We start from the raw sequence: 144,179 nt of genomic DNA, 5'->3' as shown, positions 1-144,179 counted from the left end.
TTCTGGGAGTCACCATCGTGATGATAAAGCTTCTGGGAGTCACCACCATGATGATGAACTTTCTGGGAGTCACCACCGCGATTAGGAATCTTCTGAGCATCACCACTCATACGATGATGCTTCTGGGAGTCACCACCCTGTTGATGAAGCTTCTGGGAGTCACCAACCCAATAATGAGGCTTCTGGGAATCACCATCCCGATGATGAATCCTCTGGGAGTCAAAATCCCAATGATGAAGCTTCTGGGAGACACCAACCCGATGATGAAACTTCTCTGATTCACCGTCCCGATGATGATTATTCTGGGAGTCACCACCCTGATGATGATGAAGTTTCCTGGCGTCACCAGCCCAATTATGAAGCTTCTGCGAGTCACCACAACAATGATGATGATGAATCTTCTGTGAGTCACCACCCCAATGATGAGGCTTCTGGGAGTCCCCATAATGATGATGAAGCCTCTGTGAGTTAACTCCATGATAATGAAGATTCTGGGCATCACCATCCAGATGATGAAGATTCTTGGAGTCACCACCCGGATGATGATGAAGCAACTGGGAGTCGCCATCACAATGATGCAACTTATGGGAGTCACCACCCTGATGATGATGAAGCTTCTGGGAATCACCACCCCCATAATGATGAAGCTTCTGGGAGTCACCACTCCGATGATAAAGCTTCTGGTAGTCACCACCCTGATGATGAGGAAACTTCTGAGAGTCACCACCCGATGATGAAGCTTCTGTGAATCCACACCCCAATGATGAAGATTCTGGGAGTCACCAACCCGATGATGAAGCCTATGGAAGTCACCAACCCGATGATGATGAAGCTTCGGGGAGTCACAATCCCGATCATGATGAAGCTTCTTGGAGTCACCACCCCGATGATGCAAATTCTGGGAGTCACCACCCTGATGATGATGAAACTTCAGGGAGTCATCAAGCCAATAATGAAACTTCTAGGAGTCACCACCCTGATGATGAGTCAACTGGGATTCACCATCCCGATGATGAAGCTTCTGGGAGTCACCAAAACGATGATCAAGCTTCTGGGAATCACCAACCCGATGATGAAGCTTCAGGAATTCAACTCCCCGATGAAGAAGAAGCTTCTGAGAGACACCACCCAGATGATGAAGCTTCTAGGATTCACCACCGACATGATGAAGCTTCAGGGAGTCAGGACCCTGATGATGAAGCTTCTGGGAGTCACCACCCCTATGATGATGAAGCTTCTGGGAGTCACCACACCGATGATAATGAATCTTCTAGGAGTCACCACCCCGATGATGATGAAGCTTCTAGGAGTCTCCACTTCGACGATGATGAAGCTTCTGGGAGTCAAAACCCTGATGAAGAATCTTCTGTGAGTCAACACCACGATGATGAAACTTCTGGGAATCACCACCACGATGATGAAACTTCTGGGATTCGCCACCCCGATGATGAATATTTTGGGAGCACCACCCCTATCATGATGCTTCTTGGAGTCACCACCCCATCATGATGCTTCTGGGTGACACGACACAGATGATGTTGAAACTCCTGGGATTCACCATCCCTAAGATGATTAAGCTTCTGGGAGTCACCACGCCTATGACGATGATGCTTCTGGGAGTCACCAACACGATGATGAATCCTATGGGAGTCACCACCCCAAAGATGATGAAGCTTCTGGGGTCATAATCCCGATGATGATGCTTCTCAGAGTCACCACCCAGATGATGAAATTTCTATGAATCAACACCACGATGATGAAGCTTCTGGGAGTCAAAACCCCAATGAAGAAGCTCCTAGGATTCAACACCCCGATGATCAAGATTCTGGGAGTCATCACAACGATGATTAATCTCATGGGAATCACCACCCCGATGATGAATCCTCAGGACGTCACAACGCCGATGATGATGAAGCTTCTGGGAGTCACCAACCCAGTGATGATGAAGCTTCTGTGAGTCACCACCCCAAAGATTATGAAGCTTCTGGGAGTCAACACCCCGATGATAAAGCTCCTCAGAGTCACAATCCTGAGGATGAAGTTTCTCGGTATCACAACCCCAATGACGAAGCTTCTGGGAGTCCCAACCCCAACGATGAATCTTCTGGGAATTACCTCAATGATGATGAAATTTCTGGGAATCACCACCCCGTTAATGAAGCTTCAGGGAGTCACCAACCCAACGAACATGAAGCTTCTGACTGTCACCACCCCAACGATGAAGCTTCTGTGATTGACCACCACAATGATGAAGATTCTGGGAGTCAGCACCCTGAAGATGAAATTTTGGGAATCACCACCCCGATGATGACGAAGCTTCTGGGAGTCACCACCCCAATGATGATGAAGCTTCTCGGAGTCACCACCCAGATGTTGAAGTTTCTGAGATTCACCAACGCGATAACGAAGCTTTTGGAGTCACCACACTGATGATGAGGCTTCTGGGAGTCACCACAACGACGATGAAGATTCTGGAATCATCACCCCAATGATGAAACTTCTGGGAGTCTCCACCGCGATGATGATGAAGCTTCTCAGAGTCACCACCACGAAGATGAAGCTTCTGGGATTCAACACCTTGATGATGATGATGCTGGGAATCACCAACCCGATTATGAAGCTTCTGGGATTCATCTCCCCAATGATGAAACTTCTAGGATTCACCATCCCGATGATGAATATTCTGGGAGTCTCCAAAGCGATGATGATAAAGATTCTGGGAGTCACCACCCTGATGATGATGAAGCTTCTTGGAGTCACAACCCCGATGATGATGAAGCTTTTAGGAGTCACCCCCCAGATGATGATGAAGCTTCTGGGAGACACCAGCCCAATGATGATGGTTCTGCGAGTCAATACTCCGAAGACAAAGTTTCTGGGAGTAACCACCCTGATGATGAACATCCTGGGAGTCACCACCCCGATTATGAAGCTTCAGGGAATCATCACCCTGATGGTGAAATTTCTGGGGGTCGCCAACCCGATGATGAAGATTTTGGGAAGCAACACCATGATCACGATGCTTCTGGGAGTCACCATCTCGATGATGATGAATCTAGTGGAAGTCACCAGCCTGATCACGATGAAGCTTCTTGGAGTCACAACCCCGATGATGATGAAGCTTTTAGGAGTCACCCCCCAGATGATGATGAAGCTTCTGGGAGACACCAGCCCAATGATGATGGTTCTGCGAGTCAACACTCCGAAGACAAAGTTTCTGGGAGTAACCACCCTGATGATGAACATCCTGGGAGTCACCACCCCGATTATGAAGCTTCAGGGAATCATCACCCTGATGGTGAAATTTCTGGGGGTCGCCAACCCAATGATGAAGATTTTGGGAAGCAACACCATGATCACGATGCTTCTGGGAGTCACCATCTCGATGATGATGAATCTAGTGGAAGTCACCAGCCTGATGATGATGAAGCTTCTGGGAGTCACCACCCCGATCATGATGAAGCTTCTGGGAGTCACCACCCCGATGATGATGAATCTTCTGAGAGTCACCGTCCCGATGATGATGAAGCTTCAGGGAGTCACCACCCCGATCATGAAGGTTCTGTGAGTCACCACCCTGATGATGATGAAGCTTCTGGAGGTCACTACCCCGATGTTTAAACTTCTGGGAGTTGCCACCCCATTCTGATGAAGCTTCTGGGAGTTACCACCCTGAAGATAATGAAGCTTCTGAGAGTCACCACCCGATTCTGATGAAGCTTCTGGGAGTTACTACCCCGAAGATAATGAAGCTTCTGAGAGTCATCACCCCGATGATGAAGCTTCTGGGAGTCACCACCCTGATGACGAAGCTTCTGGGAGTCACCACCCAGATGATGAAGAAGCTTCTTGCAGTCATCACCATGATGTTGAAAATTATGGGAGTCAGCACCCTGATGAGGAAGCTTCTGGGATTCAAAAACACTCATGATGAAATTTCTGGGAGTCACCATCCCAATGATGAATCTTCTGGGAGTCACCACCGCTATTATGAATCTTCTGGGAATGACCACCCCGATGATGAAGCTCCTGGGAGTCTACATTACAATGATGATGAAGCTTCTGAGAGTCACCACCCCGATGAGGAAGCCTCTGGGATTCACCATGCCAATGATGAAGCCTCTGGGAGTCACCAATCTCATGAAGAATCTTCTGGGATTCATCATCCCGATGATGAAAGTTCTAGGATTCAGCAATCCCATGATGAAAATTATAGGAATCACCACAGCGTTGTTGATGAAAACACTGTGAGTGTCCACCCCTATGCTTATGCAGTTTCTGAGAGTCAACACCCCGATGATGATGAAGCTTCTAGGAGTCACCCCCCAATGATGGCAAAGCTTCTGGGAGACACCACCACAGTGATAAATGTTCTGTGAGTCACCATCCCGATGATAAAGCTTCTGGGAGTCACCACCCCGATGATGAGGCTTCTGGGCCTCCCAAAACCGATCATGAAGCTTCTGGGAGTCACCACCCCGATGATGAAGATTCTGGGATTCACCATCCCGATGATGAATCTTCTGGGAGTCCACACACCGATGATGAAATTTCTGGGAGTCACCACCCTGACGATGAGGCTTCTGGGCATCCCAACACTGATCATGAATCTTCTGGGAGTCACCACCCCGATGATGAAGATTCTGGGATTCACCAACCGGATGATGAAGCTTCTGGGAGTTAACACACTGATGAGGAAGATTCTGGGACTCACCACCCTGATGAGGAAGCTTCTGGGATTCAACATCCCTGTGATGAAGCTTCTGGGAGTCACCACCCCAATGATGAAGATTTTTGGAAGCACCACCCTGTTAATGATACTTCTGGGAATCACCAAACCGATGATAATGAACCTTTAGGGAGTTACCACCCCGATGATGAAGCTGCTGGTAGTAACCACCATGATGATGATGAAGCTTCTGGGAGTCACCATCGTGATGATAAAGCTTCTGGGAGTCACCACCATGAAGATGAAGCTTCTGGGAGTCACCACCCCGATGAGGAATCTTCTGAGCATCACCACTCATACGATGATGCTTCTGGGAGTCACCACCCTGTTGATGAAGCTTCTGGGAGTCACCAACCCAATAATGAGGCTTCTGGGAATCACCATCCCGATGATGAATCCTCTGGGAGTCAAAATCCCAATGATGAAGCTCCTGGGAGCCACCAACCTGATGATGAAACTTCTCTGATTCACCATCCCGATGATGATTATTCTGGGAGTCACCACCCTGATGATGATGAAGTTTCCTGGTGTCACCAGCCCAATTATGAAGCTTCTGCGAGTCACCACAACGATGATGATGATGAATCTTCTGTGAGTCACCACCCCAATGATGAGGCTTCTGGGAGTCCCCATAATGATGATGAAGCCTCTGTGAGTTAACTCCATGATAATGAAGATTCTGGGCATCACCATCCAGATGATGAAGATTCTTGGAGTCACCACCCGGATGATGATGAAGCAACTGGGAGTCGCCATCACGATGATGCAACTTATGGGAGTCACCACCCTGATGATGATGAAGCTTCTGGGAATCACCACCCCCATAATGATGAAGCTTCTGGGAGTCACCACCCTGATGATGAGGAAACTTCTGAGAGTCACCATCCCGATGATGAAGCTTCTACGAGTCACCACCCGATGATGAAGCTTCTGTGAATCCACACCCCAATGACGAAGATTTTGGGAGTCACCAACCCGATGATGAAGCCTATGGAAGTCACCAACCCGATGATGATGAAGCTTCGGGGAGTCACAATCCCGATCATGATGAAGCTTCTTGGAGTCACCACCCCGATGATGCAAATTCTGGGAGTCACCACCCTGATGATGATGAAACTTCAGGGAGTCATCAAGCCAATAATGAAACTTCTAGGAGTCACCACCCTGATGATGAGTCAACTGGGATTCACCATCCCGATGATGAAGCTTCTGGGAGTCACCAAAACGATGATCAAGCTTCTGGGAATCACCAACCCGATGATGAAGCTTCAGGAATTCAACTCCCCGATGAAGAAGAAGCTTCTGAGAGACACCACCCAGATGATGAAGCTTCTAGGATTCACCACCGACATGATGAAGCTTCAGGGAGTCAGGACCCTGATGATGAAGCTTCTGGGAGTCACCACCCCTATGATGATGAAGCTTCTGGGAGTCACCACACCGATGATAATGAATCTTCTAGGAGTCACCACCCCGATGATGATGAAGCTTCTAGGAGTCTCCACTTCGACGATGATGAAGCTTCTGGGAGTCAAAACCCTGATGAAGAATCTTCTGTGAGTCAACACCACGATGATGAAACTTCTGGGAATCACCACCACGATGATGAAACTTCTGGGATTCGCCACCCCGATGATGAATATTTTGGGAGCACCACCCCTATCATGATGCTTCTTGGAGTCACCACCCCATCATGATGCTTCTGGGTGACACGACACAGATGATGTTGAAACTCCTGGGATTCACCATCCCTAAGATGATTAAGCTTCTGGGAGTCACCACGCCTATGACGATGATGCTTCTGGGAGTCACCAACACGATGATGAATCCTATGGGAGTCACCACCCCAAAGATGATGAAGCTTCTGGGGTCATAATCCCGATGATGATGCTTCTCAGAGTCACCACCCAGATGATGAAATTTCTATGAATCAACACCACGATGATGAAGCTTCTGGGAGTCAAAACCCCAATGATGAAGCTCCTAGGATTCAACACCCCGATGATCAAGATTCTGGGAGTCATCACAACGATGATTAATCTCATGGGAATCACCACCCCGATGATGAATCCTCAGGACGTCACAACGCCGATGATGATGAAGCTTCTGGGAGTCACCAACCCAGTGATGATGAAGCTTCTGTGAGTCACCACCCCAAAGATTATGAAGCTTCTGGGAGTCAACACCCCGATGATAAAGCTCCTCAGAGTCACAATCCTGAGGATGAAGTTTCTCGGTATCACAACCCCAATGACGAAGCTTCTGGGAGTCCCAACCCCAACGATGAATCTTCTGGGAATTACCTCAATGATGATGAAATTTCTGGGAATCACCACCCCGTTAATGAAGCTTCAGGGAGTCACCAACCCAACGAACATGAAGCTTCTGACTGTCACCACCCCAACGATGAAGCTTCTGTGATTGACCACCACAATGATGAAGATTCTGGGAGTCAGCACCCTGAAGATGAAATTTTGGGAATCACCACCCCGATGATGACGAAGCTTCTGGGAGTCACCACCCCAATGATGATGAAGCTTCTCGGAGTCACCACCCAGATGTTGAAGTTTCTGAGATTCACCAACGCGATAACGAAGCTTTTGGAGTCACCACACTGATGATGAGGCTTCTGGGAGTCACCACAACGACGATGAAGATTCTGGAATCATCACCCCAATGATGAAACTTCTGGGAGTCTCCACCGCGATGATGATGAAGCTTCTCAGAGTCACCACCACGAAGATGAAGCTTCTGGGATTCAACACCTTGATGATGATGATGCTGGGAATCACCAACCCGATTATGAAGCTTCTGGGATTCATCTCCCCAATGATGAAACTTCTAGGATTCACCATCCCGATGATGAATATTCTGGGAGTCTCCAAAGCGATGATGATAAAGATTCTGGGAGTCACCACCCTGATGATGATGAAGCTTCTTGGAGTCACAACCCCGATGATGATGAAGCTTTTAGGAGTCACCCCCCAGATGATGATGAAGCTTCTGGGAGACACCAGCCCAATGATGATGGTTCTGCGAGTCAATACTCCGAAGACAAAGTTTCTGGGAGTAACCACCCTGATGATGAACATCCTGGGAGTCACCACCCCGATTATGAAGCTTCAGGGAATCATCACCCTGATGGTGAAATTTCTGGGGGTCGCCAACCCGATGATGAAGATTTTGGGAAGCAACACCATGATCACGATGCTTCTGGGAGTCACCATCTCGATGATGATGAATCTAGTGGAAGTCACCAGCCTGATCACGATGAAGCTTCTTGGAGTCACAACCCCGATGATGATGAAGCTTTTAGGAGTCACCCCCCAGATGATGATGAAGCTTCTGGGAGACACCAGCCCAATGATGATGGTTCTGCGAGTCAACACTCCGAAGACAAAGTTTCTGGGAGTAACCACCCTGATGATGAACATCCTGGGAGTCACCACCCCGATTATGAAGCTTCAGGGAATCATCACCCTGATGGTGAAATTTCTGGGGGTCGCCAACCCGATGATGAAGATTTTGGGAAGCAACACCATGATCACGATGCTTCTGGGAGTCACCATCTCGATGATGATGAATCTAGTGGAAGTCACCAGCCTGATGATGATGAAGCTTCTGGGAGTCACCACCCCGATCATGATGAAGCTTCTGGGAGTCACCACCCCGATGATGATGAATCTTCTGAGAGTCACCGTCCCGATGATGATGAAGCTTCAGGGAGTCACCACCCCGATCATGAAGGTTCTGTGAGTCACCACCCTGATGATGATGAAGCTTCTGGAGGTCACTACCCCGATGTTTAAACTTCTGGGAGTTGCCACCCCATTCTGATGAAGCTTCTGGGAGTTACCACCCTGAAGATAATGAAGCTTCTGAGAGTCACCACCCGATTCTGATGAAGCTTCTGGGAGTTACTACCCCGAAGATAATGAAGCTTCTGAGAGTCATCACCCCGATGATGAAGCTTCTGGGAGTCACCACCCTGATGACGAAGCTTCTGGGAGTCACCACCCAGATGATGAAGAAGCTTCTTGCAGTCATCACCATGATGTTGAAAATTATGGGAGTCAGCACCCTGATGAGGAAGCTTCTGGGATTCAAAAACACTCATGATGAAATTTCTGGGAGTCACCATCCCAATGATGAATCTTCTGGGAGTCACCACCGCTATTATGAATCTTCTGGGAATGACCACCCCGATGATGAAGCTCCTGGGAGTCTACATTACAATGATGATGAAGCTTCTGAGAGTCACCACCCCGATGAGGAAGCCTCTGGGATTCACCATGCCAATGATGAAGCCTCTGGGAGTCACCAATCTCATGAAGAATCTTCTGGGATTCATCATCCCGATGATGAAAGTTCTAGGATTCAGCAATCCCATGATGAAAATTATAGGAATCACCACAGCGTTGTTGATGAAAACACTGTGAGTGTCCACCCCTATGCTTATGCAGTTTCTGAGAGTCAACACCCCGATGATGATGAAGCTTCTAGGAGTCACCCCCCAATGATGGCAAAGCTTCTGGGAGACACCACCACAGTGATAAATGTTCTGTGAGTCACCATCCCGATGATAAAGCTTCTGGGAGTCACCACCCCGATGATGAGGCTTCTGGGCCTCCCAAAACCGATCATGAAGCTTCTGGGAGTCACCACCCCGATGATGAAGATTCTGGGATTCACCATCCCGATGATGAATCTTCTGGGAGTCCACACACCGATGATGAAATTTCTGGGAGTCACCACCCTGACGATGAGGCTTCTGGGCATCCCAACACTGATCATGAATCTTCTGGGAGTCACCACCCCGATGATGAAGATTCTGGGATTCACCAACCGGATGATGAAGCTTCTGGGAGTTAACACACTGATGAGGAAGATTCTGGGACTCACCACCCTGATGAGGAAGCTTCTGGGATTCAACATCCCTGTGATGAAGCTTCTGGGAGTCACCACCCCAATGATGAAGATTTTTGGAAGCACCACCCTGTTAATGATACTTCTGGGAATCACCAAACCGATGATAATGAACCTTTAGGGAGTTACCACCCCGATGATGAAGCTGCTGGTAGTAACCACCATGATGATGATGAAGCTTCTGGGAGTCACCATCGTGATGATAAAGCTTCTGGGAGTCACCACCATGAAGATGAAGCTTCTGGGAGTCACCACCCCGATGAGGAATCTTCTGAGCATCACCACTCATACGATGATGCTTCTGGGAGTCACCACCCTGTTGATGAAGCTTCTGGGAGTCACCAACCCAATAATGAGGCTTCTGGGAATCACCATCCCGATGATGAATCCTCTGGGAGTCAAAATCCCAATGATGAAGCTCCTGGGAGCCACCAACCTGATGATGAAACTTCTCTGATTCACCATCCCGATGATGATTATTCTGGGAGTCACCACCCTGATGATGATGAAGTTTCCTGGCGTCACCAGCCCAATTATGAAGCTTCTGCGAGTCACCACAACGATGATGATGATGAATCTTCTGTGAGTCACCACTCCAATGATGAGGCTTCTGGGAGTCCCCATAATGATGATGAAGCCTCTGTGAGTTAACTCCATGATAATGAAGATTCTGGGCATCACCATCCAGATGATGAAGATTCTTGGAGTCACCACCCGGATGATGATGAAGCAACTGGGAGTCGCCATCACGATGATGCAACTTATGGGAGTCACCACCCTGATGATGATGAAGCTTCTGGGAATCACCACCCCCATAATGATGAAGCTTCTGGGAGTCACCACCCTGATGATGAGGAAACTTCTGAGAGTCACCATCCCGATGATGAAGCTTCTACGAGTCACCACCCGATGATGAAGCTTCTGTGAATCCACACCCCAATGACGAAGATTTTGGGAGTCACCAACCCGATGATGAAGCCTATGGAAGTCACCAACCCGATGATGATGAAGCTTCGGGGAGTCACAATCCCGATCATGATGAAGCTTCTTGGAGTCACCACCCCGATGATGCAAATTCTGGGAGTCACCACCCTGATGATGATGAAACTTCAGGGAGTCATCAAGCCAATAATGAAACTTCTAGGAGTCACCACCCTGATGATGAGTCAACTGGGATTCACCATCCCGATGATGAAGCTTCTGGGAGTCACCAAAACTATGATCAAGCTTCTGGGAATCACCAACCCGATGATGAAGCTTCAGGAATTCAACTCCCCGATGAAGAAGAAGCTTCTGAGAGACACCACCCAGATGATGAAGCTTCTAGGATTCACCACCGACATGATGAAGCTTCAGGGAGTCAGGACCCTGATGATGAAGCTTCTGGGAGTCACCACCCCTATGATGATGAAGCTTCTGGGAGTCACCACACCGATGATAATGAATCTTCTAGGAGTCACCACCCCGATGATGATGAAGCTTCTAGGAGTCTCCACTTCGACGATGATGAAGCTTCTGGGAGTCAAAACCCTGATGAAGAATCTTCTGTGAGTCAACACCACGATGATGAAACTTCTGGGAATCACCACCACGATGATGAAACTTCTGGGATTCGCCACCCCGATGATGAATATTTTGGGAGCACCACCCCTATCATGATGCTTCTTGGAGTCACCACCCCATCATGATGCTTCTGGGTGACACGACACAGATGATGTTGAAACTCCTGGGATTCACCATCCCTAAGATGATTAAGCTTCTGGGAGTCACCACGCCTATGACGATGATGCTTCTGGGAGTCACCAACACGATGATGAATCCTATGGGAGTCACCACCCCAAAGATGATGAAGCTTCTGGGGTCATAATCCCGATGATGATGCTTCTCAGAGTCACCACCCAGATGATGAAATTTCTATGAATCAACACCACGATGATGAAGCTTCTGGGAGTCAAAACCCCAATGATGAAGCTCCTAGGATTCAACACCCCGATGATCAAGATTCTGGGAGTCATCACAACGATGATTAATCTCATGGGAATCACCACCCCGATGATGAATCCTCAGGACGTCACAACGCCGATGATGATGAAGCTTCTGGGAGTCACCAACCCAGTGATGATGAAGCTTCTGTGAGTCACCACCCCAAAGATTATGAAGCTTCTGGGAGTCAACACCCCGATGATAAAGCTCCTCAGAGTCACAATCCTGAGGATGAAGTTTCTCGGTATCACAACCCCAATGACGAAGCTTCTGGGAGTCCCCACCCCAACGATGAATCTTCTGGGAATTACCTCAATGATGATGAAATTTCTGGGAATCACCACCCCGTTAATGAAGCTTCAGGGAGTCACCAACCCAACGAACATGAAGCTTCTGACTGTCACCACCCCAACGATGAAGCTTCTGTGATTGACCACCACAACGATGAAGATTCTGGGAGTCAGCACCCTGAAGATGAAATTTTGGGAATCACCACCCCGATGATGACGAAGCTTCTGGGAGTCACCATCCCACTGATGATGAAGCTTCTCGGAGTCACCACCCAGATGTTGAAGTTTCTGAGATTCACCAACGCGATAACGAAGCTTTTGGAGTCACCACACTGATGATGAGGCTTCTGGGAATCACCACAACGACGATGAAGATTCTGGAATCATCACCCCAATGATGAAACTTCTGGGAGTCTCCACCGCGATGATGATGAAGCTTCTCAGAGTCACCACCACGAAGATGAAGCTTCTGGGATTCAACACCTTGATGATGATGCTGCTGGGAATCACCAACCCGATTATGAAGCTTCTGGGATTCATCTCCCCAATGATGAAACTTCTAGGATTCACCATCCCGATGATGAATATTCTGGGAGTCTCCAAAGCGATGATGATAAAGATTCTGGGAGTCACCACCCTGATGATGATGAAGCTTCTTGGAGTCACAACCCCGATGATGATGAAGCTTTTAGGAGTCACCCCCCAGATGATGATGAAGCTTCTGGGAGACACCAGCCCAATGATGATGGTTCTGCGAGTCAATACTCCGAAGACAAAGTTTCTGGGAGTAACCACCCTGATGATGAACATCCTGGGAGTCACCACCCTGATTATGAAGCTTCAGGGAATCATCACCCTGATGGTGAAATTTCTGGGGGTCGCCAACCCGATGATGAAGATTTTGGGAAGCAACACCATGATCACGATGCTTCTGGGAGTCACCATCTCGATGATGATGAATCTAGTGGAAGTCACCAGCCTGATCACGATGAAGCTTCTTGGAGTCACAACCCCGATGATGATGAAGCTTTTAGGAGTCACCCCCCAGATGATGATGAAGCTTCTGGGAGACACCAGCCCAATGATGATGGTTCTGCGAGTCAACACTCCGAAGACAAAGTTTCTGGGAGTAACCACCCTGATGATGAACATCCTGGGAGTCACCACCCCGATTATGAAGCTTCAGGGAATCATCACCCTGATGGTGAAATTTCTGGGGGTCGCCAACCCGATGATGAAGATTTTGGGAAGCAACACCATGATCACGATGCTTCTGGGAGTCACCATCTCGATGATGATGAATCTAGTGGAAGTCACCAGCCTGATGATGATGAAGCTTCTGGGAGTCACCACCCCGATCATGATGAAGCTTCTGGGAGTCACCACCCCGATGATGATGAATCTTCTGAGAGTCACCGTCCCGATGATGATGAAGCTTCAGGGAGTCACCACCCCGATCATGAAGGTTCTGTGAGTCACCACCCTGATGATGATGAAGCTTCTGGAGGTCACTACCCCGATGTTTAAACTTCTGGGAGTTGCCACCCCATTCTGATGAAGCTTCTGGGAGTTACCACCCTGAAGATAATGAAGCTTCTGAGAGTCACCACCCGATTCTGATGAAGCTTCTGGGAGTTACCACCCCGAAGATAATGAAGCTTCTGAGAGTCATCACCCCGATGATGAAGCTTCTGGGAGTCACCACCCTGATGACGAAGCTTCTGGGAGTCACCACCCAGATGATGAAGAAGCTTCTTGCAGTCATCACCATGATGTTGAAAATTATGGGAGTCAGCACCCTGATGAGGAAGCTTCTGGGATTCAAAAACACTAATGATGAAATTTCTGGGAGTCACCATCCCAATGATGAATCTTCTGGGAGTCACCACCGCTATTATGAATCTTCTGGGAATGACCACCCCGATGATGAAGCTCCTGGGAGTCTACATTACAATGATGATGAAGCTTCTGAGAGTCACCACCCCGATGAGGAAGCCTCTGGGATTCACCATGCCAATGATGAAGCCTCTGGGAGTCACCAATCTCATGAAGAATCTTCTGGGATTCATCATCCCGATGATGAAAGTTCTAGGATTCAGCAATCCCATGATGAAAATTATAGGAATCACCACAGCGTTGTTGATGAAAACACTGTGAGTGTCCACCCCTATGCCTATGCAGTTTCTGAGAGTCAACACCCCGATGATGATGAAGCTTCTAGGAGTCACCCCCCAATGATGGCAAAGCTTCTGGGAGACACCACCACAGTGATAAATGTTCTGTGAGTCACCATCCCGATGATAAAGCTTCTGGGAGTCACCACCCCGATGATGAGGCTTCTGGGCCTCCCAAAACCGATCATGAAGCTTCTGGGAGTCACCACCCCGATGATGAAGATTCTGGGATTCACCATCCCGATGATGAATCTTCTGGGAGTCCACACACCGATGATGAAATTTCTGGGAGTCACCACCCTGACGATGAGGCTTCTGGGCATCCCAACACTGATCATGAATCTTCTGGGAGTCACCACCCCGATGATGAAGATTCTGGGATTCACCAACCGGATGATGAAGCTTCTGGGAGTTAACACACTGATGAGGAAGATTCTGGGACTCACCACCCTGATGAGGAAGCTTCTGGGATTCAACATCCCTGTGATGAAGCTTCTGGGAGTCACCACCCCAATGATGAAGATTTTTGGAAGCACCACCCTGTTAATGATACTTCTGGGAATCACCAAACCGATGATAATGAACCTTTAGGGAGTTACCACCCCGATGATGAAGCTGCTGGTAGTAACCACCATGATGATGATGAAGCTTCTGGGAGTCACCATCGTGATGATAAAGCTTCTGGGAGTCACCACCATGAAGATGAAGCTTCTGGGAGTCACCACCCCGATGAGGAATCTTCTGAGCATCACCACTCATACGATGATGCTTCTGGGAGTCACCACCCTGTTGATGAAGCTTCTGGGAGTCACCAACCCAATAATGAGGCTTCTGGGAATCACCATCCCGATGATGAATCCTCTGGGAGTCAAAATCCCAATGATGAAGCTCCTGGGAGCCACCAACCTGATGATGAAACTTCTCTGATTCACCATCCCGATGATGATTATTCTGGGAGTCACCACCCTGATGATGATGAAGTTTCCTGGCGTCACCAGCCCAATTATGAAGCTTCTGCGAGTCACCACAACGATGATGATGATGAATCTTCTGTGAGTCACCACCCCAATGATGAGGCTTCTGGGAGTCCCCATAATGATGATGAAGCCTCTGTGAGTTAACTCCATGATAATGAAGATTCTGGGCATCACCATCCAGATGATGAAGATTCTTGGAGTCACCACCCGGATGATGATGAAGCAACTGGGAGTCGCCATCACGATGATGCAACTTATGGGAGTCACCACCCTGATGATGATGAAGCTTCTGGGAATCACCACCCCCATAATGATGAAGCTTCTGGGAGTCACCACCCTGATGATGAGGAAACTTCTGAGAGTCACCATCCCGATGATGAAGCTTCTACGAGTCACCACCCGATGATGAAGCTTCTGTGAATCCACACCCCAATGACGAAGATTTTGGGAGTCACCAACCCGATGATGAAGCCTATGGAAGTCACCAACCCGATGATGATGAAGCTTCGGGGAGTCACAATCCCGATCATGATGAAGCTTCTTGGAGTCACCACCCCGATGATGCAAATTCTGGGAGTCACCACCCTGATGATGATGAAACTTCAGGGAGTCATCAAGCCAATAATGAAACTTCTAGGAGTCACCACCCTGATGATGAGTCAACTGGGATTCACCATCCCGATGATGAAGCTTCTGGGAGTCACCAAAACGATGATCAAGCTTCTGGGAATCACCAACCCGATGATGAAGCTTCAGGAATTCAACTCCCCGATGAAGAAGAAGCTTCTGAGAGACACCACCCAGATGATGAAGCTTCTAGGATTCACCACCGACATGATGAAGCTTCAGGGAGTCAGGACCCTGATGATGAAGCTTCTGGGAGTCACCACCCCTATGATGATGAAGCTTCTGGGAGTCACCACACCGATGATAATGAATCTTCTAGGAGTCACCACCCCGATGATGATGAAGCTTCTAGGAGTCTCCACTTCGACGATGATGAAGCTTCTGGGAGTCAAAACCCTGATGAAGAATCTTCTGTGAGTCAACACCACGATGATGAAACTTCTGGGAATCACCACCACGATGATGAAACTTCTGGGATTCGCCACCCCGATGATGAATATTTTGGGAGCACCACCCCTATCATGATGCTTCTTGGAGTCACCACCCCATCATGATGCTTCTGGGTGACACGACACAGATGATGTTGAAACTCCTGGGATTCACCATCCCTAAGATGATTAAGCTTCTGGGAGTCACCACGCCTATGACGATGATGCTTCTGGGAGTCACCAACACGATGATGAATCCTATGGGAGTCACCACCCCAAAGATGATGAAGCTTCTGGGGTCATAATCCCGATGATGATGCTTCTCAGAGTCACCACCCAGATGATGAAATTTCTATGAATCAACACCACGATGATGAAGCTTCTGGGAGTCAAAACCCCAATGATGAAGCTCCTAGGATTCAACACCCCGATGATCAAGATTCTGGGAGTCATCACAACGATGATTAATCTCATGGGAATCACCACCCCGATGATGAATCCTCAGGACGTCACAACGCCGATGATGATGAAGCTTCTGGGAGTCACCAACCCAGTGATGATGAAGCTTCTGTGAGTCACCACCCCAAAGATTATGAAGCTTCTGGGAGTCAACACCCCGATGATAAAGCTCCTCAGAGTCACAATCCTGAGGATGAAGTTTCTCGGTATCACAACCCCAATGACGAAGCTTCTGGGAGTCCCCACCCCAACGATGAATCTTCTGGGAATTACCTCAATGATGATGAAATTTCTGGGAATCACCACCCCGTTAATGAAGCTTCAGGGAGTCACCAACCCAACGAACATGAAGCTTCTGACTGTCACCACCCCAACGATGAAGCTTCTGTGATTGACCACCACAACGATGAAGATTCTGGGAGTCAGCACCCTGAAGATGAAATTTTGGGAATCACCACCCCGATGATGACGAAGCTTCTGGGAGTCACCATCCCACTGATGATGAAGCTTCTCGGAGTCACCACCCAGATGTTGAAGTTTCTGAGATTCACCAACGCGATAACGAAGCTTTTGGAGTCACCACACTGATGATGAGGCTTCTGGGAATCACCACAACGACGATGAAGATTCTGGAATCATCACCCCAATGATGAAACTTCTGGGAGTCTCCACCGCGATGATGATGAAGCTTCTCAGAGTCACCACCACGAAGATGAAGCTTCTGGGATTCAACACCTTGATGATGATGCTGCTGGGAATCACCAACCCGATTATGAAGCTTCTGGGATTCATCTCCCCAATGATGAAACTTCTAGGATTCACCATCCCGATGATGAATATTCTGGGAGTCTCCAAAGCGATGATGATAAAGATTCTGGGAGTCACCACCCTGATGATGATGAAGCTTCTTGGAGTCACAACCCCGATGATGATGAAGCTTTTAGGAGTCACCCCCCAGATGATGATGAAGCTTCTGGGAGACACCAGCCCAATGATGATGGTTCTGCGAGTCAATACTCCGAAGACAAAGTTTCTGGGAGTAACCACCCTGATGATGAACATCCTGGGAGTCACCACCCTGATTATGAAGCTTCAGGGAATCATCACCCTGATGGTGAAATTTCTGGGGGTCGCCAACCCGATGATGAAGATTTTGGGAAGCAACACCATGATCACGATGCTTCTGGGAGTCACCATCTCGATGATGATGAATCTAGTGGAAGTCACCAGCCTGATCACGATGAAGCTTCTTGGAGTCACAACCCCGATGATGATGAAGCTTTTAGGAGTCACCCCCCAGATGATGATGAAGCTTCTGGGAGACACCAGCCCAATGATGATGGTTCTGCGAGTCAACACTCCGAAGACAAAGTTTCTGGGAGTAACCACCCTGATGATGAACATCCTGGGAGTCACCACCCCGATTATGAAGCTTCAGGGAATCATCACCCTGATGGTGAAATTTCTGGGGGTCGCCAACCCGATGATGAAGATTTTGGGAAGCAACACCATGATCACGATGCTTCTGGGAGTCACCATCTCGATGATGATGAATCTAGTGGAAGTCACCAGCCTGATGATGATGAAGCTTCTGGGAGTCACCACCCCGATCATGATGAAGCTTCTGGGAGTCACCACCCCGATGATGATGAATCTTCTGAGAGTCACCGTCCCGATGATGATGAAGCTTCAGGGAGTCACCACCCCGATCATGAAGGTTCTGTGAGTCACCACCCTGATGATGATGAAGCTTCTGGAGGTCACTACCCCGATGTTTAAACTTCTGGGAGTTGCCACCCCATTCTGATGAAGCTTCTGGGAGTTACCACCCTGAAGATAATGAAGCTTCTGAGAGTCACCACCCGATTCTGATGAAGCTTCTGGGAGTTACCACCCCGAAGATAATGAAGCTTCTGAGAGTCATCACCCCGATGATGAAGCTTCTGGGAGTCACCACCCTGATGACGAAGCTTCTGGGAGTCACCACCCAGATGATGAAGAAGCTTCTGGCAGTCATCACCATGATGTTGAAAATTATGGGAGTCAGCACCCTGATGAGGAAGCTTCTGGGATTCAAAAACACTAATGATGAAATTTCTGGGAGTCACCATCCCAATGATGAATCTTCTGGGAGTCACCACCGCTATTATGAATCTTCTGGGAATGACCACCCCGATGATGAAGCTCCTGGGAGTCTACATTACAATGATGATGAAGCTTCTGAGAGTCACCACCCCGATGAGGAAGCCTCTGGGATTCACCATGCCAATGATGAAGCCTCTGGGAGTCACCAATCTCATGAAGAATCTTCTGGGATTCATCATCCCGATGATGAAAGTTCTAGGATTCAGCAATCCCATGATGAAAATTATAGGAATCACCACAGCGTTGTTGATGAAAACACTGTGAGTGTCCACCCCTATGCTTATGCAGTTTCTGAGAGTCAACACCCCGATGATGATGAAGCTTCTAGGAGTCACCCCCCAATGATGGCAAAGCTTCTGGGAGACACCACCACAGTGATAAATGTTCTGTGAGTCACCATCCCGATGATAAAGCTTCTGGGAGTCACCACCCCGATGATGAGGCTTCTGGGCCTCCCAAAACCGATCATGAAGCTTCTGGGAGTCACCACCCCGATGATGAAGATTCTGGGATTCACCATCCCGATGATGAATCTTCTGGGAGTCCACACACCGATGATGAAATTTCTGGGAGTCACCACCCTGACGATGAGGCTTCTGGGCATCCCAACACTGATCATGAATCTTCTGGGAGTCACCACCCCGATGATGAAGATTCTGGGATTCACCAACCGGATGATGAAGCTTCTGGGAGTTAACACACTGATGAGGAAGATTCTGGGACTCACCACCCTGATGAGGAAGCTTCTGGGATTCAACATCCCTGTGATGAAGCTTCTGGGAGTCACCACCCCAATGATGAAGATTTTTGGAAGCACCACCCTGTTAATGATACTTCTGGGAATCACCAAACCGATGATAATGAACCTTTAGGGAGTTACCACCCCGATGATGAAGCTGCTGGTAGTAACCACCATGATGATGATGAAGCTTCTGGGAGTCACCATCGTGATGATAAAGCTTCTGGGAGTCACCACCATGAAGATGAAGCTTCTGGGAGTCACCACCCCGATGAGGAATCTTCTGAGCATCACCACTCATACGATGATGCTTCTGGGAGTCACCATCCTGTTGATGAAGCTTCTGGGAGTCACCAACCCAATAATGAGGCTTCTGGGAATCACCATCCCGATGATGAATCCTCTGGGAGTCAAAATCCCAATGATGAAGCTCCTGGGAGCCACCAACCTGATGATGAAACTTCTCTGATTCACCATCCCGATGATGATTATTCTGGGAGTCACCACCCTGATGATGATGAAGTTTCCTGGCGTCACCAGCCCAATTATGAAGCTTCTGCGAGTCACCACAACGATGATGATGATGAATCTTCTGTGAGTCACCACCCCAATGATGAGGCTTCTGGGAGTCCCCATAATGATGATGAAGCCTCTGTGAGTTAACTCCATGATAATGAAGATTCTGGGCATCACCATCCAGATGATGAAGATTCTTGGAGTCACCACCCGGATGATGATGAAGCAACTGGGAGTCGCCATCACGATGATGCAACTTATGGGAGTCACCACCCTGATGATGATGAAGCTTCTGGGAATCACCACCCCCATAATGATGAAGCTTCTGGGAGTCACCACCCTGATGATGAGGAAACTTCTGAGAGTCACCATCCCGATGATGAAGCTTCTACGAGTCACCACCCGATGATGAAGCTTCTGTGAATCCACACCCCAATGACGAAGATTTTGGGAGTCACCAACCCGATGATGAAGCCTATGGAAGTCACCAACCCGATGATGATGAAGCTTCGGGGAGTCACAATCCCGATCATGATGAAGCTTCTTGGAGTCACCACCCCGATGATGCAAATTCTGGGAGTCACCACCCTGATGATGATGAAACTTCAGGGAGTCATCAAGCCAATAATGAAACTTCTAGGAGTCACCACCCTGATGATGAGTCAACTGGGATTCACCATCCCGATGATGAAGCTTCTGGGAGTCACCAAAACGATGATCAAGCTTCTGGGAATCACCAACCCGATGATGAAGCTTCAGGAATTCAACTCCCCGATGAAGAAGAAGCTTCTGAGAGACACCACCCAGATGATGAAGCTTCTAGGATTCACCACCGACATGATGAAGCTTCAGGGAGTCAGGACCCTGATGATGAAGCTTCTGGGAGTCACCACCCCTATGATGATGAAGCTTCTGGGAGTCACCACACCGATGATAATGAATCTTCTAGGAGTCACCACCCCGATGATGATGAAGCTTCTAGGAGTCTCCACTTCGACGATGATGAAGCTTCTGGGAGTCAAAACCCTGATGAAGAATCTTCTGTGAGTCAACACCACGATGATGAAACTTCTGGGAATCACCACCACGATGATGAAACTTCTGGGATTCGCCACCCCGATGATGAATATTTTGGGAGCACCACCCCTATCATGATGCTTCTTGGAGTCACCACCCCATCATGATGCTTCTGGGTGACACGACACAGATGATGTTGAAACTCCTGGGATTCACCATCCCTAAGATGATTAAGCTTCTGGGAGTCACCACGCCTATGACGATGATGCTTCTGGGAGTCACCAACACGATGATGAATCCTATGGGAGTCACCACCCCAAAGATGATGAAGCTTCTGGGGTCATAATCCCGATGATGATGCTTCTCAGAGTCACCACCCAGATGATGAAATTTCTATGAATCAACACCACGATGATGAAGCTTCTGGGAGTCAAAACCCCAATGATGAAGCTCCTAGGATTCAACACCCCGATGATCAAGATTCTGGGAGTCATCACAACGATGATTAATCTCATGGGAATCACCACCCCGATGATGAATCCTCAGGACGTCACAACGCCGATGATGATGAAGCTTCTGGGAGTCACCAACCCAGTGATGATGAAGCTTCTGTGAGTCACCACCCCAAAGATTATGAAGCTTCTGGGAGTCAACACCCCGATGATAAAGCTCCTCAGAGTCACAATCCTGAGGATGAAGTTTCTCGGTATCACAACCCCAATGACGAAGCTTCTGGGAGTCCCCACCCCAACGATGAATCTTCTGGGAATTACCTCAATGATGATGAAATTTCTGGGAATCACCACCCCGTTAATGAAGCTTCAGGGAGTCACCAACCCAACGAACATGAAGCTTCTGACTGTCACCACCCCAACGATGAAGCTTCTGTGATTGACCACCACAACGATGAAGATTCTGGGAGTCAGCACCCTGAAGATGAAATTTTGGGAATCACCACCCCGATGATGACGAAGCTTCTGGGAGTCACCATCCCACTGATGATGAAGCTTCTCGGAGTCACCACCCAGATGTTGAAGTTTCTGAGATTCACCAACGCGATAACGAAGCTTTTGGAGTCACCACACTGATGATGAGGCTTCTGGGAATCACCACAACGACGATGAAGATTCTGGAATCATCACCCCAATGATGAAACTTCTGGGAGTCTCCACCGCGATGATGATGAAGCTTCTCAGAGTCACCACCACGAAGATGAAGCTTCTGGGATTCAACACCTTGATGATGATGCTGCTGGGAATCACCAACCCGATTATGAAGCTTCTGGGATTCATCTCCCCAATGATGAAACTTCTAGGATTCACCATCCCGATGATGAATATTCTGGGAGTCTCCAAAGCGATGATGATAAAGATTCTGGGAGTCACCACCCTGATGATGATGAAGCTTCTTGGAGTCACAACCCCGATGATGATGAAGCTTTTAGGAGTCACCCCCCAGATGATGATGAAGCTTCTGGGAGACACCAGCCCAATGATGATGGTTCTGCGAGTCAATACTCCGAAGACAAAGTTTCTGGGAGTAACCACCCTGATGATGAACATCCTGGGAGTCACCACCCTGATTATGAAGCTTCAGGGAATCATCACCCTGATGGTGAAATTTCTGGGGGTCGCCAACCCGATGATGAAGATTTTGGGAAGCAACACCATGATCACGATGCTTCTGGGAGTCACCATCTCGATGATGATGAATCTAGTGGAAGTCACCAGCCTGATCACGATGAAGCTTCTTGGAGTCACAACCCCGATGATGATGAAGCTTTTAGGAGTCACCCCCCAGATGATGATGAAGCTTCTGGGAGACACCAGCCCAATGATGATGGTTCTGCGAGTCAACACTCCGAAGACAAAGTTTCTGGGAGTAACCACCCTGATGATGAACATCCTGGGAGTCACCACCCCGATTATGAAGCTTCAGGGAATCATCACCCTGATGGTGAAATTTCTGGGGGTCGCCAACCCGATGATGAAGATTTTGGGAAGCAACACCATGATCACGATGCTTCTGGGAGTCACCATCTCGATGATGATGAATCTAGTGGAAGTCACCAGCCTGATGATGATGAAGCTTCTGGGAGTCACCACCCCGATCATGATGAAGCTTCTGGGAGTCACCACCCCGATGATGATGAATCTTCTGAGAGTCACCGTCCCGATGATGATGAAGCTTCAGGGAGTCACCACCCCGATCATGAAGGTTCTGTGAGTCACCACCCTGATGATGATGAAGCTTCTGGAGGTCACTACCCCGATGTTTAAACTTCTGGGAGTTGCCACCCCATTCTGATGAAGCTTCTGGGAGTTACCACCCTGAAGATAATGAAGCTTCTGAGAGTCACCACCCGATTCTGATGAAGCTTCTGGGAGTTACCACCCCGAAGATAATGAAGCTTCTGAGAGTCATCACCCCGATGATGAAGCTTCTGGGAGTCACCACCCTGATGACGAAGCTTCTGGGAGTCACCACCCAGATGATGAAGAAGCTTCTGGCAGTCATCACCATGATGTTGAAAATTATGGGAGTCAGCACCCTGATGAGGAAGCTTCTGGGATTCAAAAACACTAATGATGAAATTTCTGGGAGTCACCATCCCAATGATGAATCTTCTGGGAGTCACCACCGCTATTATGAATCTTCTGGGAATGACCACCCCGATGATGAAGCTCCTGGGAGTCTACATTACAATGATGATGAAGCTTCTGAGAGTCACCACCCCGATGATGAAGCCTCTGGGATTCACCATGCCAATGATGAAGCCTCTGGGAGTCACCAATCTCATGAAGAATCTTCTGGGATTCATCATCCCGATGATGGAAGTTCTAGGATTCAGCAATCCCATGATGAAAATTATAGGAATCACCACAGCGTTGTTGATGAAAACACTGTGAGTGTCCACCCCTATGCTTATGCAGTTTCTGAGAGTCAACACCCCGATGATGATGAAGCTTCTAGGAGTCACCCCCCAATGATGGCAAAGCTTCTGGGAGACACCACCACAGTGATAAATGTTCTGTGAGTCACCACCCCGATGATAAAGCTTCTGGGAGTCACCACCCCGATGATGAGGCTTCTGGGCCTCCCAAAACCGATCATGAAGCTTCTGGGAGTCACCACCCCGATGATGAAGATTCTGGGATTCACCATCCCGATGATGAATCTTCTGGGAGTCAACACACCGATGATGAAATTTCTGGGAGTCACCACCCTGACGATGAGGCTTCTGGGCATCCCAACACTGATCATGAATCTTCTGGGAGTCACCACCCCGATGATGAAGATTCTGGGATTCACCAACCGGATGATGAAGCTTCTGGGAGTTAACACACTGATGAGGAAGATTCTGGGACTCACCACCCTGATGAGGAAGCTTCTGGGATTCAACATCCCTATGATGAAGCTTCTGGGAGTCACCACCCCAATGATGAAGATTTTTGGAAGCACCACCCTGTTAATGATACTTCTGGGAATCACCAAACTGATGATAATGAACCTTTTGGGAGTTACCACCCCGATGATGAAGCTGCTGGTAGTAACCACCATGATGATGATGAAGCTTCTGGGAGTCACCATCGTGATGATAAAGCTTCTGGGAGTCACCACCATGATGATGAAGCTTCTGGGAGTCACCACCGCGATGAGGAATCTTCTGAGCATCACCACTCATACGATGATGCTTCTGGGAGTCACCACCCTGTTGATGAAGCTTCTGGGAGTCACCAACCCAATAATGAGGCTTCTGGGAATCACCATCCCGATGATGAATCCTCTGGGAGTCAAAATCCCAATGATGAAGCTTCTGGGAGCCACCAACCCGATGATGAAACTTCTCTGATTCACCATCCCGATGATGATTATTCTGGGAGTCACCACCCTGATGATGATGAAGTTTCCTGGTGTCACCAGCCCAATTATGAAGCTTCTGCGAGTCACCACAATGATGATGATGATGAATCTTCTGTGAGTCACCACCCCAATGATGAGGCTTCTGGGAGTCCCCATAATGATGATGAAGCCTCTGTGAGTTAACTCCATGATAATGAAGATTCTGGGCATCACCATCCAGATGATGGAGATTCTTGGAGTCACCACCCGGATGATGATGAAGCAACTGGGAGTCGCCATCACGATGATGCAACTTATGGGAGTCACCACCCTGATGATGATGAAGCTTCTGGGAATCACCACCCCCATAATGATGAAGCTTCTGGGAGTCACCACCCTGATGATGAGGAAACTTCTGAGAGTCACCATCCCGATGATGAAGCTTCTACGAGTCACCACCCGATGATGAAGCTTCTGTGAATCCACACCCCAATGACGAAGATTTTGGGAGTCACCAACCCGATGATGAAGCCTATGGAAGTCACCAACCAGATGATGAAGAAGCTTCGGGGAGTCACAATCCCGATCATGATGAAGCTTCTTGGAGTCACCAACCCGATGATGCAAATTCTGGGAGTCACCACCCTGATGATGATGAAACTTCAGGGAGTCATCAAGCCAATAATGAAACTTCTAGGAGTCACCACCCTGATGATGAGTCAACTGGGATTCACCATCCCGATGATGAAGCTTCTGGGAGTCACCAAAACGATGATCAAGCTTCTGGGAATCACCAACCCGATGATGAAGCTTCAGGAATTCAACTCCCCGATGAAGAAGAAGCTTCTGAGAGACACCACCCAGATGATGAAGCTTCTAGGATTCACCACCGACATGATGAAGCTTCAGGGAGTCAGGACCCTGATGATGAAGCTTCTGGGAGTCACCACCCCTATGATGATGAAGCTTCTGGGAGTCACCACACCGATGATAATGAATCTTCTAGGAGTCACCACCCCGATGATGATGAAGCTTCTAGGAGTCTCCACTTCGACGATGATGAAGCTTCTGGGAGTCAAAACCCTGATGAAGAATCTTCTGTGAGTCAACACCACGATGATGAAACTTCTGGGAATCACCACCACGATGATGAAACTTCTGGGATTCGCCACCCCGATGATGAATATTTTGGGAGCACCACCCCTATCATGATGCTTCTTGGAGTCACCACCCCATCATGATGCTTCTGGGTGACACGACACAGATGATGTTGAAACTCCTGGGATTCACCATCCCTAAGATGATTAAGCTTCTGGGAGTCACCACGCCTATGACGATGATGCTTCTGGGAGTCACCAACACGATGATGAATCCTATGGGAGTCACCACCCCAAAGATGATGAAGCTTCTGGGGTCATAATCCCGATGATGATGCTTCTCAGAGTCACCACCCAGATGATGAAATTTCTATGAATCAACACCACGATGATGAAGCTTCTGGGAGTCAAAACCCCAATGATGAAGCTCCTAGGATTCAACACCCCGATGATCAAGATTCTGGGAGTCATCACAACGATGATTAATCTCATGGGAATCACCACCCCGATGATGAATCCTCAGGACGTCACAACGCCGATGATGATGAAGCTTCTGGGAGTCACCAACCCAGTGATGATGAAGCTTCTGTGAGTCACCACCCCAAAGATTATGAAGCTTCTGGGAGTCAACACCCCGATGATAAAGCTCCTCAGAGTCACAATCCTGAGGATGAAGTTTCTCGGTATCACAACCCCAATGACGAAGCTTCTGGGAGTCCCCACCCCAACGATGAATCTTCTGGGAATTACCTCAATGATGATGAAATTTCTGGGAATCACCACCCCGTTAATGAAGCTTCAGGGAGTCACCAACCCAACGAACATGAAGCTTCTGACTGTCACCACCCCAACGATGAAGCTTCTGTGATTGACCACCACAATGATGAAGATTCTGGGAGTCAGCACCCTGAAGATGAAATTTTGGGAATCACCACCCCGATGATGACGAAGCTTCTGGGAGTCACCATCCCACTGATGATGAAGCTTCTCGGAGTCACCACCCAGATGTTGAAGTTTCTGAGATTCACCAACGCGATAACGAAGCTTTTGGAGTCACCACACTGATGATGAGGCTTCTGGGAGTCACCACAACGACGATGAAGATTCTGGAATCATCACCCCAATGATGAAACTTCTGGGAGTCTCCACCGCGATGATGATGAAGCTTCTCAGAGTCACCACCACGAAGATGAAGCTTCTGGGATTCAACACCTTGATGATGATGCTGCTGGGAATCACCAACCCGATTATGAAGCTTCTGGGATTCATCTCCCCAATGATGAAACTTCTAGGATTCACCATCCCGATGATGAATATTCTGGGAGTCTCCAAAGCGATGATGATAAAGATTCTGAGAGTCACCACCCTGATGATGATGAAGCTTCTTGGAGTCACAACCCCGATGATGATGAAGCTTTTAGGAGTCACCCCCCAGATGATGATGAAGCTTCTGGGAGACACCAGCCCAATGATGATGGTTCTGCGAGTCAACACTCCGAAGACAAAGTTTCTGGGAGTAACCACCCTGATGATGAACATCCTGGGAGTCACCACCCCGATTATGAAGCTTCAGGGAATCATCACCCTGATGGTGAAATTTCTGGGGGTCGCCAACCCGATGATGAAGATTTTGGGAAGCAACACCATGATCACGATGCTTCTGGGAGTCACCATCTCGATGATGATGAATCTAGTGGAAGTCACCAGCCTGATCATGATGAAGCTTCTTGGAGTCACAACCCCGATGATGATGAAGCTTTTAGGAGTCACCCCCCAGATGATGATGAAGCTTCTGGGAGACACCAGCCCAATGATGATGGTTCTGTGAGTCAACACTCCGAAGACAAAGTTTCTGGGAGTAACCACCCTGATGATGAACATCCTGGGAGTCACCATCCTGATTATGAAGCTTCAGGGAATCATCACCCTGATGGTGAAATTTCTGGGGGTCGCCAACCCGATGATGAAGATTTTGGGAAGCAACACCATGATCACGATGCTTCTGGGAGTCACCATCTCGATGATGATGAATCTAGTGGAAGTCACCAGCCTGATGATGATGAAGCTTCTGGGAGTCACCACCCCGATCATGATGAAGCTTCTGGGAGTCACCACCCCGATGATGATGAATATTCTGAGAGTCACCGTCCCGATGATGATGAAGCTTCAGGGAGTCACCACCCCGATCATGAAGGTTCTGTGAGTCACCACCCTGATGATGATGAAGCTTCTGGAGGTCACTACCCCGATGTTTAAACTTCTGGGAGTTGCCACCCCATTCTGATGAAGCTTCTGGGAGTTACCACCCTGAAGATAATGAAGCTTCTGAGAGTCACCACCCGATTCTGATGAAGCTTCTGGGAGTTACCACCCCGAAGATAATGAAGCTTCTGAGAGTCATCACCCCGATGATGAAGCTTCTGGGAGTCACCACCCTGATGACGAAGCTTCTGGGAGTCACCACCCAGATGATGAAGAAGCTTCTGGCAGTCATCACCATGATGTTGAAAATTATGGGAGTCAGCACCCTGATGAGGAAGCTTCTGGGATTCAAAAACACTAATGATGAAATTTCTGGGAGTCACCATCCCAATGATGAATCTTCTGGGAGTCACCACTGCTATTATGAATCTTCTGGGAATGACCACCCCGATGATGAAGCTCCTGGGAGTCTACATTACAATGATGATGAAGCTTCTGAGAGTCACCACCCCGATGATGAAGCCTCTGGGATTCACCATGCCAATGATGAAGCCTCTGGGAGTCACCAATCTCATGAAGAATCTTCTGGGATTCATCATCCCGATGATGAAAGTTCTAGGATTCAGCAATCCCATGATGAAAATTATAGGAATCACCACAGCGTTGTTGATGAAAACACTGTGAGTGTCCACCCCTATGCTTATGCAGTTTCTGAGAGTCAACACCCCGATGATGATGAAGCTTCTAGGAGTCACCCCCCAATGATGGCAAAGCTTCTGGGAGACACCACCACAGTGATAAAGGTTCTGTGAGTCACCACCCCGATGATAAAGCTTCTGGGAGTCACCACCCCGATGATGAGGCTTCTGGGCCTCCCAAAACCGATCATGAAGCTTCTGGGAGTCACCACCCCGATGATGAAGATTCTGGGATTCACCATCCCGATGATGAAGCTTCTGGGAGTTAACACACTGATGAGGAAGATTCTGGGACTCACCACCCTGATAAGGAAGCTTCTGGGATTCAAAATCCCTATGATGAAGCTTCTGGGAGTCGACACCCAGATGATGAAGATTTTGGGAAACACCACCCTGATCATGATGCTTCTGGGAGTCACCACACTGATGATGATGAATCTTCTGGTAGTCACCACCCCAGTGATGACGAAGCTTCTGGGAGTCACCACCCTGATGATGATGAAGCCTCTCGGAGTCATCATCCGGATGTTGAAGTTTCTGGGATTCACCAACACGATGATGAAACTTTTTGGAATCACTACACTGATGATGAGGCTTCTGGGAGTCACCACAACGATGATGAAGTTTCTGGAATCACCACCCCGATGAAACTTCTGGGAGTCTCCACTGCGATGATGATGAAGCTTGTGAGAGTCACCACCCCGAAGATGCAGCTTCTGCGATTCAACACCTCGATGATGAATCTTCTGGGAGTCACCAACCCGATGATGAAGCTTCTGGGATTCATCTACCCGATGATGAAAGTTCTAGGATTCACCACCCCACTGATGAATATTCTGGGAGTCTCCAAAGCAATGATGATGAAGATTCTGGGAGTCACCAACCTGATGATGATGAAGCTTCTTGGAGTCACAACCCCGATGAAGATGAAGCTTTTAGGAGTCACCCCCCAGATGATGATGAAGCTTTTGGGAGACACCACCCCAATGATGGTGGTTCTGTGAGTTACCACTCCAATCAATAATTTTCTGGGAGTCACCAACCTGATGATGAAGCTTCTGGGAGTCACCACCATAATGATGAAGCTTCTGGGAGTCACCACCCTGATCAAGAATCTTCTGAGAATCAACACTCAGATGATGATGTTTCTGGGAGTAATCACCCCGATGATGAAGCTTCTGGGAGTCACCAACCTGGTGACGAAGCTTCTGGGAACAACCATCCCGATGAATCGCCTGGGAGTCACCACTCCGATGATGAAGATTCTGAGAGCCACCACCCCAATGATGAAGTTTCTGGGATTCACGACCCCGATGATGAAGATTCTGGGAGTCATCACCCCGATGATGATGAAGCCTCTGGGAGTCACCACCACGATGATGAAGCTTCTGAGAGTCACCACCCAAATAAAGATGAAGCTTCTTGGAGTCACCATCCTGATGATGATGAACCTTCTGGAAGACACCACCCCGACGATGAAGCTTCTGGGAGTCACCACCCCGATGATGATGCTTCTGGGAGTCACCACCCCGATGATGAAAATTCTGGGAAACACAACCGCGATGATGAAGCTTTTGGTAGTCACAACCCCAATGATGATGCTTCTGGGAGTAACCACACCGATGATGACGAAGATTCTGGGAGTCACAACCTGACGATGATGAAGATTCTGGGAGACACCAGCCCTTTGCTGAAGCTTCCGGGAGTCACCAACCTGATGATGAGGAAGCTCCTGGGAGTCACCACCGCGATGATGAAAATTATGGGAGTCACCAACCAGATGTTGAAGCTTCTGGGATTCATAACCCTGATGATGAAGCTTCTCGGAATCACCACCCCGATGATGAAACTTCTGGGATTCACCACCCCAATGACGACTAAGCTTCTGGGAGTCACCACCTCGATGATGATGAAGGCTTTGGGATTCACCACCCCAATGATAATGAAGCTTCTCAGTGTCACCATGCAAATGATGACGAAGCTTCTGGGAGTAAACACCACGATGATGGTGAAGCTTCTGGGTGACAGCACTATGAAGATGATGAAGCTTCTGGGAGTCAACACCCCAATGATGAAGCTTCTCAGACTCACCACCCCGATGATGAAGTTTCTGGGAATCACCAACCTAATGATGAAGCTTCTGGGAGTCACCATCCCAATGATGAAGCTTTTGGGAGTCACTACAACGATGATGAAGCTTCTGGGAATCAACATCCTGTTGACGAAGTTACAGGGAGTCACCACCCCAATGATGGTGAAGCTTCTGAGTGTCAACAACCCGACGATGAAGCTTCTGGGACCCACCACCACAATGGTGAAGCTTCTGGGAATCACCAACCCGATGATGAAGTTCCAGAGAATCACCACCCCAATGATGAAGCTTCTGAGAGACACCACCCAGATGATAAGGAAGCTTCTCAGAGTCACCATCCTGATGATGATGAAGTTTCTGGGAGTCATCACCCCGATGATGAAACTTCTGGGAGTCAACACCCTGATGATGATGAAGTTTCTGTGACTCATTACCCCGATGAAGAAGCTTATGGGAGTCACTACACCGATGATGAAATTTCTGGGATTCACCACCACGATGAAGAAATTTCTGGGTGTCACCACTCCAATGCTGAAGCTTCTGGAAGTCACCACCCTGATGATGAAGCTTCTGGGATTCACCAACCCGATGATGAAGGTTCTGGGAGTCACCAACCTGCTGATGAAGAAGATTCTGGGAGTCATCGCTGCAACGATGAAAATTATGGGAATCACCTCCCAGATGATGAAGCTTCTGGGATACATATCCCCGATGATGAAGCTTATCAGAATCACCACACCGATGATGAAGTTTCTGGGAGTCAACACCCCGATGATGAAGCATCTGAGAGTAACCACCCTGACAAAGAAGCTTCTGGGAGTCACCACCCCAATGATGATGAAGCTTCTCGGAGTCACCACCCGGATGTTGAAGTTTCTGAGATTCACCAATGCGATAACGAAGCTTTTGGAGTCACCACACTGATGATGAGGCTTCTGGGAGTCACCACAACGACGAAGAAGTTTCTGGAATCATCACCCCAATGATGAAACTTCTGGGAGTCTCCACCGCGATGATGATGAAGCTTCTCAGAGTCACCACCACGAAGATGAAGCTTCTGGGATTCAACACCTTGATGATGATGCTGCTGGAAATCACCAACCCGATTATGAAGCTTCTGGGATTCATCTCCCCAATGATGAAACTTCTAGGATTCACCATCCCGATGATGAATATTCTGGGAGTCTCCAAAGCGATGATGATAAAGATTCTGGGAGTCACCACCCTGATGATGATGAAGCTTCTTGGAGTCACAACCCCGATGATGATGAAGCTTTTAGGAGTCACCCCCCAGATGATGATGAAGCTTCTGGGAGACACCAGCCCAATGATGATGGTTCTGTGAGTCACCACTCCGAAGACAAAGTTTCTGGGAGTAACCACCCTGATGATGAACATCCTGGGAGTCACCACCCCGATTATGAAGCTTCAGGGAATCATCACCCTGATGGTGAAATTTCTGGGGGTCGCCAACCCGATGATGAAGATTTTGGGAAGCAACACCATGATCATGATGCTTCTGGGAGTCACCATCTCGATGATGATGAATCTAGTGGAAGTCACCAGCCTGATGATGATGAAGCTTCTGGGAATCACCACCCCGATCATGATGAAGCTTCTGGGAGTCACCACCCCGATGATGATGAAGCTTCTGAGAGTCACCGTCCCGATGATGATGAAGCTTCAGGGAGTCACCACCCCGATCATGAAGGTTCTGTGAGTCAACACCCTGATGATGATGAAGCTTCTGGAGGTCACTACCCCGATGTTTAAACTTCTGGGAGTTGCCACCCCATTCTGATGAAGCTTCTGGGAGTTACCACCCTGAAGATAATGAAGCTTCTGAGAGTCACCACCCGATTCTAATGAAGCTTCTGGGAGTTACCACCCCGAAGATAATGAAGCTTCTGGGAGTCACCACCCTGATGATGAAGCTTCTGGGAGTCACCACCCTGATGACGAAGCTTCTGGGAGTCACCACCCAGATGATGAAGAACCTTCTGGCAGTCATCACCATGATGTTGAAAATTATGGGAGTCAGCACCCTGATGAGGAAGCTTCTGGGATTCAAAAACACTGATGATGAAATTTCTGGGAGTCACCATCCCAATGATGAATCTTCTGGGAGTCACCACCGCTATTATGAATCTTCTGGGAATGACCACCCCGATGATGAAGCTCCTGGGAGTCTACATTACAATGATGATGAAGCTTCTGAGAGTCACCACCCCGATGATGAAGCCTCTGGGATTCACAATGCCGATGATGAAGCCTCTGGGAGTCACCAATCTCATGAAGAATCTTCTGGGATTCATCATCCCGATGATGAAAGTTCTAGGATTCAGCAATCCCATGATGAAAATTATAGGAATCACCACAGCATTGTTGATGAAAATACTGTGAGTGTCCACCCCTATGCTTATGAAGTTTCTGGGAGTCAACACCCTGATGATGATGAAGCTTCTAGGAGTCACCCCCCAATGATGGCAAAGCTTCTGGGAGACACCACCACAGTGATAAAGGTTCTGTGAGTCACCACCCCGATGATAAAGCTTCTGGGAGTCACCACCCCGATGATGAGGCTTCTGGGCCTCCCAAAACCGATCATGAAGCTTCTGGGAGTCACCACCCCGATGATGAAGATTCTGGGATTCACCATCCCGATGATGAATCTTCTGGGAGTCAACACACTGATGATGAAATTTCTGGGAGTCACCACCCTGATGATGAGGCTTCTGGGCATCCCAACACTGATCATGAATCTTCTGGGAGTCACCACCCCGATGATGAAGATTCTGGGATTCACCAACCGGATGATGAAGCTTCTGGGAGTTAACACACTGATGAGGAAGATTCTGGGACTCACCACCCTGATAAGGAAGCTTCTGGGATTCAACACCCCTATGAGGAAGCTTCTGGGAGTCGACACCCAGATGATGAAGATTTTGGGAAGCACCACCCTGATCATGATGCTTCTGGGAGTCACCACACTGATGATGATGAATCTTCTGGTAGTCACCACCCCGATGATGACGAAGCTTCTGGGAGTCACCACCCTGATGATGATGAAGCCTCTCGGAGTCATCATCCGGATGTTGAAGTTTCTGGGATTCACCAACACGATGATGAAACTTTTCGGAGTCACTACACTGATGATGAGGCTTCTGGGAGTCACCACAACAACGATGAAGTTTCTGGAATCACCACCCCGATTAAACTTCTGGGAGTCTCCACCACGATGATGATGAAGCTTGTGAGAGTCACCACCCCGAAGATGAAGCTTCTGGGATTCTACACCTCGATGATGAATCTTCTGGGAGTCACCAACCCGATGATGAAGCTTCTGGGATTCATCTCCCCGATGATGAAACTTCTAGGATTCACCACCCCACTGATGAATATTCTGGGAGTCTCCAAAGCGATGATGATGAAGATTCTGGGAGTCACCACCCTGATGATGATGAAGCTTCTTGGAGTCACAACCCTGATGAAGACGAAGCTTTTAGGAGTCACCCCCCAGATGATGATGAACCTTTTGGGAGACACCACCCCAATGATGGTGGTTCTGTGAGTCACCACTCCAATCAAAAATTTTCTGGGAATCACCAACCTGATGATGAAGCTTCTGGGAGTCACCACCCAGATTATGAAGCTTCTGGAAATCACCACCCCGATGATGAAATTTCTGGGAGTCACCACCCTGATGATGAAGATTTTGGGAAGCACCACTCTGTTCATGATGCTTCTGGGAGTCACCACCTCCATGATGATGAATCTCATGGGAGTCACCAGCCTGATGATGATGAAGCTTCTAGGAGTCACCACCCTGATGATGATGAAGCTTCTGGTAGTCACCACCCCGATGATAATGAATCTTCTGGGAGTCACCATCCCGATGATGATGAAGCTTCTGGGAGGCAGCACCCCGATGTTGAAGCTTCTGTGAGTCACCACCCTCATGATGATGAAGCTTCTGGGCACCACTACCCTGATGTTGAAACTTCTGGGAGACACTGCCCCGATCATGAAACTTCTGGGAGTCACCACCCTGATGATGAAGCCTCTGGGAGTCACCACCCAATTCTGATGAAGCTTCTGGGAGTCACAACCCTGACAATAATGAAGATTCTGGGAGTCATCACCCCAAAGAGGAAGATTCTGGGTGTCTCCATCACGATTATGAGGAAGCTTCTGAGAGTCACCACCCCGATGATGAAGCCTCTGGGAGTCACCAACCTGATGAAAAAGATTCTGGAATTCATCACCCAAATGATGAAAGTTCTAGGATTCAGCAATCCCATGATGAAGATTATGGGATTCACCACCGTGTTGATGATGAAAATTCTGTGAGTGTCCACACTTATGATTATGAAGTTTCAGGGAGTCAACACCCCGATGATGATGAAACTTCTAGGAGTCACCCCCCAAATGATGGCAAAGCTTCTGGGAGAAACCATCCCAGCGATAAATGTTCTGTGAGTCACCACCGCGATGATGAAGCTTCTGGGAGTCACTACCCGGATGATGAAACTTCTGGGCTTCCCAACACTGATGATGAAGCTTCTTGGAGTCACCACCCCAATGATGAAGATTCTGGGAGTCATCACACCAATGATGAAACTTCTGGGAGCAACCACCGTGATGATGGAGCGTCTGGGAATCACCACCCTTATGATGAAACTTCTGGGAGTCACCACCCTGATGATGAAGATTTTGGGAAGCACCACCCTGATCATGATGCTTCTGGGAGTCACCACCATGAAGATTTTGATTCTTCTGGGAATCACTACCCCGATGATGATGAAGAATCTGGGAGTCACCATCCCAATGATGATGAAGCTTCTAGGAGTCACCACCAAGATGATGATGAAGCTTCTGGGAGTTACACCCCGATGATGATGAAGCTTCTGGGAGTAACCACCACGATGATGATGTAGCTACTGGCAGTCACCAACCCGAAGATGAAGAAGCTTCTGAGAGTCCAAACCCCAATGATGAAACTTCTCAGAATCATCACCCCGATGATGAAGTTCCTGGGAATCACCACTGTGATGATGAAGCTTCTGGGATTTACCACCCCGATGATGAAGCCCTGGGAGTCACTAACCCGATGATGAAGCTTCTGGGAACCACCACCCCAATGAAAAATCTTATTTGAGTCATGACTCAGATGAGGATGAAGCTTCTGGGAGTCATTACCCCGATGATGAAGCTTCCAGGAGTCACCACCCCGATGATAAAGTTTCTGGCAGTCACCATGCCAATGATGAAGCTTCTGGGACTCACCAACCAGATGATGATGAAGCTTCTGGGAGTCACCGCCCTGACGAAGATGAAGATTCTGGGAGTCACCACCCCAATGAAGAAGCTTCTGGGAGTCACCAACCTGATGAAGAAGAAGATTCTGGGAGTCATTACCGCGATGATGAAAATTATGGGAGTCATTACCCTGATGGTGAAGGTTCTGGAATTCAAAACACTGATGATGAAGCTTCTCGGAGTGACCATCAAGATGATGAAGTTTCCGGGATTCACCAAACCGATGATGAAGCTTTTGGGAGTCACCACCCCAATGATGAAGCTTCTGGTTGTCACCACAATGATGACGAAGCTTCGGGGAATCACCACCCCAATGATGAAACTTCTAGGAGTCTCCACCGCCATGATGATGAAGCTTCTGAGAGTCACCACCACAATGATGAGGCTTCTGGGATTCAAGACCCCGATGATGAAGCCTCTGAGAGTCACCAACCCGATGATGAAGCTTCTGGGATTCATCACCCCGATGATGAAACTTCTAGGATTCACCAACCCGATGATGAATATTCTGGGAGTCACCACCGCAATGATGATGAAGATTCTGGGAGTCACCACCCTGACGATGATAAAGCTTCTGCGAGTCACCACCCCAATGATGATGAAGCTTTTAGGAGTCACCCACGCTTTGATGATGATGAAGCTTCTAGGAGACACCACCCCAACGACTAAGGTTCTGTCAGTCACCACCCCGATGACGACGCTTCTGGGAGTAACCACCCCAATGATGATGAAGCTTCTGGGAGGCAGTACCACGATTATGAGGTTTCTGGGAATCCCCACACCAATGATGAAGCTTCTGGGAATCACCTCCCCGATGATGAAGACTCCGGGAATCACCACCCTGATGATGAAGCTGCTAGGAATCAGAACCCCAATGATGAAGCTTCTGGGAGACACCAACCCAATGATGAAGCTTCTGGGAGTCACCACCCCAATGATGAAGCTTCTGGGAGACACCAACCCAATGATGAAGCTTCTGGGAGTCACCACCCCAATGATGAAGCTTCTGGGAGTCACCACCTTGATGATGAAGAAGCTTCTGGGAGTCATCACCATGGTGATGAAAATTATGGGAATCATTACCCTGATAGTGAAGGTTCTGGAATTCAAAACACCAATGATGAAGCTTCTCGGAGTCACCACTAGGATGATGAAGTTTCTGGGATTGACCAACCAGATGATGAAGCTTTTGGGAGTCAACACACCCAAGATGAAGCTTCTGGGTGTCACCACAATGATGACGAAGCTTCGCAGAATCACCACCCCGATGAAACTTCTGGGAGTCTCCGTCACCATGATGATGAACGTTCTGAGAGTCACCACCCCAATGATGAAGCTTCTGGGATACAACAACCCGATGATGACGCCTCAGGGAGTCAACAACCCGATGATGAAGCTTTTGGTAGTCACCACCACGATGATGAAGATGCTGGGGCCCACCACCCCAATGAAGATGAAGCTTCTGAGAGTCACGTCCCTGATGATGATAAAGCTTCTGGGAATCACCACCCTGATGATGAAGCTTCTGGGAGTCACCACCCTGATGATGAAGCTTCTGAGAGGGACCACCACGATGATGAGACTTCTGGGAGTCATCAACCGGATGATGAAGCTTCTGGTAATCACCAAACCGATGATGAAGCCTCTGGTATTCACCACTATGATGATGAAGCTTCTGGGATTCACCACCTCATTTATGAAGCTTCTGGGATTCACCACCTCGGTGATTATGAAGCTTCTGAGAGTCATCACACCTATTATGAGTCTTCTGTGATTCACCACCACCATGATGAATCTTCTGGGAGCCCCATCCCCAATGACGAAGCTTCTGGGAAACACCACCCCATTGATGAAGCTTCTGGGAGTCATCACCCTGACGATGAATATTCTGGGATTGAACACCCTGATGATGAAGCTTCTGGGAATCACCAACATGATGTTGAAGCCTCTGGGAGTCATCACCCTGATGAAACTTCTGGTAGTCACCATGCCGATGATAAATCTTCAGGTAATCACCAACCCGATGATGAAGCTGCTGGTATTCACTACCCCAATGATCATGAAGTTTCTGGGAATCACCACCCTGATGATAGTAAAGCTTCTGGGAGTCACCACACTGATGATGAAACTTCTGGGAGTCACCACCCTGATGATGAAATTTCTGAGAATCAACAGCCTGATGTAGAAGTTTCAGGGAGTCACCACCCCAATGATGAAGCTTCTGGGAGTCACCACAATTTTGAAGTTTCTGGGAATCACCACCCTGATGAGGAAGCTTCTGAGACTCACCACCGCAATGACAAAGATTCTGGGATTCACCACCCGGATGATGAAGCTTCTGGGAATCACGAACCTGATGATGAAGCCTTTAGGAGACACCACTAGGATGATGAAGCTTCTGGGAGTCAGCACCCCCATGATGAAATTTCTGGGATTCACAACCCCGATGATGAAACTTCTGGGAATCACCACCCCAATGATGAAAATTCTGGGAGTCATCACCCTGATGATGAAACTTCTTGGATTCAAAACCCCGATGATGAAGTTTCTCGCAATCACCACCCCGATGATGAAGTTTCTGAGAGTCACGACAGCGATGATGAAACTTCTGAGAGTCACCACCCCGATGATGTAGCTTCTGGGATTCAACAACCTGATAATGAAGCCTCTTGGAGTCAACAACCTGATGATGAATCTGCTGGGATTCATCACCCTGATGAAGAAACTTTTGGGATTCACCACCCCAATGATAACGATTCTGGGAGTCACCACGGTGGTGATGATGAACCTTCTGGGAGCCAACAACCTGATGATGATGAAGCTTCTGGGAGTCAACACAACGACGATGAAGCTTCCATGAGTCACTGCCCCGATAAAGACTTTCCTGGGAGTCACCACCCTGATGATGAAGCTTCTAGGAGTCACCACCCTGATGATAAGGCTTCTGGGTGTCCCCACCCCGATGATGAAGCTTCTGGGATTCACTACCCGATGATGAAGATTCTGGGACTCAGCATCCCGATGATGAAGCTTCTGGGAGTAAAAATCCAGATGATGAAGCTTCTGGGAGTCATTACCCAGATGATGAAGCTTCTGGGAATCAACACCCCGATGACGAAATTTCTGGCAGTCGCCACCCCGAGGATGAAGATTTTGAGAAGCACCACCCCGGTGATGATGCTTCTGGAAGTCACCACCCCGATGATGAAGAATCTTCTGGGAATCACCATCCCGATGACGAAGCTTCTGAGATTCAACACACCGATGATGATGAAGCTTCTGAGAGTCACAACCCCGATGATGAAGCTTCTGGGATTCACCAGCCAGATGATGAAGCCTCTGGGAGTCACCAACCTGATGATGAAGCTTCTGGGATTCATCACACCGATGATGAAACTTCTGGGATTCACCATCGCGATGATGAAGTTTCTGGGAGTCACCACCACGGTGATGATGTAGCTTCTGGGAGACAACACCCTGATGATGATGAAGCTTCTGGGAGTCACCAACCCGATGATGAAACTTCTCTGACTCACAACAACGATGAAGTTTCTGGGAGTCACCACCCTGATGATGAAGCTTCTGGGAGTCACCACTCCAATGATAAGATTTCTGGGAGTGCCCACCCCAATGATGAATCTTCTGGGATTCAACACCCTGATGATGAAGATTCTGGGATTCACCATCCCGAAGATGAAGCTTCTGGGAGTCAAAATCCCGATAATGAAGCTTCTGGGAGTCACTACCTGAAGATGAATTTCTGGGAATCCACACCCTGATGTTGAAATTCCTGGGAGTTGCCACCCGATGATGAAGCTTTTGGGAGTCACCACCCCAATGATGATGACACATCTCTGAATCAGCACCCAGATGATGAGGAAGCTTCTGGGAGTCACCACCCCAATGATGATGAAGCTTCTGGGAGTCACCACCCTGATGATGAAATTTCTGGGAATCACCAACCCGATTATGAAGCTTCTGGGAGTCACCACCCCGATGATGAAGCTTCTGGGAGTCACCACAACGATGATGAAGCTTCTGGGAATCACCACCCTGATGATGATGAAGCTTCTGAGTTACCATCCCGATGATGATGAAGCCTCTGGGAGTCAGCACCCCGATGATAAATATTCTGGGAGTCACCACTCCGATTATCAAGCTCCTGGGAGCCACCTCCCTGTTGCTGAAGCTTCTGAGAATCCTACCCTGAAGATGAAACTTCTGAGATTCACCAAAGCGATGAGGAAGCTTCTGAGATTCACAACCATGATGATATAACTTCTGGAAGGCACCACCCTGATGATGAAGTTTCTGAGAATCACCATACGCATGATGAAGCTTCTGGGAATCACCACCCCATTGATGAAGCTTCTGGGAGTCACTACCCCGATAATCAATCTTCCAGTAATCAACAACCTGATGACGAAGTCTCTAGGAGTTACCACCCTGATGATGAAGCTTCTGGGAGTCACCATCCCGATGATGAAGTTTCTGGGAGCCACCACCACGATTTTGAAGCTTATAGGAATCACAATCCCAATGATGAAGCTTCTGGGAGTCACCACCCTGATGATGAAGCTTCCGGGATTCAGCACCCTGAATATGAAGCTTCTGGGAATCACGAACCTGATGATGAAGCCTCTGGGAGTTACCACCCCAATTATGAAGCTTCTGGGAGTCACCACCCTCATGATGAATCTTTTGGTAATCACCACCCCTATGATGAAGATGCTGGGACTCACCACCACGATAATGATGAAGCTTCTGGGAGTTACCACACCGATGATTATAAAGCTTCTGCGAGTCACCACTCCAATGATTATAAAGGTTCTGTGAGTCACCACTACGATGATGAAGCTTCTGGGCGTCATCAACCCGATGACAAATCTTCTGAGAATCACCACCCCGATGATGAAGTTTCTGGTAGTCAACACCCCGATGATGAAGCTTCTGGGAGTCACCAACCCGATAATGAAGCTTCTGGGAATCACCATCCTGATGACGAAGCCTCTGGGAGTCAACACCCCAATGATGAAGCTTCTGGGAGTCTCCACCCCGATGATGAACTGGGAGTCACCACCCCAATGATGAAGCTTCTGGGAATCACCACCCCAATGATGAAGCTTCTGCAAGTTATCACACCAATGATGATGAAGTTTCTGGGAGTCACCATCTAGATGATCATGAAGCTTCTCAGAGTCACTGCACCGATTATGAAGTTTCTGGTAGTCACCACCATGATGATGATGAGGCTTCTGTGAGTCCCCAGCCAGATGATGAAGCCTCTGGGAGTCACCACCCCAATGATGAAGCTTTTGGCAATCACCTCCCCGATGATGAAGATGCTGGGGCTCAACGCCCCGATGATGATGAAGCTTCTGGGAATCACCTACCCGATGATGATAAAGCTTCTGGGAGTAACCACCCTGATGATTATGAATCTTCAGGGAGTCACCACCCTGATGATGATGAAGCTTCTGAGAGTTACCATCCCAATCATGATGAAGCCTCTGGGAGTCAGCATCCCAATGATAAATATTCTGGGAGTCACCACTCCGATTATGAAGCTTCTGGGAGCCACCTTCCCGATGCTGAAACTTCTGAGAATCCTACCCCGATGATGAAAATTCTGGGATTCACCAAACCGATGATGAAGCTTCTGAGATTCACAACCGCGATGATGTAGCTTCTGGGAGCCACCACCCTGATGATGAAGTTACTGAGAATCACTGTAGACATGATGAAGCTTCTGGGAATCACCACTCCATTGATGAAGCTTCTGGGAGTCACCACCCCGATAATGAATCTTCCGGCAATCAACAACCCGATGACGAAGTCTCTGGGAGTTACCACCATGATGATGAAGCTTCTGGGAGTCACCACCCCGATTTTGAAGCTTCTGGGAATCACCATCCCAATGACGAAGCTTCTGGGAGTTACCACCCTGATGATGAAGCTTCCGGGATTCACCACCCCAAATATAAAGCTTCTGGGAATCACCAACCCGATGATGAAGCCTCTGGGAGTCACCACCCCAATTATGAAGCTTCTGGGAGTCACCAACCCGATGATGAATCTTTTGGTAATCACCACCCCTATGATGAAGATTCTGGGACTCACCACCCCGATAATGATGAAGCTTCTGGGAGTTACCAAACCGATGATTATAAAGCTTCTGGAGTCACCACTCTGATGATGAAGCTTCAGGGCGTCACCACCCCGATGATGAATCTTCTGAGAATCACCACCCCGATGATGAAGTTTCTGGTAGTCAACACCCTGATGATGAAGCTTCTGGGAGTCACCAACCCGATAATGAAGCTTCTGGGAATCACCATCCAGATGATGAAGCCTCTGGGAGTCATCACCCCGATAATGAAGCTTCTTTGTGACACCACCCCGACGATGAAGCTTCTGGGAATCACAACCCCGATGATGAAGCTTCTGGGGGTAACCACCACGATGATAATGAAGTTTCTGGGAGTCACCATCCCTATGATGATGAAGCCTCTGAGAGTCAGCACCCTGATGATAAAGCTTCTGGGAGTCACCACCCCGATGATGAAGCTTCTGGGAATCACCAACCTGATGATGAAGCCTCTGGGAATCACCACCCCGATTATGAAGCTTCTGGGAGTCACCAGCCTGATGATGAAGCTTTTGGTAATCACCACCCCGATGATGAAGATGCTGGGGCTCAACACCCTGATGATGAAGAAGCTTCTGGGAATCACCTCCCCAATGATGATAAAGCTTCTGGGAGTCACCACCCCGTAGATGAAGCTTCTGGGGGTCACCACCCCTATGATGAAGCTTCTGAGAGGCACCCCCACGACGATGAGATTTCTGGTAGTCGCCACCCAGATGATGAAGCTTCTGGTAATCACCAAACCGATGATGAAGCCTCTAGGATTCACCACTACGATGATGAAGCTTCTGGGAGTCACCACCCTGTTGATGAAGCCTCTGGGATTCACCTCAGTGATTATGAAGCTTCTGAGAGACACCACCCCGATGATGAATCTTCAGTGATTCACCATCGCCATGATGAATCTTCTGGGAGTCACATACCCGATGACGAAGCTTCTGGGAAACACCACCCCATCAATGAAGCTTCTGGGAGTCACCGCCCTGATGATGAATCTTCTGGGATTGAACACCCCGATGATGAAACTTCCGGGAATCACCAGCCTGATGTTGAAGCTTTTGGGAATCACCACCCCGATGATGAAGCTTCTGGTAGTCACCACCCTGATGATGAATTTTCAGGTAATCACCACACCAATGATGAAGCTGCTGGTATTCACCACACCGATGATCATGAAGTTTATGGGAATCACCACCCTGATGATAATAAAGCTTCTGGGAGTCACCAGCCCAACGATGATGAAGCTTCTGGGAGTCTCCACCTTGAAGATTATGAAGCTTCTAGGAGTCAAAACCCCGATGATGAAGGTACTGGGAGTCATCACCCAGATGATGATACTTCTGAGAATCACGACCCCGATGATGAAGTTTCAGGGATTCACCACCGCAATGATGAAGCTTCTGGGAGTCACCAGCCCAATGGTGAAGATTCTGGGAATCAACACCCCGATGATGAAGCTTCTGAGAATCAACACCCTGATTTTGAAGCTTCTGGGAATCACCACCCGGATGATGAAGCTTCTGGGAATCACCATCACGATGATGAAGTCTCTGAGAGTAACCACTCCGATAATCAAGCTTCCAGGAGTCACTACCCCGATAATGAAGCATCTGGTAATCACCCTGATGTTGAAACTTCAGGGAGTCAACACCCCAATGACGATGAAGCTTCTGAGAGTCACCACCCCGATGATGAAGTTTCTGGGATTCACCACCGCGGTGATGAAGCTTCTGGCAATCACCACTCCAAGGAAGACGAGGCTTCTGGGAGTCACGACCCCGATGATGAAGCTTCTGGGAGTCACCACCCTGATGATGATGAAGCTTCTGGGATTCACTACCCCAATGGTGAAACTTCTGGGAATCACTAACCTGAGGATGAAGCTTCTGGGATTCAATACCCAGATGATGAAGCTTTTGGGAGTTACCACCCCGATAATGAAGCTTCTGGGAGTCACCATCGCGATGATGATGATTCTGGCATTCATCAACCTGACGATGAAACTTCCGGGAGTCACCACCCCGATTCTGATGAAGCTTCTGGGAGTCACCACCCCAACCATAATGAAGCTTCTGGGAGTAATCACTCAGATGACGAAGCTTCTGGGAGTAACCACCCTGATGATGAAGAAGCTTCTGGGAGTCATCAACGCAATGATATATTTTATAGGAGTCAGCACCATTATGATGAATCTTCTGGGATTCAAAACACCGATGATGAAGTTTCTGGGAGTCACCACCCCGATGATGACGCTTCTGGGAGTCACCACCGCTATTATGAAGCTTCTGGGAATCACCACCCCGATGATGAAGATTCTGGGAGTCTCCATCATGATGATGATGAAGCTTCTGAGAGACAGTGCTCTGATGATGAAGCCTCTGGAATTCACCACCCCAAAGATGAAGCCTCTGGGAGTCACCAACCTGATGAAGGATCTTCTTGGATACATCACCCCAATGATGAAAGTTCTAGGATTCAGCAATCCCATGATGAAGATTATGGGAGTCACCACCGCATTGATGATGAAGATTCTGTGAGTGTCTACCCCTATGATTATGAAGTTTCTGGGAGTCAAAACCCCGATGATGATGAAGCTTCTTGGAGTCACCCCCGAATGATGGTGAAGCTTCTGGGAGACACCACCCCAGTGAAAAAGGTTGTGTGAGTTATCAACCTGATGATGAAGATACTGGGATTCACCACCCCAATGAGGCTTCAGGGCATCCCAAAACCGATGATGAAGCTTCTAGGAGTCACCACCCCGATGATGAAGATTCTGGGATTCACCATCCCAATGATGAAGCTTCTGGGAGTCAATACACCGATGATGAAACTTCTGGGAGTCACCACCTCGATGATGAAGCATCTGGGAATCACCAACCCGATGATGAAACTTCTGGGAGTCACCAAACCAATGATGAAGATTTTGCGAAGCACCACCCTGATCATGATGCTTCTGGGTGCCAACACCATGATGATGTTCAAACTTCTGGGAGTCACCACCCCGATGATGAAGCTTCTGGAAGTCACCAACCCGATGATGATGAAGCTTCTGGGACTTAACACCCTGATGATGATAAAGCTTCTGGGAGTAACCACCACAATGATGATGAAGCTTCTGGGAGTCACCAACCCGACAATGAAGAAGCTTCTGGGAGTCCAAACCCCGATGGTGAAACTTCTTGGAATCATCACCCGAATGATGAAGTTTGTGGGAATCACCACTGCGATGATGAAGCTTCTGGGATTCATCGCCCCGATCATGAAGCCTCTGGGAGTCACCAACCCGATGATGAAACTTCTGGGATTCTTCACCCCGATGATGAAACTTCTAGGATTCACCAATCCCATGATGAAGCTTCTGGTGGTCAACACACAGATGATGAAGACTCTGGGAGTCACCACCCCAATGATGAAGCTTCTGGGAATCACCACCCCAATGTTGAAGCTTCTGGGAGTTGACATCCTGATGATGAAGATTTGGGGAAGCACCACCCTGATCATGATGCTCCTGGGAGGCACCACCCCGATGATGATGAATCTTCTGGAACTCACCACCCTGATGTTGACGAAGCTTCTGGGAGTCACCACCCTGATGATGATGAAGTTTCTTGGCATCACCACCCGGATGTTGAAGTTTCTGGGATTCACCAACGCGATGATGAAGCTTTTGGAAGTCACCACACTGATGATGAGGCTTCTGGGAGTCACCACAACGATGATGAAGTTTCTGGAATCACCACCCTGATGAGGAAACTTCTGGGAGTCTCCACCACGATGATGACGAAGCTTCTGAGAGTCACTACCCCGAAGATGAAGCTTCTGAGATTCAAAAACTCGACGATGAAGCTTCTGGGAGTCAACAACCCGATGATGAAGCTTCTGGGATTCATCTCCGCGATGATGAAACTTCTAGGATTCACCACCCCGATGATGAAAATTCTGGGAGTCTCCAACGCGATGATGATGAAGATTCTGGGAGTCACCACTCTGATGATGATGAAGCTTCTTGGAGGCACAACTCTGATGATGACGAAGCTTTTAGGAGTCACTCCCCAGATGATGATGAAGCTTCTGGGAGACACCACACCAATGATGATGGTTCAGTGAGTCACCATTCCGATGACAAAGTTTCTGGGAGTAACCACCCTGATGATGAAGCTTCTGAGAGTCACCATCACGATTAAGAAGCTTCGGGGAATCATCACCCTGGTGATGAAATTTCTGGGAGTGACCGCCCCAATGATGAAGATTTTGGGAAGCATCACCCTGATCATGATGCTTCTGGGAGTCACCACCTCGATGATGATGAATCTACTGGGAGTCACCAGCCTGATGATGATGAAGCTTCTGGGAGTCACCATCACGATGATGATGAAGCTTCTGGGAGTCACCACCCCGATGATGAAGAAGCTTCCGGGAGTCACCATCCCAATGACGATGAAGCTTCTGTTAGTCACCACTCCGATGATGACGCTTCTGGGAATCACTGCCGTTATTATGAAGCTTCTGGGAATCACCACCCCGATTATGAATCTTCTGGGAGTCTCCATCATGATGATGATGAAGCTTCTGAGAGTCAGCACCCCGATGATGAAGCCTTTGGAATTCACCACCCTGAAGATGAAGCCTCTGGGAGTCACCAACTTGATGAAGGATCTTCTGGGATACCTCATCCCGATAATGAAAGTTCTAGGATTCAGCAATCCCATGATGAACATTAAGGGAGTCATCACCGCATTGATGATGAAGATTCTGTGAGTCTCTACCCCTATGATTATGAAGTTTCTGGGAGTCAAAACCCCGATGATGATGAAGCTTTTTGGAGTCAACCCCCAAATGATGGTGAAGTTTCTGGGAGACACCACCACAGTGAAAAAGGTTGTGTGAGTCACCACCCCAGTGACAAAGCTTCTGGGATTCACCACCCCGATGATGGGGCTTCAGGGCATCCCAAAACTGAAGATGAAGCTTCTGGGAGTCACCACCCTGATGATGAAGATTCTGGGATTCAACATCCTGATGATGAAGCTTCTGGGAGTCAAGACACCAATGATGAAACTTCTGGGAGTCACCACCCCGATGGTGAAGATTTTGGGAAGCACCACCCTGATCATGATGCTTCTGGGAGTCGCCACCACGATGATGTTGAATCTTCTAGAAGTCACAACCCTGATGATGATGAAGCTTCCTGGAGTCACCAACCCAATGATGAAGAAGATTCTGGGAGTCACCACCATGATGATGATGAAGCTTCTGGGACTTAACACCCTGATGATGATGAAGCTTCTGGGAGTCACCATCCCGATGACGATGAAGCTTCTGGGAGTCACCAACCCGATGATGAAGCTTCTGTGAGTCACCACCCTGACGATGATGAATCTTCTGGGGTTCACTACCCCGAAGTTGAAACTTCGGGGAGTCACAGCCCTGATCATGAAACTTCTGGGAGTCACCACACCGATGATGAAGCTACTGGGAGTCACCATCCAATGATGATGAAGATTCTGGGAGTCACCAACCCGATGATGATGAAGCTTCTGGGACTTAACACCCTGATGATGATGAAGCTTCTGGGAGTAACCACCACAATGATGATGAAGCTTCTGGGAGTAACCAACCCGACGATGAAGAAGCTTCTGGGAGTCCAAACCCTGATGATGAAACTTCTTGGAATCATCACCCCAATGATGAGGTTTGTGGGAATCACCAGTGCGATGATGAAGATTCTGGGATTCACCACCCTGATGATGAAGCCTCTGGGAGTCACCAACCCGATGAAGAAGCTTCTGGGATTCCTCACCCCAATGATGAAACTTCTAGGATTCACCAATTCCACGATGAAGATTGTGGGAGTCACCACCACGATGATGATGAAGATTCTGGGACTATCCACCCAGATGATGATGAAGTTCCTGGGAGTCAACGCCCTGATGATGATGAAGCTTCTAGGAGTCACCTCCCCAATGATGATGAAGCTTCTGGGAGACACCACCCAAATGATGAAGGTTAAGTGAGTCACCACCCCGATGACGAAGCTTCTGGGAGTCACCATCCCGATGATGATGAACCTTCTGTGAGTCATGGCCCCGATGATGAGGCTTCTGGGAGTCCTAACACCGATGATGAAGCTTCTGGGAGTCACCACACCGATGATGAAGATTCTGGGATTCACCATCCCGATGATGAAGCTTCTGGTGGTCAACACACAGATGATGAAGATTCTGGGAGTCACCACCCCGATAATGAAGCTTCTGGGAATCACCACACCCATGTGGAAGCTTCTGGGAGTCGACACCCTGATGATGAAGATTTTGGGAAGCACCACCCTGATCATGATGCTCCTGGGAGTCACCACCCCGATGATGATGAATCTTTTGGGAATCACCACCCCGATGATGACGAAGCTTCTGGGAGTCACCACCCTGATGCTGATGAAGCTTCTCAGCATTACCACCCAGATGCTGAAATTTCTGGGATTCACCAACGCGATGATGAAGCTTTTGGGAGTCACCACACTGATGATGAGGCTTCTGGGAGTCACCACAATGATGATGAAGTTTCTGGAATCACCACCCCAATGATGAAACTTCTGCGAGTCTCCACTGCGATGATGACGAAGCTTCCGAGAGTCACCACCCCGAAGATGAAGCTTCTGGGATTCAACATCTTGACGATGAAGCTTCTGGGAGTCACCAACCTGATGATGAAGGCTCTGGGATTCATCTCCACGATGATGAAACTTCTAGGATTCACCACCCCGATGATGAATATTCTGGGAGTCTCCAACGCGATGATGATGAAGATTCGGGGAGTCACAACCCTGATGATGATGAAGCTTTTAGGAGTCACTCCCTAGACCATGACGAAGCTTCTGGGAGACACCACCCCAATGATGATGATTCTAGGAGTCACCACCTTGATGACAAAGATTCTGGGAGTTACCACAATGGTGATAAAGTTTCTGGGAGTCACCACCCCGAATATGAAGCTTCTGGGAATCACCACCCCGATCATGAAATTTCTGGGAGTCAACACCCCGATGATGAAGATTTTGGGAAGCACAACCCTGCTTATGATGCTTCTGGGAGTCACCACCCCGATGATGATGAATCTTCTGGGAGTCACCACCCTGATGATGATGAATCTTCTGGGAGTCACTACCCTGATGATGATGAAGTTCTGGGAGTCACCACCCCAAAGATGTTGAAGCTTCTGGGAGTCATAACACCAATGATGAAGCTTCTCGGAGTTACCTCCCCGATGATGAAATTTCTGGGAATCACCACCCTGATGATGAAGCTTCTGGGAGTCACCACTCTGAAGATGAAGATTCTGGGAGTCATCATCCAGATGGAGAAGATTCTGGGAGTGACTACGTCGATGATGAAGCTTTTCGGAGTCCCCATCCCGATGATGACGAAGCTTCTGGCAGTCACCATCCAGAAGATGAAGTTTCTGGGAATCACCACCCCGATGATGCAGCTTCTGGGAGCCACCACCCCAAAGATGAAGCTTCTGGGAGGCACCACTCTGATGATGAAGCTTCTGGTAGTCACCACAGCGATGATGAAGTTTCTGGGAGTCACCAACCCGATGAGGAAGCTTCTGGGAGTCACCAACCAGATGATGAAGCTTCTGGGATTCATCACCCCACTGATGAAACGTCTAGGATTCACAACCCTGATGACGAATAATCTGGGAGTCACCTAAGGGATGATGATGAAGCTTCTGTGAGTCACAACCCTGATGATGATGAAGCTTTCAGGAGTCACACCCCCGACGACGATGAAGCTTCTGGGAGACACCACCCCAATGATGATGATTCTGTGAGTCACCACCTCGATGACAAAGATTCTGGGAGTCGCCACAATGATGATGAAGTTTCTGGGAGTCACCACCCCGATCATGAAGCTTCTGGGAATCACCACCCCGATGATGAAATTTCTGGGAGTCACCACCCCGATGATGATGAATCTTCTGGGAGTCACCACCCTGATGATGATGAAGCTTCTGGGAGTCACCAACCTGATGACGATGAAGCTTCTGGGAGTCACCAACCCGAAGATGATGAAGCTTCTGGGAGTCAAAATCCTGATGATGAAACTTCTCAGAATCATCATCCGTATGATGAAGATTATAGGAATCACCACTGCGATGATGAAGCTTCTGGGAATCACCACCCGATGACGAAACTTCTGGGAGTCTCCACCGCGATGATGATGAAGCTTCTGAGAGTCACCACCCCAATGATGAAGCTTCTGGGATTCAACATCCCGGTGACGATGCCTCTGGGAGTCAACAACCCGATGATGAAGCTTCTGGGATTCCTCACCCTGATGATGAAAATTCTAGGATTCACCACCGGGATGACGAATATTCTGGGAGTCACCACCGCGATGACGATGAAGACTCTGGGAGTCACTACACTGATGATGAAGCTTCTGGGAGTCACCACCCTGATGATGATGAAGCTTTTAGGAGTCACCCCACGGTGATGATGAAGCTTCTGGGAGACACCACCCAAATGATGAAGGTTCTGTGAGTCACCACCTGATGACGAAGATTCTGGGAGTCACCACCCCTATGATGATGAAGCTTCTGGAAGTCACCACCCCGATGATGAGGCTTCTGGGAGTCCCCACACCGATGATGAAGCTTCTGGGAATCACGTCCCCGATGATGAAGATTCTGGGATTCACAACCCTGATGATGAAGCTGCTAGGAGTCAAAACCCTGATGATGAAGCTTCTGGGAGACACCTACCCGATGATGAATCTTCTGGGAATCACCACCCCGATGATGAAACTTCTGGGAGTCGCCACCCCGATGATGAGTATTTTAGGAAGCACCACCCTGATCATGATGCTTCTGGGGGTCACCACCCCGATTATAATGAATCTTCTGGGAATCACCACCCCGATGATGATGAAGCTTCTGGGAGTCACCACCCCAATGATGAAGATTTTGGGAATCACCACTCCAATGATGACGCTTCTGGGAATCACCACCGCCATGATGGAGCATCTGGGATTCACCACCCAGATGATGAAGCTTCTGGGAGTCAACAACCCGATTATGAAGCTTCTGGGATTCATCACCCCCCTGATGAAACGTCTAGGAAACATCTCCTCCATGATGAATAAAGTGGGAGTCACCTACGCGATGATGATGAAGCTTCTCAGAGTCACAACCCCGATGATGATGAAGCTTCTCAGAGTCACAACCCCGATGATGATGAAGCTTATAGGAGTCACCCCACGATGATGATGTAGCTTCTGGGACACACCACCCCAATGACGATGACTCTGTGAGCCACCACCTCGATGACAAAGATTCTGGGAGTCACCGCAATGATGATGAAGTTTCTGGGAGTCACCACCCCGATTATGAAGCTTCTGGGAATCACCACCCAATGATGAAATTTCTGGGAGTCACCACCCCAATGATGAAGATTTTGGGAAGCACCACCCTGCTCATGATGCTTCTGGGAGTCACCACCGCGATGACGATGAAGACTCTGGGAGTCACTACACTGATGATGATGAAGCTTCTGGGAGTCACCACACCGATAATGATGAAGATTTTAGGAGTCACCCCACGATGATGATGAAGCTTCTAGGAGACACCACCCCAATGATGGTTCTGTGAGTCACCACACAGATGATGAAGCTTCTGGGAGTCACCACCCCAATGATGGTGAAGCTTCTGGGAGTCACCACCCCAATGATGAGGCTTCTGGGAGTCCCCACACGGATGATGAAGCTTCTGGGAATCACCTCCCCGATGATGATTCTGGGATTCACCACACCTATGATGAAGCTGCTGGGAGTCAAAACCCCGATGATGAAGCTTCTGGGAGACATCTACCCGATGATGAATCTTCTGGGAATCACCACCCCGATGATGAAACTTCCGGGAGTCGCAACCCTGATAATGAATATTTTGTGAAGCACCACCATGATCATGATTCTTCTGGGAGTCACCACCCCGATGTTTATGAATCTTCTGGGAATCACCACCCCTATGATGATGAAGCTTCTGGGAGTGACCTCCACGATGATGATGAAACTTCTGGCAGTCACCACCATGATGATGAAGCTTCTGAGAGTCACCACCCCAATGATAAGGCTTCTGGGAGTCCCCACACTGATGATGAAGCTTCTGGGAATCACCTCACCGATCATGAAGATTCTGGGATTCACCATTCCGATGATGAAACTTCTGGGAGTCGCCACCCCAATGATGAATATTTTGCGAAACACCATCATGATCATGAGGCTTCTGGGAGTCACCACCCCGATGATTATGAATCTTCTGGGAATCACCACCCCTATGATGATGAAGCTTCTGGGAGTCACCTCTCCGATGATGATGAAATTTCTGGCAGTCACCACCACGATGATGCTGAAGCTTCTGGGAGTCACCACCCCAATGATGAAGCTTCAGAGAGTCACCACCCCAATAATGAAGCTTCTGGGAGTCACCACCCCGATGATGAAGCTTCTGGGAGTCAACAACCTGATCATGAAGCCTCTGGGAGTCACCACTCCGATGACGAAGCTTCTGCGAATCACCACTATGATGATGATGAATCTTTTGGGAGTCACCATCCCGATGATGATGAAGCTTCTGGGAGTCATACGGCGATGAAGATGAAGCTTCTGGGAGTCACCACACTGATGATGATGAAGCTTCTGGGAGTCACCACCCCGAGAATGACGAAGATTCTGGGAGTCCCCACCCCGAGGATGAACTTTCTGGGAATCACCACCCTGATGATTAAGCTTCTGGGAGTCAACACCCTGATGATGCACCTTCTGGGAGTCACCAACCCAATGACGAAGTTTCTGGGAATCACCGCAACAATGATGAAGCTTCGGGAAATCACCACCCTGATAATGAAGCTTCAGGAAGTCACCACCCCCATGATGATGAGGCTTCTGAGAATCACCACCCCAATGATGAAGCTTCTGGGATTCACCACCACGATGATGAAACTTCTGGGAAACACCACCCTGATGATGAAGCTTCTGGGAATCACCATCCCAATGATGAAGCTATAGGGAGTCACCACCCCGATGATGAAGCTTCTGGGAGCCACAACCCCGATAATGAATCTTCTGGGAATCACCACCCCGAAGATGATGGTTTTGAGAGTCAACTCCCCGATGATGATGAAGCTTCTGAGAGTCACCACCCCGATGATAAGGCTTCTGGGAGTCCCCAACCTGAAGACGAAACTTCTGGGATTCACCACCCCGATGATGAAGATTCTGGGAGTCACCACCGTGGTGACGATGTAGCTTCTGGGAATGACCATCCTGATGATGATGAAGCTTCTGGGAGTCACCACCCCGATGATGAAGCTTCAGTGAGTCACCACCCCAATGACAAAGCTTCTGGGAGTCACCATCCCGATGATGATGAAGCTTCTGGGCGTCACCACCCCAATGATAAGACTTCTGAGAGTCCCCACCCTGATGATAAAACTTCTGGGATTCACCACCCCAATGATGAAGATTCTACAATTCACCATCCCGATCATGAAGCTTCTGGGAATCAAAACCCCGATGATGAAACTTCTGGGAGTCACTACCCAATGATGAAGCTTCTGGGAATCAACACCCTGATGATGAAACTTCTGGGAGTCGCCACCCCAATGAGGAAGATTTGGGAAGCACCATCACGATGATGATGCTTCTGAGAGTCACCACCCCGATGATGATGAATCTTCTGGGAGTCACCACCCCAATGATGAGGAAGCTTCTGGGAGTCACCATGCGGATGATGATGAAGCTTCTGAGAATCACCACCCTGATGATGAAGCTTCAGGGAGTCACCAACCCGATGATGATGAAGCTTCTGAGAGGCACAATCCCGATGCTTCTGAGATTCACCACCGCGATGATGAAACTCCTGGGTGTCACCACGCCGATGATGAAGCTTCAGGTAATCGGCAACCCGATGATGGAGCTGCTGGTATTCATCACCACAATGATGATGAATTTTCTGAGATTCACCACCCTGATGATGATAAAGCTTCTGGGAGTCACCACCCTGACGATGAAGCTTCCGGGAGTCACCACCACGATGATGAAACTTCTGAGAATCACCACCCTGATGATGAAGTTCCTGGGAGTCACCAACCCGACTATGAAGCTTCTGGGAGTCACCACGCTGATCTCGAAGTTTCTGGATATCACCAACCCGATGACGAAGTTTCTGAGAGTCACCACCACGATGATAAAGTTTCTGGGATTCGCCACCGGGATGATGAAGCTTCTGGGAATCACAAACCCGATGGTGAAGCCTCTGGGAGTCAAAATCCCGATGATGAAGCTTCTGGGAGTCACCACTCCGATGATAAAGCTTCTGGAATTCACCACCCCGATGATGAAGATTCTGGGAATGAACACCCTGATGATGAAACTCCTGGGAGTCGCCACCCTGATGATCAAGATTTTGGGAAGAACCACCCCGATGATGATGCTTCTGGGAGTCACCACCCTGATGATGACGAATCCTCTGGGAGTCACCATCCGGATGATGATGAAGCTCCTGGGAGTCACCACAGCGATGAAGATTAAGCTTCTGGGAGTCACCACCCCGATGATGAACCTTCTGGGAGTCACCACCCCAATGATGATGAAGATTCTGGAAGTCCCCATCCCGAGGATGAACTTTCTGGGAATCACCACACTGATGATTAAGCTTCTGGGAGTCACAACCCCGATAGTGAAGCTTCTGGGATTCACCACCACGATGATGAAGCTTCTGGGTGTCACCATCACAATGATGAAGATTCTGGGAATCACCACCACAATGATTAAGCTTCTGGGAGACACCACCCTTATGATGAAGCTTCTGGGATTCACCAACCCGATGATGAAGCCTCTGGGAATCACCACCCCGATTATGAAGCTTCTGGGAGTCACCACCCCGATGATGAATCTTTTGGTAATCACCACCCTGATGATGAATATGCTGGGGCTCACCATCCCGATGATGAAGCTTCTGGGAGTCTCAGCTGTCCCCTACCTGGGGGATGTCAGGCTTCTTCACCATCAGGCTGGCAGAGGCTCCAAGGACTGGTGTGGAAGGACAGAGCAGTTTTCCCATATGACAGGGAACTTGTTTCAGAGGTGTCAAGAGATCCACACTAAGCCTGGTGCTATAAACTCCAGCTGGTTCCCAAATGAAGTTTCGTGGGGATGGGGAAGGAGGGTGATTTCTAGGATAGGGGAAATATGCCGTTGGTTGAATATAGGATTGTACTTCTCGATATGTCTTGGAAAATTTCCTTTGGTTTTGGAAGCCTCAGAACCCTCCAGAGTTTCAATTTCAGAGGCTAAGTCTTTGAGGGTCCCAACAAGAAATATAAACAGTACAGCCTGCTGGTGAAAAAAAAAAAATGGCGGTAGTGAGGAGAGGAGGATACTGAGGGAAATGTTTCTTCTTGGCTCATGACAGTTCCTTTCTGTGAATGGGTGCAATTGACAGAAACAGTGGGGCTTCACCTGTGGCATCACTTTCTCTACCTTAGCAAGGAGGAGGGCCTCATCTGGTTGGAAAATTTCAGAAAAAAATACTAGCTCTTTTTTTTGTCCTCTCTGATGTTAACTCATCGGCAGAAATGTGAGTTCTTGACAGCTTCTCCATGCTGTAAGTCTTATGTGGCACCACTGCCTGGGTTGTGTGAATCTACCTGCCAGAGGGTTGAGGGTGGGAGTACCTGAAACTGTTGAATCCTGCAAATACAAACCACAGCTTCCGTTCTAGTCTTTATCTGTCATACAGGTTAGAGTTGCACTTTCTAATCTGCAACTCTTGTGTCTTGTTTCTGTGCGAAGAACGTGGGTGTGGATGGGAATATTTATTGTGTCCCTGTGATAGTTAATTTTATGTGTCAACTTGGTGAGGCTATGGCACCTAGTTGTTTCATCAAACACCAGTCTATATGTTGCTATGAAAATATTTTTAGATGTGATTAACATTTAAATCAGTTGACTTTAAGTAGAGCATATTTGTGTCCATAATGTGGGTAGGCCTCATTCAATCAGTTGAAGGCTTTCAGAGCCAAGACTGAGATTTCCCAAGAAAGCAGCAATTCTGGCTCACGACTGCAACATATAAATCCCGCCCGAGTTCCCAGCCTACCGACTCAAGACTGCAACACCAACACAACTGACTTTCCAGCCTGCCAGCTTGCCCTACGGATGTAGACTGGTTAGCTCCCACAGTTGCATAAGCTAATTCCTTGAAATAAGTCTCTCTCTCATATATGTCTCCTAATGGTTCTGTTTCTCAGAAGAACTCTGGCTTATACAGTCCCTCATGATCCCCGCACATAATGACTAATAACTGTGGCTGGTATCATTGAGTCCTCAACTAATCCTCACAATTACTTACAAGATAGGCAATAGCATTCCTCCCATTTTAAAGATGGGGGAGCTTAGATGTGAAACAGTTAAGTAACTTGCTCAAGGCTGTGGAACTAGTAAGTGGAGATGCAGCATTTGAATTCAAATTTTCCTGAAACCATAACTTACGTGTTTAACTATTATTCTCTGCAGCCTCCAGGCCACAAAAGGAAGTCCTACTCAAAGTTATGATATACTGCACAGTTAAGTTGAAAACACCCATTTGATCATAGTCAAGAGAGGAAAGTCTTTGTCTGTTAGTCTTATGCTGAGTGTTTATATTTAGAGTGTCTCTCTGTTTCAGTGCTGGATGAAAGAATTACATGTTAAAGCTGATAGTAATAGCCCAATTGTTACTTCTCTGGCCAGCCTCATGGGTGCTTCCGTCCCTTAGTTTGGGATGTGATCTATGGTTCTGAGTGTCCTTTTTGTATTTGTTACTCTAATATTCAGCATAATCAGTAACTCTCAACGATGGCTATAGGAAGCACAAATACCAGCAAGGATAGTGGCATGAAGAAATAAAAGAATCATCATTGATAAAATTCACCTTTGAGGATTTATTCATACATTCATCTGTCTCTTTGTGCATTTATCTGATAGTCGACCAGAAAAGTTTATTGAGAAGTTATTCTGTGCATGTATTTTTATTTCATTCATTCATTTATTCAGAAATGAAATTATTACTACATACTCTGTCTCGCTAGGTGGATTCTCCCAAATTCACCCTTGTTTTCACACCCTGCCTTCAACTTCTCTCCCATCTACCTCTTGGAAATGTACCTAACCCGTTTCTATTCCCTCACAGCCTCGCACTATATTTTCCATAACGATATTTGATAAACTAATTCAGAGAAATGGATTAATGGAATTGAATGGCATAATGGTTAAGACATACTCAGTTTAAGTGAGTTTTTTTAAAAGCACATCATCTTGATGCAGAAGCAATAACTTTTATGATGGACACTTCAGGCAATACATTATGAGTGGTTTTGGTCTGATGAGCCTTCCCAGTGTCCATTCAACCTCACTACCCATGTTGAGGGTAGCAGTACCATTTTATCAGAAGCCAGCAATATGTCATCTTGCATGACATATTACTTGTTCATAGGATGATTCTGTCATAACATAAAAAGAACCAAGTATTTGCATTAAGAAACTATTTATGTAAGAAAAAGACAATGACTGAAAGAGGCCAACAGACTTCAAAGTGTCTCCTCTCTGGCTTCATAAAAATACTACTTTACTCCTTTGACAGAGGCTGAAGCTGCCTAATCAATAGCCATATTCCTGAACAAACATTTTGGTTAGGATGTAATTCCCACCAATATTTTGGTTAGGCTGTCTATTTAAAAGACTACATTTTCCATGCTCCATGTATCTAGCTAGTAGGGTGTTTCTTCTAGGAAGGTTCTACAAGTAATGCTGACTCAGCTAAGAGGTGTTTCCTTTTGTTTTTCCCTCTTCTTCCTGTCTGCAAAGCAGACATAAAGACTGTAGATTCAGCAGCCATTTTGGAACAAGAAGCAATGTTAAGAATTGAAGACATATAATAATATTACAGAGTGTAAAGTTACGGAGAGTTTGAGTCCTTGGTGAGTAGGGAATTATTCCCTCCATATTGGACTACCTACATCCAGAATTCTTTGATGTAAAGAAGATATACATTTCTGCCTCATTTCAAACTTCTTCAATTTTTGTTTCCATGTATGTGTCCTACTCACCTGAATCTGACGGCAACTAACACATCCCCCAAGTTTATCATTAAAATCTATGAACTACATTATTCCAATAATAATGTTTCATTGGCCAGCTGTGGTGGTTCACGCCTGTAATCCCAGCACTTTGGGAGGCTGAGATGGGTGGATCACGAGGTCAGGAGATCGAGACCATCCTGGCTAACACAGTGAAATGCCATCTCTACTAAAAATACAAAAAATTAGCCTGGCATGGCGGCAGGTGCCTGTAGTCCCAGCTGCTTGGGAGGCTGAGGCAGGAGAATGACATGAACCCAGGAGGCAGAGCTTACAGTGAGCCGAGATCTTAACACTGCACTCCAGCCTGGGTGACAGAGCGAGACTCCAACTCAAAACAAAACAAAAATAATGTGGGCAGCAGTTCCAAGATGGCTGAACAGGAACAGTTCCAGTCTACAGATTGCAGCATGAGCGACACAGAAGATGGGTGATTTCTGCATTTCCAACTAGGTACGGGGTTCATCTCACTGGGGCTTGTCAGACAGTGGGTGCAGGACAGTGGGTGCAATGCACCAAGTGTCAGCTGAAGCAGGGTGAGGCATTGCCTCACCCAGGAAGTGAAAGGGGTCAGGGAATTCCCTTTCCTAGCCAAGCAAAGGTGTGACAGACAGCACCTGGAAAATCGGGTCACTTCCACCCTAATATTGTGCTTTTCCAAGGGTCTTAGCAAACGGCACACCAGGAGATTATATCCCACGCCTGTCTCGGAGGGTCCCAAGCCCACAGAGCCTCGCTCATAGCTAGCACAGCAGTCTGAGATCGAACTGCAAGGCAGCAGTGAGGCTGGGAGAGGGGCACCCACCATTGCTGAGGCTTAAGTAGGTAAACAAAGTGACTGGGAAGCTCAAACTGGGTGCAGCCCACCACAGCCCAAGGAGGCCTGCCTGCCCCTGTAGACTCCACCTCTGGGGGCAGGGCATAGCCGAACAAAAGGCAGCAGAAACCTCTGCAGATTTAAATGTCCCTGTCTGACAGCTTTGAAGAGAGAAGTGCTTCTCCCAGCATGGAGTTTGAGATCTGAGAACAGACAGACTCCCTCCTCAAGTGGGTCCCTGAATCCTGAGTAGCCTAACTGGGAGGCACCCCCAGTAGGGGCTGACACTTCATATGATCAGGTACCCATCTGAGATGAAACGTCCAGAGAAACAATCAGGCAGCAACATCTGCTGTTCAGCAATATTAGCTTTTCAGCAGCCTTCACTGCTGATACCCAGGCAAACAGGGTCTGGAGTGGACCTCTGGCAAACTCCAACAGACCTGCAGCTCAGTGTACTGACTGTTGGAAGGAAAACTAACAAACAGAAAAGACATCCACACCAAAATCCCATGTGGATGTCACCATCATCAAAGATCAAAGGTAGATAAAACCACAAAATTGGGGAAAAAAGAGAGCAGAAAAGCTGAAAATTCTAAAAATTGGAGCGCCTCTCCTCCTACAAAGGAATGCAGCTCCTCACCAGCAATGGAACAAAGCTGGACAGAGAACGACTTTGATGAGTTGAGAGAAGACAGCATCAGATGATCAAACTTCTCCGAGCTACAGGAGGAAGTTCAAACACATCACAAAGAAGCTAAAAACCTTGAAAAAAGATTAGACGAATGGCTAACTCGAATAACCAGTGTAGACAAGTCCTTAAATTCTCTACACTGATGGACCTGATGGAGCTGAAAACCATGGAACGAGAACTACGTGATGAATGCACATGCTTCAGTAGCTGATTTAATCAACTGGAAGAAAGGACATCAGTGACAGAAGATCAAATGAACGAAATGAAGCAATAAGAGAAGTTTAGAGAAAAAAGAGTAAAAAGAAATAAACAAAGCCTCCAAGAAATATGGGACTATGTGAAAAGATCAAATCTACGTCTGATTGGTGTACCTGAAAGTGATGGGGAGAATAGAACCAAGTTGGAAAACACTCTGCAGGATATTACCCAGGAGAACTTCCCCAACCTAGCAAGGCAGGCCAGCATTCAGATTCAGGAAATACAGAGAACACCACAAAGATACTCTTCCAGAAGAGCAACTCCAAGACACATAATTGTGAGATTCACCAAAGTTGAAATGAAGGAAAAAATGTTAAGGACAGCCAGAGAGAAAGGTCAAGTTACCGAAAAAAGGAAGCCCATCAGACTAACAGCTGATCTCTCCACAGAAACTACAAGACAGAAGAGAGTGGGGGCCAATATTCAACATTCTTAAAGAAGAGAATTTTCAACCCAGAATTTCATATCCAGCTAAACTAAGCTTCATACGTGAAGGAGAAATAAATATTTTACAGACAAGCAAAGGCTGAGAGATTTTGTCGCCACCAGGCTTGCCCTAAAAGAGCTCCTGAAGGAAGCGCTAAATATGGAAAGGAACAACCGGTACCAGCCACTGCAAAAACATGCCAAATTGGAAAGTGCATCAATGCTAGGAAGAAACTGCATCAACTAATGAGCAAAATAACCAGTTAACATCATGATGACGGGATCAAATTCACACATAACAATATTAACCTTAAATGTAAATGGGCTAAATGCTCCAATTAAAAGACAAAGACTGGCAAATTGGATAAAGAGTCAAGACCCATCAGTCTGCTGTATTCAGGAGACCCATCTCATGAGCAGAGATACACATAGGCTCAAAATAAAGGGACGGAGGAAGATCTACCAAGCAAATGGAAAACAAAAAAAAAGCAGGTGTTGCAATCGTAGTCTCTGATAAAACAGACTTTAAACCAACAAAGATCAAAAGAGACAAAGAAGGCCATTACATAATGGTAAAGGGATCAATTCAACAAGAAGAGCTAACTATCCTAACTACAATATGCACCCAATACAGGAGCACCCAGATTCATAAAGCAAGTCCTTAGAGACCTACAAAGAGACTTAGACTCCAACACAATAATAATGGGAGACTTTAACACCCCACTGTCAACATTAGACACATCAATGAGACGGAAAGTTAACAAGGATATCCAGGAATTGAACTCACCTCTGCACCAAGCGGACCTAATAAACAGCTACAGAACTCGCTACCCCAAATCAACAGAATATACATTCTTCTCAGCAACACATCGCACTTATTCCAAAATTGACCACATAGTTGGAAGCAAAGCACTCCTCAGCAAACGGAAAAGAAAAGAAATTATAAATGGAAACTGAACAACCTGCTCCTGAATGACTACTGTGTACATAACGAAATGAAGGCAGAAATAAAGATGTTCTTTGAAACCAGTGAGAACAAAGACACAACATACCAGAATCTCTGGGACACATTCAAAGCAGTATGTAGAGGGAAATTTATAGCACTAAATGCCCACAACAGAAAGCAGGAAAGATCAAAAATGGACACCGTAACATCACAATGTAAAGAAACAGAGAAGCAAGAGCAAACACATTCAAAAGCTAGCAGACAGCAAGAAATAACAAAGATCAGAGCAGAACTGAAGGATATAGAGACACAAAAAAACCTTAAAAAAATCAATGAATCCAGAAGCTGGTTTTTTGAAAAGATCAACAAAATTGATACACCACTAGCAAGACTAATAAAGAAGAAAACAAAGAAGAATCAAATAGGTGCAAAAAAATGATAAACGGGTTATCATAACTGATCCCACAGAAATACAAGCTATCATCAGAGAATACTATAAACACCTATATGCAAATAAACTAGAAAATCTAGAAGAAATGGATAAATTCCTGGACACATACACCCTCCCAAGACTAAATGAGGAAGAAGTTGAATCTCTGAATAGACCAGTAACAGACTCTGAAATTGAAGCAATAATTAATAGACTACCAACCAAAAAAAGTTCAGTCCCAGACGGATTCACAGCACAATTCTACCAGAGGTATAAGGAGGAGCTGGTCCCATTCCTTCTGAAACTATTCCAATCAATAGAAAAAAAGGGAATCCTCCCTAACTCATTTTATGAGGCCAGCATCATCCTGATACCAAAGCCTGGCAGAGACACAACCAAAAAAAGAGAATATTAGACCAATATCCCTGATGAACATCGATGTAAAAATCCTCAATAAAATGCTGGCACACCAAATCCAGCAGCACATCAAAAAGCTTATACACCATGATCAAGTGGGCTTCATCCCTGGGATGCAAGGCTGGTTCAACATACGCAAATCAATAAACATAATCCAGCATATAAACAGAACCAAAGACAAAAACCACATGATTATCTCAACAGATGCAGAAAATGCCTTTGTCAAAATTCAACAACGCTTCATGCTATAAACTCTCAATAAATTAGGAATTGATGGGACATATCTCAAAATAATAAGAGCTATCTATGACAAACCCACAGCCAATATCATACCAAATGGGCAAAAACTGGAAGCATTCCCTTTGAAAACTGGCACAAGACAGGGATGTCCTCTCTCACTACTCCTATTCAACATAGTGTTGGAAGTTCTGGCCAGGACAATCAGGCAGCAGAAAGAAGAAAAGAGTACTCAATTAGGAAAAGAGGAAGTCAAATTATCCCTGTTCGCAGATGACATGATTGTATATCTAGAAAACTCCACTGTCTTAGCCTAAAATCTCCTTAAGCTGATTAGCAACTTCGGCAAAGTCTCAGGATACAAAATCAATGTGCAAAATTCACAAGCATTCTTATACACCAATAACAGACAAACAGAGAGCCAAATCATGAGTGAACTCCCATTCACAATTGCTTCAAGGAGAATAAAATACCTAGGAATCCAACTTACAAGGGATGTGAAGGACCTCTTCAAGGAGAACTACAAACCACTGCTCAGTGAAATAGAAGAGGACACAAATGAAAGGAAGAACATTCCATGCTCATGGATAGGAAGAATCAATATCAAGAAAATGGCCATACTGCCCAAAGTAATTTATAGATTCAATGCCATCCCCATCAAGCTACCAATGACTTTCTTCACAGAATTGGAAAAAACTACTTTAAAGTTTATATGGAACCAAAAAAGAGCCTGCATTGCCAAGTCAATCCGAAGCCAAAAGAACAAAGCTAGAGACATCACGCTACCAGACTTCAAACTATACTACAAGGCTACAGTAACCAAACAGCGTGGTACTGGTACCAAAATAGAGATACAGACCAATGGAACATAACAGCGCCCTCAGAAATAATGCTTCACATCTACAACTATCTGATCTTTGACAAAACTGACAAAAACAAGCAATGGAGAAAGGATTCCCTATTTAATAAATGGTGCTGGGAAAACTGGCTAGCCATAGGTAGAAAGCTGAAACTGGATCCCTTCCTTACACCTTATACAAAAATTAATTCAAGATGGATTAAAGACTTACATGTTAGACCTAAAACCATAAAAACACTAGAAGAAAACCTAGGCAATACCATTCAGGACATAGGCATGGACAAGGACTTCATGTCTAAAACACCAAAAGCAATGGCAACAAAAGCCAAAATTGACAAATGGGATCTAATTAAACTAAAGAGCTTCTTCACAGCAAAAGAAACTACCATCAGAGTGAACAGGAAATGAACTCAAACAAATTTATAAGAAAAAAACAACCCCATCAAAAAGTGGGCAAAGGATATGAACAGACACTTCTCAAAAGAAGACATTTATGCAGCCAAAAGACACATGACAAAATGCTCATCACTGGCCATCAGAGAAATGCAAATCAAAACCACAATGAGATACCATCTCACACCAGTTAGACTGGCGATCATTAAAAAGTCAGGAAACAACAGGTGCTGGAGAGGATGTGGAGAAATAGGAACACTTTTACACTGTTGGTGGGACTGCAAACTAGTTCAACCATTGTGGAAGTCAGTGTGGAGATTCCTCAGGGACCTAGAACTAGAAATACCATTTGACCCAGCCATCCCATTACTGGGTATATACCCAAAGGTTTATAAATCATGCTGCTATAAAGACGCATGCACACGTATGTTTATTGCGGCACTATTCACAATAGCAAAGACTTGGAACCAACCCAAATATCCAATAATGATAGATTGGATTAAGAAAATGTGGCTCATACACACCATGGAATACTATGAAGCCATAAAAAATGATGATTTCATGTCTTTGTAGGGACATGGATGAAGCTGGAAACCATCATTCTCAGCAAACTAACACAAGGACAAAAAACCAAACACCTCATGTTCTCACTCATAGCTGAGAACTGAACAATGAGAACACATGGACACAGGAAGGGGAACATCACACACCGGGGACAGTTTTTGGGGTGGGGGGGGGAGGGATAACATTAGGAGATACACCTAATGCTAACTGACGAGTTAATGGGTGCAGCACACCAACACGACACATGTATACATATGTAACAAACCTGCACATTGTGCACATGTACCCTAAAACTTAAAGTATAATAATAATAAAATTAAAATAAAAGATCAAGAATTCTGGCCCAAAGGGCCTGCAGCTGGTCTTACCATCTATCAAAAAATCTGAATTTAAATGGAGACACATTGGATTGTGACATGCAATAAAAGAACTAAAGCAGCAGTGGGTCTTGATTTGGGTTTCCTTTCCACCCTACACAGCTCCAGTGAATGGAGGAGTGAGCATGCCTGTGGTGCTCCTGACACATCTGGGGTGGTTCCCACTGACAGTGGTCAAGCTTTGGGATTTTCTACACATTGCAGGGTCATCGTCCATCTATGCTAACCTAGAATCTCCAGATAAAAGCTCCTGTTTGGAGACTGGAGAGAAGACTGTCAAACCTGAAGGCCCATGAACTGTCTCAGTCTGGGGAGAACACATGTAGGAAAGGCTACAGAATCTGATGTAAGAAGCCTAATTTCAGATTGACCCATATAGCTTTACGATTGTGAATAATTACCTTACTTTTCAATGCTCTGTTATTCTCTCATCAATGAGAAAAGTGAACCAAATAGTCTCCCATATCCCTTCCAATCTTAACATACTCTGACTTTATGATTAAAGAGTGATACTGACTCGGTGCAGTGGCTCACACCTGTAATCCCAGCACTTTGGGAGGCCGAGGTGAGCAGATCACCTGAGGTGGGGAGTTTGAGACCAGCCTGACCAACATGAAGAAACCCTGTCTCTACTATTTTTACAGAATTAGCCAGGTGTGGTGGTGCATGCCTGTAATCCCAGCTACTCTGGAGGCTGAGGGATGAGAATTGCTTGAACCCAAGAGGCAGATGTTGTGGTTAGCCAAGATCGAACCATTGCACTCCACCCTGAGCAACAAGAACAAAACTCCACCTCAAAAAAAAAAAAAAAAAAAGTGATACTAGTAAGGCTAAAACTGTGGCTGAACCCCAATAGGAGCCTGCTGGGATTATGTTATGCAAAATTACTCCACACAGAGCCATTCTGACCATGTCCCTCCCTACACCAGCTATCATACAGATATGCACTACTGATATGAGAAGTCCTTGCTATAGAGGACATTGACTGATTCAATAATAGACTGATTAAGTCATTCAACCAAAAAATATTGACTGAGCACCTTCTAGGTATTTAGGTATACAACAGAGCAAAACAGACAAAAATCCCTTCCCTCATGGAGCTTACATTTTAGTGAAAGAGGAAGAGGAGTCAAGTATCAAATAGGAAATATGAGTTGAGGATATATTTTATGCAGAGCAGCCTGGAGGCCCTTGATAAGGTGACTTTTGAGCCAAAATCCAAAGCAGTGACAGTGAGCCATGCAGACATAAGGGGATGAATGTTCCAGGCAGAGGGAACAGCAAGGCCCAGAAACAGGAAAAGGTCAAGCATGCCTGGCATGTTAAAGGAAACACCATGAGCTCAGTGTTTATAAAGAGGAGTAAGAGCAGGAGAGTAGCAGGAAGCACAGTGAGACAGGTAGTAGGGGACCAGATAATGTAGAAAACAAAGCCACTGGAGAATTTGAACAGAGGGGTAAACATGATCTGAATTCCATTGTAAAAGGATTGTTCTAACTGTTGTACTGAGAGTAGACCGGGTGGGTGCGGTGGCTCATGCCTGTAATCCCAACACTTGAGAGGCCGAGGCAGGCAGATTACTAGAGGCCAGGAGTTCAAGACCAGCCTGGCCAACAGGACAAAACTCTGTCTCTACTAAAAATACAAAAAAAAATAGCCAGGCCTGGTGGCTCACGCCTGTAATCCCAGCTATTAGGGAGGCTGAGGCAGGAGAATAACTTGAACCCAGGAGGTGAGGGTTGCAATGAGCCAAGATCACAACATTGCACTCCAGCCTTGGTGACAAAGCAAGACTCCATCTCAAAAAAAAAAGAGAGAGAGACAGTAGACTGAAAGAGGCAAGCATGGAAACAAGGAAACCAGTTAGGAGACTGTGGAGATAATCCAGGTGAGAGATGATGGCAGATAGGTCCAGGGTGGCAGCAGTGATGAGTGAAGAAGGACAGACTCTGGGATGTATACTGAAGTTGAATCAGCCAGGCACTGGAGGACAGGATGATCTTGGAAAATCTTGGGACTACTGCAGAATCGAATGAAGCTAAATGGCACTAAATTCCAACATCCACTGTGAAATCCTGGGATCAGGGATTTGTTCATTTCTGTCACCTATTGTCCCCACCCAGTGCTTGGCATATAATGGGGATATAAAATGTCTTCAATTCTTGAATGAATAAATGTGGAACTGAATATATTACAAAGCCAAAAACCCTGTAGTTTGATAGGTTATTAGGAAACCAAAAAGCGTGTGGTACTAGACATGTTTTACTAATAATGGAACAATGGATTCTCTCCCCTGAGTAAATCTATTTCTCATTTTTTTTTTGAGAGTCTTGCTCTGTCACCCAGGCTGGCAGTGGCACAATGTTAGCTCACTGCAACCTCCACCTCCCAGGATCAAGCAATTCTCATGCCTCAGCCTCCCCAGTAGCTGGGACTATAGGCACCCACCATCATTCCCAGCTTATTTTTCTTTTTTTGTATTTTAGTAGAGACAGAGCTTCACCATGTTGCTGAGGGCTGTCTCAAACTCCTGAGCTCAGGTAATCCACCTACTTTGGCCTCCCAAAGTGCTAGGATTATAGGCATGAGCTACCACACTCAGCCTGAATCTATTTCTTTTTATAAAAAAAAATTCCCTTTATAACTTATTTCACATTAATAAGCAATGAAGCTGAAAAACAACTTCATATAATACAGTTGAAAATCTGAACAACTTCGCCATTTCCCTGAGAGGCCAGATGTAGTCACCAAACCTCATACCACCTCAGTAACTTCCAACTAAAACACAAGGATAAATGTTATACAAGTAGTAAGCTCATGTTCTTATAAATAGTAAATCATGTGCCAGGCACCGTGGCTCACACCCGTAATCCCAACACTTTGGGAGGCTGAGGTGGGTGGTCACCTGTGGTCAGGAGTTCAAGACCAGCCTGGCCAACATGGTGAAACCCCATCTCTACCAAAAACTACAAAAATCAGGTGTGCGTGGTGGTGCATACCTGTAGTCCTAGCTACTTGTGAGGCTGAGGCATGAGAATCCCCTGAACGTGGGAGGCAGAGGTTGCAGAAAGCCGAGATCATACCACTGCACTCCAGCCTGGGCAACAGAGCAAGACTCTGTCTCAAAAATAAAATAAAATAAAAATAAAGGCATACAGGATGTCACTTACATGGACAGGTGTTCAGAGCTTGTGTGGAGGAGTTGTGGATGAGGACGAAAGGCAGCTTGGAGACAATGGAGGCTAACTGGAGTTACTGGATGAAGAAAGGAGGGAAAGAGAGACAAAAGGAAAAGGGTAAGGGGAGTGGAAGATTCGCCTCAGTGTGGAGGTCATCTCTGATTGCTGACAAAGGAAAATGTTGGAGAAGGTCTGAAAATATTGCTAAAGGTCGGCAGTTTCAGAAAATCTTATAATATGTCCTTTACTTTAAAAGAAAACTCAGCATCTCAAAGGTTTAGTAGGAGTTGTTCCCCACCTCACACCGATTTCAGTAGTTGAACCATTCAGCCACAGAAAATAACTTCAGTATGAACACATTAGAATACTACCAATAAAGACATGGGACTCTCCTCCTCTGAGGTCAAGCACTTCTATTCACTTGCTGCTTGGCCTCCTTTTCTGCCCATTCTCACCTCCTTTGCTGGCATCTGTTCCTCCCATGGATGAATTCACGCCCCCCTCACACAGCCAGGTGCCACCTCCCACTCTTCGAGGCTCCATCATGTGCCTGGCTCCACCGCCTTCTCATGTATGACATCTACCTTTCACCAAGCTGAGGACACAGTGCACCCATGGTGTGTTTAAGGAGACAGTTCTGATGGCCACAAAATTATTTTGTCATGTGCTCTGTGATTTTAATTGTCCTGTCCAAACACTAATGCATGGTCCACAGTCAGGCCAAGTAAGGTTATGTTAAAATGAGGAACCACCAAGCACCTTTAATTCCTTCCAAGATCTTTTATGAGTGGGACAGAGTCAAGTGCTGTTAGTGATGGCAAGAAGAAGATTCTCCTTCTGGTGACACCTGCTGTACTCTGGTGATGATGGCAAGTCCAGTACTGCTCCAGCACCCAATCCTTGCAGTGTCTTCTACGACACTTGCACATTCTTTATATAGTACAGGTTTCGCATTCTCACTTTCTGCAATAACTGTCACAACTGCCCCTAACAAAATTGGTGACTGCACTCCTCACAACCTTGAATTTGAGCTTTGTCTTCAGAAATGAAGTTTTCTACAGGTTTCATCATCTTCAGACTAATGCAAACTGAAGATCTACCTCCAGGAATATTTTTCTTTCTCTATTACCTCCCTTAGCAAGAAATGTATAACTTCCAATCTTCAATTCTTCACCAATGCTTTGATTCTTTGGCTAAATCAAAAGCATGCTAAGGGCAAGGTGTGGTGGTTCAAACCTGTAATCCCAACACTGCGGGAGGCCAAAGTGGGTGGATCACAAGGTCAGGAGTTTGAGACCAACCTGGCCAACATGGTGAAATCCCATTTCTTCTAAAAATACAAAAATTGGCCAGGCATGGTGGCATGCAGCCGTAATCCCAGCTACTCAGGAGGATGAAGCAGGAGAATTGCTCGAACCCGGGAGGCAAATGTTGCAGTGAGCTGAAATCATGCCACTGCACTCCAGCCTGGGTGAAAAAGCGAGACTCTGTCTCAAAAAAAAAAAAAAAAAAAAAAAGATGCTAAACCTATGAGTTAAACACTGAGTTTTGTCTTCTCCATTACAGAACTCTTGGACAAGGATAATTTTCTTACCCTACTACAGAATTTCTCAACCACTTTCCATGCCATAATCCACACAAAATCTATTTGGCACATTGACTGACCTTAAGTAATTGCCCCAAGGTACTGTGGAAGCTGAATGAGCAGTATTTTAGGATACACCCATTAACCCAACTTGAGAACATGTATTCACCTTAGCATTCATGAGAATGATTAACTGCACAAATTTGTAAACACCTAATATACACACATAATTCATACTTGATTCCCAACACTTATTTCCTGACAATACAAAACTTCATACTAAATGGCCATTTATTAGTTCTTGGCAACATAAGTTCCTAAGGTAATGGATGATCTACAAATTGTGGTCACTTACTCTGACAATGCACAATGGCAAACAAAAAGCTGGGAAAGAAAGGTACACTTAGAACTCTAATAAAGAAACTAGGCTGGGCACGGTGGCTCACGCCTGTAATCCTAACACTTTGGGAGGCCGAGGTGGGTGGATCACTTGAGGACAGGGGTCCGAGACCAGCCTGGCCAACGTGGCAAAACCCCATCTCTACTAAAAATACAAAATTTAGTCAGGCATGGTGGCATGCACCTAGAATCCCAGCTACTCGGAAGGCTGAGGCAGGAGGATCACTTGAACCTGGGAGGCGGAGGTAGCAGTCAGCTGAGATCGCACCATCGTACTCTAGTCTGGGCAACAAAAGCAAAACTTCATTCCCCGCAAAAAGAAAATAACATTATTTGTTCAACAAGAGACTTATTGGATCTTTTTCTGTTAGGCTGTGATATTCATGTGCAGGCCAGTATTACAGTATTTGTCATTTTAGGAACAGGGCACACATGAATAAACATAAAGGTCTAAAGGCAAATAGTAACTGCTATCCCTGAACAGCTGAAATGTGGCTACTTCAAACTGAAATATGCTGTGAGTATGAAAGACACACCAATTGTCAACAAAAAGAATATACGCAAATGAAGAATGTGAAATACTTCATTGTGTATTTATAATGATTTCAGGTTGAACTCGAAAATATAAAATTATGTATGTGGCTTGCCTTTATAGCACACGTTGTATTTCTCTTGGATACCACCGGTCAAAATTCAAAGCTTAATGCCAGGTGCGGTGACTCACATATGTAATCCCAGCACTTTGGGAGGCTCAGGCAGAAGGATCACCTGAATCCAGCCTGGCCAATATGGTGAAAACTCGTCTCAACACAAAATAAAAAACTTAACCAAGCATGGCTAACTTAGCCTGTAATCCCAGCTACTCAGAAGGCTGAGGCAGGAGAATTGCTTGAGCCTAGTTGCAGTGAGCCGAGATCACACCACTGCACTCCAGCTTGGGTGACAGAGTGAGACTCTGTATCAAAAAAAGAAAGAAAAAAAGAAAAACCTTGGGTTATCCCTACACTGCATCTGTTCATATTGATAAATCACAGAGTGCCTATATTGAGCTTCTGCAAAAGATTTTTTGGGGAGGTGAAGGAAGGAGCAGTTCCATCATGTAAAAGATTAATTTTTAAAAGCTTCAAGATTAATCTGTGCTTTTAAAAAGGATTTCACAACTATTTTACTTGTTGTATTTGTTCTTGGCTGAGTAACTTCAGTTGTATTGTGAATAAGAAGTTTTGGTCTGTGAAAAACAGTTGATACTAATATTATAATAAAACATTTAGAAGATATTTACGGGTCTTTCTCACACAGCTTTGCACTGCTAAATATTATTATTATTATCTGAGATGGAGCCTCATTCTGTCGTCCAGGCTGGAGTGCAGTGGCACGATCTCGACTCACTGCAACCTCCGCCTCCCAGGTTCAAGCTATTCTCCTGCCTCAGCCTCTCGAGTAGCTGGGACCGCAAGTTCACACTACCACACCTGGCTGATTTTTGTACTTTTAGTAGACACAGGGTTTTGCCATGTTGGCCAGACTGGTCTTGAACTCCTGGCCTCAGGTAATCCACCTGCCTCAGCCTCCCAAAGTGCTGGGATTACAAGCATGAGCCACTGTGCCCGGCCAATTTTTAAACATAATCCATTCTGCCTTCATTTTACAGTGAAAAAAATCATTTTGGTGACTTGAATTTTGAAATAGCAATTTTCAGACATTCAGGTGAGACCACCTGGATGTCTCCAAAGTCATCTTTTTTGTAAGATAAATATGCAAAAGTCACTTTGCCCCCAAACCAGCCCAATTATATTTCTGAATCTTAGATGAACTGTCCCACAGCACAGCCAGAAGCAACTTGCTGTATCATCTTAAAACTTTCCTCTCCCTTATAACTCAGTCCCAACGAATATACATAGATGCACAACCTCAATCAGTAAGCAAGACTCTACCCACTTCAACATTCCTTCCATGAGTAGAGAGAGGCTTTCTGTTCCTACACCCCAACACTCAAACTACTCATGTGTTACCCTTCAAAATCAAGCCAGAATAACTTTTCTAAAGGGCAGCTCCAAATTATTTTAAGAGGAAACTGCTATGAGACCATTCAATGACTGCCACTGCTTTTGTAGGAGCCAAGGCCTTCCTCCATTTGGCCACAAAAGTCTATCTAAGCAATCCCACCACGCCCACATGGCACTCCTCACTCCACATAGAATGGGCAATGTATGTGAATATGTGAGCATATTTGACTCCTCTCTGCCTTTACTCATATTTGAAACACACTGCCTCCCTTCTGGATGCACAAGTGACTGATCTGGGTGTGCCATCCTTGCCTTCTCCCCCAAAAATGCTCAATAACTCTTCATTGCATTTTTCTGAGTATTCAGCCTCCCAAGGGCAGGGTTCTTGCTAGAACCAATTTTGCACATCTGATGCTTATACTAAATAAATGTTTGTTCAATAAAGGAATCTAAATGTTAATTTTAAAATAAAGAAGTCATGATGAGAGGGGAACAAAAGGCCCATCTTGGTCAAATTAATCTTTCCTTAGGGAAGACAATGGATTTGTTTCTGCAGATTATCATCTTACCTCTTAATAACAAACTTAATTCGATTGCTCACTTGAAAGATGTTTTCGAGCCTTGAGATTCCATGTAATGTGGGGCTTCTGAAAGGAATGTTTTCCGGTAGTCCTTCCACATTCAGCTCATTCACATGTGTTTCAAATTTTTGGTATGGTACCGCCTTGGCTTCAGTGCTCCCCAAGGCTTCAGCTGAAAAACCAAAGTAATTCAGAAGATTATGTTTGTGTTGAAATCAGATTTTAGTGCAATCCAAAGCAAGGTTCAGGTCAATTTTTTTTAATTGGAAAAACTCTAGAAACATATTTACTAACTATTGAAGCAGACTTAAAGCAAAGGCAACTATAAATGACCCATCATTAGACAGATCAACGAGACAGAAAATTAACAAGGATATTAAGGACTTGAACTCAGTTCTCGACAAAGCAGACCTAATAGACATCTAGAGAACTCTCCACCCAAATCCACAGAATATACATTCTTCTCAGCACTTCATCGCACTTATTCTAAAATTGATCACATAATTGGAAGTAAAACACTCCTCAGCAAATGCAAAATAACGGAAATAATAACAAACAGTCTCTCAGACCACAGTGCAATTAAATTAGAACTCAGGATTAAGAAACTCACTCAAAACCACACAACTACATGGAAACTGAACAACCGGCTCCTGAATGACTAGTGGGTAAATAACAAAATTAAGGCAGAAATAAAGATGTTCTTCAAAACCAATGAGAACAAAGACACAACATACCAGAATCTCTGGGACATATTTAAAACAGTGTTTAGAGAGAAATTTATAACACTCAAGGCCCACAAGAGAAAGCAGGAAAGATTTAAAACTGACACCCTAACATCAAAATTAAAAGAACTAGAGAAGCAAGAAGAAACAAATTCAAAAGCTAACAGAAGACAAGAAATAACTAAGATCAGGGCAGAACTGAAGGAGACAAGAAAAACCCTTCAAAAATTCAATGAATCCAGGAGCTGATTTTTTGAAAAGATCAACAAAATAGATAGACCACTAGCCAGAATAACAAAGAAGAAAAGACAAGAATCAAATAGATGCAATAAAAAAAATCATAAAGGGGCTATCAACACTGATCCCACAGAAATACCAACTACCATCAGGGAATACTATAAACATCTCTATGCAAATAAACTAGAAAACCTAGAAGAAATGGATAAATTCCTGGACACATACACCCTCCCAAGTCTAAACCAGGAAGAAGTCAAATCCCTGAACAGACCAGTAACAAGTCCTGAAATTGAGGCAGTAATTAATAGCCTACCAACCAAAAGAAGTCCAGGACCAGACACATTCACAGCTGAATTCCAGCAGAAGTACAAAGTGGAGCTGGTACCATTCCTTCTGAAACTATTCTAAACAATAGAAAAAGAGGGACTCTTCCCTAACTCATTTTATGAGGCCAGCATCACCCAGATAAAACCTGGCAGAGACACAACAAAAAAGAAAATTTCAGGCCAATATCCCTGATGAACATCGATGTGAAAATCCTCAATAAAATACTGACGGCCGGGCACGGTGGCTCACGCTTGTAATCCCAGCACTTTGGGAGGCCGAGGCAGGAGGATCATGAGGTCAGAAGATCGAGACCACGGTGAAACCCCGTCTCCACTAAAAATACAAAAAATTAGCCAGGCATAGTGGCGGGCGCCTGTAGTCCCAGCTACTCGGGAGGCTGAGGCAGGAGAATGGCATGAACCCAGGAGGCGGAGCTTGCAGTGAGCCGAGATTGCGCCACTGCACTCCAGCCTGGGCGACAGAGCGAGTCTCCATCTCAAAAAAATAAAAAAATAAAAAAATAAATACTGACAAATCAAATCCAGCAACACATCAAAAAGCTTATCCACCACAATCAAGTCAGCTTCATACCTGGGATGCAAGCCTGGTTCAACATACACAAATGAACAAATGTAATCCATCACATACACAGAACCAATGATAAAAACCACAGGATTATCTCAATAGATGCAGAAAAGGCCTTCGACAAATTTCAACACCCTTCATCCTAAAAACTCTCAATAAACTAGATATTGATGAAACATATCTCAAAATAATAAGAGCTATTTATGACAAACCCACAGCCAACATCATGCTGAATGTGCAAAAACTAGAAGCATTCCCTTTGAAAACTGGCACAAGACAAAGATGCCCTCTCTCACCACTCCTATTCAACATAGTATTGGAAGTTCTGGCCAGGGAAATCAGGCAAGAGAAAGAAATAAAGGGTATTCAATTTGGAAGAGAGGAAGTCAAATTTCTGTTTCCAGATGACATGATTGTTTATTTAGAAAACCCCATCGTCTCAGCCCCAAATTGCCTTAAGCTGATAATCAACTTCAGCAAAGTCTCAGGATACAAAATCAATGTGCATAAATCACAAGCATCCCTATACACCACTAATAGACAGAGACCCAAATCATGAGTGAACTACCATTCACAACTGCTACAAAGAGAATAAAATGCCTAGGAATACAACTTACAAGGGATGTGAAGGACCTCTTCAAGGACAACTACAAACCACTGCCCAAGGAAATAAGAGAAGACACAAATAAATGGAAAAATACATGCTCATGGATAGGAAGAATCGATATTATAAAAATGGCCAGATTTAAAGCAAAATTTTTCAGATAATGAGAAAATGAGACACTGTCCATGTAAGAGTGAGAAACTTGGCTGGGTGTGGTGGCTCATGCCTGTAATCCCAGCACTTTGGGAGGCCAAGGTGGGAGGATCACCTGAGGTCAGGAGTTCAAGACCAGCCTGGCCAATATGGCGAAACCCCGTCTCTACTAAAAAGAGAAAAATTAGCCAGGCATGGTGGCATGTGCCTGTAATCCCAGCTACTCAGGAGGCTGAGGCAGGAGAATTGCTGGGGCACAGGGGGCAGAGGCTACAGTGAGCTGAGATTACGCCATTGTACTCCAGCCTGGGTGACAGTACAAGACTCTGTCTCAAAAAAAAAAAAAGAAAAGAAAAAGAAAAGAAAAGAGTGAGGAAACTCAACTAAGGGCTGCATATGAGCTGACACCAAAAAAATCATTGTCAATTTTGTCAGATGTGATGAGATACTGGCTGTGTAGGAATACGTAAATGCTGTTCGGGGATGCACACTGAACAGATAAAATGATGTGATGACTCATGTGCTTTGCAATATTCCTGCAAAGGGAGATAAAGGAATAGAACAAAATGTGAGACAATCTTAAAGATCACAGAAATTGAGGAATGGGTATTTTAGTGGTCATTGTACTATTTTCTCTACTTTTGAATAGGTATAAAAATTGTGATTTAAAAATGTAAAATAAAACAGCCGGGTGCTGTGACTCATACCTGTAATCCCAGCACTGTGGGAGGCTGAGGCAGGTGGATCACATGAGTCAGGATTTCGAGACCAGCCTGGCCAACATGGTGAAAGCCTGTCTCTACCAAAAATACAAAAAACAAACAAACAAACAAAAAATCAGCCGGGTATGGTGGCAGGCACCTGTAATCCCAGCTACTCAGGGGGCTGAGGCAAGAGAATTCAGGAGGCAGAGGCTGAAGTGAGCTGAGATTTTGCCACTGCACTCCAGCCTGGTGACAGAGTGAGAATCTACCTCAAAAAAAAAAAAAAAAAAAAGAAAAGAAAAAAAGTAAAAATGAATTGACTAATCCCTGCTCTGAAGCCACATCCAAACAGAACTCTAAAAAAAAGATTCAAGCAATTTACATGGTGCTGCTTATATGCACATCTCCCTCGAACCTCTGTATGTAACATTTAAATATTTTGCAACATGATGGGTGGGAGTGGCTCAAAGCTGGACATGCTGGCATGTGCCTGTAGCCCCAGCTACTTGGAGACTGAGGCAGGAGGATAACGTGAGCATAGGAGTTCTAGTCCAGCCCAGACAACATAAGAAGACCCTGTTTCTTTCTTTTTTTTTTTTTTTTGAGATGGAGTTTCACGCTTGTTGCCCAGGCTGGAGTGTAATGGTGTGATCTCGGCTCACTGCAACCTCCAGCTGCTGGGCTCAAGCAGTTCTCCTGCCTCAGCCTCCCGAGTAGCTGGGATTATAGGCACACACCACCAAACCCAGCTAATTTTGTATTTTTAGTAGAGATGAGGTTTCTCCATGTTGGTCAGGCTGGTCTCAAACTCCCGACCTCAGGTGATCCACCTTCCAAAATGCTGGGATTACAGGCATGGGCCACCGCACCCGGCCAACCCTGTTTCTTTAAAAAGAAAGGTCGGGGAGCTGTCAGGGAGCTCATTGATGAATTATTTTGGTGATATCAACAATTGCTATCAAAACGCCACTATAAAATCCAAAATTATATCTATTCCCAGATCTTTCTCCTTACTTCTAAACTCACTTATCCAACTGTCTCCTCCACCTCCACACCTCAACTTAAATGTCAACTCAAAATAAATAAATTAATAATTAATTTATTTGTTCTTAGACTGGCTTTCCTCTAACATCTCAAGACTTGTCTTAAATTCTTACTTAATATTATTAGCACCAAATCTGAAAGACTCTAGTATACAGACTCTTTGATATAAGAAACACGTGTTTTTGAGAAACCACACAAAATAAAATAATTATCATAGCTGTAAAAGCAAATATGCCCATAAACAAATAACAGTAAAGGATTAGAGGCTCTCAGTCACACTAGAGAGTGATGTTAAATAAAATTATTCTGTTAATTCAACAAGAAAATATATAAACCTAATTCTAACAAACTTTCTATAAAATAAAAAAGAACCAATTGTTGAAGTTGAGAGTGAAAAAAGTGGAAGTTTCAGAAAGAGGTGAGGCCCACTGCAGAATGTGCTCCTCACATATCATCAAGGCTGCCCCAATCACACCCCCTGCCTCCACATCCCCTTATTCTACTTAATTCTATCCCAGACCTTAACACCTTATGTAGTAAATATCTCCTACTTACTACACCTTTCCCCACCAGATTGAATGCTCCAGAATGTATGGGGCAGTTCCCCCCACCACCCCGCACCTGACTCACAGGTGCCAAATGACTGCAGGATTATGAGGCTGGAAGTAGTAAATATTTCCTCAATACTTGCAGTGGTTCACAGCCATGAAAAATCTAATATTTCCTCTCTCCCTTTCAGGAACCTTAAAGAAAGCAGCAATACTGTCATAGGCATTTGAATGAGAGCAACTCGATTTTAAATAGGAGCTGGGTAAAATGAGGCTGAGACCTACTGAGCTGCATTCCCAGATAGTTAAGTCTTTCTAAGTCACAGGGTGATGGAGGAGGTCAGCACAATATACAGGTCATAAAGACCTTGCTGATAAAATGAGTTGCAGTAAAAAAGCCAGCCAAAACCAAGATAACGACGAAAGTGACCTCTGGTCATCCTCACTGCTACACTCCCACCAACGCCATGGCAGTTTACAAATGCATGGCAACATCAGGAACTTATTCTCTATGGTCTAAAAGGTGAACCATAAAAATAATCCACTCCTGGCAGAGTTCAGTGGCTCTCACCTGTAATCTCAGCACTCTGGAAGGCCAAGGCGGGTGGATCACCTAAGGTCAGGAGTTTAAGACCAGCCTGGCCAACATGGTGAAACCCCATCTCTACAAAAAATACAAAAAAAAAAATTAGGTGTGGTGGTACATGCCTGTGATCCCAGCTATTCAGGAGGCTGACACAGGAGAATCGCTTGAACCCAGGAGGTAGAGGTTGCAGTGAGCCAAGATCGCACCATTGCACTCCAGCCTGGACTCCATCTCGAAAAAAAAAAAAAAAAAAAAAAACAGTATGAGAGCCCGGGCGTGGTGGTTCAGGCCTATAATCCCAGCAGGTTGGGGGGCTGAGGTGGGTGGATCACCTGAGATCAGGAATTCGAGACCAGCCTGACCAACATGGTGAAACCCCATCTCTATTAAAAATACAAAAATTAGCTGGGCATGGTGGCAGGTGCCAGTAATCCCACCTACTTGGGAGGCTGAGGCAGGACAATAGCTTGAACCTGGGAGGTGGAAGTTGCAGTGATCCGAGACCATGCCACTGCACTCCAGCCTGGGTAACATGAACGAAACTCTGTCTCAAAAACAAAACAGTAAGAGAAAACTGGAGCTGAGTACTACTCATTGTATTTACTTTCCTAAACAAAACATCATTATAAAAAACATTACTCAGTAATATAATTTAATTGAAGGGGAAAAAACAGACTTACCAAATTTTTTTGCAAAAAGCTGATCCACCATCTTTCATAATTTAGTGATTCTGGTATACCATACTTCCTTCACTATCGAAATCACAGGAATACACGTTTTCAAAATCTAATGGGTTTAATAACTTAGGTTATTAAATATTATTATTATAAAATGGCAGTATTTTTCTTTCCTGTGACTAATTTTTTTTTTTTTTTTTTTGAGACGAAGTCTCGCTCTGCCGCCCAGGCTGGAGTGCAGTGGCACAATCTCGGCTCACTGCAAGCTCCGCCTCCTGGGTTCACACCATTCTCCTGCCTCAGCCTCCCGAGTAGCTGGGACTACACACACCTGGCTAATTTTTTGTATTTTTAGTAGAGAAGGGGTTTCACCATGTTAGCTAGGATGGTCTCGATCTCCTGACTTCGTGCTCCACCCACCTCAGCCTCCCAAAGTGCTGGGATTACAGGCGTGAGCCACTGCACCTGGCACCTGTGACTAATATTATTTCTAAGATCCAGATTGTATTTATTACTGAAACAATGCTGACATACACTGCACAAAAAAAGGAAGAATCAGACATTCGTTAAAGCTAGGAAAAAGCAGAACTGTGTGCTCAAGAACCACTAGCAGGCAGGACAGGCTGTCTCATGCCTATAATCCCAGTACTTTGGGAGGCCAAGGCGGGCAGATCACCTGAGGTCAGCAGTTCCAGACCAGCCTGGCCAACATGGTGAAACCCAAACTCTACTGCAAATAAAAAACTTAGGCAGGCATGGTGGCAGGTGCCTGTAATCCCAGCTACTTGGGAGGCTGAGGTAGGGAGAATTGCTTGAACCCAGGAGGTGGAGCTTGCAGTGAGCTGAGATCATACCACTGCACTCCAGCATGGGCAACAGAGGAAAACGTCATCTCAAAAAAAAAAAACAGTGAACAGTTAGCAGGTGCCATTTGCTATGGGGAGACTAGGGATATGATCTTGCTGGCAATCCTTCCATTTTAGTAAATCTAAACAGTGTGATTCCATTCTTTTTTGTCTGTACTCCACTCCAGAGCCAAAACAAGTAAGAAAATCAAATATATTTCTATTTCTTTCAAAACACATCTAACAATTAAGAGATGATATGCATGGCTCCATACTCTAAAAGGAACCTTCTTATGTCCTGGGTATCGTGGACATTTGATGAATGCTTGTTCAGTTGACTAGTGCAGACTTCAATTATAAACTGTTCAATGCATTATGCCAGATAAATCTTGCATGTCAAAAGTAGGGCAACTATTGTGCTTTTAGTTATGTCTACCCATAAATGCAACATTTACATGTATTTATAAGGGGTTAATAAAAAGAAAATGAGTTTATTCTTCTAAAGAGTATTAGAATTTTGATAACACGAATTCTCCTGTCCTGGAACATAATTAAAAGTATGAGGGATCTTATTTCATGTGAAAGGTACCATTAAAAAAATCATTGTTAAGCATTAAACAATTATTTCACATAATCTTCTAATCTGATTTAAGACTGAAGACCTACCTCCTAAAGCTGGTTTATCAAGTTGTAAGTCTTCATGTGTTGAATTCATAAGTTCATGTCGGAAAGGTGAGAATAAATACTTAATATTCACTAGGCAATATTCAGCAAAGTAATATTCACTGGTGCATATTTTACATTTCATCACGAAGGGTGGCTTTGAAAAGAAAAGAAAGGCTGGCCATGGTGGCTCACACCTGTAATCCCAAAACTTTGGAAGGCTGAGGCAGACAGATCATGAAGTCAGGAGTTCAAGACCAGCCTGGCCAACATGGTGAAACCCCATCTCTACTAAACATACAAAAATTAACCAGGCGTTGTGGCAGGTGCCTGTCATCCCAGCTGCTGAGGAGGCTGAGCTAGGAGAATCGCTTGAACCTGGGAGGCAGAGATTGCAGTGAGCCAGGATCATACTCCAGCATGGGCGACAAAAGTGAAACTCCAGCTGAAAAAAACAAAAGAAATATCCCATTACTTTAAGGCAATGTAGATACAGCCAGAATTTCTACAGAAATCTGAACCACATTATAAAGCCAGAAAAACATACCGGCTAATATTATTTAATACAGATAGTAGTAAATGGAAGAAGTATTTTTTTTTTTTTGAGATGGCATCTCGCTCTGTCACCCAGGATGGAGTGCGGTGGCAGGATCTCAGCTCACGGCAACCGTTGTCTCCTGGATCCAAGCAATTCTCCTGTCTCAGCCTCCCGAGTAGCTGGGACTACAGGCACCTGCCACCATGCCCTACTAATTTTTGTATTTTGTAGAGACAGGGTTTCACCATGTTGGTCAGGCTGGTCTTGAACTCCTGACCTCAGGAGATCCGTCCACCTCGGCCTCCCAAAGTGCTGGTATTACAGGCATCAGCTACCACGCCTGGCCAGAAGAGGTAATATTTTCCAAACATAAACATTAGCATAACCTTATTGGACTTATAAAAATAAATTTTTTTAGTAACAGAAGCAGAAGATTCTCCTGAACTGTATCATTTCAGCTAACATTTATTTACTTAAGATGAAAATAATATAACAGCTATAAAAAGTCAAGAGGTAGCCAGGTGCAGTGGCTCATGCCTGTAACCCAAACACTTTGGGAGGCTGGGGCAGGTGAATCACCTGAGGTCAGGAGTTGAGACGAGCCTGGCCAACATGGTGAAACCCCATCTCTACTAAAAATATAAAAATTAGCCAGGCGTGGTGGCAATCGCCTGTAGTCCCAGCTGCTAGGGAGGCTGTGGTGGGAGGATCACATGAACCTGAGTGGTGGAGGTTGCAGTGAGCTAAGATCGCACCACTGCACTCCAGCCTGGGTAAGAGAGCAAGACGGTTTCAAAGAAAAAAAGAAAAAGTCAAGAGCATGTAGAGTATTAAAATCAGACAGAACCAATGGTCTATCATCAGAACAGCTCCATTTTTTTGCTATCATTATGTGTTAAGGTCAATTTGCTAAACATTAATATTTGTATTAAAGTTTTAAGTGTACCATATAACACATTAGTGCTGACTTAGGTTTAATGTTCTTTGCTGTACAATATACTTGAATATCATACTTATATATCACAACAAAAGTATCTTTCCCTAAGGCAATTACCATTAATACTGCTTTAAAGTTATAAAATGTGGGCTGAGGGGTGGCGCACACCTGTAATCCCAGCACTTTGGGAGTCCAAGGCAGGCAGATCACGAGGTCAAGAGAACAAGACCATCCTGGTCAACATGGTGAAACCCCGTCTCTACTAAAGTACAAAAATTACCTGGGCGGGGTGATGCACACCTATAGTCCCAGCTACTTGGGAGGCTGAGGCAGGAGAATCTCTTGAATCTGGGAGACAGAGGTAGTGGTAAGCTGAGATTGCAACTCCAGCCTGAACAACAAGTGTGAAACTTTGTCTGAAAAAAAAAAGATTATGAAATGTGAAGATTGTTTTTATAATTTTACAACACTTGAGCATTACTGTCTTTAAATAATCTAATAAATCACCATCACAACAAAAGCCCCACAAGCTAATCTGTTTCACCTTATAAAAAGCACTGACATTTAGTGTGCGGTAATTTGTTGCAGCAGCCACGGGAAACTAGTATTGTAGTGAAGCCTCAAAACCCACCTGAAGGGGCTGGGCATGGTAGCTCATGCCTGTAATCCCAGCACTTTGGGAGGCCGAGGTGGGTGGATCACTTGAGGTCAGGAATTCGAGACCAGCCTTGCCAACATGGTGAAACCCCATTTCTAAAAAAAATACAAAAATTAGCCAGGCGTGGTGGCACATGCCTATAATCTCAGCTACTCAGGAGGCTGAGACATGGGAACTGTTTGAACCCAGGGTGGGGCAGAGGTTGCAGTGAGCCAAGATTGTGCCACTGCACCCCACCCTGGGTGACAGAGCGAGGCTCCATCTCAACAACAACAACAACAACAAAAAAAAAAAAAAACCTACCTGAAGAAGGTTTTCAGTTCTGTCAACAGTGCCCCACCAAACCCCTTAGAAGCACACATTCCTTTGCTGTGGGCCATGGACAGGAAGAAGGAAGCGCCCCCTCATGGCAGGGGCCTACCCAGGAGAAATTCAAGGGAAGGCACTGCCAGGCCGGTCCTTCTGCCAAGGCCATTTTCTTTTTTTTTTTTTTTTGAGACACAATTTCACTCTGTCTCCCAGACTGGAGTGCAGTGACACAATCTTGGCTCACTTCGACCTCGGCCTCCCCAGTTCAAGCGATTCTCCTGCCTTAGCCTCCTGAGTAGCAGTGATTACAGGAGCATAGCATGCCTAGCTAAGTTTTGTATTTTTAGTAGAGATGGGATTCTGCCATGTTCCCCAGGCTGGGCTCAAACTCCTCGCCTCAAGTGATCCACCTATCTCAGCCTCCCAAAGTGCTGAGGAGTGAGCCACCACACCCAGCACTCACCAAGGCCTTTGATAGCAGGCTTTTTCCAGGTGAGCACTCTTGTCTGGTCTGGTTCTGCCCCACTCTCCCTCTCACCAAGTTGGAATCCCTCACTACTTTTCAGTAGAGGAGAGTGTGTACCCCAATCTCAGCTTGGTATGATTCAGGTCTGCATTTAACTCAAGAAACCTGGCTGATCTGGGGAAAAAGGTGTCTCTCTGCAGGTATGATACGGGATGGGCCTGTCCCCAGTACCCTGGGAGAGGGAAGCCCAATGTCCCACCAGGTTGGCAGTGCTGGGGAAGGGAAAGTGTTATGGTAGCCCCAAGACTAAAAAGAGGCAGCAGAGGGAGCAGGGCATCATTCCTATTGAACTCATGCCGCTGCCTGAGTGAGGTGAGGGAGGAATGCACCCGAGTGATGTGAGGCAGAGAGGTACGGTTCCAGGGTGGCCTTCACCCTGCCTTCCTGCCATGTTACTCTGATCCCCTGCAGGTGAGCCTGCCCACTTTGGGCTTACGGATGCCGCTGAGGCGTGTACTTAAACGCAGCCTCCCACGAATCATGTCTCCAGGAGTGGGGCAGAGCAGGGAGGAGTCCTAGACAGAGGAGAGGCCAGGGCAGGAGGAAGTGGGCCCCAAATTCCAGGAGGGGCTCTTCTCATGGGTCCTCTTTTCCGGTCTTTCCTTCCTTACCCCTGGGCTGATCACCTGGGGAAGAACTGAGGCAAGGTTTCTCATCCTCAGGTCTGAGGGGTTCAATTACCAGGCCCAAGTAGCTGGGATTACAGGCAAGCACCACCATGCCTGGCTAATTTGGTATTTTTAGTAGAGACAGGGTTTCTCCATGTTGGTCAGGCTGGTCTCGAACTCCTGACCTCAGTTGATCCACTCACCTCTCCCTCCCAAAGTGTTGGGATTACAGGTGTGAGCCACTGAGATTGGTCAAGAAATCCTTTTTTAAAAACGAGCTGGGCTCATTGGCTCATGCCGAAAATCCCAGCAATTTGGGAGGCCGAGGTGGGTGGATCACTTGAGGTCAGGAGTTTGAGACCAGCCTGGGCAACATGATGTAACCCCATCTCTACTGATATATATATATTAGCTGGGTGTGGTGTTGGGCACCTGTAATCCCAGCTTTTCAGGGGGCTGAGGCAGAAGAATCACTTGAACCTGGGAGACAGAGGTTGCAGTGAGCCGAGATCATGCCACTGCAATCCAGCCTGGGTGACAACAGTGAGACTCCATCACAAAAACAAAAACAGATTCCATCTCAAAAATAAATAAATAAATATAAATAAATGAAACAAAAAACATGGTATGGCAATGAAAATACTGTGTTAAAGTTTCATAGAAAATAAAAGACCACTCAGATACAATAAGCTGTCTTTTTAGATGAGTATATTTGTTATTCTTATTTTACAGCTAAAGAAACCGGTTCAGAGAATGCTATTTGATTGGACCATGTTGCATTTCTGGACAGTGCAGCTGAGATCAGACTTCGTGTGTAACTCCACTAGCCTACCAGGGTGCCTCTCGTAAAGGTAAGAAATGTAAATTTGGCCTAATATACAGTTTCCAGGGCAGCACTGGGTCAATTCTACATACCGTACTTCTACATTCATCAAGGGAAACCTTAAGGGAAGGTGAAAATGCTTCTAGAAGGCAACTGGACACCAGCGCCCTTGTTTGTCGCCTTTGGGCTCTTCCTCTAAGGCCAATAGTGACCTGAAATTACTAACTGTTCCAATCAAGTGGACAAAAGTGTACCAAGGTCGTCGACATAGACAAATTCACCTGAGGACCTATCTATGTGCTTTGAAAGACAAAACTGCTTTTGTAAAGGATACTGTATTTCAGAAAAACATAATCATATTAACAACTAATAACACTGTAAAATGCTGATGTGTTGAATGCTAGTTTAGAAAAACGTTCAAATCTAGGAAAAAAATTTCTGATAGAAAACTACATATCGGCTGGGCGAGGTGGCTCATGCCTGTAATCCCAGCACTTTGGGAGGCTAAGGTGGGCAGATCATGAGGTCAGGAGCTCCAGAGCAGCCTGACCAACATGGTGAAACCCCATCTCTATAAACATACAAAAAGTTAGCCGGGCATGGTGGCATGTGCCTATAATTCCCAGCTACTCAGGAGGCTGAGGCAGCAGAATCGCTTGAACCCAGGAGGCAGAGGTTGCAGTGAGCCAGTGAGCCAAGATCTGCACCCCAGCCTAGGTGACAGAACAAGACTCTGTCTCAAAAAAAAAAAAAAAAAAAAGAAAGGAAGGAAGGAAGGAAGGAAGGAGAAAGGAAGAAAGAAGAAGAAAGAAGGAAAACTACATATCAATTATCTAGCTAGCTAGCTATCTAGAGACAGGCTTTCATTCTATTGCTGAGGATGGAGAGCAGTGGGATGATCATAGCTCACTGCAGCCTTAAGCTCCTGGCCTCAAGTGATCCTCCTGCCTCAGCCTCCTAAGTAGCTAGGGCCACAGGTGGACACATTTACACCTCTGTTTTTTGTTTGTTTTATAGAGATAGGGTTTCACTACATTGCCCAGGCTGGTGTCAAACTGGAGTCTCGCTGTGTCCGCCAGGCTGGGGTGCAGTGGTGCGATCTCGGCTCACTGCAACCTCCGCCTCCTGGGTTCAAGCAATTCTCCTGTATCAGCCTCCCGAGTAGTTGGGACTTCAGGCATGCACCACCACATATGGCTAATTTTTGTATTTTTTGTGGAGACTGGGTTTCACCATGGCCAGGCTAGTCTCGAACTCCTGACCTCAGGTGATCCAGCCGCCTCGGCCTCCCAAAGTGCTGGGATTACAGGCGTCAGCCAACCAGCCAGGACGAGCACTTTATGTTATTAAATAGCCTAACCCAAGCAGGGCATGGTCCCTCATGCCTGCAATCCCGACAACTCTGATGGCCAAGGTGAGAAGATCGCTTAAACCCAGTTGTTCGAAACGGGCCTGGGCAACATAACCAGACCCCCATCTCTACAAAAGGTACAAAAATTTGGCCAGGTGCACACCGCGCCTGGCTAATTTTTGTATCTTTTGTAGAGACTGGGTTTAGTCATGTTGCCCAGGCTAGTCTCGAACTCCTGAGCACAAGCCATCCATCCTCCCGCGTCGGCCTCCCAAAATGCTGGGATTACAGGGCCCAGCCAGCATCATGTTTATTTAAGCGGTCCCTCTCTGTTGCACATTTGGATAGTTTTTTTTTTTTTTTTTTTTTTTTTTTTAGACAGGGTTTACCTCAGTCTGGCAGGCTGCAATGCTGTGGTGGGATCATAGCTCATTGGAGCCTCCAACTTTGGGGTTCAAGTAGCTGGGGGGCTGAGGCAGGACTACAGAGATCCGGTCGCGCCATATTGCTAGGTTGCTCTTGGCCTGAAGGGATCCTCCAGCCTCGGCCGCGCCCGGACATAGTCTTCTAGTTTTGACCAAAATAAACACTGTGCTTGGTCTGAGTTTTCAACTACCCTTCTCCAGCCAGCAACACACAGGACCTGGCGGAGAGGTCGTGGTTACCAGGCTACAGGCTGAGGAGAAAACTGCCCAGCTGCAAGGACCCTACCGCCCCAGTGACGTCGCCGAACGCCCGCGCCTGTGACGACACCGAAGGCCCACCTCTATGGCGTCACTAAGGACCGCCTCTCATGCGGAGCCAATCGGAACTCGCGGAGGGGCTGCTGGAGTCTTCCAGGAGCGCGCATGTGCGGACGGCTGGCTGCAGGCGGCTCGGCGGGCTGGAACCCGTCGCTGGACTGGCGCTTTTGTGTCCGGAGGCTTCGGCCTGGCCGCCGTCGCCTATAAGCTACGAGGAGGAGCTTTACGACTTGGCCGGGAGCAGCAAAGGCCAGACTCTGCGCGAACAGGCGCTACGCGCGAACCGGCCGGCACCTGGCGGACACCATCGCACGGGTGGCGCAGAAGCTCCTCAATGGCCAGCGCCAGCTGCAGCAGCGGCCGCGCACTCGCCTCGCCTGAGCTTGGGTACGTGCGCCCCACAACACCTCCCCCAGCCAGGGCCCGGGGACCCCCGGGAGCGTCCCCCCGCTACCTGGCGCTGCTCATCCTGGGCGGGGTCGGTCCCCTCTGAGGCTGCCCCTCATTAGGGAGCTGCACCCCTGAGCTTGACCTCTGAAGGCCCTTTGCGATAGCATTAAGCCTTTGAAACTTTGTAGCGGGTTAGAAGGGACTAGAAAACGAAGAAAACATCTTTCAAAAAATATAAGCGATCGGCTGGGCGCGGTGGCCCACGCCTGTAATCCCAGCACTTTGGGAGGCTGAGGTGGGTGGATCACGAGGTCAGGAGTTCAAGACCAGCCTGGCCAGCATGGCGAAACCCCGTCTCTACTAAAAACACAAAAATTAGCCGGGCGTGGTGGTGGGCGCCTGTAATCCCAGCTACTCGGGAGGCTGAGGCAGAGAATTGTTTGGACCCGGGAGGCGGAGGTTACAGTGAGCCGAGATCGCAGCACTGCACTCCAGCCTGTTGGACAGACTGACATAACGTCTAAACAAACAAATATATGTATGTATTTATATATATGCGATCGAGCCCGGGAGGTTGAGATTACAGTGAGCCAAGATTATATAAGCAATCAAGCACGGGAGGTTGAGGTTACAGTGAGCGGAAATTGTGCCATTGCCCTCCAGTCTGTGTGACAGAGGGAGACTCTATCTCTAAAAAATTATATGTAAGTGAGAGCTTTTCTTCCAGCGCTCATGCTCAGATTGAAGAGAGTAATTGGGCCAGGACCCGTGGCTCACGCCCGTAATCCCAGCACTTTGGGGTGCCGAGGCCGGCGGATCGCTTGAGCTCAGGAGTTCCAGACTAGCTTGGGCAACATGGTGAAACCCTGTCTCTACAAAAATACAAAAAATTAGCTGGGCGTGCTGGCACGCGCTTGTAGTCCCTGCTGCTTGCGGAGCTGAGGCGGGAGGATTGCTTGAGCCTCGATCCTCGATGCAGCCTCCACCTCCTGGGCTCAGGCAATCCATTTCAGCCTCCCAAAGTGCTGGGATTACAGGAACGAGCCATCCATCGTGCCTGGCCTTACACTATATTTTAATGCTTTTTTGAAAATGGAAACTTTTACAGGCAATTCATTTCTTCAAACTAATGATAAGGAAATGATGCTGTTCTGTCCTGTTATGTGTTTTGTTTGCGTGTGTGTGTGTGTTTTTCTTTTTTGAGACAGGATCTTGCTCTATTGCCCTGGCTGGAGTGAGGTGGCGCAATCATGGCTCACTGCAGCCTTGACCTTCGGGCTCAAGGAATCCTTCCCCGTCAGCCTCCCCAGTAGCTAGTACTACAGGTGCCTGCTACCACACTTGGCTGATTCCTTTTTTGACATGGAGTATCACTCTGTCTCCCAGGCTGGAGTGCAGTGGTGCAATCTTGGCTCACTGCAGGCTGGTCTCAAACTCCTAACTTCAGATGGTCCACCCACCTTGGCATCCCAAAGTGCTGGGATTACAAGTGTGACCCACTGTGCCCAGTGATTTTGCTCATTTTAGATACTAGAACTTTTTAATTTAAATTTTTTTTTTTTTTTCCCTGAGATGGAGCCTTGCTTTTTCACCAGGCTGGAGTGCAGTGGCGTGATCTTGGCTCACTGCAACGTCTTCCTCCTGGGTTCAAGCGATTCTTCTGCCTCAGCCTCCCGAGTAGCTGGGACTACAGGTGCGCACCACCACACCAGGAGTTCAAGGCTGCAGTGAGCCATGATCGTGCCACTGCACTCCAGCCTGGGCAACAGAGCGAGACCCTGACTCCACAAGTAAAGAAGTCAACATCATATGATCTGTACCAGGGTACAGGCAGGTGCTATTATCCCCACTTTCCATCCTCAACTCTGAGTTGAGTCATACATCAAACTCTAGTAAAAAGTGGCATGCTCTCAGTCAAAGGGGCAAGCCCAAACCACGTGGAAAGGATCTTATCTCTCTTGAGAGCTAATATAAAAAGAATTCCTCCTAGATATAAGCATTGTGACATCAGTTACTTAGGCTAAACATGCCTATTATGCTAAGTGAATTATTAACAGTAAATACTTTAACTCTGTGCCATGTTAATTATCATAATATGATTTACGATTTGTTTTAACCTTAGGTTATATGTACCTTGAAGCCATTTATATTTTGGTATACTTTTAATGGTTACTGTACACTAGACTATGTGTATTGGACTAGACATGGAGAGTCAAAAAGAGTATGTGATCAGAGTAGAAATCATGCCCAAGCTTCCTTCGTGTCTACCTCCTACCTCAAGTAGAAGCAGTAGAAAAAGTAATTACCTAAGATTTTTTGATTCTGGTTTGTGGAGAAGCACCCTTATATTTAGGCTGATGAGTGGCTAAATTAGAAAGTATTTTTTGTGATTTAGAATTTTATACGGAGATGTTCATTGTGATTAATTATTCTTTGAATTAGCAGATTTTTGCTTTTTATAGCTGCATGATTTCTTGTTTATTATTCATTCATTGTTGTCTATTGATAAACAAAAACTTTATTTCACTGAAACAGCAATATATAATCCAAGTTTGGTTTTTAATAATGACTGACTTTTTTCTTTGGGAATACATTACTGTTAAAAATGTAGATTATTAGATACATTATTTTTAATGAATATAAGTGGTATAATTAGAAGGCTGAAAAGAATCCTTGGAAACATTAGTTTAATTTGATAGCTAAGAAACTGAGGACAAGATACTTATTCTTTGTAACATATTTTCTAAAGTCATTTCATTGTCTCACCAAGAAGTACTTGCATAAAGCCAGTTCGATTCTAGCATCTGTTGAATATTTAAGGTTGAGTAAAGTGGGTGAGTTTAACAGATATTTTCCCTTGTTTCTTTTAGGCGAATGTGCATTGGGAAAGTCGACATTAATCAACTCATTATTCCTCACAGATTTGTATTCTGCAGAGTATCCAGGTCCTTCTCACAGAATTAAAAAGACTGTACAGGTATGGATATTAGTATTGTTAATTGATGATAAGTTGGAATAATATTAATACACACAAAGCACATGTTGTAACTTTTATTATGCTTCCTTAGAGGTAAGATGCAAACTTGCCCTTAGCGAGTGTAAGATGGTAAATATGACTTCATCAAGTTAAAAAAAAAAGGAGAAGAAGTACAGTTAATCAGAAGAATTATCTTGACTAGAACTTTCCAAATTTGTCCTAAGGACTCTCCTAGAGATGACACTGTGACATAGTAACCAATTCCCCTGGAGTTGTGCTATCTAGTATGACAGTCATTTGCCATATGTATAAATCAGTTAAAATTAATTAAATTAAAAATGCAATTTCTCATTTGCTCCAGATACATTTCAAGTGCTCAACAGCCACATGTGGCAAGTGGCTGCCATTTTGTGCAGCACATATATGAAGATTTTTATCATTGCAGAAAATTGCGTTGGATGATGTAGAGAAAACATGATTTATAGAAAAGCTATTGTTATTTAAATACAGTGTTCTATATTAGTCAGTGGGATAATACCATATCATAGTTAAATGGCAATAGCAATTCTGTAAGACTCCCAAGGTATATATGATCTAATTTACTGCTTCTCAGTCTTTGCTATGCATTCCAATCCTGGGTATCCTGTTAAATTTACTTCTTCTAGTAGGTCTGAGATGGGCTGTATTTCTACATTTCTAACAAGATCCCAGGTGATACTGATGCTGCTGGATGGTAGATCACACTTTATAGAGCAAGGGGCTAGACTCTAGATGTGCACTTCTTATTAAATGGTACAGCAGCCTGTAGCCACTTCTCATCTTAGCAAAGGTCACCTAACTTCAAGTAACATGACTTGGGTTCGTATACGAACTTTGCCACTTATTTGATAAAGTTGTTTAACTTCTTTAAACCCATTTACTTTTCTATAAAATGGAGATAATGCCTATCATAAAATTGTTTTTAAGACATACTCTAAAATAATGTAGCTAGATAGAAGAATTCTCAGTATTGTAAGAAATTTAAAACTGTTTGCTTTAATTTTATCCATTTGTATAAATTCTATCTCAATCCTAGTTTAAACCTGATATTTAGACCTTCAGTTTTTCCATAAGTCCTAAGTGAAGAAAACAACTATGAAATTTTAGTCTGAAGTAATTATCTTAGTATTTTATAAATAATATTTTTATTTTTGTTTGAATTCACATTGTTTTTGAGGTATTTTTCTGTCAACTATTAAAACTCCTAAGTTCATCATGAAGTTTTTATATTATTTAATCTCTCATTTGAAATTTAAAACTGAATATAATTGTTTTCATATTATGAAGTGTGCTATTAATACACTTAGTGCAAATAATATGCTAATAATTTAGCTGTGTTTCAACAATAAATAGTTTATTTTCTTTCATTTGGAACGTTTTGAAGTAATGAATAAAGATTTATTCAACATAATTTATATTTTTGAATCTTTATATAGAATAACTGGACATATCTTCCACTGGTAAATTCATTTTGCCTATTTGAAAATATCGATTATTGTCCATTAACAGTCATCAGTTAATTCATATGTAGAATTGCAACTTAATTGTTTGTTTATTTGCATTCTATAGCTGGCAGCCTGTTATCGATTACATTGATAGTAAATTTGAGGACTACCTAAATGCAGAATCATGCATGAACAGACATCAGATGCCTGATAACAGGGTGCAGTGTTGTTTATCCTTCATTGCTTCTTCAGGACATCGGTCAGTACCTTGATGCTTCTGATTCCTTTTTGTTGTTGTTGCTTACTGTTACCTGTATGTGCATATTTTAGTAATCTTTAAGTTTGTGAAGTACATACAGCTATACCCATTATGAAGTACCAAATTTCATGTAGAAATGTCTTAGTTGAAAAGCCTTTTTAAGTCCTGTATAAGCTAAGTGATTTTACTCCTTAGTTCTTTATTCATAAGGATTTTCCCTGCTTCGTGGAACTAAACAGTGTTGCCACCGTGGTTTGAGGTCTCAATGTGGCAAATTTAGCTTTCATGTTGACCACTCTGCTACTAATTGAACGACCAAATGAAGAGAAGTAGCCATACCAGTTAGACCTACTCAGAATCAAAGACGCTATTTATTATAAGTCTCGTAAGAGATGGTTATCAAAAGCACTTGCATGCCAGTGTTTTCTTGTGCCATTTCTTTCTACAATAAATCTATTTGGCTTCTGTTTCACCTTAGCTGTCATAGACATGTTGTTTAGGTATCATATTGTCATTACTAACTTTTTGTTTATTAGGGCATAAGACCTAAGAATCTAGACATTAATCTGATGTGATTGTTCTGTTATAGTTAGCCTGTACTCCCTTTTTTTGTTCTTTGTACTTCCCCTTTATTTTGAGTACATATATGTGTCATTGACAACTGCAGATTTTTCCAGTTATTCTTCCTCAGTCTTTTCCTTTGGGTAAGTAACTCAGCATACATAATTCAGCCACCTGATAATTGTAACTCCACCATCTCTCCACTGAAAGAACTGTAGTAGCATCGGGCTAAACAGCATTAAGTTATCTAACACTCACATTACAGTAGTAGTGTAAACCAATTCCTTCAAGTATACCTTTCTCTTCTATTTTTGGCTTCTCGCTCTCTTTTTTTTTTTTTTTTTTTTTTTTTGTAGATGGGTCAATGCCCATTATCACTCTAGATGGATAAGGGAGCCTTAATTATATACTTACATGTTTGCACTGTCAGATTGGAGTGGATAAAAATGTTTCTTCTTTTATGTTTAATACTCTGTATTTATTTATTTATTTATTCTTTTTGCTGTGCCCTAGACCATTACATGACTGAAGACTCCCACCTTCAGGCAGGATTGCGTAGTACGTGTTTGTAACTACTTCACATTGCCTTTTGTTGAGGTAATTTCAGTTTTTATTATTATTATTATACTTTAAGTTCTAGGGTACATGTGCACAACGTGCAGGTTTGTTACATATGTATACATGTGCCGTGTTGGTTTGCTGCACCCATTAACTCGTCATTTACATTAGGTATTTCTCCTAATGCTATCCCTCCCCCATCCCCGCACCCCACGACAGGCCCCGATGTGTGATGTTCCCCACCCTCTGTCGAAGTGTTCTCATTATTCAATTCCCACCTATGAGTGAGAACATGCGGTGTTTGGTTTTCTGTCCTTGTGATAGTTTGCTCGGAATGATGGTTTCCAGCTTCATCCATGTCCCTACAAGGGACATCAGCTCATCCTTTTTTATGGCTGCATAGTATTCCATGGTGTATATGTGCCACATTTTCTTAATCCAGTCTATCATTTAACGGTGTTCTCAGTTTACATATTTAAATCACTAAACTGACTCTTTGACTTAAAAGGCTCAAAAAAAGTAATCTCAAAAATACAGCACACTGTATAACCTTTTATGAGTATTTATGTAGCTTCTTGAATTTATATTTTTAAATCTTTCTCATTTAACTTGTCAGGGCCTTTTCCTGAAAGCCAGCTGAGTGAAATCTTAACCTGCAGGTAAGTCAATAAAATTTGTCAGCTTATAACCAATTTTATTATTTTAGATCTGGACTGTCTCCAAGTTTAGTAATTCTCATGAAATCACATTCCTCCCATCCCTTTGGGGAAAATTTTATTTCTTAAAATCGCATGGGAAATGAGAGCTTTTTTAAAAGAAAAAAAAAATTATATTCAAATGATATCTAGTGGCTTTGCACCACTTCTTATTTGTCACAAGGGGTAAGATGTTTAAAATTGCTTTATCTTATATATAAAATGTACTTTTGAATAATTTCTCAGTTTTAACTATTTTTAGAAATGGAGCAAAGTTTTGCCCATTGGTACATGATATTGTGGATTAAGTGAAAGAATATGAGGCCGGGTGTGGTGGCTCACGCCTGTAATCCCAGCACTTTGGGAGGCTGAGGCAGGCGGATCACCTGAGGTCGAGAGTTCGAGACCAGACTGACCAACATGGAGAAATCCTGTGTCTACTAAAAATACAAAATTAGCCTGCCGTGGTGGCACATGTCTGTAATCCGAGCTACTAGGGAGGCTGAGTCAGGACAATCGCTTGAACCTGGGAGGCGGAGGTTGCGGTGACCCAAGATCACACCATTGCACTCCAGCCTGGGCAACAAGAGTGAAACTCCTCCTCCTCAAAAAAAAGAATATGACACAGAATTTTATGTATAGAGTTCCAGATACCCTGCTCACTACAGACTGAAATTCCATGCAGTCTAATACATTAATCAGAGCCTTTCCATCTTGTCTGGGTAGTCCCTAGGTTCCCTTTTTAGAGAGATTTGTTTTTAGAGTAATTATAAATTGGTCCAACAGTGTACTTTCAGTGCCTCCTACCTCCCTCTACAAAGTATGAACTGCATGCATGGCTAATTTATTATTTCAGTTATTATTCCTTCATGTGCATTGTTCCCTATTGTGTAACTATTATTAAAGTAAAAAACTGACTTGGAACATGAATTTTAAAATAGTGTTTTATCCTTCAAGTATTAATTACCGCTTTTAGAAAAATTGGTATCATCCAGTGAGTTTTATACAGGATTTTTTTCCCTTAGAAATACATACATACATACATACATACATACAAAAAAATTTATCATTTACCCTGTAGTTGTTTATTATGCTGTAGACTTTGAGGTTAAATAGTCTTTTCTCTTTAGTGTGGGTTTATCTTCTAGAAATGATAAAGGATTTTCTATTGCTTAGAAACAAGGTTTAAAAACTAAATTTGTTGATGAAAAGACCAGCCAATATAAAACTAAATGGAAAGAAGAAAAAAATTCAACCAGAATGTAATATACATGTTAACTAAATGTTTTTTGTTGCTGACGTTTTGTAGGCTTCTGAAATTTAATGAGACTTTTACAAGGTTTACCTTTTCACCCTAAAGTTTAATATTTAAACTGACTTCAATGTTTGTTTTTCCCTTTGATTATATTTAAGAAGTTGACTTCTCTAATTTCCTTATCATGTTTATTTTTAAATATCTTTCTCTTTAAAAGTTGGGATATTATAATAAGTATTCAGCAAGCATTGATTTGCATTTAAATAGAAAATCTTGTTATTTGGATTTTAATACTTTATATTAAGTGCCTTTAAGATTTATTAAAATTTTAGATTAACTGAACTCTACTTTTTTGTCACTGGATTAATAAGCAGGCTTGTATCTGACATAATAGCTTAATAAAGCAGTGGCAATTTAAATTAGTCATGAGTATAAATTGAAAAACCATAATTTAGAAATCTGAGATTGAATAATTCATGTCATTTCTATTTAGTGTTTTATATAATGATTAATAAAAAGAAGCAAAACTTAATTTTTTTTTCAAAGATGGATAGGTTCAGGCCAGATGCAGTGGCTTATGCCTGTAATCCCAGCAGTTTGGGGACCAAGGCAGGAGGATTGCTTGAGGCCTCAGACTAGGCAACATAGTGACATCCTGTCTCTACAAAAAATAAAAAAATTAGTTGGGGCTGGGCGCAGTGGCTCACACCTGTAATCCTAGCACTTTGGAAGGCTGAGGCAGGGGAATCACCTGAGGTCAGGAGTTCAAGATCAGCCTGGCCAACATGGTGAAACCTTGTCTCTACTAAAAATACAAAAATTAGCTGGGCGTGGTGGCGGATGCCTGTAATCCCAGCTACTTGGGAGGCTGAGGCAGGAGAATCGCTTGAACTCGGGAGGCAGAGGTTACCGTGAGCCAAGATTGTGCCACTGCACTCCAGACTGGGCAATAAGAGTGAAACTCAAAAAAAAAACAAATTAGTTGAGCATGGAGGCACACTCCTGTTGTCCTAGCTACTTAGGAGTCAAAAGTGGAAGAATTGGAGGCTATGGTGAGCTATGACTACACCACTGCACTCCAGCCTGGGTGACAGAGCCAGACCCTGTCAAAAAAGTAAATAGAAATGGATAGGTGCGTTTAGTTAACACTAGTGAGGCAAGAACACAGTTTACAGATAATATAAAGTGTTATTCCATCCACACACTCTTTTTCATTGTGCTCCCTATTCTCTGAATGCCAATGTCAAATTTCAAGGGATTTAAGACAAGGAGAATTAGAATAGGCAACTATCTTAATTCTCCATGTTTGCTTTCTCCCCCTCACTGTCTCTTTCTGCCTGTCAGCCTTACTACCACAGTGAAGTACATACAGTAATCTTTGTTAGTAAAAAGACTGGACTATCTTATTAGTCTTAGGACTCTGATCCCCCCAATTTTAATATATATGTTTCTCTTTCTTCATTTTAAAATGTCAGTCAATTCAATTATTAGTATTAGTCAATACAGTTAATAACAGAATGAGACCTTTATTTCATTTTCTCATGTTTTTATAAAAATTAAGGAATACCACTTTAGAATGGTAGTCCTTTTCAAAATATTTCCAGTGTCTTCATTTATTCTTGTGAAACATAAAATTTTAGTCCACAGTGTATTCTAGATTTGAGGACTTTGGTTCTCATTTAGAATTGCTAAAGGACATAAGGAAAATCACAACAGCTTACTTTTTTCTCAGCAAATATTTGAGCACCTTCACGAGTGTTAGATACCGTGCTAGGTCCTGAGGATACAGATGAATGAGACAAGGCTCTCGCTGCAAAGAGTATTTCAGTGAGAAGATGGGAGAAACAAATACAGATGCTCCTTGACTTGGGACAGGGTTACATTAACCCATCGTAAGTTGAAGATACGTTTGATACACCTTGCCTACTAAACATGATAGCGTAGCCTACGGTTGGACAAATCATCTAACATAAAGCCTATTTTGTGATAATGTTTTGAATAGCTAATGTAATTTATTGAATACTATATTGAAAGTAAAAAACAGAATGGTTGTATGGTTTCTATTCAATGCGTATTGCTTGCATACTATCAAAAATCTGAAAAATTGTTAAGTGCAATCATAGTGAGGAAGCATCTGTATGCAGGCAGGCAGTTACTGTACAGCACATTAAGCGTTGTGATCACATAGAAATATGCCTAGTCTTAGGTTCAAGGATTCTCAGTGGAAATTGGATCATAAACCGGTGTCCTGAGGATGAATAGGAATTAGCCAGGCCAAGGAGAAGCAGGATGATAATGGAGGGTGTTCCAGCCAAGGTGGTAGCCTGTGGCCAGATGTCAAAGTATGGTGCTTTCAAGGAATTGTAAGAAGTTCAAAAAGGTTGGCACATTGGAAGTAGGAGGCAAAGGAAAGGCTAGGAATGCTAAGAGATGAGGTCAGCTGGAGAATCTATGTCTTCACAAGCCTCGTAGGCCATACTAGTTAAGGCATCTGGTCTTTAATAAGATTTTTGGTCAGGGCATAACTTAATAAGATTTGGATTTAGAAAGACCACTCTGACTTCAGTATGGATGGTTTGTATTACAGTTATTCATTCCAAAGTTCTTGGTGGCCTAGACTAAAGTAATGGAAATGGAGATATACATACATATATATACATCTATACACATACTATATATATGGGAAGACGATTAGAGGAGGGGAGGAATCCTAGGTTTCACACTTGAGTAATTAGGTAGACTGTAGTGCCATTCACTGAGATAGGAAGCATAGAAGAGAGAAAATGAGGTTCAGATGAGCTTTTGATTTTAAGGAGCCCATGGAACACCCAGGTAGCATATCCACTGGGTAAACACAAATCTGGAACGTAACAGTGAGATATGGGCTGTGTATGAAGATTTGAGAGTCATTTGACCAATTGAAGATAATTGAAATCTAATTGGGGATGTGAAGAATCTTCTTCTCCCAAACTGATCAATTCAGTCATATTAAATATTGTGTGTTTCAGACTTAAACCATTGGATATTGAGTTTATGAAGCGTTTGCATGTAAAAGTGAATATCATCCCACTTATTGCCAAAGCAGACACACTCACACCAGAGGAATGCCAACAGTTTAAAAAACAGGTGAGCAGGATGTGTTAACTCAGGTTTCTTATACCATTCTCATAATTTGCAGTTTTTACTATTTTTAGTATAATGTGTTGCAGTCCATTCCTCTTACTGCTTTACTGTATTGTCATTTATGCTGAATTAAAAATAACTCTTGAATCTTCTGCTTTAGTTTTCCCCTCAAAGCTCTTACCCATTATCACAGTATCCTTATCCTTTGTCAGTTTTTAAATATGGTTGTTTTGTGTTTTTTTTTTTCTTTTTTTTTGAGACGGAGTCTCGCTCTGTTGCCCAGGTTGGAGTGCAGTGGTGTGATCTTGGCTCACTGCAAGCTCTGCCTGCCGGGTTCACACCATTCTCCTGCCTCAGCCTCCCAAGTAGCTGGGACTTACAGGCACCTGCCACCATGCCCGGCTAATTTTTTGTATTTTTAGTAGAGACGGGGTTCCACCGTTTTAGCCAGGATGGTCTCGATCTCCTGACCTCGTGATCCACCTGCCTTGGCCTCCCAAAGTGCTGGGATTACAGGCCTGAGCCACCGCGCCCAGCCTTAAGTGTTCTTTAATAACACCCCCACACAGACAATTTCTCCCCATACTTTTTAGAATTATTTTCTTAAAATGAATTCCCAGGAAGTGGATTATTCTTTCAAAGGCTGTGATTATTTTTATGGATCTTTATCTCCCCCACTCCCCATTTTGTCATGGTGCTTCCCCACTAAAACAAATTCATTTTATAAAGCGTACATCTATTTCACTGTGACTTTGCCAGCATTGTTTGTTATTTTTACTTTGAAAACCTTTTGGGAATGAAGTGGTACCTAATCATTTCTTTATCTTTTCCTTTTATTTTCCAGAAAGGATGAACATTTTAAAAACAAAGTTTTCTTTTCCCCGTTTTGTAAACACTTGTTCAAATCCTTTGTCTTTTTGACCAGTAGTACTTGGTATTGCCCGTATTTATTGATACGGGTTCTTTTTATTCTGGGTATTTAGTTCTCTCTCATTTTCACTGTATTTTTTATATTTTTTCTTTTGCTGCTTATATCCTATTGTTGTTTTCAGTGCACTTTATAGGATATTTATAGTTTAAGTTATTGTTCAAACGCATGACCCTAAAATTAAGTCTCATGCTGTATGACTGAGCTAGCTGGAAGATCGCTAAACTGTTTCTCTAGACTCATGTCTAGTTGTCTCAATAATATTGAGTTATACAGTCACACATATTTCTAATTTAATTGTGTTTGATTCATTATATATTACATTTTATGAAATGTAGGGTCAATTCTGGAACCTTTCTCTCTTCCAGTAGTCTTTATTTTTGGCCAGTAGTATATTGTTTAAACCACAGCAACTTTGTATAATATTTAAAAATAGATTGTAATTATCTCTATTGTCCATATAGTACTGTTGTAACAAAATATTTTGTTTTTCACCTTTTTCAATATGAATTTCAGAATACCTTGAAACCTGTTATTAAAAGCCTGTTAAAATTTGTTTTGAAGTTATGCTAAATTCATATAAATTTTCAGAATGTTTGAGTACGTTTTTACTGTATCTAGCATTTTTCTGTTTTACACTTACCCATTTCTATTTTTAGTTTGTAATGTGTTAAGTTTCAAATACTATCATGTAATACATTTCTCTTCTTTTATTATATATTTCAATTTGGATTTTTACTGATAAAAGTAAAAAAGATGAGTATGAAGTGACCTCTTCTTTCAAATTGGTCACATTCTGGTGATTGTACTCAGGTCATTTAATATACAACCTCTGACTAAAACCACTGGTTTTAGAGCCAGCTCCTATTATTCGTTTTTCTCATCATGTATTTTCACCTCATTTATTCTGTTTTATTTTGTTTTTTTTTAATATATATATGTAGGTACATACCCTTATTGTAAAATATATGTGGTTCTATTTTTTTTCAGTGACAATTTTATTTCTGTTTGCTTCTATCTAGTATAGTAACCATGTAACACAATTTGTTCAGGGTCCTTTTATAGCTACTGGGAACCTTTGCCATGAAAATTGCACCAAAATATAAGTATAGGCAGGGAAGCTAGTTTTAGGTATATTCGCCATTGGTTCGTTATGGGCCCAAGGAAGGATAGGGAGTTGGAAATTATTTGGATGTCTATATTCTGTTTAGAATTTGGAGTGATTTTGGACATGATAATTTAATTTGAACTAGATCCTTCCTGATGTTATTATTAAGTTGTCTCCTTTAGTTTTCTGCATTCTCCTTATTAATTCTTGATTTCTAGGGTGTGTTTTCTCCCTGTGTCCTTCCCTAATCTTGTAACTGTTGCTCCTCAGTTTGTGTGTATGCACATGTACACGCAAGGATTTTTCTGATGAATGTGCAGGGAGCAGTGGTGTACTTAGTTTTACTTTACTTTTGCCAGATTCTACTAAAAATTTTAGGTGAGTTTAGCCCTGTTTATTCAACTAAATAAGACACTTGGGGATTTATATCTAAGGGAAAAATCTCAGTCATTGTAAATAAACGACCTAAAGTCATTATTGTGGAAATCAATCAGAGAAATTCGTTTCTGGAGTTCTACATCTTTTTTGGAACTCTTTTGGTATGATAGCTATATGACTTTAACACTTCTGAAGTAATTGGATTTGGTGTTTATATATCAACTTTACAGTTTAGGAAAAAAAGACCAGCATAGTACTTTGATTTTAGATTATAATTTTGCATCATTAAAAAACAGTAAAGGATCTGGAACAAGGGGCCTTATAGGAATCTAAGAAGCATGTAATAAACATAAGACTAATGTACTAATTATTAATGTACTAATTATGTATGGTGCTCTTTGGCTGCTTCTTCCATTTTACATAATGAAAGAAATCCAAGAACATAAAATTAAAATATATGAATTTCCAGAAACAGATGATGAAGGAGAAAATAAACTTGTTAAAAAGTTAAAAGTAGGTTCATCCCTGTACATACACTAAAGTAATTTGAGACCTTAAAAACATACTACAACATCCACAGGAAAGATCAAAATTATCAGTGTTTTAAGTAGTTGGCTTACAAAATGCCTAGGGAGATTTAATGTTGAATTCAACTTTATAGTTAACTTTGAAGATTAGCTAGTATATATAATAAGGAATTGTATAAACTACTGAGGTGAATAACACAATCCTTATTTCAAATTGTTTTTAATTAACTGGCTTTCATATTATTTAATTTTTTCCCTCCTAAAAAATAAGTGATGAGAAAGGAAAGGAGAGAATTCCTTCTGTTATGTTTTAATTGCCAGACAAAAATGTATTTCTTTTGTCTTTATAAAAACCAACCAAAATTACAGCTAGATAGGAGGAATAAGTTCTGGCATTCTGTAGCTTTGTAGGGTGGCTGTAGTTAACAGTAATTTAGTCTGTATTTTCAAATAGCTAGAGCAGAGGATTATGAATGTTCCCAATACTGAAAAATAAGTGTGAGTTGATAAATGTGCGAATTACTCTAATTTGATCATTACATATTTGTATACAGGTATCAGAATACCATACTGTACCCCACAAATATGTACAATTATGTTTCAATTAAAAATAATAAAAACCAACCAAAAATTTACATCAAAATAATTTTCTGTAGTTTAATTTATCATGGTTTTCTAAGTGCTTTGGCCCTAAAAATGGTATACTGAATAATGGCATTATGTAGGCAAATACCTTGGAATAATGAAATGCTTATACCTCGCCAGTGAAGAATTTCTACAGTTGTATAAAATGGCTGGTTATATATTTCCGGGAGCCACAGAATTGTGAAGGGCTATTCATGGATGAATACAAATCCAGTCACCTGGATTTGAAGTTCATAGTTAGAGCTTAGCAAATATACTATTCCCTGCTTTAGGTACTGTTATAGTTGGTTCATGATTAAGTAGGCAGGCTAGTCATTAGCCTCCTTTTTTTTTATTACCAATTGATTTTCTATATATACGTGTATATACACATATGTATGTGTGTGTGTGCGTGTATATATATATGTGTATCTGTATACACACACACACACATATATATATATTTTTTTTTTGGAGACGGAGTCTTGCTCTGTCGCCCAGGCTGGAGTGAAGTGGCACATCTCGGCTCACTGTAAGCTCTGCCTCCCGGGTTCACGCCAGTCTCCTGCCTCAGCCTCCCGAGTAGCTGGGACTACAGGCGCCCGCCGCCACGCCCAGCTAATTTTTTGTATGTTTAGTAGAAACGGGGTTTCACCATGTTAGCCAGGATGGTCTCGGTCTCCTGACTTCGTGATCCACCCACCTCGGCCTCCCAAAGTGCTGGAATTACAGGCGTGAGCCACCACGCTCAGCCAATGCTAATATATTTTTTACCTTTTTCCTCCCAACTATGGGACAACTTTCTGTAGTGATTTTTAGTAAATAATTTGCCTAGTATATTCTTGAATATTCTTAACTTTAAAGAGGAAATTTGACAGGGCGTGGTGGCACATGCCTGTAATCCCAGCACTTTGAGAGGACAAGGCGGGCGGATCACGAGGTCAAGAGATTGAGACCATCCTGGCTAACACAGCGAAACCCCGTCTCTACTAAAAATACAAAAAATTAGCCGGGCTTGGCGGCGTGTGCCTGTAGTCCCAGCTGCTGGGGAGGCTGAAGCAGGAGAATGGCGTGAACCTGGGAGGCGGATCTTGCAGTGAGCTGAGATCACGCCACTGCACTCCAGCCTGGGCGACAGAGCGAGACTCCGTCTCAAAAAAAAAAAGAGAGAAAATGTAATTTTATTTATTGTTTACCTTTTCGGTAATATCATGTGATGTCATTTTACTAAATATTTGTTAAGTGGCCTGTAAAAACTAATGCAGAAACTATCAAAAGTTTCTATCAAATTTTTTTTTGGCTAATCTGTTGAGTAATGTAACTTTTTTTATTCTTGAATTTGTGGGGACTACAGAGATGTATTTGAAGAAGAATACTTTGTTTTATAGTACCGTTTACCTCTTGCTGTGGTTATAGTAAGTAGTATGGTACGCATACTCTATTGATATAGCCTAGATTTCAAGGATGGTATTGATTTCAGGTTCTTATAGTCTCATTTTCCTCTTAAGTATATTCATATTTTTCAAACTTGTATCCTACTAAGTCTGGTAAGTATGTGTTAAGTCCTAAAGTTGTAGTATAGGTTGAACATTTTTTTTTTTTTTTTGAGATGGAGTCTCGCTCTGTCACCCAGGCTGGAGTGCAGTGGCATGATCTCAGCTCACTGCAACCTCTGCCTCCCGAGTTCAAATGATACTTCTGCCTCAGCCTCCTGAGTAGCTGGGACTATAGGCACGCACCACCACACCTGGCTAATTTTGGTATTTTTATTAGAGACAAGGTTTCACCATATTGGCCAGGCTGGTCTCAAACTCCTGACCTTACGATCTGCCCGCCTCAGCCTCCCAAAGTGCTGGGATTACAGGCGTGAGCCACCGCACTCCGCCTAGGTTGAACATTCTTAAAGAGAAAATTCAAAATGTGAATTGCTCCAAAATCTAAAACGTTTTGAGCACTGACGTGCCGCTCAAAGGAAACGCTTACTGGAGCATTTTGAATTTTGGATTTTGGGATTAAGAATGCTCAACCAGTAAGTGTAACACGGATATTCCAGAATTCCAAAAAAGTTCGAAACACTTCTGGTCCCAAGCATTTCAAATAAGAGATACTCAACTTGCCCCACCCAGGTTGGCATCCCTGCCTCATCATTAAGTCTATTTCGGTTTTCTTATTTGAAAACATTCCTAAAATTCAGGGGTTCTTTACCTGGGGCCCAAAGTTTGCTCCCAGGGAATCTAATAAACCTCCTGGAATCAAACATTTTGGAGAGAAGCCAGTCACTTTTATCGGAATGTCAGATGGGTCATGGATCCTCAAGAATTATTTTAAAAATGTATAAGCCCAGTTAAAACATTCACAGTCTCCTTTCCTCAGTGCAAAAGTCGCCCTTTTTGACATCGCATATTTAGAGTAAAAAAATTTCATTAGTAAGAGATCCTCTTTACTAATTTTGTAAGGAGTTTTTTGTTTCTTAACTTGCTATCTTAAATTATTAAGCGTTAAGTAAGGAGTTTTAAATACCAATAAAATCTTAGTTATAACACCAAACCTCAGAAGTCCTTCCTCTTGGCAATAGGTTTATTGTATTTGTTTAATCTGATATTTAATCTTCTGCATTACAGTAAGCTGAAACCAAAATTGAGACATGATTGTTTTATGTTTGTTGCTATTATCTTTGAACTTTTTTTTTTTTTAAGAGACAAGGTCTTGCTATGTTGCCCAACTGGCCTCAAACTCCTGAGCTCAAAGTGATCTTCCCACGTCATGCTCCTCCCTTATCACGTCACTATAGGCACACACCACTGCCCCTGGTTTATTTTGAACAGTTCTTTAATTTTTAGGATATTGTTTCAAGTTACTGTCCTTATTGGCAATTTTCCCACCAGTGACCCCTGTACCTTGTTCCCAGCTCCCTCTGCTATGACCAGGCAACTTTCAGTTGCTGAGCTGAGGCTTTAGAACTTATATACTGCTTAAAAACAGGAAACGGAGAAATTGATTTCCATCTCTCTTTTGTAGTTTACCCCTCTACTCTCAAGTAATATTCGTATTTGTGATACATTCTTTAAAAATAAAAGTAAAGAACCTTAAAGTTCTTGGCTCCCTGTTTCATTTTGGTTACCTTAAGATTTTTTCTAAAGTGATTCTCCCTTCACTTACACCACTGAATTTTTTAAATGTATGATAGAATAAATATATTTTTTTTACCAATAATGAGAAAATACATGGTTTCCCCTTACAGAATTTCAAAATTGTTTCCGGAGAGCTCATTTGTTAGGTTTATGTATCTATTTCTGAGGATTAAACTACAATAAGGCAATAATATAGTAAACTTCTCTGTCATGCCCTTACGTTGAGTAGTATGTTTGTGTTAAATGTCAAAAAAATTGATGTAAGCTGTTTTGCATTTCCCCTCCTTGTTTTTACCCCCCAAGTTCCGGTGAAATATTTTTTGAAAAGACTGGGCTTAGTGGAAATACATGTGGTCTTTTTTTTTCTTACAGTTGAACATGGTGAACATTGTTATTTTACAATTCTAAGAAATACTTTGATAAGGTAAGTGCAAGCAATGATGGAAATAGCGTAAGATTTTCTTTCCCTAGATAAGAGTTGGACAGATTTACTTTTTGCCTTCTATAAATGTAGCTAATTTAAATTTATATCGTCAGTCTAGCAATGAAGTAGACATTACATGTAGATGATTCTTTCTCCAAGGTTTTGAAGTCATGAGCAAAAGTTACAAAATAATTTGTGTGTCTAGGGATACATAGGAAAATTAGTCTCTGTACTTTATCATTATACTTTCTATTGAGATTTAATACTGAAATAACTATGGAAAGTGAAATAGAGGAGACTCTTACTGTAAAAACGTGTGAAAACTATATAAGGGAAGGCTAGTTTTTGAGTCAAAAGCTAGAATTTGAATGTTAAAAGTTGCACAGCCTGGTAGCTGGTGAGTAGGGCACATTTTATGTACTGGAACATAGCAAACAAAATCAGTCTTCCTACCAGGTGAGAAAAAAAATCCCTAAATTGTGTCTTGCACACCTGCTGAAAAAGAGATGGAAAGCCTATGGGAACAGGACACTTAGGCCATCCTGATTAGAGGACCAGGACTAGTAAAGAGGATCTCTTACTAATGAATTAGAAAAGCAGCAGCAGAGAGGAAATCATGAAGAAATAGTGTAATAGGACCAGAGATGTTAGTAGGTAAGGAACAGAAAGGGCATCAAAATAATCCTCAGTGTTTTCATGTTGAGACACATTCCTTCCTCTCCCTACCTCACTCCTCATTTCCCACTTCTCTCTCTTGCTTCTCTATATCTTTAACACATACTCTCTTTATCGTTTAGCTTTAGATGTCTGTCTTAAGTTGATATCTATTCATTTTCCTACCTCTACCCACTTTCCCAAAACATAAGAATCTCTTTAGCTGTGTAAAGAAAGGTAGTAACATAAATCTGGATAATAATTGGAAATTGTGGAACAAGAAGAAGGTCATTCTCTCAAGTGAGAAGTGAGGGGGAAATTTTAAGAGAGTCAAACTGCTACCTTAAGAAATACAGTAGAGATGAGAGTGAATTTTGAAATTAAAGAAATTGGCATGTAATTGATCTTTATTTTCAAAGGAGCAGGTGTTTTTGGTAGGAACTACATGATAGGATTGATTCAGCAGTTGGGGTTACCAGGCCTCAATTAGTAGAGAAGAGCAAATGCAAATGCGTGAGAAGGTCATCCTCTGGGTTTTCAGAATACAACTTCAGGCTCTATTATGAACTATTCCCTTCCTCTTCCATTCTTAAGGTGTGACTTCAAAAGAATAACTATGAATAATATAATCTGCTATGACAGTATATAAGTAGAGAATGTTTAATAAATCCTAATTGCCATTGCATTCCTCTTGTTTTTAAATCTTCTATGGTACTTGCCCAGTGCTTGCCACGGTGGTTTTCTATAACTTTCTCTTGTGTATTTTAAAAGTATACAATCAATAATTTCCTACATACCTAAAACGCCGTAGAGGGGAAATCTAGTTACTGAGCCAGAGGCTACTTTATTGAGGAGTCTCGCTCTGTTTCCCAGGCTGGAGTGCAGTGGCATGATTTTGGCTCACTGCAACTTCCACCTCCCGGGTTCAAGCAATTCTCCTGCCTCAGCCTCCCTAGTAGCTGGGATTACAGGTGTGCACCACCACACCTGGCTAATTTTTGTATTTTTAGTAGAGATGAGATTTCACCATGTTGGCCAGGCTGGTCTCAAACTCCTGACCTCAAGTGAGCCACCTGCCTTGGCCTCCCACAGTACTGGGATTACAGGCATGAGCTGCCACGCCCACCCGGCCCAGAGGCTACTTTGAATATTCGAAAGTTCACAGCCTGGCAGCTAGTGAGGGGCCTCCCTAGTGTAAGCATTCCAGAGCAAACTGACCATGCCTGCAGGAAGAATTAATACAGCAGACCAGCAAGACTTATGCCTAAAAATTCTAAAGTTATATATTATTAAAAAGAAGTATATTTAATTTAGCTCATGTCTTTATGACAAAGGCATCTAGTGGATATTTAATAAATACTTGGAAGGAAATACAATACCAGTATTGCAGATAGATGTCTGTAAATCCCAAGTAATTGAAATTTTGCAGGTCAAAGGAATAGTGTTTTCTTCTAAGAAAGAGGCAAGATCAAAGAAGTTTTTGCTAATTAAGAGACTTACTCCAGGTAAATCAAGGAAGACAACAGAAAGAAGGAAAACTATACAAATATTTTTGGGGTGTGGAGATGGGTGTTTCAGAAATGAAATAGGGAAACAAAGCAAGAGGAGAAGAGAGTTACGGTATCAGCGATGGGAAATGGAAGAGACAAATTCCTGAAACTGTGGGGAAAGTGTATTGCTAATTACCAAATTATTGTGAGAATGGAGGAGTGGGTTGAATCATAAAAGGATAAAGCATATTTAATTAAATGGAAATCAAGACTTTTATAACCTGGAAAAATCAGAATTATGTAGTCATATAGAAGTGAAAGTGATTTTAGTGAAAGGGAAAATCATTATCTAAAATGTTAGATGACACTAACAAAAATAGCTTAACAGTTAGTAAATTCACCTTACTTTTATTTTACACATTCATGCAAACATTTCATGTAATTATTCTTCCTTAGAACCTTTAATGATTTTTCAGTGATGCATGTAGTATATAATAATTAAAATTAGGCCAGGCTCAGTGGCTCACACCCGAAATCCCAGCGCTTTGGGAGGCCAAGATGGGAGAATTGCTTCAGCTCAGGAGTTCAAGACTGGCCTGAGCAACATGGCGAAACCTCATCTCTACTAAAAATACAAAAAAATAGTTGGGCGTGTTGGTGCATGCCTGTAGTCTCAGCTACTCAGGAGGCTGAGGCGGGAAGATGGTTTGAGCATGAAAGGCAGAGGTTGTAGTGAGCTAAGATTGTACCACTGCACTCCATCCAGCCTGGGCGACAAAGTGAGACCCTGTATCAAAAAAAAATGAAAAAAATATCGGAGGAACCCACCCCCAATATTTCAACATAGGTTTTTTTCTGTTTTCCGTGTCAGCCAGCTGAGAAAGAAAGAGAAAGAGTACTAAGAGAGGAATTTTACAGCCAGGCCACCAGAGGTGACATGACATATCGGTAGGACTGTGATGCCCACCCAAGCCTCAAAACCAGCAAGTTTTTATTAAGGATTTCAAAAGCGGAGGGGGTATACGAACAGGGTGTAGGTAGGTACAAAGATCACATGCTTCAAAGGTCAAAAAACATAACAAAGTTCACATGCTTCTGAGGAAACAGGACAAAGGGCAAAATGCAGAACTTCTGATAAGGGTCTATGTTCAGTGGTGCACCTATTGTCTTGATAAACATCTTAAACAACAGAAAACAGGGTTTGAAAGCAGTTCTGACCACAAATTTAACAGGGTGGAGTTTCCCAATCGTAGTAAGCCTGAGGGTACTGCAGGAGACCAGGGCATCTCAGTCCTTATCTCAACCACATAGGACAGACATTCCCAGAACGGCTGTTTATAGACTTCCCCCCCAGGAATGCATTCCTTTCCCAGAGTATTAATATCAGTATTCCTTGCTAGGAAAAGAATTTAGCGATATCTTCCCTACTTGCACATCTGTTTGTAGGCTCTCTGCAAGAAGAAAAATATGGTTCTTTTTGCCCAACCCCGCAGGCAGTCAGGCCTTATGGTTGTCTTCCCTTCTTCCCTAAAAATCGCTGTTATTCTGTTCTTTTTCAAGGTGCACTGATTTCATACTGTTCAAACACATATGTTTTACAGTCAATCTTTACAGTTAACACAGTTATCACAGTGGTCCTGAGGTGATGTACATCCTCAGCATATGAAGATAACAGGATTAAGAGATTACAGGTGTAGCAGATTATGAAAGTATTATTTGGGAATTGATAAATGTTCATATTAAAATAAAATCTTCACAATTTATGTTTCTCTGCCACGGCTCCAGCTAGTCCTTCAGTTTGGTGTCCTTGACTTCTCACAACAAACTCCCAAGAAATCCTATGCACTCAAGATACCTTTTAGGGTTTCCAGTGGTGTATGGTTTCAAAACTGCTGTTCTTTCTGTACTTACTTCCTGTTGAATTAAAGTGTCTTTGAGAGGCAAGAGAGTATGTTGTTCGTTCCTAGTCCACCAGCCTATCAGGCTGGCATGATAGATACACTCTATGAGGCTGACGGGCCCTTACTTCATTCTTTTGTCCAGTGAAAATGTCTATAACCAGCATCCAGGAGGGATACTGTCTGTGAAAACTGCTTAGCTGAGGACTGGCTGTGTGTGTGCCTCCAGACCAATCATATGTTTGTTTTGAGATACATTTTTCGGAGAAAGGTAATACACACATGCCATGTATTTTCTTTTTGTTTCATACTTTTTATTCTTTAATTTCCTGGTGTCCATTGGTTCTCTCCAGGCAATCGGTGGCATGTTAGCCACAGTGGACACTGCACAGGAGAGCAAGGGGTGGGAGATTAGGGTGCTGCAAGCAGAATAATAAATTTCAGGCCCAACCTTATGTCTGTTGAATCAGAACTGCTGAGTATGGGGCTCAGGCTCCCATGTTTGAATAAGCCCTCAAGTGACTCTGATGCTAAAGTTTGCAAAGCACTGCTCTAGAAGTTTCAGGAGGTCCCAGAGTCAGGCACCTGCTGAGGAAGAAGAGTTGTTCCTGGGATTCCCTGCCTATTCTCAATCAAAAACTCAAACTTAGGAAAGCCAGAGAGGTTTGTATTCACCTTATGTCAGGGGTGGGGTTGGATTTACCATTTCTTTGACTCCTTCAATATTTTAGGTAACTTTTCAGGTCACACAAAACAGACTGATTTTCCTGTGGAAGACCTCACAGGAGTTCTCTTGAACCAGGAGACTGTTTTGAGCTGAAATACCTGGAGCCCTCTCAAGCTATTGGGCCTTTCAATTTGAAACCCAGGTTTGGACGATTGTAAGCCCTATGGCAGAGACTGTAATTTTCTCTTCACCCTCAGGGTGGGGACTCACCCTCAGGGTTGGGAGTGACTGCTGTCTCTCAAGCCCCCACCAATTACACCATGTTCTGGTTGTTAAAATCCAGTGTATGCATGAAATGTAATAAAAGTATCTTTGCAGCACTAAGCAGAGTGTTCCTTGTTGTGAGCAGACAATTCCTCTTCCTCCTTGGAAAAAAATCTCTATCCACTTTCTACATTTTCACGTTTGTCTCTTCCTCTACACACACCTCAGCTGCTGCTTTATTTCCACATGTCTCATGTAAGGATCTTTTTTTATGTGGTAACCTTGGCTTTTCCCACTGTTCATGCTTCCACGAGTTGGATGTAGGCAATATAGGAGCCCACTGCAAAAGTGTAGGTGATACTGTCCAGAAAGAAACCTGAATTTCAGAGGCTTGCTGATGTGGAAGAAAGCCAAGATATTAGACTCGTAGAGCTTCACTCTGCTAGGTAGGTTGAAATCTGGACACCGTGACTTCCATAAAAACAAGATAGTACTTCTGAAAACCATCTGAAGTTTAAAATATACTGGGACTGCCTTACCTTTCTTGTTTTTCATAAGTTGTATTCCAAGCTTGAAAAGCTAAAACAAAGGCAAAGAACACTTCCTATCTGTAACAAAGGTGCTTAAGCAGGAGGGTGGTCTCTCTTCCCGGTTCAACACTCCCTCATGAACAGTAGGGATTGGAAATAGGCGGTTTCTCTGTCGTTTCCTCGGAAGCCACCAATACCACTTGTCTGTACCAAAACTCAAGGGTACCTGTGCTCCCCAGTGCCCCAGCCAGTAAAGGAGCTGTGACGCGTTCTCAACGCCGCGACTTCCTTGAGCAAAACGGGGGAGATCTTGCGGGAAAGTGTTTTCAGCTCACTTCTACAGGGAATGAGCCCTCTCGTTTATCGCGGACACTGAGGAAAGGCAGCGATGGGCTTCGGGGCTGCGCTCAGCCTCCCGGCCCACCCAGATCCTCTGGCAGCCTCCGGCGCTCGCCCATTTTGCTTGTCCTCCGCCTTTGCTGCCACTGCGGCAGGTGCATACCCCACCACGTCCCTGCTTCCCTCTCGAGCTCTTTTCGCAGGTGGTCCTCATTGTCCTCTCCGTCCATTGTTTCTTGAGTGTCAGAACTGGAACCACAGCATCCCCAAGATGAAATCCATGCTGGGTTTTGTGACCACGGTGCTGGCCCAGGCTCCAGCAAGGGTAAGGACTGGCAGCAGCCCACACTCCTGGGTCTTCATTTCTAAGAGTTGAGAATTCCACTTTCTCACCTCCTCACCTGGATCTAAATCCCCCGAGGCGGTACTGACCCTTCTGTTTTAGTATCCATCTACGTTACTCTTGATGGAAGAGCACAGTCCTTGAAGGAAGAGGGAAAAGAAATTTGAGAAGGGGGAATTCAAAAGCTTTTTTAGTTTGAAATTATTTCAAGCCTACAGAAAAGTTGCAAAAATAACACAAAGAACTACCATACCCATGTTACTCAGGTTTAGCAATTCCCAATATTTTGCCACAATGATTCTCCTCTCTCTTTACGCCTAAACACACATACAATGATTTTTCTCATGGACTTTATTATGTATTTATTTATTTATTTATTTATTTATTTATTGAGACGGGTCTCACCCTGTTGTCCAGGCTGGAGTGCAGTGGTGCAATCTTGGCTCACTGCAACCTCTGCCTCCCGGGTTCAAGTGATTTTCTTGCCTCTGCTTCCCAAGTAGCTGGGATTATAGGCATGCGCCACCACGCCAGGACAGTCTTTGTATTTTTAGTAGAGACCGGGCTTCACCATATTGGCCAGGCAGGTCTGGAACTCCTAACCTCAGATGATCCGCCCGCCTAGGTCTCCCAAAGTGCTGGGATTACAGGCGTGAGCCATCCCGGCGCTTCTGGGTTCTTTTAAATCATCTCCATCATTCTGGCACAGCAAGATATCTTAGGTTCATCTTGTAGTTTCCCTGGCAAAGTCCTGCTGGAGTCACTGTAGTTAACACTAGTAGCTACTTTCTATTAGTATCTCTGGTTCCTTTTAGTAGAGAATGGTATTTAAAAATCAAAATATAGAGTTATCTTGCTCATTGTTTCTGAGGTATTTCTTCCAGGCTCAGTTAGCAGACAGATCTGTAGGGAAAATGTACTTTTTTTTTTTTTTGAAACAGAGTCTCACTCAGTACCCCAGGCTGGAGTGCAGTGGTGCGATCTTGGCTCGTTGCAACATCCGCCTCCCAAATTCAAGTGATTATCCTGCCTCAGCCTCCTGAATAGCTGGGACTACAGGCGTGGCCACCACACCCGATAATTTTTGTATTTTTAGTAGAGACGGGGTTTCGCCATGTTGGCAAGGGTGTTCTCGATTCCTGACCTGAAGTGATCCACACGTCTCTCAGCCTCCCAAAGTGCTGAGATTGTAAGCGTGAGCCACCGTGCCTGGCCTATACAATTACATATGTATAATTTCTTACTGATGCCTCCAATTCCCATAAACACCAACAGGACTATTCTTTACCTTCTTGCTCTTACAGTGACAGCCTGCTTAGTCTCACAGTGACAGCCTGCTTACTCTCACACACTCATTTTCCCAATCCTAAAATTCTCACAAAATCTCAGAATTCCTACAGCCTTAGTTGTACAAAAAATAACCCTCATACATAGAGTTTAAGATTTGTTTCCTCTTTTTGTACTTACAATTAGAACAACGAACTGTGTAAATATTTTCTTAAACCAGTTCTTTCAATGGGGTTATGTTATTCTTTCACAATGCAGTTTTAATTTGCCTCTATTTGTATTGAATTTTAGGATATTTTCACACACACTTGAGTCAGTTTTATTTTTTGACTATGTGAGACTAACATGCTTCCAAGAGTCAAAAGAATACATGTGCAGGATTGTTACATGGGTATATTGCATGATGCTGGGGTTGGGGTGGGATTAATCCCATCACCCGGGTAGTGAGCATAGTATCCAATAGTTAGCTTTTCAAGGCTTTCCCCTTCCTGGCTACTCCCTAGTAGTCCCCGGTGTTTACTGTTTCCATCTTTTGTGTCCAGTTTTAATAATATATGTAAATCGCCTTGTATAACAAAAAAAATTATTTTAAGTAATCCATCTTAAAATTATGTGAGTTATTTTATATTAAAAATTGATATTTCATCTTTGAAATCTGGTATGTATTTTATACTTACAACACATCTTACCTTGGACTGGACAATTTCAAGCATTCAATAGCCAATGTGGTAATGGTAACCATATTGGACAGTGCAGATTTAAAAAGATACTTTATATATTTTTAGGTTTTCAAAACTGAGTATGTATGACATGAGGGTGTTTTGTCTTCAAAATTAAATGTTTAATTCCTCAGAAGAATGCTGTGTTAAATGAGCTCATCCTACAGGTTATACGCAAAAAAAAAAAAAAAAAGTGTTTCCATCATGTTGGTAGATAGTCTGAAGATAGATATGGATATTTAGTTATTTTAAGTTCCCCCTTTTATGTGGCAAACAAAAAAGCATACTTTCTTATTGTGAATTCCCAAGAATCTGATAGACAGGCAGGATTCTCTGGGTGTGACATGACATAAGGATGAAGGAGTGTTTCTGCAAACTGTCCTAATATTGCTTTACAGCATCAAAGAGTCAAGATAATCCTCCCCAGCATTTACATGCACACGCACACAGACACAGGCAGACACACACACACATGAATACACATCAATTTTGTGTGTAAAGCTTCTCTAGTCTCTCCTTCAGTGAAACCTATTACTCAGTGTTTCCTACTTTTATTCTAGAAATCCCATCAGCCAACTGAAAAGTCTGGCATATGACATGCAATCTGCCATTTTTAAAATGGATCAATGTTATTTTATTAACATTGGCAAAGGCTCATATGTTGGCAAACAAGAATGAGAAAGAGTTAACAGTCACTAGAAATTTGGTTCCGGGAAATGGGTTTTCTTCTCATCTTATATAGTTCAAAGAATCCGGTCTCAACGTGATAAGTCCCAAGATTCGAGAACTATTTAGGAGCAAACTTGTTTGTTGCCTGCAAATATCACGAATAGATTTGTAATTCTCATATCTCAAAGTATACTTTTTAGTCTTTATCCACCTCCATGTGATGTGTCTCCTACTACTAATGCTTACAAATCCCAGGCTGGAGACGGAGTTAATTGCCTAAGTTCTCTGTAGTATCTTCACAAGCGTGCCCCAGAGATATTTTAAATTTAGCGTGAGCCAAACTAACTCATATTCTCCATCTTTCAATCGTTCTCCCATTCCTAAAAGTTGTTAAAACCTCCCCTTTTCTGTACCTGCTTGTCTTTGGCAATAGCATGTTTGTTTTTCTGAACTACTCTTCAATCCTGTTTCTATTTATCTTTCGTCTTACTCTCATAATTCAACCCTCCTCTCCACCCCCAAAGCTGTTTTTCATTTATGCCTTATGAATTCCCTCCCGTCTCCTTTTCTCTCTCTCTCCCCTTTCCTTCCTTCCCTCCTTCCCTCCCTCCCTCTCTCTTTCTTCTTCCTTCCTTCCCTCTTTCCCTTCCTCCCTCCCTCACTCCCTTACTCCCACTTTGTCTTGCTTGCTTGCTTGCTTTTCTCACTACGTTGTCCAGGCTCCAGGGTAGTAGCACAATCATAGCTCCCTACAACCACCAACTCCCAAGCTCAAGTGATCCTCGTGCCCCAGCCTCTGGAATAGCTGCGAGTACAGGCCTAAGACACCATGCCAGCTAGGGACCCTTATGAAAAAATGCTGAGTGCACCGCTCTCAGGTTTTGTTCTGATTATGGCTTTCCTCCATCAAATCTTACCCTTGATATTCTGATTGAGAAAACAACAAATATTAAGCATTTTAGGCAGGGAAAGGCTGAATTTCAATGGCTTTGTGTCATATCTGGAAGAAATCAAAAGAAACAGAAACCAGAACTTGATTCTTGCCAAGCATAATAGAAGGAGACCCTAAGAACTCAACGTCTTGAATCCACAGTGGAAACTTCTTGTGGTTATTATCTGACACTTTTCTAATCTTTTTTCATTTCAAGTCCTACACAGTATTCTAAAGAATCTGTATCCCCCATTAGTTCCAAATATCTCCTGCTCAGAGTAGCTCTCCATGCTCTATAGTTCTGACCGCTACTACCAGCATGCTCACAGAGAGTCTCAGGAAATGAAAGTTACCTCCTGAAAATTATTACAAAGAGGCCTTTTAGGAAGGAGGTGTAGTTCAGTGGTAGAGCGGATGCTTTCATGTGTGAGGCCTCGGGTTTGATCCCCGGCACCTCCAAGTGATGGTTTTACTCTGGCAGTTCTCTGCCTCCTCACATTTTTCTATCCGATTTCTGCACTTATAGAGAGTAAAAATGTACTCCAATGCATTGCCTTGAACTATCCCCAACCTCTATGCTGTGAGCCTCAACATCACATAAGGCGATTGCGACAGCAGAAGGAAGACAAAAAAGTAACGAGGGGGAAAGAAGAATGGGATCACAACTGGGGTCTCTTGACCCCAAACAAAAGCGTGCACAGGAGGTTTACGTTCGCTCCCTTTTTTTTTTTTTTTTTTTGAGACGGAGTTTTGCTCTCGTTGCCAAGGCTAGAGTGCAGTGGCGCAATCTCGGCTCACTGCAACCTCTGCCTTCCATTTTTAAGCGATTCTCCTGCCTCAGCCAGCCAAGCAGCTGGGATTACAGGCGTTCACCACCACGCCCAGCTAATTTTTTTGTATTTTTAGTAGAGACGGGGTTTCACCATGTTGGTCAGGCTGATCTCGAACTGCTGACCTCATGATCCACCCGCCTCAGCCTCCCAAAGTGCTAGGATTACAGGCATGAACCACGTGCCAGGCCCTCCATTTTGTACAATGGTTAAAGAGACGCAAAGACGAAGAAGGGAGGAAAATGCCCGTGGGCATCTTTTTTTCTTTTTAGTTATTTTTGTTTTCTAGGCAAAAGAGCAGAGTGAAAGCATCTGTCTGCTGATTTCTCCACCAGTCTCTCCCTGTCGACCTGCACAGGGACACAAGTGCGATCCAATACAGAGACAAGGACTTCTGTGGCTCTCTAGTCGCTTGAGATGGGAGTGGCAGGACGCTGGATGGCCGAAGACTGTCGGGGAATTAGAGGCCTTCAACATGCGAGAAGCAGAAACCAATACGGATCAACATTCCCTACGGATATTCCATAAGACTGATTCATATTCATATTCCTGTATTTCCTCAGTCACTCCAATATTGCCTGGGAACTTCTGGTGTCAGCAAACTGAGACCCCATATGAAAAAAACAGGAAAAGGTTTTGTCACAATGGAAAATACATGCAGAGTAAAAGGTAAGTAGATCACAGTTGTGTTGGGCACTTCCTCTGGTCGAAAAAACCAAACAAACATTTCATGTTCTTTCTCGATCCATCTGATGATAACTGTTTTGAGATACATTTTTTGGAAGAAGGTTAATACACACATGCCATGTATTTTCTTTTTGTTTCATACTTTTTCTTCTTTAATTTCCTGGTAGCCATTGGTTCTCTCCAGGCAAATGGTGGCATATTAGCCACAGTGGACACTGCACAGGAGAGCAAGGGGTGGGGGATTAGCGTGCTGCAAGCAGAATAATAAATTTCAGACCCAACCTTAGGTCTGTTCAATCAGAACTGCTGAGTATGGGGCTCAGGCTCATGTGTTTAAATAAGCCCTCAAGTGACTCTGATGCTAAAGTTTGCAAAGCACTGCTCTAGAAGTTTCAGGAGGTCCCGGGGTCACGCACCTGCTGAAGGGGAAGAGTTGTTCCTGGGGTTCCTTGCCTATTCTCAATCAAAAACTTAAACCACCGAGGAAAGCCAGTGAGGTTTGTAGTTGCATTATGTCAGGAGTGGGGTTGGATTTACCATCTCTTTGTTTTTGTTTTGTTTTGTTTTTTTGAGAGGGAGTCTTACTCTGTCACCCAGGATGGAGTGCAGTGTTGCAATCTCGGCTCATTGCAACCTCTGTTTCCTGGGTTCAAGCGATTCTCCTGCCTCAGTCTCCTGAGTAGCTGGGGTAACAGGCGCCTTCCACCATGCCCAGCTAATACAAAAATTGTATTTTTAGTATTTGTACTAAAATATTGAAAATACTAAAATTGTATTTTTAGTAGAGACGGGGTTTTGACATGTTGGTCAGGCTGGTCTCAAACTCCTGACCTCAAGTGATCTGCCCACCTCAGCCTCCCAAAGTGCTGTAATTACAGGCATGAGCCATCACTCCTGGAAAGGAGACCCTTCTTAAGAAAATGCTAAATGAGTTTCTCTGTGTCTCTCCCAATGTCAGTTTTTGCCAACAAATCTTTTCAAATCTTGTTGAGCAAAAAAAACCACAAAATATTTAGCCAGGGAAAACCTTACTTTTAATATCCTTGCCTCCTAGGGTAAGATATTTCTGAAGGAAATCAGAAACGCCCCAAATCAAGACTTGATTCTTATAACTCATAAGAGAAGACTGAAGCTTTAACAATTAATCTGCTTAGAACTGCAATGTAAACTGCACGCAGCTGTTACCTGATTTTTATTTCCACTACTTTTCTTCCATCACAAGCCCTATGCAGAAAAAAAATTGGTAAGTCCATCTTTTACAGTTAACACGAATAACAAATCATGAAGGATTCAAGGCTTCAGAAAATCAAAGTGCTCTCAGTGAAGAGTTAGGTGTGTAGCTTAGTGATGACCAAGTGCTGGCCAAGGGAAAACCATTTCTTGTTTTCTGCTTTGTTTTAACCAAACTTTAGTCGGGCCCCTAAACTGCTTCCGTTCTTCTACTCTTCTCCTTGCAGGCTCCTGAACTCTGCTTGCCCAAGCCTGGGTAAGCACTAAAAAGCAGACCCAGCCCCTTATCTGCTTATTCTCTTTGGCTGACCACAAGGGAGACACTCGGTGTCAGACCCTGCTAGTCCTATCCCCCTTGCTTGCCCTATTTCCTTTAAAATTTTGCTAAAGTTTTGCTTAGCCCTCCCTACCTATAAAGGAAAAGCGTAGGCCGGCATGGTGGGATCACCCCTGTAATCGCAGCACTTTAGGAAGGCAAGGCGAGGGGATCACGAGGTCAGGAGTTAGAGACCAGCCTGACCAACATGGTGAAACCCCGTCTCTACTAAAAATACAAAAGTTAGCCAGGCGTGGTGTTGCGTCTGTAATCCCAGCTACTCAGGAGGCTGAGTCAGGAGAATCGCTTGAACCCAGGAGGCAGAGGCTGCAGTGAGCCAAGATCGTGCCATTGCACTCCAGCCTGGGTGACAGAGCAAGACTCCATCTCAAAAAAAAAAAAAAAGGAAAAGAAAAGAAAAGCATTTTCTGTTTGATTTTGAGATGCATAGATTGCTGAGTGCTCTCCTATTGCAATAGTCTTTCTTTTGACGTTGTCTCTTCTTATTTTAGCTTGGATTTTTCTGTATATGACAGTGATAGAGGAGCTTGTGTTTTGCATTTTTGAGGCCCTGGGTTCAACTCTGTGTACTTTTATTTTTTACTTTTCTCTGACTCACTCCTCAAATCCACTCCTCAAAGAACTATGATTCAACTCTTCCAATTTTCTTTCTTTCATTTCTTCTCTCTCCTCCATTCTCTCTTTCTTCCTCTCTTTCTCTCTCTTTTTTCTTTCTTTTTATCTCATTTCTTGATCAAATAAAAATTAAAAACAAGCCTGGTGCAGTGGCGCACGCCTGTAATCCCAGCACTTTGGGAGGCAGAGGCAGGTGGATGAACTGAGGTCAGAAGTTCGAGACTAGCCTGACCAACAAAGTGAAACCCTGTCTCTACTAAATACAAATAATTAGCTGAGCGTGGTGTCACATGCATGTAATCCCAGCTACTTGGGAGGCTGAGGCAGGAGAATTGCTTAAACTCAGGAGGCAGTGGTTGCAGTGAGCCGAGATTGCACCATTGCATTCCAACCTGGGCAACAAGAGGGAATAAACTCCGTCTCAAAAAATAAAAAAAATAAAAAAAAATAAAGACAGGACCCAATTAGTTGCCTTTAATGCTCTCCTATTTGCATTTCCTGTTTCCAGCCTCAGCATCACCCAAAGGAAATGACACAGCAGGAGAGAGAAGGAGGAAGAGAAGAACCAGCTTTACAAGATCTCTGGATCATGTTTCCATGCCAACTGTAAAATTCTTTGCCTTGCCCTAGATCCAAAAGATTTTCTTCCATGTTTTTTCCCAAAAGTTTTATACTTTTACGTTTTATGTTTACATCCTTGATCCATTTTGAGTTCATTTTTGTATAAGGCATAATGTTGACATTCTTTTCATTTTTTTATTAAAAAATTTTTTGTTGATAGCTGGGTGTGGTGGAAGGTGCCTGTAATCCCAGCTACTCGGGAGGCTGCGGCAGGAGAATCACTTGAAACCGGGAGGTGGCAGAGATTGCAGTGAGCCGAAATCACACCATTGCACTCCAGCCTGGGCGACAAAGCAAGACTCCGTCTCAAAAACAAAAAAAAACAAAATTTTGAGACAGAGTCTTGTTCTGTAGTCCAGGCTGGAGTGCAGTGGTAGTATCACTGCTCACTGCAGTCTCAACATCTAGGGACCAAGTGACCCTCCCACCTCAGCCTCCCTGAGTATCTGGAACCACAGGCGCAAGCCCACTGTGACCAGCTTTGTTTTTTTTTCTTTTTTTTTTGGAAGAGTCAGGATCACCCTTTGTTGCTCAGGCTGATCTGCAACTCCTGGGCTCAAGCAATCCTCCCACCTCAGTCTTCCAAAGTGTTGTTGAGGCTACAGACATGAGCCAGGGGGCTCAGACTTGCTTCCTGCCTTTCTTATACAATGATGAAAGCATACAACAATGTAATACAATAGTCTTGAAGTCAAGTTGACTGTTTCTTCCCCTTATATTTTTATTCTTAATGATTATTTTAGCTATTCTAATTCCTTTAACTTCCTACATAAATTTTAGAATAAAAATCTTGCTTGGATTTTGATAAGAATTTCATTGAACCTATGTGTCAGTTTGAGAAGAACTGCCATCTTTACCATGCTGAGTTTTGCAAACTGTTAACACTGTACATCTCTCCATTTATTTAGTTTTTTTTTGTATTTTTGGTTTTTTTAAACTTATTTCTTCAGCGTTGTGTACATTACGTAGTGTAAGTTTCTTTTTTTTTAACAGAGTCTTGCTTTATCACCCAGGCTGGAGTGCAATGGTGCAGTTCGGCTCACTGCAATCTCTGCTTCCCGGGTTCAAGCAATTCTCCCGCCTCAGCCTCCTGAATAGCTGAGATTACAGGCATCTGCCATCATACCTGGCTAAGTTTTGTATTTCTGTAGAAATGGGGTTTCACCATGTTGACCAGGCTGGTCTTGAACTCCTGACCTCAGGTGATCCACCTGCCTCGGCCTCCCAAAGTATTGGGATTACAGGCTGTAGGCACCACGCCCGCCTTACATTGCATTGTGTCTTTTTCAGCATTATTCAGATTTTGTTAGATTTACGTCTAAGTATTTCCTTTTCGTCAGAGATTTTACAGTTACTGTCTTTTTAAAATTATTTTTTTTCACGTTACTAAATTCTCTCCCTTAATATGGCAACATTCAGCAGCTTATGTTACTCTTTTATCCTTTCGTTGCCAGTGACAAACAATGCAGTAATAATGCCTCTGGTTTCAGTTCCTCTTGGATGACATTTATTAGCTGAGAGAGAGACCTGGTGCTTTAGCTGAAATTTGGCAGCCCAAGAAGTGCACTAACTGCTCCAAAGTATCCCTCATGTTCTAGAAACAAGGCTTTCAGTTGACCTTTTGACCAAAAATCCGGTGCATATGCCAAAAGTTTCATTGACAGGGTATTGACACATAAAATATTTCTAACAAAGACAACTCTGTTTATTTTCTCATTAACAGCACACATTCGTGCCACAGAACCAAAGTTATTGGTGATAGTAACTAAAGTAGCTCTTGCCAGATCTTCTTTACTAACAGATTCTCGCTTCTCCTTATAAATCATATTCCTAAAACTAGATGCTACAGCCCAACCTGGCAAAGCAAATCTTTCATAATCTCCTCCAGGAATATCATGGGCCAGCTTGTCAGCTTGTGTGCTGTCACCTTTGGAATGCCATTTCAAGAGCCTCTTCAAAACTTTCACAGCCAGTCAATAAACTACATAAACCCAGAAAGGTACCCTCTCCAAGGCTTGTCCCAGTCATTCGTTTATAGATGTCTTTGGAATGGACTGCTAAAATACTGACTCATGAGCAAATGTTCACTACAAGCAGTGGGTAAGGATCATCCAGGTTAAAAGGCATCTTTTGGCATTGCTGAGGTTCTGCGGCATTAGCTAAACAATAGCACTCCGCATGTCCATTGAAACCAACAGTCTATATACAGCAAGCCCTTTACAAGGCAGTCAAGTTCATCCAGTTTGTGCAGGTGAAGGTTTCCAATTGCGTGAAAATCTTTTTCAAACTTGTAGGCACCACCTCCTGCAGCACATAGCACCGTTTGCAATGTTGAGAAGTTTTTATCTCTTCCCATCTGGATAAAAGTAGGCAGGTCCTGGGTTGGAAACCTGATAAAGTACAAGTTCCCTCTTCGACCAAAAAGTTCAATCTTTCAGTTCAAGGTGTACATCCCTAATGCCGGTGGATCCATATGCTACATTAGAAATCAAATATTCTCTAATACTTTTTAAACTCTCAACTTCTTCTTGTTCTTCCTCTGCTGTGATAGCAATAGGTTCAAAGTACGAGAGTTTTACTAGAGATCCCCCAATGTCCATGCCAAACCATGGGAGAGAGGGTTTCTTGACATCTTTGATCTTCATGGCCTCAGCCCGAGGGGCAAGGGACGGCCTCGGGTCCGGAGCACTGAGAGCAGAGGCTGCAACTCCGGAGGTGGCTGGGCCGCTAGGTGAGGCCCAGCGGGTTCTTCCCCTCAGGCTGGGCGGGGCGGCAGTGCCTGAGGGGATGCCCGGCCCACATGGCGGTCCCCCACCCCCGCGAGGGGCGGGTGGGACGGAGCAAGCTTGGGAAGGCCGACTACCTGGTGGCTCCGGCCCCCGCCCACACACAAACACGCAGCCACTCCAAACAAAAGGCCCCGGTCCCAGGAGCCGCCACCGCCGCCCTAAAAAATGTATTTTTTAAATTATGTTTACTTGACACATAATGATTGCACATATTTGTGAGGCACAGAGAGGTGTTTTGATGCATACAATGTATAATAATTAAATACGGGGAATTAGCAAATCCATCGCCTCATATAGTTCTCATTTCTTTGCATTGAGAATATTCCAAATTTTCTCTTCTAGCTATTAGGAAATACAGGGTATTACATTTTAAATTTCACTCTCCGCATGTTCATTGCCGTTATTTGGAGATATAATTTATTTCTGTAGACTTTTATCCTGTGACCTTGCTGTATTACGTTTTTAGTTCTAAGAGGTCTCCTCCTCTCCCCCCATAGAGGTTTTTGTTTGTTTTTTTATTTGTGTTTGGTGAGACAGGGTCTCATTCTTCGCCGAGGCTGGAGTGCAGTGGTGCCATCTCTGCTCACTGCAACCTCCGTCTCCCGGGTTTAAGTGATTCTTATGTTTCACCCTTCCAAGTAGCTGAGATTACAGGCATGCGTCACCATGGTTGGTTAATTTTTGACTTTTTAATAGAGACAGGGTTTTGCCATGTTGGCCATGGCTGGTCTGGAACTCCTGGCCTCAAATGATCCGCCCACCTCAGCCTCCAAAAGTGCTGGGATTACAGGCGTGGGCCACCGCGCCCAGCCTCCCTTATGCTTTTGATGTCGTCTGAGTCTACAGTGATCTCCTCTTTTTATTCCTGATGTTGGTAAACTGTGTCATCTCTCTGCTGAAAATTTCTATCTTGCTAGAGTTCTTCTTTTATTGATCCTTGAAAGGAACTAGCTTTTTGTTTGTTTTTCTATTTTTTGTGTGTGTGCGTGTGTTCCATTTCATTGATTTCTGCTTATATTTTTTATTATTTCCTTTCTTCTATTTGCTTTGGGTTATTTTGCTCTTTTTCCCACCTGGTTTCTTCAAGTAAAAGTTTAGAGGACTGATTTGGGACTTTTTTCTTTTCTAATGTGTGCACTTAGTGCTGTATATTTCTCTCTCAGCACTCCTTTAGGATGTCTTGGAATTTTTAATATATTGTATTTTCAGTTTTATTCAGGTTAACTTATTTTTTGATGTCTTCTAAGGCTTTCTCTTTGTCTTATGAACTGTTTAGTAGTGTGTTGTTCATTTTCCAAGCATTTGGATATTTTTCTGTCGTCTTTTTGTGACCGATTTTTAGTTTAATTTCATTGTGGTCAGGGATCATACCATATTGGTCAATTCTTTTAAATTTGTTGAGGTTTGTTTTATGGCCCAGGATATGTTTTACCTTAACCTATAATCTGTGTGGATTTGATATGTGTGTTCTGCTCTTCTTGTGTGGACTGTTTTATAAATGTTAACTGAATTCTGGTGGCTGAAGATGATTTTGAGTTTGAGTTTTCAACATTCTTTTTTTTTTTTTTTTTTTTTTTTTTCTGAGATGGAGTCCCACTCTGTTGCCCAGGCTGGAATGCAGTGCTGCAATCTCGGCTCACTGCAAGCTCTGCCTCCTGGTTTCATGCCATTCTCCTGCCTCAGCCTCCTGAGTAGCTGGGACTATAGGCACCCACCACCACGCCTGGCTAATTTTTTTGTATTTTTTTAGTAGAGACTGAGTTTCACCATGTTAGCCAGGTTGATCTTGGTCTCCTGACCTCATGATTCCCCTGCCCCAGGCTCCCAAAGTGCTGGGATTACAGGCGTGAGCCACCACACCCGGCCTAATTCTTCAACATTCTTGCTGATTTTCTGTTTAGTTGTTCTATCAATCATTATGAGAGAAGTTTTGAAGTCTCCAAAGTAATTGTGGATTTGTCTATTTTTTTTAAAGTTAACTGTTTTTTTCTCTTTACATATGTTGCAGCTCTGCTGTTTGGTGGATACATATTTAGGATTGTTATGCCTTCTATTTCTTTCCCTATCTCTGTCTCTTCTTTCTTTTTCTTCTTTATTTATGCAAGAAATAACAAATTTCCTATTACTTTCCCTACCAAAGCAGTCTCTCATCACTTCCTGACTCTGAGAATTAAATTCTGTTTCCTTCAGATGTCCTTAGTTGATTGACTCACAAACAGGGAGTGTAACCAGGAAAATAGAATAAAACACCTATTAGATTTGAATACATACTGAGAAATTTGTATCTTTGTCCCTGCCTGGAAACATTTAAAATGGAATGGGAACCACCTGAGAAGCATATATTGTCCACATCTTGGGATCATTTCCGAACATCTTGCCTCTTCAACCAAACAATCAGCAACAGTGGAATATGCTGAGACCAGCTCAGTCAGGGAGACCGTAACCCAGCGGCAATACAGGAATTAAAGACACACACAGAAATATAGAGGTGTGAAGTGGGAAATCAGGGGTCTCACAGCCTTCAGAGCTGAGAGCCCTGAACAGAGATTTACCTACATATTTATTAACAGCAAACCAGTCATTAGCATTGTTTCTATAGATATTAAATTAACTAAAAGTATACCTTATGGGCAACGAAGGGATGGGCCGAATTAAAGGAATAGGTTGGGCTAGTTAACTGCAGCAGGAGCATGTCCTTAAGGTACAGATAGCTCATGCTATTGTTTGTGGCTAAAGAATGCCTTTAAGGAAGGGGAAGGGGAAGGTGAAGGGCAAGAAAGGACAGGAAGGAAAGAAGGAAGGAAGGAAGGAAGGAAGGAAGGAAGGAAGGAAGGAAGGAAGGAAAGGAGGGAGGGAGGGAAAAGAAAAGAGAAAAGAAAAAGAGCCCATAGGGCACACACACACACTGAACAGAAAGGCCCAAGGACATGAAAGGAGGAGAAACAGGAGTGATACCATGGACATCAAAAGAATCTGGAAGAAGGAAGTGATCAGCAATGTCAAATACCAAAGGCAGGGCAGTGGTCTTTAACTGTCTTCACTAACATATTCTGTAATTTTTTTTAACTATGTATGCTGTGGACACAGAAGACGGGTGATTTCTGCATTTCTGCCTGAGGTACCGGTTTCATCTCACTAGGGAGTGCCTAACAGTGGGTTCAGGACAGTCGGTGAAGCGCACTGTGCGCGAGCCGAAGCAGGGCGAGGCATTGCCTCACTCGGGAAGCGCAAGGGGTCAGGGAGTTCCCTTTCCTAGTCAAAGAAAGGGGAAACAGACGGCACCTGGAATATCGGGTCAGTCCCGTCCTAATACTGCGCTTTTCCAACGGGCCTGGAAAACGGCACACTAGGAGATTGTGTCCCGCACCTGGCTCGGAGGGTCCTATGCCCACAGAGTCTTGCTGATTGCTAGCACAGCAGTCTGAGATCACGCTGCAAGGCGGCAACGAGGCTGGGGGAGGGGCGCCCGCCATTGCCCAGGCTTGCTTAGGTAAACAAAGCAGCCAGGAAGCTCGAACTGGGTGGAGCCCACCACAGCTCAAGGAGGCCTGCCTGCCTCTGTAGGCTCCACCTCTGGGGGCAGGGCACAGACAACCAAAAACTCAGCGAGAACCTCCACAGCCTTAAATGTCCCTGTCTGACTGACAGCTTTGAAGAGAGTAGTGGTTCTCCCAGCACACAGCTGGAGATCTGAGAACGGACAGACTGCCTCCTAAAGTGGGTCCCTCACCCCTGAGCAGCCTAACTGGGAGGCACCCCCCCAAGTAGGGACAGACTGACACCTCATTCAACCGGGTACTCCTCTGAGACAAAACTTTCAGAGGAACTATCAGACAGCTGAATTTGTGGTCTCACAAAAATCCGCTGTTCTGCAGCCACCGGTGCTGACACCCAGCCAAACAGGGTCTGGAGTGGACCTCTAGTAAACTCCAACAGACCTGCAGCTGAGGGTCTTGTCTGGTAGAAGGAAAATTAACAAACAGAAAGGACATCCACACCAAAAACCCATCTGTACATCACCATCATCGAAGACAAAAAGTAGACAAAACCACAAAGATGGGGAAAAAACAGACCAAAAAAACTGGAAACTCTAAAAAACAGAGCACCTCTCCTCCTCCAAAGGAACGCAGTTCCTCACCAGCAACGGAACAAAGCTGGATGGAGGATGACTTTGATGAGTTGAGAGAAGAAGGTTTCAGACGATCAAACTACTCTGAGCTACGAGAGGAAATTCAAAACAATAGCAAAGAAGTTAAAAACTTTGAAAAAAAATTAGAAGAATGGATAACTAGAATAACCAATGGAGAGAAGGGCTTAAAGGAGATGATGGAGCTGAAAGCCAAGTTTCGAGAACTACGCGAAGAATGCAGAAGCCTCAGTAGCAGATGCGATCAACTGGAAGAAAGGGTATCGCTGATAGAAGATGAAATGAATGAAATGAAGAGAGAAGGGAAGTTTAGAGAAAAAAGAATAAAAAGAAATGAACAAAGCCTCCAAGAAATTTGGGACTATGTGAAAAGACCAAACCTATGTCTGATTGGTGTACCTGAAAATGATGGGGAGAATGGAACCAAGTTGGAAAACACTCTGCAAGATATTATCCAGGAGAACTTCCCCAATCTAGCAAGGCAGGCCAGCATTCAGATTCAGGAAATACAGAGAAGGCCACAAAGATACTCCTCGAGAAGGGCAACTCCAAGACACATAATTGTCAGATTCACCAAAGTTGAAATGAAGGAAAAAATGTTAAGGGCAGCCAGAGAGAAAGGTTGGGTTACCCACAAAGGGAAGCCCATCAGACTAACAGCTGATCTCTCAGCAGAAACTCTACAAGCCAGAAGAGAGTGGGGGCCAATATTCAACATTCTTAAAGAAAAGAATTTTCAACCCAGAATTTCCTATCCCGCCAAACTAAGCTTCATAAGTGAAGGAGAAATAAAATACTTTACAGACAAGCAAAGGCTGAGTGATTTTGTCACCACCAGGCCTGCCCTAAAAGAGCTCCTGAAGGAAGCACTAAACATGGAAAGGAACAACCGGTACCAGGCCCTGCAAAAACATGCCAAATTGTAAAGACCATCGAGGCTAGGGAGAAACTATAGCAACTAACGAGCAAAATAACCAACTAACATCATAATGACAGGATCAGATTCACACATAACAATATTCACGTTAAATGTAAATGGGCTAAATGCTCCAATCAAAAGACACAGACTGGCAAACTGGATAAGGAGTCAGGACCCATCAGTGTGCTGTATTCAGGAAACCCATCTCACGTGCAGAGACACACATAGACTCAAAATAAAGGGATGGAGGAAGATCTATCAAGCAACTGGAAAACAAAAAAAGGCAGGGGTTGCAATCCTAGTCTCTGATAAAATAGACTTTAAACCAACAAAGATCAAAAGAGACAAAGAAGGCCATTACATAACGGTAAAGGGATCAATTCAACAAGAAGAGCTAACTCTCCTAAATATATATGCACCCAACACAGGAGCACCCAGATTCATAAAGCAAGTCCTCAGTGACCTACAAAGGGACTTAAACTCCCACACAATAATAATGGGAGATTTTAACACCCCACTGTCAGCATTAGACAGATCAACGAGACAGAAAGTTAACAAGGATATCCAGGAATTGAACTCAGCTCTACATAAAGTGGACCTAATAGACATCTACAGAACTCTCCACCCCAAGTCAACAGAATATACATTTTTTTCAGCACCACACCACACCTATTCCAAAATTGACCACATAGTTGGAAGTAAAGCTCTTCTCAGCAAATGTAAAAGAACAGAGATTATAACAAACTGTCTCTCAGACCACAGTGCAATCAAACTAGAACTCAGGATTAAGAAACTCACTCAAAACCGCTCAACTACATGGAAACTGAACAACCTGCTCCTGAATGATTATTGGGTACATAATGAAATGAAGGCAGAAATAAATATGTTCTTTGAAACCAACGAGAACAAAGACACAACATACCAGAATCTCTGGGACACGTTCAAAGCAGTGTGTAGAGGGAAATTTATAGCACTAAATGCCCACAAAAGAAAGCAGGAAAGATCCAAAATTGACACCCTAACATCACAATTAAAAGAACTAGAAAAGCAAGAGCAAACACATTCAAAAGCTAGCAGAAGGCTAGAAATAACTAAAATCAGAGCAGAAGTGAAGGAAATAGAGACACAAAAAACCCTTCAAAAAATTAATGAATCCAGGAGCTGGTTTTTTGAAAAGATCAACAAAATTGATGGACCACTAGCAAGACTAATAAAGAAGAAAAGAGAGAAGAATCAAATAGATGCAATAAAAAACGAAAAAGGGGATATCACCACCGATCCCACAGAAATACAATCTACCATCAGAGAATACTACAAACACCTCTATGCAAATAAACTAGAAAATCTAGAAGAAATGGATAAATTCCTCGACAAATACACCCTCCCAAGACTAAACCAGGAAGAAGTTGAATCTCTGAATAGACCAATAACAGGTTCTGAAATTGTGGCAATAATCAATAGCTTACCAACCAAAAAGAGTCCAGGACCTGATGGATTCACAGCTGAATTCTACCAGAGGTACAAGGAGGAACTGGTACCATTCCTTCTGAAACTATTCCAATCGATAGAAAAAGAGGGAATCCTCCCTAACACATTTTACGAAGCCAGCATCGTCCTGATACCAAAACCTGGCAGAGACATAACCAAAAAAGAGAATTTCAGACCAATATCCTTGATGAACATTGATGCAAAAATCCTCAATAAAATACTGGCAAACCGAATCCAGCAGCACATCAAAAAGCTTATCCACCATGACCAAGTGGGCTTCATCCCTGGGATGCAAGGCTGGTTCAACATACGCAAATCAATAAATGTAATCCAGCATATAAACAGAACCAAAGACAAAAACCACATGATTATCTCAATAGATGCAGAAAAGGCCTTTGACAAAATTCAACAACCCTTCATGCTAAAAACTCTCAATAAATTAGGTATCGATGGGACGTATCTCAAAATAATAAGAGCTATCTACAACAAACCCACAGCCAATATCATACTGAATGGGCAGAAACTGGAAGCATTCCCTCTGAAAACTGGCACAAGACAGGGATGCCCTCTCTCACCGCTCCTATTCAACATAGTGCTGGAAATTCTGGCCAGAGCAATCAGGCAGGAGAAGGAAATAAAGGGTATTCAATTAGGAAAAGAGGAAGTCAAATTGTCCCTGTTTGCAGATGACATGATTGTATATCTAGAAAACCCCATTGTCTCAGCCCAAAATCTCCTTAAGCTGATTAGCAACTTCAGCAAAGTCTCAGGATACAAAATTAATGTACAAAAATCACAAGCATTCTTGTACACCAATAACAGACAAACAGAGAGCCAAATCATGAGTGAACTCCCATTCACAATTGCTTCAAAGAGCATAAAATACCTAGGAATCCAACTTACAAGGGATGTGAAGGACCTCTTCAAGGAGAACTACAAACCACTGCTCAATGAAATAAAAGAGGATACAAACAAATGGAAGAACATTCCATGCTCATGGGTTGGAAGAATCAATATCGTGAAAATGGCCATACTGCCCAAGGTAATTTATAGATTCAATGCCATCCCCATCAAGCTACCAATGACTTTCTTCACAGAATTGGAAAAAACTACTTTAAAGTTCATATGGAACCAAAAAAGAGCCCGCATCGCCAAGTCAATCCTAAGCCAAAAGAACAAAGCTGGAGGCATCACGCTACCTGACTTTAAACTATACTACAAGGCTACAGTAACCAAAACAGCATGGTACTGGTACCACAACAGAGACATAGATCAATGGAACAGAACAGAGCCCTCAGAAATGATGCCGCATAGCTACAACTATCTGATCTTTGACAAACCTGACAAAAACAAGAAATGGGGAAAGGATTCCCTATTTAATAAATGGTGCTGGGAAAACTGGCTAGCCATATGTAGAAAGCTGCAACTGGATCCCTTCCTTACACCTTATACAAAAATTAATTCAAGATGGATTAAAGACTTATATGTTAGACCTAAAACCATTAAAATCCTACAAGAAAACCTAGGCAATACCATTCAGGACATAGGCGTGGGCAAGGACTTCATGTCTAAAACACCAAAAGCAATGGCAACAAAAGCCAAAATCGACAAATGGGATCTCATTAAACTAAAGAGCTTCTGCACAGCAAAAGAAACTATCATCAGAGTGAACAGGCAACCTACACAATGGGAGAAAATTTTTGCAACCTACTCATCTGACAAAGGGCTAATATCCAGAATCTACAATGAACTCAAACAAATTTACAAGAAAAAAACAAACAACCCCATCAAAAAGTGGGCAGAGGACATGAACAGACACTTCTCAAAAGAAGACATTTATGCAGCCAAAAAACACATGAAGAAATGCTCCTCATCACTGGCCATCAGAGAAATGCAAATCAAAACCACAGTGAGATACCATCTCACACCAGTTAGAATGGCCATCATTAAAAAATCAGGAAACAACAGGTGCTGGAGAGGATGTGGAGAAATAGGAACACTTTTACACTGTTGGTGGGACTGTAAACTAGTTCAACCATTGTGGAAGTCAGTGTGGCGATTCCTCAGGGATCTAGAACTAGAAATACCATTTGACCCAGCCATCCCATTACTGGGTATATACCCAAAGGACTATAAATCATGCTGCTATAAAGACACATGCACACGTATGTTTATTGCGGCACTATTCACAATAGCAAAGAGTTGGAACCAACCCAAATATCCAACAACGATAGACTGGATTAAGAAAATGTGGCACATATACACCATGGAATACTATGCAGCCATAAAAAATGATGAGTTCGTGTCCTTTGTAGGGACATGGATGAAACTGGAAAACATCATTCTCAGTAAACTATCGCAAGGACAAAAAACCAAATACCGCATGTTCTCACTCATAGGTGGGAATTGAACAATGAGAACTCATGGACATAGGAAGGGGAACATCACGCTCCGGGGACAGTTGTGGGGTGGGGGGAGGGGGGAGGGACAGCATTAGGAGATACACCTAATGCTAAATGACGAGTTAATGGGTGCAGGAAATCAACATGGCACATGGATACATATGTAACAAACTTGCACATTGTGCACATGTACCCTAAAACCCTAAAGTATAATAAACCAGTATGTATTAATGTAATAAAAAAAAAAAAAAAAAAAAAACTATGTATGCTGTGGTAGGAAGAAAGAATAATGACGTCACTAAAGATGTCCACATCCTAATCCCTGGAACCTGTGACCGTGTTATGTTATATAGCAAGAGAGAATTAAGGGTGTAGATGGAATGAAGTTTGCTAATCAGTGGACTTTAAAATAAAAAGATTATCTTGGAGAAAAAAAATAAAAAGAATGCCTTTAAGCGATTTTCCGCCCTGGATGGGCCAGGTGTTCCTTGCCCTCATTCCCGTAAACCTACAACCCTCCAGCTTGGGCATTAGGGCCATTATGAACATGTTACAGTGCTGCAGAGGTTTGGTTTATGGCCAGTTTTGGGGCCAGTTTATGGCCAGATTTTGGAGGGCTTGCTCCCAACAGGAATATACACACACACACACATATATATATATACACCCACACACACATACACATATATATAAATATATATATATATATATATATATACATACTTTGAGATATATATATCTCAAAGATTATTTATATAAACTATTTGATAATGATTTTCAGACATTATATCTTTTTAATCCCTAAATTCATCATTGTGTATTTCTTAAAACAAGATCAATTCCTTAACACAGCACAATATCAAATTCAGTAAACTTAACATTGATAAAATAGTATTATCTAATATACAATCTTTAAAAATTTAACTAATTGTATCAATACAATCTTTTATAGAAATTTCTCTCCCAAGCTAGGATCCATTTCACAGACACATATGAATCTAATTGTCTTGACTCTTTAGTCTCCTTTAATTTAGAACAGTTGCTCAATCGTGTCTTTCACAACATTGATGTTTTTGAAGAGTATATGCCAGTGGTTTTGTGGAATGTTTCTTAATTTGTGCTACTTATGATAAGATTAAGGTTATGGAAACTTGGAGTAATGTCACAAAAATCATGTTATCCTCTATCACACCAAGAGGCATGTGATGTCAGTTTTCCCCATTATTAGTGAAGTTAGCTTTGATCATTTGGTTAAGTTTGTAGCTGCTATTTCTTCCCTGCAAAAGTATCATCTTCCCCATTGTAATCAATAAGTAAGCTCTAGGGAAATACTCTGAGACTATGTAAATATCCTGATCCTCATCAAAATTTTACCTATACTTTTAGTATTGACTTATAAATTATGTCTGCACTTATCAGCATTCTGATGGTGTCCAGATTTTCTAATTTTCTAATGGGGATTTTCAAATTTTATCCTTCCTTCCACATTTATTAGATGGCATACCACTCTAAGGAAAATCTTCCCATCTTCCATATTTATTTATTTAAGTTCCCAAGATTGATAATCATTTACTGTCATCATTAATGCTCAAAGTGTGTCAGATTTGGTCAATGAGATTCCCCTCAAGCCCACTTCTGTGTTCTTTTTAATCATCCCCATCATTCTGGCACAGCAAGATATCTTAGGTTTACCTTGTAGTTTCCCTGGCCCAGTCCTGGAGTCAGTGTAGTTGACACTAGTAGCTACTTTCTATTAGTATCTCTGGTGCCTTTTAGTAGGGAATGGTATTTGAAAATCAAAATATTATTATCTTTGTTCATTGTTTCTGAGGTATTTCTTCTAGACCTAGTTAGCAGACAGATCTGCAGGGAAATTTTACTTTTTTTGTTGTTTTTTGAGAAAAGGCTAAGTTGCCCAGGCCGGCGTTCAGTGGTGGGATCTTGGCTGACTGCAATGTCCGCCTCCCAAGTTCAAGTGATTCTCCTGCCTCAGGCTTCCGAGTAGCTGGGACTACAGGCACAAACCACTACATCTGGCTAATTTTTTGTATTTTTAGTAGAGACGGGGTTTCACCATGTTGGCCAGTCTGTTCTCGAACTCCTGACCTCAAGGGAGCTGCCCGTCTCGGCCTCCCAAAGTGTTGGGATTACAAGCGTGAGCCACCGTGCCCAGCCTGTAAAATTACATATGTATAATTTCATACTGATGCCTCCAATTCCCATCAACACCAACAGGACTATTCTTTACCTTCTTTCTCTTACAGTGACAGTCTGGCTCCAACAACACACCTGCTCACACACACTCATTTTCCCAATCCTGAAATTCACACAAAATCTCAGAATTCTTACAGCCCTGGCTCTACAAAAATAACGCTGATACAGAGTTCAAGATTTGTTTGCAATTCTTTTTAATCTTACAATTAGAACAACAAACTGTATAAATCATTTTTATAGATCAGTTCGTTACTTTTCAGTTGGATTATGTTATTGTTTCACAATGCAATTTTAGTTTGCCTCTATTCGTATTTAATTTTAGGGTATTTTCTCACACACTTGAGTCAGGTTTATTTTTTGACTATATGAGACACCAACATGCTTCCAAGAGTCAAAAGATTACAGAAAATTATGATCAGAAAATTTGCAAGAGAATGTTGTATACCAGGACACATTCAAATGATAGAATGGAAGTATGCCTCAGGAAGTCTAACATGATGGAGAGCCCACCTTGGGGTGAGTTGATCTTGGGCTGACCACAAATCAGGAACAGTGCCTTTATTTTTACCACTAAGCTACATTTTGTTGTTGTTCTTGTTGTTTTTTGAGACAGAGTCTCACTTTGTCACCCAGGCTGGAGTGCACTGGCATGATCTCAGCTCACTGCAACCTCCGCCTCCTGGGTTTAAGCAATTCTGTACTTCAGCCTCCCGAGTAGCTGGGATTACAGGCGCCTGCCACCACGCCTGGCTAATTTTCATATTTTCTGTAGAGACAGGGTTTCACCATCTTGTCCAGGCTCGTCTTGAACTCCTGACCTTGTGATCCACCTGCCTCAGCCTCCTAAAGTTCTGATTACAGGCATAAACCACCATGCCAGGCTAAGCTACCTTTCTTTTGATATAACGGTGCCTAAAAGAGGAAGCACTTCATGTAGGGAATTAACCGCAAAATTGAAACATCATGATTATCCTGACACAGGGGGCAGGCTCAGATATTGGCAGTCACCAAAGGGTTTTCTGAAGGATCTAGGTTGCCGAGGGGGTAGAGCTCAGTGGTGGAGCATGCATGAGGCCCTGGGCTCAATCCGCAGTACCTCCAGGTTTTGTTTTCTTCCCCAGGATGCCAGGAAGAAGCGGTCCATGATATTCCCTAACTTTGGAATTTTCTGTAAAGGTAAATTGTGCTGGCCTCCGCATTTCTCTCTCATACACAGAGATGACTCATGTTTATTCACTTGAGGTTATTTGCTACTTAGGATTATCCACCTATTCTTTCTAAGCAGTCCCATAAATCACTAACATGGAGCACGCATGGGGCAAACAAGTAGTATTCCTGGCCATCCAGCCTATTTCTAGCTGTAAATGAAATCATCAGAAACCATAGAACTGTGTGGCCCAAGTCTGATTTCAGATCGGAAACTAAAAGGCTTAAGTCCTTTTCTGTTTCCTTTTCTAACTCCCCCTAACCAGGTTGCAGAAGCCCTACAAGCTTTCATTAAAAGATTACACTGCCAGAGGTTGACTATTTGATGTGCTGGTGGTCACTTTTTCCATTGGAGATCCACAAACTCTGAAACTTAAACGATTTAACTACAAACACACAGCAAATGATGAAAAGATAGCAGTCACCTCAGCTGAAATTTGGTGGAAGTAAAAAGTACTTCTTTGGGTCCTCTGAGGAAGCTTCTGGTGTGAGATGCAAACACTCTGAACTCCAGGGGTCAAGGTCAGTCAGTATAGGAGAAAGTTCATTTTGTTGTTTTAAATAAATAAAAGTAATGAACGCTTATTCTTCCAATCCCAAAGGATCCTTTTGTACCTCACGGTACTTACTCTCCAGGATTGACCTCCTAAGCTAGGGAACAACGCATACCTCCAGATTAGAGCTCTTTGTGGTATCACTGTGATAAGCAGAAATCCACAGGGAAATACTCTGCAAGCATGTTAATACTATCTTGTTGAAAGAAAGTCTGCTTTTATTTTCAGCTCTATTTCATGCCAACAAAGGAAAAAAAAAAAGTTACTCAACACTCAGAAGGCAGAAAAGCGACCTCTCTCTCTCCATCTTCAGAAGCCAAGCAAGCGTGTGGGCCTGCGTATGCATCCTTTCTTTTACTCACTTTCTAAATGCTGTAACGGCTACCATCTTTCAAGTGGTCACAAACCATCTCTAAAGTCAATCTGAGGTCAACCTACTCGACTTGTGAGGGATCCACCTATACTGCCTCTGCACCTGTAATATGACTAAGGAGACGACGGTGGCTGCACACGTAGTTAACACCGATTGTACTGTGACTCCGCCTTTCCGCAGCAGCTCTCAGGCTCTTTAGAGTCCTTTTGAGCCAAGCTGGACGTGAGGCATAAAGGAGCTCTTTGCAAACGCCAGGGGGAATTTCTTCAGGGTTAACTTAACTTTCAATCGGCTTCATTGTAAGAGAAATACGTGGAGCAAACGGGAACTTTTTTTCTCATCTTTTGCATTTCAAGCAAAAACTAATAAAATTCGATGTTTCCACCGTCATGCTCAGTCTCAAAGCTGTCAGCAGATCCCACTTCTAACTTTTAACACAGGCACTCAGGAAATCGGGAAATCCCTGCAGCTCCCTCAGAAGCTACAGTATCAGCAGTTACTGAAGTGCAAACCAAAACCCAACATCACGTACTCCTCCAAAGAGCTCAGCCTGTCTGTTGAGCGACAGAAATAGCGGCGAGGTGCTCTGGAAGCCATGACAGCCTGGCCGAAATGAACCAGGTCCCCTCCTGGTCGAGCCTACCTCCCCAGGGACAAGAAATGTACCTCTCTTCCCTCATACCCACAGGAAGCAACGGAGGGATGTGGCGCTTAGACTCACTCTACCATCCAGTCCATAGAAGTCCTGATAATCTTCAGGATGCAACAGAGCGAGACTCCGTCTCAAAAACAAAACAAAACAAAACAACCCTAAGGAAGAGAGAGAATGTACTGGAGGATAGGAAGTATCTAGGAGAACCTTCTTTTTTTTTCTTGTATTTAAATTTAAGCCTTCATTTATATAAAATAAAACCCATGAAACCTATTCAACTTATGGCTTATTATATATATAACCAAAACTCGGACCAAGATACTGAATTTTTCAGCAACTAACAGCTGCCTTTTGCCCATTTCAATTATCCTAACTCTGACCTCCACCTCCACAGATTATTTTTCTTATGTTTTAAATGGATCGTATCAAATGATGGTAGTGTATTTGGGGCTGCTACAAAATCACTCAAGACTACTATATTGTAACAAACAAAAACTTGTTTCCTTCCTTCCTTCCCTTCTTTCTTCCTTCCTTCCTTCTTCTCTCTCTCTTTTTCTCTCTCTCTTTCTCTCTTTCTCTCTTTCTCTCTCTCTCTCTTTCTCTCTTTCTTTCTTTCCTTCTTCTTGACAGACTTTCACTCTTGTTGCCCAGGCTGGAGTACAGTGGCATGATCTTGGCTCACTGCAACCTCTGCCTCCTGGGTTCAAGCAATTCTCCTGTCTCAGCCTCCTGGGTAGCTGGGATTACAAGCGAGTGCCACCACGCCTGGCTAATTTTTCTGTATTTTTGGTAGAGATGGGGTTTCACCATGTTTGCCAGGCTGGTCTTGAACTCCTGACCTCAGGTGATCCATCCATCATGGCCTCCCAAAATACTGTGATTACAGGAGAGGGCCATGGCACCTGGCCCAGAAACTTATTTTCTTACAGTTCTGGAGGCTGAGAAGTCCAAAATCAAGGCACAGGCTCTGGTGTCTGGTAATGGCCTTTTTGTTGTGTCCTCACATGGCAGAAAACTGAGGGCAATAGAGAGATGAATTTCCTTTGTCAAGTCTTATTATAAGGGTACCTAATATTATTCATGAAGAAGGAACCCTTATGGCTTAATCTTCTTAAAGGGCCTATCTCTTACTAAATCATGATGTAGCCTAGATAAATTCTTAAATACGCCAATGACATTGGTACTATTAGTTTTACTATATTTACCAACAAGGAAGCTGAGACTTAGAATGAAGTGACCTGCCCAAGTTCACACGATGAACTTGGGGGGCAGTATTATGAGTTGAATTGTGTCCCACCAAAATTTATATGTGGAAGTCCTGACCCTTGGTACTTCAGAATATGACTCTTTGGAAATAGGGTCATTGCAGATGTAACGTTAATATGGGTTACAGTGTAGTAGGAAAGGCTCTTACTCTAATAGGACTGGTGTCCTTATAAAAAGAGGAAAATTCAGAGACATGTGTGCGGGGAGAATGCCCTGTGAACCTGAAAGCAGAGTTTCTATAAGCCAAGGAATGCCAAGCATTGCAGCAAACTGCCAGAGGCTATGAGAAAAGGATGACATATTCTCTCGTGGCCCTCTGATGACAGAAGAAGCCTACTGTCAATGTCTTCATCCTGGACTCCTGGACTCCAGAATTGTGAGAGAATTTCTGCTGCTTATGCCACTCAGTCGGTGGCATTTTGTTGTGATAGCCCCAGAAAACTAATATGGGCAGCCAAGACTCACAGCACAAGCTGAGTTGGCATCAGGACACTCACTACTTCTCTCACAAGTGACTGATTGCTGCTGATACCTGGACCACCCTGCTCCGTTCAATCCCTACTCTAACAGAAATTTAGCTCAGTACCTATGGTGGTCTAATCACTGATTGAAAACCTCTGTTGGATTAATGATGGTATTCTTCCAGGGGAAGTGTATAAATTTCTTGCTTATGAAAAATAAAGATAATTTTTAGAATAAACATTTATTGAGAATGTATATTTTAATGATAAATTGTTTTTGTTAGCATTTTAAGTAGTGTTTTCCCTTAATATTTTATCAAGGAAGTTTTTTTGTATTTCATAAAAAAAATTTTATTTACCCCAAATAAAATCCTAAGCAAGACAGTGAAGGAAACTTTCTCTGAAATACTGAGTAAAATCAGTTGACTACAAAATAGAACGCCTGTCTTACTTAAGCAGAGATTGAGCATTTAGGGTCATTACAGATAGCAATCTTCCAATTCATGTATGGTTACCTACTGCTAAATTGCAAAAAGTAAGCTTGGCATGGCCCAATTGAAAATGAATAATATTATCATATTGAAATTCAAAACCTATTAAAAGTTTCTAAAGATTCTGAGCTTGACTGTTAGAAATGGTAATGGTGGGGGATTTGGGTCATAATTTTCCATGGTATGACTTTAGTAAGGAAGTTCTCAGAAGCAGTTTCCAGGTGATGGTTAAGTCTAATTCTCTTAGATTTATAGCACCAGAACCATTAACAACTATGACAGACTGTAGGTACTCGACTAACAGTCAGGAACTTAATAATTCTTCCTCAAGTAAGTAACCTGATTAGACATCTCAAATGTTTTGCCATCAAAACCATTTGGAGCCTGTTATGATTAATGGGCCACATTTCTTGCCAAATGTTGATTTAGAGCAATTCTCAATATAGTTCTTTCTGGATGAATTGAAAACATAACCTACCAATGGCAATGCTGTAATCGTTTCTTCAACCTTTAGAAAATAGTTTATGGGATGACAATTGAAAGTTTATGCTGCAGACTGCTAAAATAACTTACATGTTTTGGATCATTTTAAGGTTTCCATTGTTAGTTAATAAAATTCTCTTTATCTCCTTTATTGCAAACTCTTCAAAAACAAGTTAAGCCTCTCAAGTTTTCATTGCCTTGTCAGTGACTTTTGGCTCTGTGGATAGAAGTCTTCAATGGACTGAGCTATTTTAGCTCAACAAAAATGCATCCTCATGTTGATAACCACACACACTTTGTAATTTTAGTCTTCCTTATTCACCAAAGTGAACAGGAATACTTTCCTTAAAAATCACACAGTAATCTCAGCCAGTTTAAAATGCTGATGATTTTCCCTCTTCCCATAAATTTATCTGCTCACGACTCAAACCCACTTTAAGCTGAATACTTGCCATAGAAATTATTTTAGGTTTCCATTAGGAATGGAAACAAATAAGTCCACATCTCTAAATTATCCTTCTTGCAGCTCTCTGTGAAAATAATTTGGATGTAGAAATGTGTGAAAGGCAGGCACAGTGACTCACATCTGTAATCCCAGCACTTTGGGAGGCCATAGCAGGTAGATCACTTGAGGTCAGGAGTTCAAGACCAGCCTGGCCAACATGGTGAAATCCCATCTCTACTAAAAATACAAAAAAAAATTACCCAGATATTGTGGCGTGTGCCTGTAATCCCAGCTACTCAAGAGGCTGAGGCAGGGGAATTGCTTGAACCTGGGGGGCAGAGGTTGCAGTGAGCCAAGATTGCACCACTGCACTCCAGCCTGGGCAACAGAGCAAGATTCTATCTCAAAAAAAAAAAAAAAGAATAAAAATGAAATGTGGAAAAAGGCTTATGTCAGCACTTACATCTGCTAAGGTAACAGCCCATGCTGACAACTTAGAGGAATTCCTTTAAAAATATAATGGGGTGAGGCAAGAAGGAAAGGTCTGGGAAGTCCTTTAACTCACAGAGCTGAAGGTAAAAATGGTTCTGGACCATGTTTGGCTTCCTCCTCTACCTCAAAGATGTGCCAAAGACAACAACAGCGGCATAGCCATGCCAAAGATCTCACAGTGTCACTGTGGAGGGAAAGCCATGCTAATGAGTAATGGAGTCATTACTACAGCTGTCTCATAAGAGGGAATGGTTGAGTCATTCAAGGAACACAGGCCTTCTCCTGGGTAGCTTCTGGCTGCCTTGTCACATATGACAAGGACACTTGCATAACTGCAGCTTCCTAGGCTGCAAATGACTATGGCTCCTGCCACTCCCAACAGTTCCTGAATGTGTTAGTAGGCCCAGGTCTGCTATAGGGAAACATTGGTTTAGTGTCATTTAAAATGTTCCTAGAAGGTTAGAGCAGAGATTCTCTAACTCTGAGATAAGCCATTTTATCTCCCATAAATTACATAACACAGGTCTTTCTACATATGTGTGATAATATGAGAAACAGCACCAAGCATTTGGGAGGCACTACAGTCCTAATGAAGAGGACTTAGTTGATGAATAAAAGGAATTGATTTCTAAGAAACAGTTATTGCCAGAAAAAAAGAAAATCAATATAATTATTACTTCTATAATACAAAAACAGGTAACCATAAAGATTGAAAAACTTAAGGTGTAAATATCATTTACAATTTAAATTTTTCATTTTTTTTTTTTTTTTTGAGACAGGGTCTTATCTTGGCTCACTGCAACCTCCGCCTCCAGGTTCAAGTGATTCTCCTGCCTCAGCCTCCTTAGTAGCTGGGATTACAGGCACCCGCCACCATGCCTGGTTAATTTTTGTATTTTTAGTAGAGATGGGAGTTTCACCATGTTGGCCAGGCTGGTCTTGAACTCCTGACCTCAAGTGATCCACCCACCTTGGCTTCCCAAAGTGCTGGGATTGCAGGTTTGAGTCACCATGCCTGGCCCCAGTTTAAATATTTATAATGGAGACAATAAACAACACTTTGAATACTGCTGAAATCTGAAGTGGTAAAGTGAAAGATGAAATTAAGTGATCATCTCAGAAATTACAGGAAAAGGGAAAAAGGGGTGAACAGATTAAAGAAATGTTAGGAAACATGAAAGTACCATAGATGGGATCTAACAGAGAGGTGAAAAAGAAACCCTAATGAAAATAACACAGGCTTGGAGAGCAGTCAATCCAGAGGTGAATTGAAGTAAGGAGATTCCAATGAGAAACACCCAATTTTTAAAAAGTAACACTGAAAAAACTTCTAATCTTTAAATGTACCTGAAGGAGATTTAGTTACTCAAAGAGTAACTAAAGATGGATAAGTGGTAGAGACATAGAGGAATATAAAGGAAAAGACCATATTGCCTCCTCTGAAATGAAAGAATTTTACACAAAAAGATAATTATAATGTATTGGTTCACTGCAGGACACTGTACTATGTATAATATGCACAATGTTATACTAATGTAAGTGATAAATACTGACCTAACAAAAATGTGTATTTCAATTGCTTTAAGAGTCAGAAGAGAGAGGGAAAATGTATGTGTTTGTGTGTATGTTTGTGTGTGTGTGGCCGTAAAAAGCCTGATCTTTTTTTAAAAAAAAGAAATAACAGATAATAGCTAAAACCTTTTTTTATATATACTTTAAGTTCTAGGGTACATGTGCACAATGTGCAGGTTTGTTACATAGGTATACATGTGCCATGTTGGTGTGCTGCACCCATTATTAACTCATCATTTACATTAGGTATTTCTCCTAATGTTATCCCTCCCCCATCCCCCCACCCCATGATAGGCCCCAGTGTGTGATGTTCCCTGCCCTGTGTCCAAGTGTTCTCATTGTTCAATTCCCATCTGTGAGTGAGAATATGCGGTGTTTGGTTTTCTGTCCTTGTGATAGTTTGCTGAGAATGATGGTTTCCGGCTTCATCCATGTCCCTGCAAAGGACATAAACTCATCCTTTTTTATGGCTGCATAGTATTACATGGTGTACATATGCCAGGTTTTCTTAATCCAGTCTGTCATTGATGGACATTTGGGTTGGTTCCAAGTCTTTGCTATTGTGAATAGCACCGCAATAAACATACGTGTGCATGTGTCTTTATAGCAGCATGATTTATAATCCTTTGGGTGTATACCCAGTAATGGGATCACTGGGTCAAATGGTATTTCTAGTTCTAGATCCTTGAGGAATCACCACACTGTCTTCCACAATGGTTGAACTAGTTTACACTCCCACCAACAGTGTGAAAGCGTTCCTACTTCTCCACATCCTCTCCAGCACCTGTTGTTTCCTGACTTTTTAATGATGGCCATTCTAACTGGTGTGAGATGGTATCTCATTGTGATAATAGCTAAAACTGAATAATCAAGTAACAGAATTATAAGCATATTAACTGAAAGAGTTGAATAAAAGTGATTGCCTCTGAGGAGCTGGAATTAAAGACGGTGGCAGGTGTACATCTTGTGTTTTAGTTCATAACTCAAAAGATGTATGTATATATCCATGCATATGTTGGGGTTATATAGGTATGTATTTAAAGCAGACTGCCAAATTTTGAGGCTATATTGGTGTATCATAAACATAAACACATTTCCTAGAAAATAAATATAGCCTTTCATTATCATTCTTAGAAAAAAAGTTGCATGTGTCATGAGGGTAAAGAAGTAAAAGAATTCTGGATATTTTGTCCTAAACACAGGTATCATTTATTCTGGTAAAACATTAAAATGTGCATAAATGTTTTAATTTACAAGAGAAAACTAAAGCTTTTAGAAAATATATTTCTTATAGCAAAACATAGAAATAAGAGAAAAATAGAATAATATTAAAACAAAATATGGCAGAATATCTGATTATTGACATAAGAATACTGACACCAAAAATACTGGTGACAAGTATCTGTTAAACTTAGCCTCTAAAATTATATTTAAGGAAGTGGAAAATGTTGATAATTGGTTTTAAATTTCTCCTCATTATTTTTCTAATTGAATTATTTGTAATATTATGGATGCTCAATGACATTTCTACAATATCTAGTAGGTTATGTGGAAAAGCTAATTCTATAACCACAACCAATTAGTGATACAAATATAAAATTTAATTGTTAAAAAACTCTATATTCCATAATAATAATAAAGTAGTTCAGTTTGATGACCATAGAGGTTGTTACCACTTAATAAAATGAGTCATTATCTTATACTTCAATATGTTTAAATAGTTGGAGAGATAACGTTTGGTGTGAATATTCTAAATAATCTTACATTTCCAAATTCTCTAGATTTTAGTTGCAGACAGCATCATGTGATGGGTATAACGTAGCTTATTTCACCAATTTTTCTTCTTCTGATATTTTCAACGTGCAAGAATTTACAGTAAATCTGTCACTTGTAGACTACAATGAACACTCATCCAATCTCCATTATTGGTAAAAGATTTGACATGTGTTTGAGTATCTTTATCTAGAAGAATATGTTTCTGATGGTGACAGCCCTGCCTTTCTCTGATATTTTCACTTATAGAAAAGAAAATACTTTGAAAATTTTAGCCTTTATTTAAACTTTTTAACTGATGCCTTCTCATTAACATAATGGAATAAGTTTACAGTTGAATTTCACATTTTCTCATTTCGAATTTGTTGTTTTCTTTTACCACTAGGTGAACATGCATTCTGGTTTGCCTGAAACAGTCTCAGTTTATACCTGTGATGATGGTACAATTTTTTTGTGTGTGTGTGTGAGACAGGGTCTCACTTTTTCACGCAGGCTGGAGTGTAGTGGCACAATCTCAACTCTCTGCAGTGTTGACCTCCTGGGCTCAAGGGATCCTCCCACCTCAGCCCCCCAAGTAGGTGAGATTACAGGAGTGCACCACCATAGGAAACTAATTTTTTGTATTTTTGGTAGAGATGGGATTTCACTGTGTTGCCCGGCTGGTCTTGAACTCCTGAGCTCAAGCAATCTGCCAGCTTCAGCCTCCCAAAGTGCTGGGATTACAGGCGTGAGCCATTGCACTGGCTGGTACAATTTTTAATAGTGTTTTTTGACTCTCTGTGCCTTTGCAGTTTGGACAATAAATTACTTGGTCACCCTACTTTAAAAATAGACATTCTTTTAATCTCAAACAGAAACTAATAACATCATTCCTTGATACTTCTGGTTATCAAACTTCAGCTCTTGGAAGAAAGAGTTGTAACAAAAGATTTTATCTGAGAGCAAAGACCATGTATAACATATGCTGAGAATGAAGA

At 43.8% G+C, this 144,179-nt stretch overlaps 2 protein-coding genes, 2 long non-coding RNA genes and 1 pseudogene across 7 annotated transcripts; 2 read left to right on the top strand and 3 right to left on the bottom strand.

The window, feature by feature from the left end:
- Nucleotides 1-68,100: 68,100 nt before the first annotated feature.
- Nucleotides 68,101-80,505, bottom strand: LOC129481888 (general transcription factor II-I-like). Of its 4 annotated transcripts, none has more exons than XR_010121126.1 (3): nt 78,250-78,298; nt 72,743-72,926; nt 68,101-68,259 (listed from the first exon to the last, which is right to left on the bottom strand). XR_010121126.1 is itself a non-coding variant. In XM_063640383.1 (3 exons), the coding sequence occupies exons 1-3, from the start codon at nt 80,499-80,501 to the stop codon at nt 68,247-68,249; spliced, it is 246 nt and encodes an 81-aa protein (XP_063496453.1). In that variant the 5' UTR covers nt 80,502-80,505; the 3' UTR covers nt 68,101-68,246. The 4 variants fall into 4 exon arrangements, 2 of the variants coding, with proteins under 2 accessions (XP_063496453.1, XP_063496452.1); XR_010121125.1 differs by lacking the exon at nt 78,250-78,298 and adding an exon at nt 76,090-76,219; XM_063640383.1 differs by lacking the exon at nt 78,250-78,298 and adding an exon at nt 80,453-80,505.
- A 1,719-nt stretch (nt 80,506-82,224) lies between these two features.
- LOC129481889 (uncharacterized) lies at nt 82,225-86,922 on the bottom strand. The gene is made up of 3 exons (XR_008657541.2): nt 86,589-86,922; nt 82,556-82,677; nt 82,225-82,340 (listed from the first exon to the last, which is right to left on the bottom strand). It is a non-coding gene; the product is annotated as an uncharacterized lncRNA (long non-coding RNA).
- Nucleotides 86,923-89,609: 2,687 nt separating this feature from the next.
- On the top strand, nt 89,610-138,185 carry LOC129483182 (uncharacterized). Its single transcript, XM_063640384.1, has 8 exons — nt 89,610-89,630; nt 90,254-90,309; nt 91,918-92,052; nt 98,130-98,247; nt 116,549-116,654; nt 119,363-119,460; nt 134,556-134,610; nt 135,423-138,185. The coding sequence occupies exons 3-8, from the start codon at nt 91,982-91,984 to the stop codon at nt 135,608-135,610; spliced, it is 636 nt and encodes a 211-aa protein (XP_063496454.1). The 5' UTR covers nt 89,610-89,630; nt 90,254-90,309; nt 91,918-91,981; the 3' UTR covers nt 135,611-138,185.
- LOC134736806 (uncharacterized) lies at nt 105,370-110,453 on the top strand. The gene is made up of 2 exons (XR_010121127.1): nt 105,370-109,199; nt 110,150-110,453. It is a non-coding gene; the product is annotated as an uncharacterized lncRNA (long non-coding RNA).
- LOC129483181 (pantothenate kinase 3-like) lies at nt 120,820-122,381 on the bottom strand (annotated as a pseudogene).
- Nucleotides 138,186-144,179: the final 5,994 nt, after the last annotated feature.

The sequence above is a fragment of the Symphalangus syndactylus genome, chromosome 5, assembly GCF_028878055.3.
Source record: "Symphalangus syndactylus isolate Jambi chromosome 5, NHGRI_mSymSyn1-v2.1_pri, whole genome shotgun sequence".
Lineage (NCBI taxonomy): Eukaryota > Metazoa > Chordata > Mammalia > Primates > Hylobatidae > Symphalangus > Symphalangus syndactylus.
Note: the sequence above shows the minus strand (reverse complement) of the source record. Positions and strands in the feature narration are given on the sequence as shown.

Excerpts from the sequence above, each read along its gene's own strand:
- LOC129481888 (XM_063640382.1), bottom strand. The coding sequence starts at position 80,501 with ATGAATTCAACACATGAAGACTTACAACTTGATAAACCAGCTTTAGGA. Across the intron at positions 72,927-80,452 it reads TGATAAACCAGCTTTAGGAG|CTGAAGCCTTGGGGAGCACT; the intron begins GTAGGTCTTCAG and ends TTGGTTTTTCAG. Across the intron at positions 68,779-72,742 it reads ATTAAGTTTGTTATTAAGAG|CTTGGTGAAAGGTAGATGTC; the intron begins GTAAGATGATAA and ends CTGTGTCCTCAG.
- LOC129483182 (XM_063640384.1), top strand. The coding sequence starts at position 91,982 with ATGAACAGACATCAGATGCCTGATAACAGGGTGCAGTGTTGTTTATCC. Across the intron at positions 116,655-119,362 it reads AAATACATGCAGAGTAAAAG|CCTCAGCATCACCCAAAGGA; the intron begins GTAAGTAGATCA and ends TCCTGTTTCCAG. Across the intron at positions 134,611-135,422 it reads CTTTGGAATTTTCTGTAAAG|CTCTATTTCATGCCAACAAA; the intron begins GTAAATTGTGCT and ends TTTTATTTTCAG.